Here is a 144,179-nt window from a genome sequence, read left to right on the forward strand (position 1 = left end):
GTTAAGATCTTGTTTTCACCAACCATGACACAACTGTGGTTGCTGCTCTGAGCTGACAGAAATGGATTTTAAACAGTACAGTTTCTCATGTCCTCGTGTAACATCACTTTTCCTGAAGTGACCTGGTTGACTGAGAGCATTTATCACAGACATGAGGATTTTATTTGTGTTTAGTCATACAACACACACATACACACACACACAGGATGTGTTTGTTCTTTAATTGGAACCATGGAGTGAAGACATGATCTAATTAAAAATACCTCTGAAGTTACCTTGTTCTGAGTTCTATGTAAGGAGGATCTGAAAATGGGAATTTACTTGACTGCAAGGGGAGTTCCTCAAATGCAACACAACACTCTTTAAAGATGTGACATCAGTGTGTGTAATATGGGGACACATTTGATTAACCCACAGAAGGTAAAGAAAAAAAAAAAAGTGAGAATATGTTTGAGGACAAAACAAAACCTAATTCAGCTGCAGTACCTCATCTGAACACAAGAGGGCAGCCAAGAACATGAGCAACGCCTGATGGCTTTATTTTTCTACATCCAGACTGCATCAGACTGGAGAGAAGACTGACCTACAGCTGATCTGACTCATAGTTACAACAGGTGAATGTTATATTAAATAGATCTGTCTCTCCATGAGCCCAATTTGAGGAGGATACAGAGGATACCTGTTAGAAAATGTTTCTAAACTGCTTCTCACTGAGCACTATATAAATCTTTAGAGGAAGTTAAAACAGTTTCTGTTATTTGACATGAGAAACTCATGCTTGTGTAGTTTTTTGGAGGGGTTTTCCAAAAGGATGGGGGTTGCCTGTTGCTTATTTGATCAAGAATGAGTTCATAGAGAACTTTGTTTCAAGGGCTTGAATGTTGTATATCATCACTACTATCAGAGAGGCGTGAGTAAAGCCTGCAGGGGAATGCCATCTTGTTTGCAGCTGGGGCAAAAAGAGAAGTATAAATTTAGATGTAACTAAAAATATGTAAAAGTCTGTTACTTGTAGTCCAGTGGGGAATTTGAGCCTTTGTTGATCCAATAAGTAATGTAGAAAAAGATGTTGCATGGTTATTGACAAAGGTAGGAATTCAATTCAATAAAACTTTAATTATCCCAAAGGAAATTCTTGTGCCAGAGAATGCTTCGGATTACAGTAACAACAATTAACATTCACAACCAGTAACAACCACAGCAACTGGTGGTTTCCCCAGGTCAGGGTCACTCACAAGGCCCAGTTTTAAAAACAGTAGAGTATTAAATACCTGGCAAAATATTCAAATATACAAGATAAGAAGTGTTTTCAAGGAGCAGAAGCAAAAATCAGTTTCTAAAGTAACAATAGAAGCAAGATAAGTACAAGAGTTACTAATAAATGAACTAAAATGGTGGAACAAGGCAGACTGCACCTGATCAATGATATTGCACTACACTGACGAGAGATCATGGTATTGAAAACTAATATTTAACACGATGTTGAGAACATATTAGACAAGAAATTGAAAAGTAGTAATGTGCATCAAATAAAGTAATAGTGTAGGTGAATATAGGAAGTAATCAATTACAAACAGTCCCATTACTTGAATCATTTTTGTGTAATATTTGAGGGAGATTCTTTCTTTTCAACCTGAATTAAGGCGTAAATTAAATCCTTACTGGGCTGAGATGAAGTTTTTTCTCCTTCATGAAGTAATGTCTGAATATTCTGATAAAGAACAGACAGTCACTGTTTTGGAAAATATTACGAAGTGGTAGAGGAAGTCAGATGTTTTACTAAAAAAGCACATGAGAAATTTTGTGTGATGAGCAAAATGTACTTGGAATATGAAAAGTTAAAACACTCATATGCGGCAGAATTACCTATCCTGTAGCCGCCTGTTAATGTAGGCTGTTATTATTAATGATGCATTAATGTGTAAGCAGTGTGTGCAGGTGAGGCTACTTTAAAGTGCTTTATATACTGTTGGGTAGTGTCAATCAAAAGAATGCATCATTTTATCAACTGATCACGTGTTTAGTGTGTAAAATATGTATCTGAAAAGTAACTAGTAACTATAGCTGTCAAGTAAATGTAGGCTGGACACCCGCTCTACCAGGTGAGCTCGTGAAATAAAGACACAGTGACAGCGGATAACAAACAGCTGCCAAAAAATCTTTATTCAGTTTCAACCAGATGCCTCCAGAGTCTTCCAAGTCACACAGATCGCCCTGGAGAAGGTCTAAACTGTACACCGAGTCAAACAACAACAGCACCAGAACGCAATTTTGTCAGAAAACACCATTTACAACAAGAACAATGGCAGTTTCTACACACAGAGATCAGATAAGAAAAGAAAAACCTTGTACAGAGGTTAACAGTCAGTGTGGATTGATTCTTCTTTGGGAAAAATCATCATATATTCATAGAATTCATTTCATTATATTGTGAAAAAGACTATAAGAAAACATCATTGGTGCGATAGAGTATATTTGTGATAGAACAGATACATATTGCAAGTGCTTTGTGTTGTGTGTCAACAATAAAGAATCCCATATATAGACCGAATGTGTGACACTGATGACTGTCCGTGTGTGTGTGATGTGTTGAAGCAGGCCTTGTTTTAAATGTGCAGAGAGAACATTCAGTTCAAACATGGCTTAGTTTGTGTGTGTGTGTGAAGGCAAAAAAAAAAAAAAAAAACTTCAGAAATTGTCCCAAATGACTTCCCATCACCCCGACAGTGAGCGTGTACATGCACTTTGATGTACAGTATAAAGGAATATTTGATGTGTGAAACATTTAATTTCCCTTCTTGGTAGGAGTCAGATGAGGATTGATACCACTCTCACATCTGTGCGCCACAACCAGTGAGCCGTTAGCTTAGCTTAGCATAGAGACTGGAAACATTAAAAACTGCTAGCCTGGCTCCATCCTACTAGTTCCTCTCAAGGCTTGGACATACTTTCCACATTGAATGTCCATAGACAGCTACAGTCACGTGCATGCGGTTGTATTCATGGTACAACAGATGGCCCACGTCAGGCCCTGGCAGTAGATGGAAGGGCTGGGAGGAGAGTTTACCGTCCTCCTGAAACTAAGAAGATGCTGCTGAGTCCCTAGTGAGAGTCTGTCAAATATCCAACCTAAACCTAACTTCACCACAGTGCAGCTGCAGCTGGCTTGTTTGGACTGGACCAGAGTGTGGAACAAGAGATTGGAGCATGCGCAGTCGCTGTGCAAACCCTCACAGACATGAGTGGATGATGAGATTTACGTCACACAGACCAAAGTGGACCCTTGCAGTTGCTTAGTGGCACATGCACCCAAAATTGTTCGAATGCCGCCTATAAAATCACAAAGATGATCCAGGGATGATCGGCACTGTTGCCACACTGTGTGGTCCCTAGAGCTGGCGCACCAGAGACTTAGAGCAGCCAAGCATAGCCAAACGTCTTCCATTCATTGGCCAAACAGCTAACTTCCGCTAACTTAAATTAATTGTGAAGCTCTTCTAGACTTCCTAAATATTATCAGACCGAACGAATCAAATACTGATAGTGAAACGATTCATTTTGCAGGGATGTCACTCAAACAAATTTATCTACTGATATACAGACGTCTCTTTCACCATGTAAGTCAATGGGAAAAAGTCTTTTGGCTGCAGAACCCCGTAAATTGCAGTACCACTGTTTGGCCACTACGAAAATTGGCTTCAAAGCTTGGCGCTCTTCCTGGGGCCTGTTGTGGACACGTAGATACATGTTAACTGCAGGAAGGAAAACATAGTTTAGTTTAAAGGTGCTGATAAACAGATTTTGTTACCTTCAGACAGAGCCAGGCTACCTGCTAAGCTAACTGTCTCATAGCTACAGGTTCTTATTTTAAGTCCAACATTAGAGTGGAATCTTTTCACCTAACTCAGCAAAAGCGCGAATAACCGTTTATCCAAACATTTCAAACTATTCAAAGTTCGAGCTCTTTGAAAGGGGCAGGGTTCCATTTGTTTCTACAATGTCCACACAGAGTTTACAGATGTAAAAAACTATATTGCTCGTATTAAACTGTTCCATATGTGTCTCTTTCTTCCTCCTCTCCCTCCCCCTTGCTTTGAACCTCCTGCGCCCTCACAGTGAGGGGAAAGCTACTGATTTCATGGACGGCAACGATTCTTATCAACCGAGGTCACAGATGGAGCCTGTGTATGTGGGCTGTTTTTCACCGCCCTCATCAATTATTCAATGACTCGGACACACGCGTACACATAAACAGCTCCCCGCGCTCCACTAAGACACCAAACATCCTCTGTGAGCTCAATTTCCTCTGCGCCTCGACCTGCTGCTCGACAGCGCAGACAGACACATGCACAACATGTGTCTACAGCCTGGCTAAGCATCTCTACAATTACTGCATCATGTAAAATGTCAGTGGGCTTCAACCGGATGTGAACTTGTGTTTCGCATCATAAACTGTGGGCGCCTCACATCTCATTTTGGTCATCTGTTGGAGGGCGATGCGCTGCAGATGCCAGTGTTTATAGTCATGAAGCACACAAGCTTTGGCTGGTGCGAGAGGTTTATTATTCTAGTTGATAATGCATGAAATATGACAGCTTGCACATTGAAACGTGTGCATTTATGGCCACAGGAATGGCTCGATCGGGGAGTAGGGGTGCACACACACACACACACACAGAGCACAGTGAGCTTTTATGCTCACACTTCCCTCACATAAACAGCAAGCTCTTCACATCATCACAGGATGAGACCTGAAGCCACAGGGACATATGTTGAGCAGCATGGGCACATATTGCCCTGATGACATGATCTAACACACTTGGCTTTCACACCTCTTTCACTCATATTGTGCCTCTGTGTGTGTGTGTGTGTGCGCGTGTGTGTGTGTTTTATCAGCTTATGCATGAGTGCAGTAAAAGTCGTCCTGCCCAAAACGTATTTATGAAAAATAAAACACAGACGACAAATGTTTGCAGAGATATTTAGCTGCGTATTAATAAATGATGTCGACTGACATGAATGTTGAAAGGTGGGTTGAAAAAGCAAAGAGCTGTGCCAATTTAGAAACACCGGGCAGCGTCAACCCTTTCGGCGCAGAATGATAAATGCTGTCTCATTCGTCCTGCAGTCATGAGACACCAGGCTCATGAAAACATACTGCTTCTGATGACCCAGAGGAAGTACACCTGTGGGACTCCTAGACAGTTTTAAACTGTCGCCCAGACTTATTATCTCCATATCAGTATGAAATAAGCAGAGTGGTGAGGAGAGGCTTTTGGGAGACTTGTGTTCCTACTCGAGCTAAAGGTGTTTGAGATATGAGCACTCTGGTGTCGTAAATAATTCCTCAGTCAACCTTGAGCAAAATGAAACTTTCTCCTAAAGGGGTTGTTTGGACATTTGAAGCAAATGATACCGACTGAGGAAAACAAATTTAGCAATATCACGCCACTGTCAACAGTTTTAAATGTGTTCCCTGTTTACCTAAACGCCACATAAAAACATAGGAATGAGTCAGTACTTCAGTCAAGACTGAAAGGCTGCTTCTTTCATATCTGTAGGCTACAGCAAATAGGCCTATGTAGCTGGAGCCAGCAGCTAGTTAGCTTAGCACAAAGATGGGAAACAGGGAAACAGCCTTGTTCTGATAAAGGGTGATTAAAAGGTTCACTTCTGCAGCTTACTAATTAAAGTATGCAACATTTTACGAGCTGGACTATTTCTCAACCGCGACTAGTAACTTCCTGGAGTTGCTGCTAGATGGCTAGCATCTCAGAGCTAAGAAATAGCTTCACATAAGCCTCCACACGATGGCGAATTGCTGTTTTTATATTAAGATTTTTGTATGGATTAAACAAAGATATAATGTGTTAATTTGTGAGATTTAAAGGTGCTAGTTTGTAGATTTTATTATATTTTGATGGCCAGGCTAACTGTTTATGCTAACTAGCCGCTGGCTGTGGTTTCATATTTTTGTAATGCACGGACATGAGAGTGGTATCAACCTTCTCCTCTAACACTCAACAATTAATTTAAGAAGCCTATTTCCCAAAGGTGTATATTAATAACTAGTTACTGGACCCCAAGATAGCACCTGTTCAGTCCAATAGCGGTTTTTAGCTTCCTGGTTTACTTTCCAGGTAGTCGGCCCATTTAATAGAGTGCTCCAGCAATGAGTTAGCATTTTAGCACTCTGGGTTCCCTCGTCTTAAAGTCAGCATTTTTTTTTTTTTTTTTTTTTTACAGCTTTTTGGTTAGATGCCTGAAGTAAGGTCTGTGGTTGACACAAGCTGAAGAGACGTTCACGTTTTTTTCTACGACATAAAATATGTCAGTAACTACTCCACTTTTGAATTCTGAAGCTTTTATGTACGTATTAAAAAAGGTGGTCGCTAAAAAGAGGCTAAATGAGACTACAGATCGTAATCGGGAAGAACACAGCTTTACAGCTTTGTTCATGCAACCGTGATGTAGTTTGTCCATAGCCTAACGTTAGCTTTTTACCTCTAGCAATTGCATTTCCAAAGTGGAATGAACCAGGAAGATGCTAATCTCTACGTCGGCCTACATGAAAAACCTCATCCGTGGAGCACTCTACATGAGCAGTAGTGTTTGTCACTCAGCTCATGGACTTTGCATTGTCACAAATTTTTAAAATGCTTTCTCAGCTCAAGGAAAGTTTTAGAAAAAAAAATCGGATAAAGAGTCGTAATTGACATTGTTTGCATTTTGAAGTGTCCTTTCAACAGTTTTACAGACATCTCCGTAAAGAGTAAGTGCTTTTTGGAGCACAGGGGAATTTTTTTTTGCTGCAATACCACAAGTGGCCACTGGGAAAAATTGGAAGCTAGGCTAGGCAGCATTCCTGGGGACCTGTGTTTAACGCACAGACATAAAAGTGGTATCAATCTTCTCATCTAACTCTCAGCAAGTAAACTAATAAGCGTATTTCCCCATATTTTCTCAATACTTTGAAACAAAAGTCAAACTGACACTGCTCATGAAATGACATCCTGAGCTTCACCTAAGCACAGAAATACCTCCAAAACCACCTCCCCTGTTTATGTTAGACAAATTATGTAGTGTTGACATTTTACAACCAGCTGTGTCACCTACTGCGCTGTCCATGAACAGATCTGGAGAAGGACAATGTGTTGCATCTACAATTTAGTTTACAGTCTGGAAACACATATCAAACATGTACATTTAGAGGCTTCAAAAGGATATAAAACGCAACATAGGCTACTGTGCAGGCCATGTCGGGGTGGAGAGCAGCCGCATGCCAACTCAAGTCTTGAGCACCGTAGTGCTTGTAGTTACCATACTGCATATGGTGTAAGCAATACACCCTTACACATATTTCATATTGTTTGACAAGTACCGCATGGTTATGGCCTCATCTGATTCCACACAGATGGAAAATATAATCCTTTTAAAGCTCCCTGTATGTTTTCAGCAGAGGGTCGGGGATGCAGGTGGAGGAAAAACAACTGAGACTTCACACTTCAGACCTCTTCATAACTCCAGCTGGCAGTGTTCCCACCACTGCAACACTCGCTGTGAGATGCAGGCTTTAGTGCACAGCCTCCTCTAGTGATCTGTCTTCCACAAGCATCCCCGCTAGACTCTCCTGGGCCTGGCTAACTGTTAGCACACACACAACAAGGATGGAGAGAGCTCCACTCAGACTGTGACAAATTGGTCTGCGCCAGCAGGGAATCACAGGTACTTTCAACTCTCTTGTACTGATTTGAAAACATGAGACACACACATTTCTTTTTTGGGGTACCAATCTTGAGTTTTGAAAAGCACAGTATAGTGTGCAGGTGAAATAAACAGAAGCAACCCCGGCTGCTCTCAACCCCTGTCATGGACGCCGAAGCACAAATAGATCACATTTATATAAAGTCATCTATCTCATAATTTTCTTATTTGCATGCACATGCAGTATTAAAAATACAGTTAGACCAGAGCATATAGTATATATACTGTTTGAAAAAAGTGTAAAAATCCAGTGCGACAGTCATTGAGTTCTTGAGGTCTACATGATTGTAATCAGATAAAACAGCCAATGAGATGATCCGGTTTAAAGAGAGGGCGGGTCTCTGTGTTGCATATTTAAGTTGAAGGAGCTGAAATACCTTTTAACGTTTTGGCTTTTTAGTATTCTGAATAATCACACCCAATAATAGAATTCAGGGCTGATGAGAGTATTTCTCGTATCTCTATCTGCCTGATTATCATTCACCCACCTTCGCATAAAGCAGGTTCCTGGTGGAAATCACTTAGCAGCTCCTGCGCTAAAAACGGATCATCTCACTGACTGTTTCACATGCCGTTTGCGGAATGAGGCTTCCTTGATTTCCCAAACATTTTCTAGATTGCACCACGACAGCGATTCTTCACATCGACACACATTTATCCACAAGCCCTTGTACAAAAGGGAGAGAGAGGAGTCATGTTTGGGAAAGCAAAGAGAAGGGAGGAGTAACAGACAAAACACATTGAAACACAGTTATCGTAATAAGTTTGGATCAAAAAATAGTTACAGAAAAAGAGTAGAAAAGTCACTCTTAGACCATTGCAACATCTTTCCACAGGGGCCAAAGGGGCCTCTCGACACAACTCACAGGACGTTTCTTTGTATCACAAATCTTTGAGTTATAGGTATAGAAAGCAGAACTCAGACTAGCCAGCACTAGAGACATTCCATCATGGTCGCTGTGTGGCCCTGCATATCACAGCAACACACCTCCACACACAGTTTCTAGACGGCGACTAGTGAGGTCCACTCTAGAAACTCTATGCTCATCAAGGCACATTCAGGACTCCTATATTCCTCCAAAGATAACCACAACAGGGCGAGCAGCTCCTGGAAACACATACGGACTTTATAAATCATTAACATTTGAGGGGAAGCCCCGACAAAAACTGCCCCAGAGTGTTTGCAGAAGCCATTTCAGCCCTCCTCCTCCTTCACATTCCTGAATGAATGAAGAATGGAGGGTCCCTCCTCTTTTTATTGACAACACCACTGCCCTGGACCCGGCTCTGGATAGGAGCAGAGATGCATAAACCTGCCCGTCAGCATGGTTGCCATGGAAACTAGCCCTACAGTCCACGGGATCTGGACACTTTGAAGACGTGCTGCTACTTTATCTACACTCAGGTTCACACGAGGCAATGCTATGACTACTCAGGTGTACTCGACTGCGCACACGCTCATTGTCTGTGTCTTGAAGCACAGTTTAAAACAAGTCCAATTACATTCCCACGTGACGCCACAGAGTGCCACCTGCCGTCACACTATTGTTGGGTGGTATTTCTGCAGGACACAGAAGGGTCTGTGTGTGTGCAGGAGCTGCAGGCCAGCGGGGCCGATAACAAGCCTGTGGGCATCTGTTCACACGCTTTATCCCCTGCTAGAAGTGGGTGGCCGCAGAGCTGAAGAGGCCTCCTGACTTCAACTCGAACTTTAACGTCTGGAGCTGACAGTGCAAATAAAAACAGATTTATTTTTTTAGAGTAATATTTAAGTCTGGGATGTCACATAATATACTGACACACAATGATACTGTAGCTTAGATATACTGTACTGTACTGCAGCTTATAATCTGTATATACTGTAGCATATATTGACCTATACTTGGATGATATAAGGTGTAATAAGTGTCAGCCTCTTGTCACAAACAAGTCTTGTCATGTATGAAATATTGATCTCAGGTACATAAACAATGAATGCTTATAAAACTGTCAACATATGAACTGCTGTCAAAGCCATCACTGCTGGACAACCATGCATGGACTTAACGTGTGTGTGTGTGTGTGTCCGTCGTAACTCACAGGAGTTGATTTTTATACCGTCTGTAAGCAGAATAATGCTATCTTGTTTTATTCAGCTTATAAATCACGACTGAAAGCTCAGCCCTTTAATAGGCGGCAGCGGAGGGGGTAAACACACCAGGGAACAAAAGCCAGACCAGCCGCTCTATTTGAAGAAAAAAAAAAAAAAAAGTCCTCATAAGTATTCATATCACTCTCACTGGAGCAACACGACCGCCTATTGTGGCTCTTTGATGCCACAGTCTTAATTCTACTGTGCGAACACATGTTTATAATGGCAGGCCGTTTTTCCGAGCTCGTGTTTGGCTGCTCACTCCCCCCAGGTTGCTCGGCTTTGAGCTCACTTCTGCTCTAATATGAATAAGTTAGATGATCAGATCAGGAGCACAGTGCCATATGGCGTGTTTGGCATAATTTGGGAGCAAAACATATAAGAATCATGATCCCTCGTTTTCTGTCAGTTTCGCCCAAAAGGAAGGAAATTATCCAATATCCCAAACATCGCACAGCATGTTCACGTGTGGGTACGAATTAGGTGTCTAGTGAAAATGACAATTTCTGCACTTCTGAGGAAGAATGGAGCTACAGGTGATTTTATATCACGCTTAAAGGTCCAGTGTGGAGGATTTGGTGGCATCTAGTGGTGAGGTTGCAGAACTGAATCTTCTCCCGTGTGCCAAGCGTGTAAAAGAATTACAGTGGGCGACTAGAGTCAGTGTTTAGTTTGTCCAGTCTGGACTACTTTAGAACAACATGACAAACTCTGTGCAACATGACTGTGTTAAGAGAACTGTGTATGACTATGCCAAAAAAGGTAAAATGTCGCATGTAAAATTACTCAGATGATCGGCACTGCTTCGACACGGTGCGGCACATAGAGCAGGTGCACTAGACACTTTCGCAAGCCGAGCCAGCTAATTCCAATTTAGCGCTCCGCTATCTTGAATGGGGATAAAGTGATTCATTCATTTGGCTTTTCTAGACTTTCCAAATGTTATCGGACCAAATGGATCAAATCCTGATGGTAGAACAAGTCATTTCGGGGGGTTTGTGATACTCAAAAAATGCATCCACTGATTTAAAGACAGATCTTTCACAATTTATGTCTATGGGAAAAAGTCATTTTGGGCCCAACGGCATCCTGTGATAGTTTAATTACACTATTTAGCCACTATGAAAATTGGCTTCAAAGCCTGACGCACTTCCTGAGGGCCTGCCGAGGCAAAGGACCCACCTCATGTGTTGATATAAAGGGCTCATTCTAAGTGAATGAAAACACTTTCTTAGTTTCAGGTAATCATAAACTAATGAATAATAGATATTCCTGCCAATAGATGCCTTTAAATCCCACACACTGGACCTTAAAAGGCTAATTTGTCATGGTCAGTTTAAAACACAGAAAATTCTACTCAACTCAGGGCGCATTCATCCACTCCCTCTGGAGCTTTCAACCGCATCACATGGTCTTCGTGACGAGACTGAATTCAGATTTAGTGCTTATTCATGAAATGAAAGAGACATGTAAAGATGAATATCTACAACTCTGACAACCGATAAAGACTCAATCTGCTGATGAAGACTGTGTGATATGGTTGAAAGCTCCAGAATCAGCGAGTAAATGGAGCTTAAACTGAAAATGTTCAGCTGTTTCCAGGGTCAAGAATGGAGTGTTGAATATTATTGTTGTTTGGAGTATACAAAGTACTCCCACACTCGCACATGAGATTTTTTTTACAGTAACATAATACAAAATATACTAAACTCATATTCAGTGAAATTCTGGGGAGACAGCAATGAGCTCTAGTCACCAAAATAAAACCATCAGAGCTGATGAGGAAGCAGAAGAGAGCACAGAGGTTTCGGGGCAACCCACTCACTAACTGGTGTTCGGACACTTGGTAGGCTTGAGGCAGGGTGTTTTTATTTTCATGTTCTACAGCATAACATTGTGTACAAAATGGAGTAAATATCAGAGGACAACAGCACTGCATGGGAATATAGCACCTCCATTTCTCCCCCGAGAGAGGCCACAGCACCAGTGTGCACAGTATGCGAAGACAGACCTGGGCTGGGTGGTTTTAAAAAAAGCCCCTTAATGCTAAGGCCATCTTTGTGCCATTGGCGGTGAATGGGACCAAGATGTTCTCAGTACAACGATGCAGGCCAGGCCACAGTCCACAAACAAATCCCAGAGTTCCTCACTGAGGAGATGGATGGGTTTGAGAAATATGGCAGCAAATATCCATTTGAGAACTTCCCTAAACCAGGGTGAAATTAGCTTATTTTGGCCAAATCTTACTACTAGCCATTTGGTCGACACAATGCTGACCTTAATCAGCATCAGGAGAGAGCTTCTTTTAAAATTAGCTGCCTGGAGATGCTGCCATTCAAATATCCAGTCTTGCCAGAACCTCTGAATGATCTGAACTACTGCAGGGACTTGTTCCTGGACAGAATCTGATTGGCTGCCAGATTTTTCCACACACCAATGGAGGAGAGGGTCTGCACACAAACATGAAGCACCACAATGATGGAGAAAGGGCAGTGGGAAGTGCATGGAGTTAATATAAACATCAGCCACATCCAAACACTGACGTCTGGACCAACAAAAACATCCTCAAACCCCAAAGTGTCGTTTGTCAGGAGCCTGAAAAGGAAACGCCACAGGCCATTTGACAGAGGTGTGTAACTCCTTTGGAGGAGGGGGAGTAACGCCTGGAGGGAGGGAGGGGGGGCAGAGCACCGTGCTTCAGTGGCCGCCTGCACACTTTGCCCGGGGCTCCTTCACGTTCATACTTAGAAGCGTGTGACCGCACACATGAGCGCAAACACACCGAGATGTCAATCAAACTAATTGCAAGTGGGCCTGCGCGGCTCCACGAGACGAGAACTGGAAAAAGATAAAGGTTTTAATCAACTGTGGATTTCGACCGCTTAGCAGCGCCGGCAGTGGGGAGCGTGACGTGAAGGAGCTCCGGGCGGGAGCGTGCGGGTCACACTCACTGAAAAGAGCATAACAAGCTTTGCTTGCTGTGAGAATTATGCCTGGGCTCCCTCCTGCAGTTAGCCACAAAAAATCCTTCAGCAGAACATGAAAACAAAATCCATATACAGTATATATTCATATATATATGAAAAAAAAAATAAAAACAGCCAAATCAATGTCTTTTTTTTGCTCTGAATTTAAACTCCAACATGTTTTTTCTTTACGTATATATAGATTTGTCTTTTCTTAAACAATAATGCGTTCACATAATACAATGGCAAATCAGTTTGGAGATAATCTAAATATTTCTTACTGAAACATCGATGCAATGACATATAAGAAGCACAAAGATTTTTTTAAAGAGTGACTTTAAGGCTATCCCTATATTCAAAACAACAGTAGCCCGACAGGTTGACCGGTACATTATTTCCTCACCCAATGTCGTACATGAACCTGTCTTGTTCATAAGGTGGCAAACGTAATGACCGAGGTAATTGGCCATAAACATGAAGCTTAGCAAAAGTACACAAATTACATATATACATAAACAGACACAAAAAAAAAATAGATATCGACAGAAACAGCTGAGCAAACATAACAGAGCTACGATTTTCGAGTGCAGAAGTACTGTACTGTGTTTTAAATGGCTGAGCGTGTGAGTTTATAAGCTGGTGTTGGTTTTGAATAATTCCAGGGTAAAATACTAATCCTGTGTGAAATGCCAACAAAGATTTCAGCGTGCATTCAAGCAAATTTCATATAACGCAGAGAGTAAATGCAGAAACAGAATCACAACGTGCCTGTTGGTAGAAACATTTGCAGGACACTTCTATCAATATCAGTACGCTGTAATAAAGTGGAGTGCAGCCCCGGGTGACAAAGAGTTGGTCCATTTATCACTACAGAGTGAACATCTGTAAACCATTTGGCCTTTGTGATTTTGTTTCCTGCCTTTGAGCCGACAGGGAGGCTGGAATTCAAATGAACACATTCAAATGACAAATCAGATATTTTTACCTCAGCAGTAACAAGGTTACGTGACAGACACGAGGACTTAAGCTTTGCTTGCATGTTGCCAAGTGTATAAAGTGTGCAGTGCACATTAAACAACGAAGGAGTGACCTAATCAAGTGCTTAGACCTTATTCTACCAAAACTCGTGGAGCAAATGAAGGTTCAATAGGGGAATATTAACTTTGCTCTTGCTTCCTTTTATAATAAGTTGGAAATGAAAAGGGCCAGTGGAAGATAGGAACATTTTCAACTCAATAGAAGAAACCACAAAAGTGCTTTAAGTTTTCAGCCCTCCTCCTTTTCAACAGATCATCAAGATGCGCCCGTGTGGCGTACGTAAACATAAAGATATTTTGTTTCCTTTGGGAAGGTGTAAAAGTTAGTTGAGGAGGAGGGCAATCTGTCTCTCTGTATGTGGTCAGAGATGTTTATCGTTTTATGGCCTCGCACGCTGCCGACTTCACGCTTCCAGTGCTGTCAGGAAGGTCTTTTAACACACTTTCTTTAACAGGTAAACAGTCTTGGTTTCACCGAAAGAGAGAAAAAAAAAATTCTACATCAACAACAGTAAACATGGCACCTTAACAAAAACCAAAAACATAAAGAATAAGATAAAGAAGTTTTTGGTTGCAAAGTTGTCATGTGTAATGAAAGAGAGAAGCTATTGAGACTGTGCAGTATACAGTATATAACCCCAAGTTTTAGCTGCTGGTTTTTGCTTTCTTTAGAATCACATCCCTGATAAAACAAAGAAAATGAATCAGCTGGGTAAAAAAGTGACAGAAAACCGTTCCTGTCTTCTGCTTTGATTGTGTGGTAATTCCTCTGTGTGTATGCTGCTTTTTTCATGTGGTAAATCACCGGCATGGTCCATCTGCTTTCCCTGACTGCAAATTGTATCTTTTTTGCATTGATCATTCACCTTGTGTGTCTCTTTTCCTCACTTTCTCTCTACCTGCCCTCTCCGGTGCCGCCGTACATTCCCTCGGGGCTGTCAGGAGTGAAGAACAGGTGAGGAGCCGGGAGAGGCTGTGATGTCGGCGAAAAAAGATCACCTCGAAACATCCAGAAATAAAACAAGAGATGGACACGTTGAAGGAAGAACAAAAACTGCAAGCGTTACCTCCATGCTTTTCTCATAACGTTCTTCAGAAACTGCAGCAAAGAGGCCTGTTCTTCTTTTGGATAAAAAAGTGAAGTTTTTTTTTTCTCTTTTGACAAAACACACAAAAAAAGCTTTTGGCCTTTTTTCCGGACCCCTTCTTTGACTAGACTTTCCATTTAAAAACCAGAGCTTTACAAAACATAGAAAGATGCAACACTGAACCCAACATAAAAAACAGGAGAAATATTTAGATCTATTTTTTCTTTACACTGTTTAGCTGCACTGGGGTTTCCCAAAACTGGGAATGGTGGGAATGGTGAGGCAGTACTGGGAATCCTGGACGGCAATTTAAAAGGTGACTCCGCTGTCCTTTGGTTCCTTCCACAGCTGGAATGGTTCAGTGGAGCTGAGGAGAGGGAGGGGTGACGACAGGGGCGGAGCCAGAGCTTGACGGACAGTTGCGATTTTGAGTTGGAAAAAAAAAACCAAATGCATGCAAAATGATGCCCCTCCCCCCTTTCTCTGGCGAAAGGCAGCAGTGCCCGTTGGCGTGGCGCACTGTGAAGTTGGTGGGGGCGACGCTCAGTCGGTGAATCTCTGGCAGGCTTTTTTCCAGCGGCAGGCGGTGCACCACATGTCGCGGTTCTCCATCCCGTACACCTTACGGCACTTCTTCCCTTCACCGCGCACCTTCCGACTGAGGAGGGGAAACAGAGAATATTAGATGAAACTGACATGATGGAGAAGATTATTAAATTATTATCTTTTTCTTTCTTCTTTGTTTAAATTATCTTTCGAATTATTATCTTTTTTAACAATATCATGAGCACAAGCATCTCCAACACTCAACAAATCACACCAAAACAATCTAGATTGATAAACAGCACTACAGATAAGAAGAAAAATATGTATTCTTGATTTTGGGGTGAACTGGCCCTTTAAATACAGCCCCAGTGTAGCCTTTTTTAATCGCAGCTACAACAAAGTCCTCATATGTTAAATAGAAATCACACAATGATCATAGAATCTAAAACAGCTTGGCTCCTTATTGAAGTGGATCAAGCAAATCAGAGCTGAATGATCATGACTCTTTTTTAATTAAGAGTCACTGAGCTGATTTGTGAGAGTCAATATTTTTCACCGTCTACCTCATGAGGTGTTTTTCACTCAGGTTTAATCAAGGTAGAAAACCACATCACAGTGGCTTAAATCTAAGTTGTCCTTTGGTAATATCTGAAAAGTTCTTTCAGTTTGTGAGGATCCAGTACCTGAGGGCAGTGGTGGCTCTGGGAGGGGACGAGAGGACGGCGATGGTCTGGGAGCGCTGTTCCCCGAAGCCCTGGTTTTTACTGGGGGACACCTGATGAGGGAGGACAAATGTGGCATTGTAAGACACTAAATGTGACTATGTATGTATGAGGCTGAGAATAAAAGCTTGCATTAAAGTTTCCTCACCGTGGTCCCAGTGAAGGTGACAGGCGGCGACTGCCAAGAGATGCTAAAGCTGGAGCTGTTGGTGGGAGTGAAGCTGGTGGAGGCGGGGCCGGTCGAGTTACTGCTGCTGGACGGGATGGACACTGGAGCCGTGGCCTGAGGGCAGAGGTCAAAGGTGAGAATGGTGGTATTTTCTACTCAAATGGAAGGATGCATGTGGAGCAGTAGTATTTCTGTGGCCTCTCTAAAGTATGTTTCATTCTCAAGACCCTGACCTGTAAATCACATTGTGCCTTTTCATGTTTTTCTTTTTTGTTACTGCTGCTTGGTTTGTTGACTGTCTGCCTTGTTTTTCTTTTAATGAAAACTGTATTAAATAAAAGGTATTACTTTATTATTATATATTACTCTGAGCTATCTATTTCAGTTATTATTATTATTATCAGGGCTCTAAACTACGTCACTGCTTTTGCTAACAGCTCAGTGGTTGTTTCTATTTGACATACCCAGAAAAGAACACAGATGGAGTCGACATTTAAGACGTTGAAAAGAGATCCTGGAACTATGTGCAATGGTATCACAGACTGTATGAAACAATGACTTCCTCCTCATTATACAAAAATGAAGCCAAAATCTCCCTAATAAGGGCGCTGCCATCTTGTGCTGGTGATGTCATTTGGAGCCAGAATCTGCACCATAGCAATCAACAAGTGGAGCCACAGTATAAAGTTCCTACCTATAAATAACCGATTAAAACCACACTCATGAGAACAAACGAGCACTTGAACAAACTAGAGCACTCGGAGAGCGCAGACCTCCGCCAAGCAGCTTGGATTTCCCGCCATTTTATTATTTTATCCACTTTGCTTCAACCGATCACCACCAAAATATTATCATCAGTTCCTTGGCCCATTTCATCAAAATCCGTTCAGAACTTTTCAAGTTATTTTGCAGACAAACAGACCAACGCTGGTGAAAACATAACCTCCTTGGCGGAGGTAACAACAGCGTGATCAGAACTACATAAATATGACAGAGACCGTCTTTGGGAAAATCTCATTTGGCGTGTACTTTTGATTTTTAATTGATTTTTTTAGGGGGTGGGGTTTATGACCTATACTGCAGCCAGCCACCAGGGGGCGATCAAGATGCTTTGGCTTCACTTTTGGGGAGCGGTCATGCCCTCTATCTTTGTATAAAGTCATTAAATGGTATCTATGGTTTTGTAACTGCTTTTAATTTTAATAAAGGACAATTCTTTGACAATTATTATATTATTACTTGAACATCAGGCATGTCCCAAATGACTCTAAAACCATTTTGCTGCCTGAAACTCATCAGACCAATTTGTAAACATTAAATCTCAAACTGATCCTGAGAAAAACTGGTTGCATTTGTTGCAGTAAAGGGCTCATTTCAAGAGCAGGCTTTAAGTGTCTCACTTTGTAAAATCTGTTCAGGCACAAATAATTTATGTTTCTGTTAAAACACGTAGCTACACAGCTACACTGTCAAATTAAGTGATGGATTGTGTCATTACTTCACCTACCGTTAATTGTTCAAACCTGCTGCTGTGTGTCGATATACCACAACTGTTAGCACAGCTGCTAACGGGAGCGAGGGAAACACTGTGACGCATCATCAGGATAATGAGGACCCTGATCGTGTGTGAGAGAAAATATGTGCATTGTGTATGTGTGTGTGTGTGTGTGTGACCTGACAAGTGTGTTGTGGTGTGTGTATTGATCCAGGGAGTGCATCGATGGAGTGTGTGTGGTGTATAGTGATCTTACTCACGCCTGTGTGAGTGTGTGTTTACGTGTATGCTTCATCTGCTCCCTGCACCCTCTCACCTGGTAGGCGTGGTCCGTGTGGATGAGGTAGAGTGCGCTGGGCGCAGAGCGGCTGAGCGGGGTGGTGCCGCCAGCGTGAGGCTCCTTGGTGTCAGAGGACTGCGGAGGTCTGTGGGAGTCCGCCAGCTGGCTGAGAGACGGGAGAGGAGAGGGGGGAGGAGGAGGGGGAGAGAGAACGGACGGGGACACGGGGGACAGGCTGCTCAACCCGTCGGCCACGGAATCCGTGTTGAGCTTGATCTCCGTGTAGTAGAAGTCCTCCTCGCCGTCACTGCAGTCCGAGTCGCAGTTACGCCTAACAACAGATACAGAGAGAGGACGAACAGAGAGAAATATAAAATGTCCCTATGAATGCTGATTACTGCACACGTACAACAAAATGCATCCATGCAATCAGAGACAACCCCCCCCTCAACGTTAATGTCATTCCTCCAACCAGCAAAACACTGTCATTTGCAGTTAATCAGTGGAGGACCTCAGTTTAATTGAATGTCAGTATGAATGTGTGATTCATCTGATATCATTGTTCTCCACCTCCACCCTCACTCCCAGAGCAGGAAGTGTTACCGTGGCGATAATCCATCAGCCATTAATCTGTTGTTATGACAATGCAGCTGGTTGGAGGGCTGAGAGGAAGTGAAAGAACTGTTTTGGAGGCTTTTGCTGTGTCTTAAATCAGATTCTTCAGTTAGTACACTTACATGCAGTACACTCTGTTCACTATGTGCGGGAATGTGACAGGGTAGTGTTGTCTCTTATCAAACCAGGCTGTTGTGCACTTAACAGATCTGGCAGCTTTTCTTCCCATGCTTGGTGAATCACAACCGTGCAGAACACTTTGACCAATCTTAACGAACAATTGTCACTTGCCAAGATACATGCTTATATATACAAGCTGTATGTCTGTGTTTTTGTATTAAAAATGAGCATGCTTTCACGACACGTTTCTATATCTCCGAATGTCCGTGGCTGGCTCTATCACCAGCTGTTCTACAGAGTTAATTATAGCTGCTGCATTTTGTGGATATTTACAGCTTGTCAAGCATCTGAACACAAATCTAACACTAAAATCTTCTACAGTGAGGACGACAATTTGAGACATCAGCATTAGGGTTATCAATGTGGTACCAAATTAGTACAGAGTTAACCCAATAAACAAACTGATGGCCTCTGACAACAGTACAGTGGTAGAGAAAAACACACATGTAAATTTGTACCATGCTTTGGTGTTTACCGCGGTAGTCGGCCAACATTTCACAAATATGAATGAGTTTTTGGACCCGCCCCTTCCGCTACACAGGCAACATGACAACGACTGAGGGTGAGAAGCATCCAACGTTCCACACTCAACTGTTTGACTCATATGAGTGCACCATCTGGGTACTCATCGTGCACTGCATTTTGCCATGCTCCTTAGTGTGGACGCACTCGTGGACTCAAAATAGCAAGCGCAAGTACCCGACTGATGTGTGTGTGTGTTGGTGTCTTACCCCAGGTGGATAGTGCGGATGTGTCTCTGAATGCCAGCAGCGGTACTCAGCACCTTGCCACAGTTCTTCCACAGGCACTTGAACATCACCTTCATGGAGTTCTGCAAGAAACACAAAGTACAGCAGCTACAGTCAGAAAACAAAGGCTTTGTGCTGACAGAAATATGTTTTGTTTGTTAGCAAAAAGAGCAACAATCACTGTCAATTCATGGTTTCTTACACAGTATAACATCCCTGTTTGTTCAACGCTTTCATATTAACTTTACAACAGCATTCCTCTATAACCACAGAGTAAATGACAAGCAATCAGATGTGTGCACATGAACTCCCTGAGCATTTTTCTCATGATAAATGCATACAACTCACTCATTTACCCATCTCTAAATTACAGAGGGTGAAATACATCTGGTATTTTTTTTCCTCCAGGGTTGGTCAGCCGTCCTAAAGTACATCATTTCATTTCGATTTCCCCCTCATTATCAGGCAGGAGGTAAACGCTTCAGGCCTCTCAAGTGACTGCATAACATACAAACATATTGATTGCTCAGTGTAACGGAGGCTCTCTTTTTCACCTACAGGAAGCTTTCTAGGAGTCATTTTAGGACTTGTTGATTTATTTTTAACTGTTAATTATTATTTGGGATTGGCAGCAATCAATGAAGTCGCTGAAAGACTGGACGGAGATGATATGAGATGACGTCGATGCAATAAAAACTATGCATACTTAATAAAAACTACTGTAGATTTAAGTATTTCTCACTATGCTGGGAACTCCAAGAGCTCTCTCAAACACCCTCAGTGCAACACATATCAGCTGCATTCACTAGATGTGTACCAACGCCCACAGCACACAACAGGATGTGTCATACAGACAGAAGATGTTGGTGAGGTACAGTAGCTGGGATGTCCTGATCTGGGGAGTGAATGTGATAAAAGTGATGTTTTTTTAGACAGCTGACATGCAGTTTCACTGAGAGACTGGAAAGTGATGTATCATGAGGGTTTGCTGTGTGTGATGTCAGCGTGCACAGTTTAAAGTCCACCAGAAACAGCAGTTTTGGATCGGGTCTGGTCAAACCAGCAGATGGTGGGACAAAATCCAGAGTGGGATTGTTGTCAATGAGGAATGGAAGGAAAACTTAAGATGTCCAGAGCAGCACTAATATCTCTGAGTGAGCTCCGCCATCCTTATATTTAAGGAGAAATCAACCGTGAGGAGATTTCTAGTAGGTGTTTTGAAAAAGGTAACGTCAGCCTGTGCACTTAACTACTTAGTGTGGACAAAGATATTTTGTAAAACAAAGGTCATATGTGGATAGACTTATATGCCTTTTCAAAATATCTGTATACGTGTAAAGTGGGCCTAAATAAACACATGGATTAAGCCACATGATTAGACAAGATCTATGGTTCCCAACCTTATTCCCTGAGGGACCCCTTTTCTATCATTGAGTAAATGGAAAACCTCTGACTCAGTGACATATTTTGTGGATATTTCATATGATATTCAACGCATTGTAATAACATTTTTTCTTTTTAAGTTATCTTCACTTCATTTTGTTTGGGATAAAACGACATTTGTATAAGTCAGTTCATCATATTTCTATTTTTAAATCTGAAGTCTTTAGTGTTTTTGAATCAAAATGTCATCATTATTATTATTACTTTTTAAATGTATTTCTCATCTCATATTGCCAATGCTGTCAAACTTAACTTCAGTCAAGACAAACTGTGAATATTCACTGTATATCGACAACAAAGGAATCAAACAACACCAGATGCTCCTTCATCATTGTCATGGTGTGAACGTACAGCTTTACTGTAACATCTTCCTGTGGCGCTATTCTCTACACACATTTATCTGGGAGCTGAGGGAGGCCAAATAACAGTAAATTCTTCTCTGGTCGTGAGCTGGCGAGGATCCTGTATCTCTTATCCGTCTACTGTAATTACACCACTGGCTTCCCAGAGAGACTGTACATTGTTTTTCGCGGAGTGAAAAACCCTGTGTGCTTTCTCCCTGCCCTCCTGCCTCCCCGCTCTGAGCCATTATAAACGCTCTTATAGGCCTGTCTGTCAAACTATTGTTGAGGAGGCTGATTTAATTTTGACAAGATGGTTTTTTTTTCCTTTAATTTTCCTCCTCTTTTCAGAAACGCGTGCACACACAACAATCATCTGCCCCCCCTCTGTGCATTGTTTTGTCTTTGGGTAACAAAGGCCTGTTGTGTGTGTGTGTTTGTGTGTGTAAGTGTGTGTTATTCCCTTTTAAAGACGCATTTCACAGTTAATTAAATGGTGAGGTCCAGATGGTATTGTCTTGCCAAGAGAGAATCGAGAGCACAAGAGAGCGTAGATAATTTCATGTGTAACCTCCGTGTCACACATGTAGCAAGCATGTGTGTGTTCATACTGGTCAACTACATTGTTATCCAATCTTAAAAAATCTGTTCATCCATGCTCCAGTCTCTTCTTCCCTCTCATCCACAACCTTCCATGCTTTCCTCCTTTCCACTACTACGTCTCTCTCTCCCACTCAGTGTCCTTCTTTGTGGTAAGTCCCCAGTTAATACAGTACAATGTGGAGCTCACCCAAGAGTCTATCGATTTTTAGAGGAAGCATGAAGCCAACAGGATCTTTATGTTTGCTGTAGTGGGTATTAAAATCATTACCGCTGTTGCAGAGCGGCTGCATGTGAAGGCTGAGAAGTAATTATGAAGGGCAAATGTCTGGAGAGGACACACACACACACACACATATATGAACAAAGCAAGGGAAGACGGGGTGAAAACAAGGGCAAGAGCAGGAGAGGAAGCGGCGAAGAAAGGGGGCGAGAGGGTGAAAGGAAGGATAGATGGATGATACTGACAGGAGACGACAAACCGGCGAGTAGGAGTGCTGATAAGGAGAGAGGGAGAGATAAACAGGGAGAGCAAAGCAATATACATCTGAGAAAATAATGAGTGACACTGAGCTGTGGATGTGATGAGCTGTCAGTGGTGTGTAGAAATGAGACGAGTTGAAATGATGAGTGTGTGTGTGTGTGTGTGTTGTGCTCATAAAATCTGGGTAGCAATGACAAAACTACCAGTGACGCAAAAAGGTTGTGTGCCCCTTCCTGCCACGTATTAATCTCGCCAATCAGCCCAAACTACATCCGTAACCTCAGAGGTTAATATCAGAGTGTGTTGAAGGAGGGAATCAAGCTGCTGGGCTACATCTGACAGCTTCTTATTGAGAGATCTGCCTGTTATTATCAGTAGAGCTGCTGCCATTCTCTTTTAAACCCCTGTAATATGTAACACTGTGACAGCCCCACACTGAAATAAAAGAAAAACTCTAAACCTTCCAGGGCACATAAGGTTGTGATCGTTTGACATTTTTTATTTCCAAGAAACTGCGAGGATTGAGGAAGTAACTAGTGGCTAATTTAAGTCACAGGATGAGAGACTTCAGCTTTTAAAAATACATTTTTGAAGGTTTATTATTTTAAAAGTGACTTATGTCTTGTCCATACCAATATACCTTTATCTGAAAAAATTTTTTTCCCCACTTTGGCCCTCTATCCAAAATAAAACATGACTCACACTGCATTTTCAGTCTGGAACAAATCCTTTCAATAATGCTGCTTTTTAAATTGTGTACAGAAAAACAGAGCTTTTGGAGGTGTGCATGAAGACAACTATATATCAGTATAGCTGGTCACACAATGCAGGTGTGTGTTTTTCCTGTATATACTATATGTTTACCTAATCAGACATCTTAGTGACCAGCTTTTAAATTTAATCTGTCTTTTTGTTTCTTTGGTAAATATCTGGACAAGCCTGTTACGTGTAGGTTGTTCTTTTATGACAAAATAAAAACAATAGTAAAATAGTGACTTGATTGACGTCTCAGTGCTGCGGCCCAGGAAATACTGATGAGCTGATTAATGGGTGGCACCCAAATCACTATTTTGTCTGACAACAGAAACAGAAAAAGTAAATGTAGATATATACTGAGTTCTGCTACATCAAAGCTGTAGTTGGTAACTTATGAGAAATAACTCACCCTGTCCAAACAGTAGAACATGAATCTGTGAAAAAAAAACAAAAATCATGTTTGTCCTTCTCTTAGTGCTTCCAATAGTATTTGCAAGAATCCACTGTGCCTGAGCAACAACAACCAATCTGAGGCGAGGAGTCTCTCGTCAATCACTCTCTCATGAACTGCGGTCAAACTAGACAGCTCTGATCAAATATGAATCAAGATTCTGTTGCTGCACTGCACTAGCCACTGCCTAGTTTGACAGTTTGACTGCAGTTCACGAGCTGTGATCAATATGATTGACAGCTCGGCTCTGATTGGTTGTTTCTGGTGCACTTTGGTAGATTCTAGCAAATGCCATTAGAAGCACTACCAGGAGGAGGAGGACGATTTTTCTCACAGACTTTCTGACTCATGTAATGCTGTGAGGATGCAGTGACAGGTTCAGCACGTATGACACAGGGTTATTTTCATGAAAGTTACCAACTGGAGCTTTAAGACATTACAAGTGATCAAGAAGAGCAGGAGTAGGGCTGCACGGTATATGCGGTAGACGGTAGAAATGATATAAATTTGGCCCACGGTAGAGATTTGCGCTCTACCGTCCTATCGTCGATCACGTTATCGCACCTACCTCAGTGTGAAAATGGCTGCGAGCACAGAGACAGCGGAGCAAGAGGAGCTGGTTCACGTCCGTGATTTAGCGTAGCACGTGCAACATGTGTTGCTGGAGAACTTGTGAGTGAGTGAGTGAGTTAATATTTTATGAACAGCCCCGGACTTCTCAGACTCTTTTAGCGACTTACCGCTCAGAGGGAATTCATTCAGTGTCTCCTCTGGCAGCAGCACAGCGTCTCTCCCTCTCCTCTCTCGCCGTGCGCACACGGGAGTTGGTTTTCGGCAAGAGAGTTTGTCATAAACCTTTGGTAATGTAAACCTATGTGACGCTAGGGGCTCCACAAAAAACTCCATATGTGAATGTGTGATAGTTGTGGTATCATAACAGCCTGTCACAGGTTACAGCGTGATGATTAGAGGAGAAATGGCAGAGCATAAAGGTCCAGGTGGAAAAAACACAACTCAGTCATTTAGGATTTTGCTAAAAGAAGGAAATTACCTTTTGATATAGATCCCAGGGGACATTTTGCACCATAGAGTACTGGGTTTTAATTTTGAGTTTTGAGATCTGTATTCTGCACAATAAATGCTCTAAAAAATACATTATATCTTTGCTTTTGTTGTTGTTGTTTTTTTTTTTTATCAATTTAGCTTTGCTAAGGTACTACAAAACCCATTCAGAAACACTTCTATTATAACTTTTACACTTAAATTTATACCGCGATATATACCGTTACCGTGAAGGGATTCGATTTATACCGTGATATGAATTTTAGGTCATACCGTCCAGCCCTAAGCAGGAGGAGACTAAATAGAGGTTGAACCAAAGTAAGCGTAGGGTTTCCCATACATTCATATATTTGTGGCAGCCCACCATAACAACAACTGCCACCACGTATTGATTTAGTTTTTTTTTGGAGCTGGACTGTTTATGAGAAGTGCTGTTGGAATATATACTGTATGTACCATTCGGTTATTCATTGCAACACACTCAAAGCTTTACTGTGCTCTGTTTTGCTCTGCAGCAGCCGCTCCTCTCATCCATTAATCTGATCAGATCAACTGATAAGTCCACAACGCGACTCAAACTCTGCAAACTGTGACAAACACAGATTCTTATTCTGTGGGAAACACTGAAGTGGGCTGTGTCTGTTCCACGTTGTATCAGATGGTGGCTGTGATGTGCTATTTTGATGTTTGCCAACAAAGAGAGGATGCGGAGGAGATGTAGCTGTTTTCTTACTGTCTAGTGTCATTTTCCAAACAGTTATAATTGTAGTAATAAATGATTTCTCCCTGTGTGCGCCTATTCAGTTGTAAAAATGCCTTTACTTATTACTTCACCAAGTTTTTGTGGACTTTTCTTTCAGCCATTGAACAAGAGCTGCAACCAATAATTGATTAGTTGTCAGCTATCATATTAATCATCAACTCTTGGTTATGGATTACACAGAGTATTTTCATAAGAACAGATTCCAGCATCTTAAAGGTGAATATTCTCTGGTTCTTCCCCACTATGTGACAGTTAACGAAATCTTTATCTGGACAATTTGAGAATGTCATGTTTTGGAAACACTGATCAACATTTTTCATTTTAAGATATTTAACAGACCGAACAACTAACTGATTAATCTAGAAAATAATGGAGAGATTGATCAAGCTTTTAACTCAGACATGCTTTACAGTATTCACCTTGCGCTTGCGAGGGATGGGCTCATCGAAGAGCAGGCTGCTGCCGTCCTGCTCATCCAGGCTGGGGTCCTCAGGTCCTGCAGGGCCTGGTCCCACACCGCCCAGACTGGGCACACGGAAGGGCTTGAAGCTGTCGGCTGAGAGCGGTGGAGAAGGTGTAGATGGGTTGGACTGGTCACTGGGGGCAGACCAGCTCCAGTAGCCCCCTGAGGAGCTGTTGCTAGATGGGGTGAAGGGGCCAGCTGAGCCGTTGTCCTTCCACGAACCACTCAGACCTTCTGAGAAGATGGAGGTGAGAAGAGGAGGGATGGAGCAGAGGGAGGACAGAAGAATAGAGAACATAGGGTAAAGAAAAGGGACGTTGGGATCATGAGAGCAATTCTAAAAATAAATCCAACTCCTTTAGTCATATTTGTAGATGATGCAACCACAGCAAATGTGTGGGTGTTCCTCTGTCAGTGATGGAAGATCAAGACATTCAATTAAGTTCAGACGGCTTTATTTGCACTTCACACAAAGAGCCTCCCAGCACTACTGTTGTCTGTGACACACAAAAACAAAAAGGTTACTTTCTTGTTGCGTGGATCCGCTGAGACACTTCCAAGGTCTGTTTTTTTAGATCAAAGAAACGTTTCTTTTGAATATCTGCTACAAAAGACATTTTACTTTGTGAAGGTTGAGGCTGGGGGAAACTTTTGAGTGTGTAAATAAGTGTGGATGAGAAAGCCTGTGTGTGTTTTTGAGGTGTGTGTGTGTGAATGAGTCAGAGAGGGTGAAAGTTAAGAGCTGTTTGTTTGGTTTAGTAAAGCTGCTTCTTGCTGGACTGTTTCTCCTCTCAGTCTTTCTTAACCATTTGATTAAATAATATATAATAATAATATATATAAGAATTTTTAAAGTACGGTATGCACCTTTCAATGAGACTTGGAGCTAATGCAATCGAAAAATCACAATTCCGATTATAAGGATAAAATGTGAGCCATGGTGCACGATGCATGAGAACTCACTGTGTGTACTGATGTAAATGCACATTGTATGATCTCCAACTTGTGTACATGGATGTGACATGTGTATGACTACATTAAGATAGAGATGTGCAGTTGGTATTTAGAACCCACTTTGTGCATGTGTGCATGATGTATGTGATGTACATTTTACATCTGACCGCATGTGTGTGTGTGACTGCGATAACACGTGCATAGTGGCTGGAGGGTTGGCTGCATGTCCGCTCGGTTGAGTGGACGGTTGTTGTGTTGCACAGACTATCTAAGTGGTTGCATGTGACTCCTCGGATTTCCGCCACTGTGCAGGGTGGCAGAGATCCAGACTCATTGTGCTTTTCTGAGGATTTGCAGAACTCATTGATGAGAGCATCCTCAGGCACAGCAGGTGGCAGTAATTTATCAACCTAAGCTTCCACATGCATTCACAAGATAACAGCTGTGAGGGAATGAAAAGTCAGCGTATAGCAGAACATACAAATTATGGGCTTGGGCTGCGCTACTCTTTTCACAGGTTCATTTTTCATAAAGATTCTGCGAGGGCGGAAATGATACATCAAAGCCAAAGATTAATTTAAAGCTGTGTAGTTTAGAGCATATTGAATTTGTCAGAACCCACTCTGTCCTCAACCTGATCAGATGTTTAATAGCTGGGATACCCACCGTTGACTTTGACGGGTGGACTCCTGACCAGAGGACTGGTGGAGAGACTCGTCAGCACCATGGCAGCCGTCACCTTGTCCATGTCAACTTCCTCTTCTGACCGTCTGCCAAAACACAACAGAAAAAGAGGATGTTACTGAGCATCGTCTACTCCCAACACATTATCATACGTGATACTTTATCATTACTGTTCCAGCGCAAAGAGAGAAGTAGAAGAAAAAAGTAACATTAGACACCATAAACTTGACAATAATGCACACAAAAAGGAACCACATCAATGTGAAAATATGTACAGTTCAGTTCTCCAGCATATCAAGCAGCCAGACAGGCAAAAAACACAATGGTTAATGTACCAGTGCAAATGCAGAGCAATGCAGGCCAGTATATGGGAACTTGTGGGGGGCCTTGCAACAGGACTTAAGTGTTTTGACAGACTTACTCAGCGTTGCATTCTGCTACAATGGCTACAACATAAGCCCCTAATTACATTCAAGTTTCATTAATTTTTTTTATGTCCTTTGTGGGCGACTGATGCAATCGCCCAGACACCATCGGAAAAATCAACAGCCAACAGCTGCGTGCAAAATAAAAAAATAGAAGTAAAACTAAACTAGACTGATGTGGGTCTTGTGTTCAATCCCTAAAGTCTGTATTATCAACACAAGCTCATCGCTGTACACTGCACACACTAGCCAATCCATATAACCACACGCAACACACTTATTTGTCTCCCCTAATTGGTTCGTGACAGGAGACAGGTGTCTTAATCCTCTCGCATGTATTCCTCAGAGAGAGGCAATCCCTGTGATCAAAGAGATATCAATAGCTTTATTACCAACAATATACTAAGGTACATGCTCACCATTAACATAACAAGCAGTGTGTAGGGGAGTGTATGTGTGTATATGTGTGTGTGTGTCTTTTTTGTTTCGGAGCAAGTGAGACTTTGATGGTGTGCGGGAGCTAAATGATCAAAGTCTATTCTATTACAATGATGAAATCTCCTGCCGCCTCGGAAAATAACATGACATCAGCCATTACCAAGTTCTCACAGCCGTTCAGATCAAATGACAGGCTTTATCCATCTTAATTGGTATAAATCCAGTACGGGCAACAAACATTGTCAACTAAACAACCCATCTTTTACTTTGGTAATACCTGGCTGTCACACAACAAATAAATGCCCTTTTAGAAGTAAGAGGACTGTACAAGTTATGCACGCCACAGTTATTCTCCTCCATCAACACTTATGTCTGTACGTAACACCAGGGTTGTTACAATCATGAATTTAAGTTGATGATTAATTGTCATAGAAATAACTGCTATTAACAACTGACCACAAAGCAGTGCTGTTGTGTTTGGCTTTACAACGAGACCTCTAACTCTATGCTGTTAATCTTAATGGCTGCTCACTTAAATTGTGTGATCATTGGCAAAGGGGTGTCAATTAATCTTCAAATAGTTTGCAACACTGTTTCAACTCTCACGATGCTGCACACTTGCTCCAAAACTATTGAACAGGCCAACATATCGGACGAGGAAACATGTTGCTTTTGTTAACCATTTCTGCTCTGTGGTTGGAAAGCACACGGGAGACTTTGTTTTGTCTCACTGCAGGGTAACACACTGTTCGCCCACTACTTCTAGACAACTCTACTGCTAATTTCTTCATTGACACCTGTCTAGTCTGAGCGAATCCAAAACCAGTCTCTTTCGCTAATCTAATTAGAGAAGCTGGATGGAAGAGACAGCTCCTGTATAACTTTCCCCAGAGCTGTCAAACCCACGGCTGCACCTGTAGGGGAGGCTCTCCACCATAAATTAAGACACCCGCCTTATTGGCACCTCTCTGTCATTATCTTGTTCCGGAAGCAAGGAAAATGATCGCATAGAAGCTGAAACAGAAAAACCTGTCATACAGCAGTAAGATCTCGACAGCCAAGCTCACTTTTCCAGGATTTTTCCCTGACATTAGAACCTTGTGCTCAGGTAGACACTTTATCTACTAGATAATTTACCTAATTCACTTTCTGTTTGTTGCCACATTTGGCTTTAAATAATTTGATTTTGGAATCCAGCTATTATGCAAAGTGACTGCGGTTAGCTCAAATAACCACGATGAGGCAACAATCATCTACAAGACTGATTACACTGGTCATGTTAATGCTTTTCTCTTTTATCTAATAATGGCTGTAAAAACAAATCCTGCCCAAAAGTCATTTAGATCCTCGAGAACATACACACAGAGACAGTGTGGTAGTCAAGACTCCCACCTCTTAAAATGTGGTGTAAAATAAGTCGCAAAAAAAGTACTTGAGAAGAAGCAACCAGATGGATTTGCTCTGCTTGGTTCAAAGTGAGGCAAAGACTCATTTGCTGGTTATAAAAATGTTTTAAATTTATCCTGATCTGTGTGACTCCACCTCATGAACACAGACCCAAGGAATATAAGAGAATTAGGATTTCCTGGTATTGGACTGAATAAACATCTGTACTGCCCAATGGCTGGTTGTTTCTCATAAATGTGCACAAAAACAATTTGCAAAAAAAAAGAAAAAAAAAGCTCTGAGCGGCCACTAAGATTAAAGTTGCAGGGCTGAATATATCTTGAAACTCCCCAGCTGCGTCTTCCCAACTTAATTACATTTTATCTTTAACATTATTAAATAAAGAAAAAAAAACGGGAACATGGCCAAGAAAGTAACCAAATGCTCTGTCACAAGAGGTCTGCGACTGTAATCACTACACTCACCGAATCTGTGTTATAAGGAGGGAAAAAACCAACATACGACAACATGCAAACACATGTAAAAGACTCAGGGAGCTGCTATTGACTCTCACTGCCTCTTTCACAATTCACACCCAAACAGCCCAAAGCACAGTGTACAGCTCAAAGCATCAGCGGAGAGGCTTAAGAACAACAGCATTAAACTTGTTGAGTGGCTCAGTGTAAACCCAAACGTGACTCCTCGTGTTTATTTTTAGAATGGCTTTAAGGCACAGATGCTTCCAGTCCAAGTTGACCGAGCTTGGGCAAATCTAAAGAAAAATAAAGTCCCGAAAATCCACATGTGACAAAGTAACACAGATGTGTTTAAGATGACTTTGATGACTCAAAGCTCAGTCTCAATCTATAAGGACTCATCAAGAGCATAATTATTGTGGATCACGTTTTATCTATCCCTCCCTGAATCTAGCCATGTCTATGTGTCGATCTCAAGAGTAAACCTTTTCCATAATAGATATCAAAGGCTGTATAGTAGAATAAAGCACAAGGGGCAGAGCAGCTCTTTCTGTTTTGGCAGTTGTATTGAGAACAAGCGGCACAAGTTTTCCTCCCACCATTTTTTCAGTGCAACTATTACTTGTTTGCACTGTAATAGAGTAGATGACAGAGCTGCATGCCCATCCAACAGCCGATATGCTCAAAGAAACTTCCAGTTGTCTCTCAGAAAATGAGGAGACTGTGTGTTCTGTTTATCTGTGGTATTGACGGGCGAAGCAACAAAGTTCAAGCCAATAAACAGTGTTTTCGCTTCCCAGAACATTGCATATGTCTGATGTCCATTACACAGGTGTCCTTATGTGTCTGTGCAGCTCCACACAAACTTGAGATGGTGTTGTTGATCGTAGCGGGCTGTGGGTGTTTCTCCAGATTCACTCACTGAGGCTTTATTTTTGGCTGCTGGTGCCTCGTGAGTGCTGAAGGCCTGTGTTAGCAACTGCAGCTGAGCGAGAGGGGATTTCCAGAGTTCTGTTCTAAACGACAACAGATTTTTGGACGATATATAAGTTTCATGAAAGTGAAGTGGAGCAGTTGTGCACAGTGTTGATAGAAATTTGTAGTTGACAAGTGTTTCGCTTATACAGACTGGGCAGGCCGCCAGGGAGATGGGAAACCCCGTTAGGCCAAAGAAATCTTAGAAATCTTATTTTTTAAATGCCAAAAATGCCAGCAAATATCCATTCAAATGTTTTCCCTATATTCATTCTGCAGAGGTACAGCACCATTAACTGCAGCAGCACACTACTATGAGTCACGAATGAGGTAAATGTCTGTGGTTAGTTATCTGTTATAGGAACAGGACAGTCAAGTCTCAGTTATCTGAAACGCTAAATTATGCTTGGTTGTGAACGTCACACTAACATATTTGGTGGATTTGTGGTTCCAGCAGGGACAGGCCAGAGAATAATCTGTTAAAACAGATCACCAACAGCCCTTATTGTTCCCCGTGAAGTCTGCTGGAAGTGATGTAATGTAGCCACCGGTGAGTTTCGTGTGGAGTCTGTTTAACACAGCCTTTTAAATGCAACATTGTTTGTTAGCAACCAGTTATTGGGTAACTTAGAAGGCAATGTGGCCTTGTGTGCTCTGATTAATACGTCATGCAGTTAACATACCAGTCATAATTATGTTTTAATGAAATCTCAACTCCAGGCATTTGTTCCTCATAATCTTCACCGCCGTTTTGAAAAAAACAGAAAATAATGGGAATAACAAGCGAACCAGCTTTAGATGTTTTCTTATTAAATAAGTGCTGTGAAGTGGAACTAATTTATGCTTATTTAAAGAGAGGTTTGTGTGAACTTCTAAAAGTTGCATGAAAAAAAACTACAAAAAAGAGAATTTGAATGCTAAATAAGTTCTTACGTGCTCTTCACCAAAGGTAATGCCATTTTAACAGCAGAGTAATAACATACCAAATTTTCAAGTCATGGATGCTTTCAAATTTCTATTTTTTCATTAAAAAATTGTATTTATTACTTTTTTGGAAGTTTTTGCATCTCCGTAACTTCGACCTGCATGTTTTGCATACTGCAGTTCATTTTTTGTTGACCACCCCATTTCGGCATAGTTTTTGCACATGAACAAAATTATCTTCAGTATCACTTTTTCCAAGCAGCACTCAGTAACGTAATATTACTTTTTCATGGTTCTCTCCTGCAACTTAACTGGATGTTGTGGGACTGTTTCAACATTAGCGTTAATATGAATAATTCGTGGTGCCCTTTTTAAATAAACTTTGTGGTGTTTGAACTTGACAGAAGGTATTAAGTGTAAATAAAGAGTCATTGGTGTTAAAAATCTTTTTTTGATTTTGTCCAAGTGAGTCTAAATTCATCTAATCCGTGACTCAAATCTGGCTCAAGTCCAAGTCATGTGACTCGAGTTCACACCTGTGCCAAATGCATCCAATGCATCAGTTAAATTGACAAAACACTAAGGAGGCTAAGGTGCTGTAATTAATATATTTTACTTGTGTTGTGTTCTGAAAATGAGTGTAAAATCAATAGGTCCCATATCTATAAAAACAATGTGGCAATAGGTGACAGATAAAGACAATTAACATAACCATTTTTATAATTTTGATTAATCTGTAACAGAGCAGAGATCTAATACAAGGTAGATAATATGAACTAGAAATATCCCTCAACAACGGATATTAAATAGTAAAACATTCATACTTTAGAGCTGTGGTGCTATCAGTTTTGTTTGTGCACAAGAGCACTGTGACTTTGCGCTATTGTTAAAGTTATTAGAGTTAGAACCTTGTTATGAATAATTTCTGTGAATAAATTATAGTTTTAACATTATTGTGAGAGCTTTTAAAAGTATATTAATTCTACAGGGAAAATGTAGAGATTGTTTCTCCCGGTAAGTAAGAAGAAGAGAGAGTGTTAGCTAACAAAGAAAGAGCCTCAGCCTCCATTAGCTAATGTCTAATTTATGACCCTTTCCACTGTTGAATATGATGTCATTACAGCCTCCACATAAATCAAGAGAAGAAGCTGCGTACACAACTGCCACTTTCACCCATAACCCCCCACTCTACGTTGCCGTAAAACCACTTCCTGGTCACCTTGGGAGGCCGTCATGTGACTGTAGATACCATCTCCATGGTAACAGTGAGAGACAGTAATTACTGGGCTTTGTCTATCTTGAAATATGAAAGACTAAATCTCAGAAAAACACATTAGGAGAACTAATAATTAAGATGTGATGCATGAGGGGGAGAAAAACAGAGAGTGGGACGGGGAATTTCCCCAAATCACATTTGCCATTAGTGGTCTTATCAAACTTAGTTTGTTCCAAGTGCTTATTATGACTATAATTAACAAACACACACAGAGAGTGTGTGTATGCGGGTGTGTTAGAAAGAGACATGGTAAAACGCATGATACATGTGACACAGGAGGCGTAGTGGGATGGTTAATGGATGGGTAAGTGAATTCTGATAAATGAGTTTCATATGTTAGCGTGTTTGTGTGCTGCTGTATGTGCCAAAGAGTGTTTGTGTTTTAATATTCTTACTTCACTAAGTTGCAATAAAACATCCTCCAGTCTCTGACCCCTGGGGCTTCCTAAATGGAACATTATCATGTTCATATAGCTTCATCAACAGAAAAATACAGAGAAAGTAAAGAGCTTGTTTACTAAAGCACATTACATCAAGTGGATCCATGTCATTTTATCCTGCCGCTGGCTATTTGTAAATGAGTTTCTCTTCACTGGCCAAACAAAGATATTATTGTAGATGCTGTTAATACCTTGAAAGAATACCGAGGATTTTTAAATGACATGAAAAAAGGCCAATGACTCTTTAATTGATGTCTTTGTGTTCAGGTAGCATCACCATACAGTATGAGTTTCAACTATCTACACTTGTATGTATTACTGTCTACTGGACAATGATCTCATGGTAGAAGTACATGAAGTGCCACCATTTATTTTAAAAGGTACCAGACATAACGACATGAAAGCTCCCCGAAAGTGAAGCCAAAACATCTCAATAGCCCCCATGGTGACTCGCCAAACTAAAAACTCAAAGTAGACATCAAATAAATGTTTCCTAAAGATGATTTCAGTCATTTGAAGTAGTTCTTATCATGCTGACCTGTGTTTAAGTGTTCATTCTTCTGCCAAGATCTGGTTTGATTAGTTATTTCATGCTACAAAAAAGGGCTGTGACGTCATGATTGACATCTTTGTGCCAATCACTGTGCTCACGATCCATGGCGCATCGTCCATATTTATAAACCTCTTTAAAACATGCACTCCATTTTTAAAAGCTCTTGTTGGCAATTATGAGAAAAGGGTTTTATTGACAAATGCTAAGACAAATACAAAAGGCAAGGCGTTAAAAGCTGCAACTAATGATTACTTCCACTGTTGTTTAGCCTACCTATTATCTTCTCAATTAACTGTTCATTGTTTTGGTCTGTAAACCCTCAGAGAAAAAGTGAAAAATGTCCAATACAACTCTCTGAAACCCAAGGCGACATCTTCAAATGACATGTTTTGTTGTACAAATAGTCCAAAATTCAAAGAGACTGTGTTTACTCTCACACAACACTAGCAGTTATTCACATTTGGGAAGCTGGAGTCAGAGAATTGTTGGCATTTTTGTCTCATTTTTGGTTTTCTGTCAGTTGCATAACTGATTTATTAACTGACCTTGTCAGCTCTACAAACGATCTATTCAGCCAATACACTTCAATATGTGTTGTCTGAACAGGGCGTGGATGAATGGAATACCATTCTCTTTAGTTTGGGTCATAAATTGTTAATGCCAGCTGTAAACAGGGCTGAAGAAGACTTCTGCATTAAAATATTGACTATGTCTTTTTACCTGGTAGCCTTGAACAAGTTTGACTTGGACTAACATTTGAAACTAGATCTCGGTGCAGGCAGAGGAGGTACTGAGCGGAAAATAAGATTCTGGCTATTTATTACTGAACTATTAAAGAGCTACTACAAAGATCCCTTATTGAAAATATCATGAGCATGTGTTAAACAGAAACTACAGGAGTTAAAATTAGATTTTTAGATGAGCTGGGAATCATCCCTGTGAGGGTATGGAGATACAAATAAAACAACAGCTCCCTCTTCAGGGGTTCTGATGAGTTTAGTGGGAGATATGGCTGTTTGCCAATCTGCCAATGGGCTGTGTGTGTGTGTGTGTGTGTGTGTGTGTGTGTGCGCGTGTGCGTGTGTGCCGAAACTTGTACTTCCCTGGACAGATGTGCCAAGTCCTTTTTTAGGTACCACAAGTGAATTCAACAAAACAAAGGGCCTGCATAGGAACAAGAAAGCTCAGAGGATGGCAGGGTGTGTGTGTGTGTGTGTGTGTGTGTGTGTGTGTGTGTGGGTGTGGGTGTGGGTGTGTGTATGAGGCCACTGTGGGGGATGGGCAGTGTCCAGTTTCAAACTAAACATTGGGCAGGGAGTGAGACAATAACAGGGGTTCAAGTTGCTGTGGCCATGTTAGTTTGACAGGTAGATACAATCCAATGAAATGAATTGTGGGCCTGGTTATTGCTTTTCATCACATTTTAAAAGGGAGCCCTCCATGCTTTTCCTTATTTTCTTTTTCATATATAATGTTACAGTGTCGGATATTTATATAAAAAGTGGCAAAAGTTTCAAATAATGAGGTTAACGTATATAAAAGTAATCCCTGTGAGCACAAACCTCCGGCTTCAGACCGTTCTGAATACTATGTTTACATAGTTTTTTTTCTACTTTGGCAACGTTTTTTATGTGGTCATCTGCTAGCCTACGCTGCTACATGAAGCTATATGCTAACATCACGGAAACATAAAATCTTGGTCTTCAATATTGTTTATTTCTCTCCAATCTCAGATCAAATTTCCACTGGAACACGTCTGGCTGGGTTTGGAAGCTTTTACTGGTGATTTTTAGCAGGAGACGGTGCTACTATACTTTGTCACAGTCATTTCCTTGGCTGCATCGACAGTACAGGCTTGCAGAGATGCGGAAGACCTGGAAATGGTGACCAATCAGAGATGGCTTAAAGAGACTCAGACAGAGGGTGAATATAGGTGTGCCAGCACAGACAGGAAGAGGAAAATTAAGTGTTTTTTGACCATTAAAGCACATTAAGATGTTCTAAAATACAAGTATGAACCTGAAAATGAGCATAATACTGTAGGTCCCCTTCAAGTTTTGTTTGATGTTCAGGCTGAACAAAGTGCAAGAGAGTGCAATTATTTTTCAAGAGAAGAAAATGCAAACCTCTTTCTTTTCAGAGCAAGGAATTGCTATTTACCTAGATGGTAAATGCAGCCCTGCAAGTTTGCTACAAAACAATGAAACCCTCACTTCTGTCTCTGTTTCCTTGCGTGCCACATTATTAGGCCCGGCACCACCCTGCTAAACATTTATCATAATTATGCTCACTCACAATTCAAAACTGCCAGAGCAGCCTGTGGAGCAGTTGTGAGTCAAGTGCGTGGCTAAAGGATATGGCAACAGTGGTTAAGACATGAAAAGGAGCAATTCATACCCTTGACATACCCAGAAATTAAACGTTTTAAAGCTGAGTTAGGCGGGAATCTTAAAAATGCAATAGCCTGTCAGAATTTAAAAATACAACCTCCTCCTGCAAGACAAGAATTAGCTACTGTAGCTAGCCACCCCACAGCCTCTCCGCCTCACTCCCCACCACTGTGGACTGCTTCCCCAAGAGGAAAGTGGGCAGCAGCTTCGAGAGACAGACCATCCGCCAGTGGCTGTAGCGGCTCAAATTCAGCACAGATTCGGTCCCCCTGGCGCCAGGGATTCGCTTGCTCGATGCGGGTTGCTGAGACCACTGACTGGGGGTCAGTATCTGGAGCTGCTGCCTGCCCTCCTCTGGTGGTGGGGAGCAAGGCGGAGGACACACTGTGATTTGAAGCCCACGCTAATGTTAGCCACAAAAATGTGAAGGTGAAGCCGCAGAAGTGAGCCTTTAGCTCCGGTTACCAGAAGGCTAAACTATTAGTGTCATTTTCTGTCCATCTCTGAAACGCTTTGCAAATATCAACACATGCTGGAATAGCAACTTACTCTGCAGGATTCTCTGCCATTGAATCAGGCTTAGACAGAGGGGACATTTACGCACATCTGCATTTGTGGAACAGCCAATAGCAGTGCATGCTCTCTGAAATGACCTGTGAATGGCCAAAGTCTCCAATCACAGGCTAGGTCTTCTAAAGCCTGAAAACAGAGCCAAGAGGAGGCACAGAAGTCTATAAACTTTATTATGGGATTTTTTTTTGCCCAGTGACAAAAACATGAAGCTGCCTACTGCAGCTTCAAGTCCCATGTTCACTATTTCAAACTTAAACGCATAAAAAGAATTTAAAGATTCCCTAGAATGAACCCAAGGGAATCTTTAAGTGAAACCACAGTACAAATCTTGCCTTTGAAACAAATCATTTTTCACACCGTGTCCTGGAGTAACATTTGGCTGCAGACACAAAACTCAACACCCCTTCACTTAAAGCTAATGAGGGAAAACTTCTACCCAGAGCAAACAACATAATCGCAGGTCACATTCTTGACAAGCTCAGATACAACACAGTTTATGTTGAGTGTGTAGCCAGTGCAACACACAGTTTAAAGTTTGCAGTCTTTTATAACAAACTAAATCTCCAAACTAATCAGACTAAATGGGCCAAGGCCGATCTTCATGCACACACACACACACAAACATGCACAAACTCCTTGTAGCTTTAGTTTCTATGTCACCCAAAAACTATCAATCTGTTCTAATGAAGGCAGCTGAAAGGTGTGGCGCTTTACAGGAATTCCCCTGAAACAGAGGCCAGTGCTGGGCAGCACATCCCTCACTCCCACACTTTTCTGTCTGTACTCTCGCTCCTCTTCCTCCCTTCACCCCTGCTGGACTGACTTTAAACTTCCTCTGACTTTCGCACCCTCGCTCACTTTTCCTCCCACACTTTGAGTTTCTTGAATTTTGTTGCTGCTGAATCACACTGTGAGCAAATAAAGTGAGCGAGAAAGACAGCAACAAGGGCCGTGTGTGTGTGTTTTTGTGTGTGGGTTGGCCTGTCTCTTTGATGCTGAACAGTGCAGGGAGGCCTACTCGTTTATTACAGCCACTGGACTATGACGCCTATTTCCTCCCCAATAAGCTCCTATAAATCAGAGAGCTCATCCTATACCATGTGCTTATCTGATCTCTTCTCCCTCACACACACACACACACACACTCAACATCAAACCCACAAAAGGAATCTGCATATGACACAGGGCTAACATGCATGAAGGGCACCGCTTTTGATTGGCAGATGTGTATGAAGGGACACACAAGAATTTTCTTTGACATGCTTGTATGCATCATTCAGGTTCTTGAGATGTCACAGATAACAGTCCTTTGTTGGAAAACACACATCCCCAGAACAGCGCTGTACAAAACCTGAGAAATTTACAAAGGGGCATATTATGACATTGTGTTGCCTGTTTAATTTCCTGCGAGGTGGGTATGGGTGAAGTCTAGGATGACACCGATGACACACGAGGGTGTATGTAAGGTTTGCACAGGTGTTGCCGACAGCTGCTGCCGCCTGGTGTTTGCCTTATTGTAAGGATGAGCACGAGTTATGAGAAGGATCAATTTTTTTTGGATGCAATATGACTTTTACTGCACACGGACTTCCAAAATAAATAATCTTGCTTTGGTGTCGTCTGTTGGTTTTAACAGCCAAATCCTTATTTATACACTGACACAGAAAACACACCAAGCAGTGGTGATGCTCAGCGTGCCAAAGTATTACATTCTGTGGGTGTGAAGTGTGTTCATGTGTTTCTAATGGGAAGAAAATCTTTGATACATAGCTCAACATGTAACAGGAATCATAGGACTCTGTTTACTGATTGGCTGCAAGTATTCTCTGGCAGCCATTTGCCACCAAAAGTTAAACTACCCCCAACTTTTAGTTTAGCTGTGCTTCACCGCAGAATCAAGTGGCTGCAGCTCGCCGTACTCAATACAATACAATTTACAAGTTACGATAGCACTGGTAATCAAAATCTCAGTGTTTCTGTTTCTGAACTGCACATCTGCTCTGGAAGCCACACACACATGCAGCCATACAATCAAAGGACCGAGTCATCTTCCTAGCCATAACAACATATGCACTGGCCTGGCAGCCAGCTCCTTGAAATAGGAGCCACGGGCATCTTTCCCTTCACACAGACTCTGCTTCAGCTCTCAGAGTAAGAAGTGCCAAACCTCCATCTGATTCACTGTAACTCGAGCTTTACAATGAACTGTAGCTCAGATCATGGCTGAAAAAGCACCTCCTTTTCTTGATGGCTTTATATTCCGACACGTAATCTAACCAGAAAACAAAGTTATCCCTTGCATGGAGAATCGATTTGGCAATAACTTAATAACTTTCTTGTTTCTGGATTTGGAGAAACATGATCGTAATGAAAAGCCTGGCCTGAATTGTCGGACGTAACTGGAGCAGGATGAGTAAGTTTTTGGGGTGAAACCTCCCTTTAACCTTATAATAAAGACCACACACGAGCACACTGGGATTTTAAGTCCCTAAAGCAAAGCCACACTCAAACTGATTGCCTCAGTTACAAAACACCATGACTTGAATTAAGTTTTATTTCTTATTTGTTATATTTAGTCATGGATGCGCTTGGACACATTTATACAGATGGTCATGGCTGTTTGGCTGAAGTTGCTATGGACATGACAGAGCAATTCATTAATGAATAAAGTAATCTTGCATTTGATTTCCTTCCAAATATTAACCCTTGGAACTCTGCAGTGGAAATGATGAAATAATGAAATGTCTTTTTTTTTAGAATATCTTTCTAAATGCTAAAAAGCTAAGCCAAAAGAACATGTAACTCAATAAACCATAATGATTAATAAATGTACTGAAACTGTGTCATAGATTTTTTTAAAAAGGACTTTTATTCATTGTAAAAATTTTTACAAAATAAACACAAAAAACATATTGATCCAAAAGATTTCTAAATGTAGAAACATGAACACAGAATTTCTAAACATAGGTTATTTGAACTATGTACATTATTTTGTTTTTGAGATTTCATCAATCATTCCTCCAATGGCACCACATTTTTGCGCCCTTTTGCACCACACGTGACATAATGACGTCATTACGAGCATACAAAGTAATGACATCGAGGACAACAGCCGTAGCTTTTTCCTGCAAAAACAATGAATGTTTTAGCTATTAGTTATTACTTTCGATCAATACGTACAGGATTACACAACGACAATCTCCCGGGCCACAACAGGGAAATAACAGTGGCACTGCTCGTTGTCACCACATTTGCAAACCTTAGCTTTCTGCTGCAAAAAGAATAATATACTACTATTATGGTTTTTATTTTAGACTGATTTAAACGCGATTATGCAAATAAAACAGCCGCTAGCAACATGAAAGATTTTGTTTTCTACTGATCTGCATTGAAGATATGTTTGCATGACTTATGCACCCCTCCCAACATTGTGGCAAACACAAAGGTCTAACAGTATTTCACCGTTATGTTACCTTTGGAGCTTCACACGATATTAACTACAAGAGCTGGATGAAATAAGCTGTCTTCTCTGTGTCGTCTCTGCTTTAAAAATTACAAAACATGCAGCAGAGCCTCAGAAGATTTTTTGCCAGAATTCACTTTCCTTAGCGAAGTGAGGGCGATGAAGACATCATTATGAGTGGTTGCTGACTTTCAAAGCTTCAGAGATCAAAGGCGGAAACAGGACTGTGTTCAAGAAATTGCTTTGTACAATTAATATCAATCAAACCCAAAGAGCACAGACTGTTCTGCAGACATTATGAAAAACAAGACCTTGGTAGATTTTCCTTAATGAACTATCAAGAGGAAGAGCAAAGTCTTTTTGTCTTTCCTTGAAGAGAACGTAAAATATCAAACAGGTTAAGGGTCTTTTCCCGTCTTTTTATTGTTCTTCTAAAGTTCAAATTGTCATGTTTTCTCAACGACCCACCTGTGCACCCCCATTTTTTAAAAGCCAAGACAATCCGGCGCACAATCGACTATAATGAACAGTGCAGAGAATGGTTTATTGAATGTATAAGGTAAGTCATGTATAGAATAGAGCAGATGATGAAGCCATTAACACTCAACAATATTATTGCTGAGAGCTACACTGTGTCTAATCATCAGCATTTGCGAGAAGCTAATTAGCTGATTACGCATTAGCATGTTTTAGCTGTTTGCCTCTCTTTCTCTCTCTCTCTCTCTCTCTCTCTCTCTCTAGCTGTCCTCCAAATACACATCAACACACACTTGGGAAAAGGACACAGAGCTATATACGGAAACATTTTTACACGAGTAAACGACACTACGTGCAGATGGAAACAGACATACAGTGTCCGCTACTTCCCTTTTTTTTAAAACGACAAACACAGACAGACACACACTTCTTAGTGAACGCCCTCTGGTGAGAGAAAAACAGGGTGTGGCGTACATTAGCTGGGCATGGAGCCAAAGTCCCTCTGTGTGTGTAATGTGTGTTACTTCTTCATGTATCTGCGGACAGACAGTTACAGCTGTACAGTAGCTACGCCGAATTATTTGCAGATCAACAGAGCGCAGCTTCATCTGCACATATATATCCATGTTTTTCTGATGCATGAAGAGTAGTTGATACATTTCACGCTGCAAATGGATAAATAAGTCGATGCTGACCTGCTGACACACATAGCCTCTCTCTCACATGTAATTTGTGCAATGTACAATTCATTACAGGTATTCAATGTGTGAACTTCAGTCTCTATCTTTGAGTAGATCTTCAGTATCAGCCTCCCTCCTCTGTGTTGCTCTTTAGCCTAGTTATCCATCTACACTCCATGCCGCCGGGGGACTGAGAGCACGCACACTCATACACACACAAACTAGGAAAAAACTGCACACACAAAATTGGAAATTAGCTCATATATGTAAACAGAGACACATGCACGAGGGAGAAACAAATACATCCAATTAGAGGTAACAGTTGGCTAAACAAATGTGCAGATAAATGTGGTTCAAAAAGCCTGTAGGCTATTTTTTCCCCAGTTTTGACAGCTTAAAATGTAATGTTTATATGACCATCTGGACCGTCTTTGAACTGCACAGAATCTCTCACATTGTCTGTGTCCTGACCTTTAAATTCGCCCTCTTCACCGAGTTGACTGATTTGTCTGGCATTGGGACATGAAACAGCAGTTTCTTGGTTGACAGTTCATTGATCAAATGAGCATCACAGGGGGACCAACGATTTGTGTCTCACTTGTGCTCAATGTTAGATATGTATACAGACACGGAGTGAGCCATCTGTCCATACTCCATGTTCATTTTGTCTGTATTTGCGCATGTTTTTGGAAAGCTTATAGATATGGATGAAACACAGCAGTGCCACTGGAGATTGTGGCGTAATCGTTGCGCGACCATTTTGACCGGGGTGACGCGGCAAAGAAACAAACAAAGAAGAACAACAACGAAGACGAAGAAGCAGAAGTACGAAGCAGAAGTGACTCCTCGTCTGCTGAGTTTTAAAAATGCCGGCTATTTTGTCACTTTCTGTTGACATCACATCCCACCTTGAGTATATCCAATCAGCACCAAGTAAACCCCAAGCCCCACTCAGGAGTTTTTCGGGGCCATTCTGAGTACCTACTCCGAGGCAGGGACTTGTATAGCCCCTGTAAAAGTTACGGAACTATGTCCTTCGGGGGTGGTTCCTGCGGTGGAGACACGCACCAACGGTGCTGGCCCCGTAAAATTACCCCGAAGTTCCTGCGGTGGAAATGGGCCTAGTATTACGACCTCCTCCACCATCGCCCTATTTGTTCTAGTGGGAAAGCTTTTGACTCTGCTCTCTAGTGCCATCTATAGGCTGTATCTTTGCAATCATAAAGGACACATGGAGTTATGAGGGCAGTGACTTCTACAACCTTTGAAATGCACAAATCTATTTTCCTACGTAAAGGGAGTATAAATGAGCCCTAACAATGTCGCCAAGCTATTGTGATGCATTTTACATAGATAGAGTCTTCACAATATCACCCGACATCATAGTTTGTTTCACTTTGCTCCACTCTTAAAACCCAGGCAAGAACCAGAATGTCGGCATGGCTGTGTCAGTGTGCATTTAAAATGCTATTAGATTCAGGTGAATCTGTTGGTTAGTAGTGACTGGTTAGGGGAAAATCAAATCCTCCTCCCCCACAGAAATCGAGTGGACACAATGTCAGACTGGAGATGGAAACAAAGTATAACGAGGGGACAATATTTTTCCTGATTTTAGGTAAACACTCAGACACTTGTTACCAAATCACTGGGGTTAAAATGCTATTTATTAAAAACATTAGAAGGTATATTCAGGTATGTAACCTTCTGAAGGCTGCTGCTAACTTTGTCTTTCTTACAAGCTACACAAGCATCTTCTATTAGGCTTGGGAGGTATCACGGTATTAATGGTATACCAGGGTAATTAGAAATGCCCAGTGCAAGTGGTGGGGATATGATAACATTAGAGGACTATCAACAGCGGGCCAGCAACGGCAGAGAGAGACAGCAGGGAAGAACAGCATGTTTTCACATCTAACTCGGTAAACTAGGGGATTATTGTGACCAAACCCAGTTGGTGAGTGTTGAAACAGTGGACTAACTAACTATACGACTAATAAGACTAATCGTGACAGTTTTAGTAAGTATTTTGCAATGAGTTAACAAAGCAATTAAGCTAGTCTTAGTTCGGTGTAAGAGGAAAAACTTACTTTGTTTTTCTCTTTCTAATAAGGAAAATAGGTGTAAGGACGTTACCTTTCTTGACATTTTGTGAGTTTGTATGGTTTATTTATTAAACAATACAGCTTTATTATGTGGGGCTGCGCCACACAATAATATGTCATACCATTTACCCCAGCAAAATGTCACAAAGGTATTAAGGTATGAAAAAATAGATAATCCCCCCAAGCCTTTCTTCTTTTTAATTATGTCATGCTTTCAATCACACCTACAAATGCTAAGCAGCAGTGTTGGTCTGTTGACAGAATGGACTCCCGTCCCGTTTTTATCAGTTCGACTTCTCTCACTTCCTAATAAAATTAAGACCATAAAAAGAGGCATGCATAACTGTTTTGTTTGTGACACTGTGTCAACCTATTTTGTGTGAGCTTGAAGGTAAACATGTCATGACAAAGGCGAGCCAGACTGTGCGTAGCGACGCATTAATGGCTCGTATGTGGGGATGGTTAAGTGTGTGAAAGATCTTCAGGTAGTATGTGTTTATATAGGAAAAGATCCCCGGGGTAAAGAAGAACCAGGTCTTCGGTGAGTGAACGCGCGTGTGTGTGTGTGTCAGGTTGATGTATATAAGTCCTGATTTCTTCTCATTTCACATCCATAAAGACAGCTCACCCCTTGAGCGACAGAGTTGAAGCGAAATGATCATCCACTCTCTCCGCTGCACTTTACCTTTTAATATGGCTTTTGATTGACACACACACACACACACACTCACATGCTTCAGTAGTGTGCCCTAGATTTGCACTATAGGTTGGGGCTCCTGCATACATCCTACCCTTTGGGCTTGGGGGTGAACACCCACACACACTTGGTGGTTATGCCCTAGATTGGTGCTATAGGTTGGAGGTCCCACTTACTGTATGTACCAGCCTCTGGGCCTGACACACACACAAACACACACACAGTGCACACCACTAACAGGGCTCCCTTTCATCCAATATTAGTATCAGGTGAGGTGAATGAACCAATTTAATTACACATTCATTCAGGTCAGTTTCAAACTGTCAAAAGTAATTGTTTTGGTATATTTCTATAGTGTGTCCAATGCCCTAAGAAAGCTATACCTTATGTATGTAAAACTAAAGTTCCACTAAAGAAAATCTAAATATATATTCTAACATCAAAACACCACTCTTCTCTTCCTCCTGTTATTTCAAGAGTCTCTCATCAGCTCTGTGTCCCACCCACGACAGGTTCAGCAGAGCAGACGGCGCCCCTCGGTGCATCTCAATCTTTGAGTGTGTACGGTGGTCCACAGCGATGCGGCGCGCAGATGATGATCACCGCTCTCATCTCTCCCACTGCTGAGAAAGCAGATGCAAACACTGCCAACCAAGTCTCCTTGCAGCCCCTCTTTGTCTCATTCTCTCGTTTTCCCTCCAGTCCAACGCAACTCTTGCCATTTACGCACAAGTACTGCCAGCTTCATGCATCTGCTGTGGAGTGCACTGGAGTTTGTGTATGGTATGTGAGCAAATGACTGCCTTATTCTAATGTTTAGACAGTTCAAATTTATTCTAAATTTCAACATTTTCATCAATTATAGTGGGTTTGATGGCAACACAACCATTCATGACATTACAGACCATAAGTTCTGCATAGAAAAAACAAAACACTTACACTTAGGGTCAGGCTAAGAATCAAAGCTCTATACTGCATTATATTTTAACACCGTCTGTGTTCTCAATCAAGACATATGCCCAGTTGTTTTTGCATGTTTTGAGTTTTTTTTTTTGTATTTACCTCTTGTGTCTCCCTGTACCAAACTACTCCCCTGTGACTGTGCTATCGCTGCATCTAAGCGCGCTTTCCTCTGAGCTGAATCTCCCCTTGAATCAAATAAGCACCTTGACAAACAAGTTTAAAGATACTGAGAAACCTGAATAACAAATACAATGTTATCTGCTCTTTTGAGGCGGAGGTGCACTTCACAAACGTACATCAGCAGCTTTAAAAAGCAGTGATTTCAATCAGTTTGCTGCTTGAACTTGTGCTCTCTACCACTGTGAAGCACAATAAAAAACAACTTAAAACCATATGGGCTGTCCTGGTAGCCCAGATGCCACTGTTCATCTAATAACAGCAACCCCCCCCAACCCGAAATAAATAAATCAATACAACCAAATAAGAACGACAAAACAGCACAAACTTGGCGGTCAACAATGCCACATAATTGAAATGACACAGCCGAAACCCTGAGGTACTGCTGTGAAAACTGCTCATGTTCCTACAGACACAACGATAACAATGGGTGTAATAGGTGTAATGATGGAGACACATTTAAAATGCAAAACATGATGATGAGATGGAAGAAGGAAGAGGGGCAGGAGGTGGAATAAGCCGCCTTGACGCGCACACACACACACACGCAGTGATGGGCTTCCCCTGAATTGATGTTGCTGTATGCCCTAATGAGCAGAGGGAATACACAGGATCTCACCGCTCCAAGCGACTCATTTGGCCTCACGTGTGTGTGTGTGTGTGTGTGTGTGTGTGTGTGTGTGTGTCTGAATGTGTCACTGTCTGTGACATGTTTATGTTTTTGCTTGCAAGTACCTGTGTGTATGGAAGCCTGAAATGTGATGTATATGAATGTGTGTGAGAGAGCAAGGAGACAGAGAGACAGAGAGTCAGTATGAGCAGTGAGGGGGTCGCCCACTGACGCGAACAAAGGCAGCAGCTAAGAGAGTCATGACGACCTTTAGAGCGGCTGGCTGGTAAATACCCCCCCACCCCCCGCTCCATCCCTCTGTCTCCCTTTACTTTCCTCCTCTCTCTTGCTCCCTGGGTCCCTTTACCTCTCTTTCACCTGTCTGTTTCCATTCCCTGCCTCTATTTATCTCTCATGTCGGATCAACACTGTTCATCCATATGATGCCGAGCTGGAGTAAACAAAAGGACGTAGCTAGAGGAATGTAGTATCTGAGCTGTGTGTCAGAAATGGAGTAAATGAAGAGCCTGAGAGTGTGTAGCGTGTAGAGGAAACATCAGAGGATGTCTTTCTCTCTGCCTCTCTGACTCTGTTATGCCGTGTTATAGCATGGTTTGTTTTTGTAGAGGCAGATGTACCTGGCAATCACATTTCTGACTCTGTAAACTCATTGAACTCACTAATGAATGATGAGACAGGTATGGTGAGAGCAGTAAGGGGGTCGTGTTATATGTTTCCATGCTCAAAATTTAGTTTGCATTTAAAATGCAGCATAAATAAAGCATTTTATTCATATCAAAAGTGTCTCTTAGATGCCACAAAATGCATCCTATACTCAACGAGAACACATTTTGATTAACTACTGTACAACACATTGTCTTAGGCAGCTACATTCTCCTAACGTCCTCTTTTATTTACTCTTAATAAGTCACATCCAGATGCACCAATTGTTCGTAACCATCCAAATCTGCTCTCGCCCAGGTGTGCAAAATGATAAATCCCACTTGATCATAAATTGGAGGCACATGACCCATTGTTTGAAACTCCACTTGAGAGGGATGCTTCTCCAGGTGCATCAGTTTCTGAAGCCTCAGACACAGGAAGTGATTCACTGCCAGGCACATCAGGCCCCCACCAACGATGCATTTACAGACATACCATTTGCTGAGGGTACATTTTTACACAGTCACATTCGAGATCTCCTGCATTAACGCCTTGAAATGTATTAAGAGAACAACATATAGGTCATACAGATGCTGAATGCACGCAATATCATCCAAGGGTTTTTATGGACTTAAATGGGATCGACAGACCAATCATATTTCTTTAGTCCACACATGGATAATCCAATGAGCCCAGTACACAATAACTGCAGTTACATGCATGAAACAATAGACTTGAAGCTTAAAAATATGCCCCAGGTCACAGTTACTCACGTAAAACACAAGTGAAATACAGTATCATGCAAAATAAAAGTGTATCTGCTCCGTCAGACACATGTGAGACGGACGACTGAAGACCGCTGCTGAAAAACCTCCTTTATACACGAGCCTTAATGTTGTGTAATCACAATATCATTAACACATTTATTTGTAATACTTGTAGCAATAAAATATGTTTGCAGGATAATTTCCAAGCATTTCATACACAACTATTGTGCTTCTTAATTGTCTCATCACAATCTCATTAGTTAGCAGCTATAATGACGCTATGTGTTTGCTGGTTCATATCATCGAATAATCTTAAGCTAAGAACCAATGTTTACAATAATAATTTGGCTGATAGCTGATACCAATGTTGTGTTGTTGTTGTTTTATTCTGTTTTTGTTTTATTTATTCACCTGTCGTGCCTGGGAAAGAAAGAAGTTCTCCTGCCAATTTTCAACACAGATTTGTTGTTCATAAGGTAGCATTATCAGGGAAACAATAGGGTGCGCCCTCTGACACAACGATACTGCGTCCTCTTGTCCTGAGGTGTCCTGGGGAAGATCTTTGTTTGTCCCAAACATGTTTTTTATTGTCCCCCAGGACGACGGGACTCCATTAATCTTGAGCCCTACTTTTTAGCCCGCACAAAATTCGGCCACTGCCATCAGTGAATGTCATCTAATTTGCCTATGGCAATCAACAAGGCAAATATTAGTTGATACTGATGTTTGGACGATAAATCACTGCATCCCTAAGGAAAATGATTTTCTAAATCAGGGACACTCAACTTGTTTTGCCCAAAGGCCACTAATGCACTATGACAGGAGGCCACGGGCCAGTTAATAAATAATATATAATATATAATAAATCAATTGCCTGTTTCCGGCCTTTCAATGTTTGCTGTCCTCACTCTTCTTTGCCAAGAGGAAAACCCAGTCGCAGCAGCCCCGTGCAGCTCAGGTGTACGCAGGGACATGTCTAGAGTTTAAGGACATTTGGATCCTCCCCTGGCATTTTTTTAATAAACAAGCTCTATTTTGATGATCTTTTACACACTCTGGCACCTTATTTAAATTTAAAAGTACAAAAAAATATCCTGGTGGGTATCATTTCTTTTAATTGTGAATTAAAAAATGGTCGACAAGCCACCCAGCACCCTATTTAGCCCGCAGGCCATAAGCTGGATTTCACTGTCCTAAATGATTGAAATTACGAAATGCCACCTTAAAGGTCTCCTTCGTCCATCTCCACTTTTCTCCCTTTCCCCACCAAAAATTGGGGGAAGCTACCTTTCACCTCATCAGCGTGTGTGTGTGTGTGTGTGTGTGTGTGTGTGTTTGTGTTCATTAGTGTTTATTGGCAAGTGCAGTAGTGATAATGGGGGTCATAAGAGCAGCACGAGTTAGCCCCAAGTGCTCTCTCTCTCCACCTGCCCACTGGACACACACACACACACACACACACACACACACACACACACACAACCTGCCAATAAGTGCCATAAACCACACCGACATAAACACACACACAAGCACCCTTTTATCACCGCTGAGCTTGATTATAAACACCTTGGCTGTAACCACAGTGGACGCAGACAGACACCCACCCACCCCTCCATACACACCTCCAGCCGCTCAGCTCCCCGGAGAGCAATACACATACTGAAGGAAGGGGCCTCTTTCCCAATTACACCTTGGAGGGGGCTGGGGTAGCTGTGTGTGTGTGTCAGCGTGCATGGTTGTGTGTGTTTGTGGAAGGTGCTCATAAAAGCCCCGGAGATTGAGCTGATGGAGGGCATTATAAACGGCCTATCAGCTGGTCCAATTGCCTCACATAGCCTCAAGGCAGGACAAAGGATCTGCCCACCACTTCAACATTTACCTAAAGGCCTTTTACTCACACCCCTCCCCCTTTACGCTCACCCCCTCCTCATGCTTTCTCTTCCTCCACGTTTGATCCAATATTTGTGCGATTGTTACTTGCCCGGGAAAAGTTAACTGAGATATGATTTAACAGCAGTGCTCTTCTTCACATTCATAGACATATTCGCACGTACAGCACCAGCTGCCAGTAAGTGCACGGTCCACTGGGATCTTAACAGTTTTTAGAGGACAGAGAATCGCTCATTAGCGGTCAGATAATCAATACGAGTCATGAGCATGTCTGCATGACCTTTATGTTGAGTCTTTATTTGGTGATGGAGATTGTTTTGGAGAGAAAGAAATGACAGAGAGATGGGTTGGGGGAGTGACAGAGGGAGAGAGAGGAAGGATGTGTTTTGGGGGGAAGGTCTCCATCAGGCGAGTATTATCTCTGATTAATTTACTGCTGTGTGGTGTGAGGATGTGACACAGAGCATGAAGAGACAGCCATGACAAAAAAAAAATTGAAAACACCACGAGAGAGGAGAGAGGGAGGTAGGGAGACAGAGAGAGCCCACCCCTTTCTTCTTCCCTCTCAACCATGTCAACAAGTCCACACAAAGACTCCTCCGCTCCATTATCCCACATAGATTATACTGATGCATCCATACAAGACAGATGCGCAAATGACTTTTACAAAGCAGCAATGTAAAAGCAATAGTTTATGCAGCTACAATCAACTCTCCGTCTTCAACTGCCTAAGCTTTTGTTTATGTAAATTCTCTCTGGCATTGTTTTCGGACTCAAAAACATATTGCCTCCTATGAGACGAGCCCTACCAAATGAATAATAAAGGCGGTACTCCATAAAATGTGACACTTTGAGACAAAGAGGCACAAAGTGCTCACTGCTGTTCATGGGGTTAGTTGCTATAAGTGCAGGGTAACTGTCAAAGGCAACTCATACCCTTTTCCCATTACCACGTTTGGCCACGCCAGTTTGTCTTTCCATTATCAGTTAAGACTTCGCCAGGGATGGACCACCTCTGGAGTAGAGCCAAGAGCACGCCCAACCACTTCCCGAGCGGGTCGTGGTGATGTCTCGCTGACTGCAGCTCACCCCGACGACCCCTCTTCTCCCCCTGAAACAACTGTGTGTGTTGTGAGACCCCACTCACGTCTGTCTGTGCAGGAGACCAGATGTTTTTAAAAGTCTCTGTATTCAGCTCATGGTGCTTTTGTAGCCTCGAACTTAATCTCTGTTTAGTTTAGTTTCTCTTCCTGCGTCCTGTTTTTACTTTACACATTTGCTTTATTTTACGGTTTCGTGTTCACTTTCAGGTATAAAGGAGTCTCGTTAAGTTACTGCTGATGAAAACCCAACATTTTCTCATTTTGCTGCTTCACAATAAAAGCTTTGAATGATAGAATAATGGGGGACTTTTATGTATTTTGTAATGACCTGCTATTGTATCTCACCAGTAAAGGAAATAAAATTAGCGCGTTCACCCGGGTGTTGTGCTCCCATCAATGCCAATCGAAGCCAGAGGTGATAAACACCCATGACAACAGCAGAGTCATTTGACCCGGATGTAAATGCTGATTTTTCCTATTGCATTAAAAAGCCAGAGGTTAGTGGGTGTTATGGTTATTTTGTGCAGTGGGTTTGGCAAGTTTGGCAACTCACTCAAACTCTGATTTAAAAGTGTTTGCAGTGGAAGTAACCCCCCTTGTCTAAAAGATTAAAAACTGTGTTGTGGCACTGAGGGAAGAAGAAAAAATGTGACTATGTGCACACAATAAAAGTGTATACACTTGACTGTTGAAACATATTATGGCACAAAAGAACCGACAGAGGCATGGGGCTCTTGATAGAAACAGCAGGTGTCATCAGAATCAACGGGTCCCACAAACAAATACAAATGCTTCACATTATAGTTGCATTATTGATTATTCTTCATTGTGTAGGACATCAGCATTCTTCAAAGCATACGCTGAAACTCGGAGTGCAGCTTATACTACAAAAAGGACTTTTGAATGTGCCTAAATTACAAGCTTTAACAGAAAAAACAACACAACAGGAAACTCCACAAAGTAAAACCCTTAAGCTAAATTAAATATGTGTGCACTCCTGAGTTGCTCTCCCACCACCTGCATGTGTATGTGTGTGTGTGTGTTGGTATGCCACACACGTCTTCAGTGCAAACGCTGCGAGCAGCCGCAGGCGAGGCAACGGTTTGATGTACAGTTTCAGCCGGCTAACGTGCCAATTGTCACTTAGGATTTGGGTCAGTGCTGCACGCTTTTGCTCACGACTGCCTGCATTCAAAATGTAAACAAAACAAGCTTGGATTGTAAATAATATGACACAAAACTGAGTTGAGGATGCCTCTTTGCTGTCTGTCTGTGCGAAACATCATAATCATCTGTAAATGTGTGATTGTGCACCCATCATTAATCATTAACCCTTCCTGTGGGGGTTAACTGCAAATGACTGGCGTATTTGCATACATAATTGTAAATGTGCATGTGTGGGTGTGTTTTTTGTGGGTACAGAATCTGTATGCATGTTCAGTAAACTGCATGTTAATTTCAGTGTAAATCCTTAATTACAGCTATTTCCTATATCGCGAAATTTCCCTCGTGAAAACATCCAACTGTAAGCAATTAAGACAGTCGTGAAATCTGTGGAGTGTGCAGGCAACTTTCAAATTTTCAAAGTGCTTTGGTACCAAAATTTGACACAGTTGTTTGTCAGAGAGAGCTCAGATAAACAACTTGTACTCGCCTCACTGTGGTTGTCGCTACTGATTTCATATGCTGGTGTAAGTTAGCCACACTGCCTATTCTACAGCGCCAGTACACAGCTCGGGCAGTGGGCTAACATCTCTCTCTCTGTCAGTCTGAGGAAAAACACAGCCACACACACACACACACACACACAAAGAGGGCAGCGGAGAGAGGAGACAAAGGAAGAGAGGGAGGGCTACAGTGTGGGAGGGTGGGAGAGACGCCGATCATGGGGGAACGCAGAGGGAAATGAGCGGGAAAGCAGAGATGGAGAGAGCAAGATAGAATACAACAAGTCAGGGGAGGTGAAAGCAAGAGGAAGAGACAGAAGGGACAGGAAGGGAGGACAAAAGTGGAGAGAGCAACATTAGAAAGACCAATCAGCCATCTGGGAAAAGGGGGCGATGAGAGAGAGATGGAAAGGATAAAATAAAGGGGAAAGGGAGTGGACAGTGAGTGGGTTAAGTGTACTGTAAGTGGGAGAAGCACTGACAAAAGGGACCGAAAAGAGGGGGAGAGAGAGGAGGAGGAGGTTGTCAGTTTGCTCTTTGTTACAGTGAAGATCAATGAGACATGATACTTAACCACAGCAAGACTCTAATCCAATATAATACATAACCGCGGCATTTAAATCTAACTTCATCACAGCACTGGAGCACAGACGACAAAGAGTTACACGGCTTTCTTTCTGACATGTGCTGTACATTAGAAAAGTGAAAATTGTAGCTTTAGCTGACATGCAACATGGCACAAGTCAGCAGAGGACACAAAAGCAACGACTTCCTTGAGATAAGTCATTACTGGGTGGAAGTGCATATGGTTGGAGTTGAGTAAAGGACCCCTCCGACAAAGACCCACTACAGAGCAGCTGAGGGAAGCGTGCGTGTTTACATAGATGTCAATGGGAGGTCATGAATTATGCATGCTATATGGTGGGGTATGGCTGTGTAACATGTGTGTGTGTGTGTGTGTGTGTGTGTGTGTGTATGCATGTGTGTGTGTGCATTTAGTGTTTGCAGTCCTAAACTCCAGAAAATGCTTTTATGTGTGTGAGTCTAATGGGGGTGTTATGTTTCCCTCCATCAAGGCTGTGAGCGAGAGAGAAAATAAGAGAGGGATCTTTAAGAGAGAGAGAGAGAGAGAGAGAGAGAGAGAGGGAGAGAGCAGCCCCTGGTAAACACATCCATTTTCAGCTCACAGTGAGGTAATGTTGCCAAAGCTGCCACGATCCACACACACACACACACACACACACACACACACGCAGAAATACACACAAAGTTCTGCAGGCAGCTCTTGAGTTTGGCAGAACATCCCAGTTCCACCCGACCCAAACCCCTAAAATGATTGCACACACACAGTCCCGCTCACATGGGAGTGGAGTTCAGCATGTGGAAACCCAAATCAAAACAATAACAACCTCATCTGCAGATGCTAGCGGTGGCTCACGTGACCGAAGCCGCTGGCTCCCATTGTTTACGGCGAGGGATGGGAGAGGAGGGAGGAGGAGAGAGGGAGGTGACAAATCTGTAGTTGGGGCAAACTGGTGCCTTGTTGATATTAAGAGGTCTACGATGGTGGGGGGTGGTGTGTGTTGAGGAAAAGAGAAGATGGTCTGAACAACCTCTCCAAATGGGGGTTGAGGGGCCAACTGTACCAGCTGTCTTCTGAATTCCTGTGTACACCCACACACACACTATATCAACCCCCCAAAGCTTAACGTGTCACTGCTGCCTGTTTACCCCCTTACAAGCTGCTCTGTACAGCGACAAGGGACAACCTGAAGATAAGCAGAACAGTGAAAACCTAACCTTTACCTTCAGGGGGTTGTGTGTCTGCGTGCATGTGTGTGTGTAGGAACCATGCCACTGCTAGCTGGCTCGCAGGTGAGGCTAATGACAAATGTCTTTGAAGAACAAAGGACGGCAGGGAGGGAGAGAGACAAAGAAAAAGTGAGTTTGTGTAAAAGAGAGACAGAGAACGTTACACAGAACCCCTGCAGAGAGGAGATACAACAATCGAAGCTTTATCTCATTTGAAAGGTTGGGTGGTGTGTGGCAAGGGCCAATTATGATTGGATACAGTTTATGAAACAGCTGGGGTCCAGCATTTTAAGTTGGACCATTTTTGCACCACAAAAGCAGGTTTATGCATCTCGAGGCTTTTAAATGTCATGATGATTTCTGAGGGAAAGTCACAAGAGCCCATTAAACAATGATGATGAAGAAAGATGCAAAGTTGCGAATACTTAGAGCAGGAGTCAACACAGCATAGTATTGTGATATTTTGCATGCCGATATTGTATCGACACAGATGGCAAGTGTAAATTCTGTTTATTATATAAATAATTAACATTGTAAATACAAACTAAACTTTTGGTAGCCTCATACAATAAAATCATGTTTTTTCAGTCCACTAGATACATCTTGCTGTGATAATAATGACTAAAGTGAGATAAAAAGACTGAAATCTTTATCTATTTAACAGATGTTGACAGAGCTTTTCTTTAGGGACATAATTTGCAGTTGAAAAAAGTAAAAATTTCTGACCACATAGGCATGTCGGTCTACAGGTTAATTTTGCTTCTTTTCAGATTACTGCACTGCCCACCATCTGGGTCTGGTGGGAGCTAGCTGGCAGAACCGCTCATTCAGTGATTACCTTTAGAAATATCCTCCCTACCCATCAACGTTGCTGTGGGAACATTGTGCCCACCGTCCAGTCTCCCCCCTGGTGTGTAAGCAGCCCAATTTTGAGCCACCCCCTTTAGCTTTGATAACTGTCATTACTGTTCGCTCTTTTAGCGCCGCTAGCAGTGTCAGCACGTTAACGATGCTAAAGGGGTTTTGCGGCTCAAGATGTAGCTGCTTACTCACCAGGGTCACCAGGGATGAGACTGAAGTGTGGCCGCAATGGTTCTGCAGCTATACCGCCCCAGTGTCAGTACCAGTGGTTACTGTATATGAGCAACACTGTTAGCTACGTCCCACCCTGGGTGGTGTGTAGTGCAGAGTGACCACGGCTAATGTTAGCCAACCTGTGGAGACCGGGAGTGGGCAGTGGCCAACAGAAAAAAGACATTTACATTGCAAAACACTAAAATATTACCAACTCCAAACAAATAGCACTTTGAAATGTGATGCTAAATTTTAATGAGTTGAACTGGTTATTTCCGGGTAAGTGGGTGTTGGGCTGTCGAAAGCAACATTAACCGAAACTGACATCCCTGGCTCCAGCATAACACAAAAGATTTTATATCTCAATAATATTGTATTGTGACTTAAGTATTGTTAAATTTTGTATTGTGGGGCCTCTGGTGGTTCCCACCCTTAGGTAACAGGCAACTGGACAAATACATCAGGGAATGAGAGGAGTATGTATTTCACTTTTCCAAATATTAAGCTAAATGCTTCAATATAATTAAATCAACAAAACCACAGCACACATTTAAGAAAAGAATAAGATGGGAAATAGCTGCCATGTCTGTTTCTTCTTATTGTATGTGTTGTGACCAGGTGCGTGAGCTGGAAACCCAACAGATGATGGATTACCTTTTAAATTTTCTTTTGGAAAGAGCTTGGTCTCTTATTTACAGTTCTGGTCTGCTGCCTGCTCGCAGCTTTAGATCTTACTGGAGACACCAAAGACCACAGAGCCCCTTTATTGGATTATGAAGTAAAAGGATATTCTACTGTTGTCCTGTTCGGCAACAATTTATGTAGATCGGCCCCGGCAGATGGCTGTTAGATGTCAGACTAACAAATGGCTAACTTTCAATTAACTTTATCGCTCCCTCCTCACAGCATACGGTCTTTTGGTTGAGGAAGACATCTGTGGGATAGTTTTCACTAAATGCCTGGCTTATTTAACTGTGTGTTGGACTCAGTAGTGTGGAGCAGAACTCAGAGGACGCCAACTATTGAGATGCTGAATGTCAAATAGCATTCTTTTAGGCTTATTCATGTCATTAAACATGATTCTGGCTAAAAAATGAGAATGAATCAAGCAGATCTGTGCTGAAAGGTCCTTTGATGCATGTCTCATAGTCACAACTTCAAGTTTGTACAACCGCCACTTGTTTAAAATATTATCTTTCTCTCTCTCTTGGAGGTGAAATTACATGCCACCGCGCTAAACACATTATAGCCTCTCCCACGGTGTAAATATCTTTTATACATCTGTTAGGCCAGAAGGTGGATTCATACCACATCTGGAAATTAACAGTAGTGTAGGCATCATGCCTTTGATTCATTACACCAGTTAGGATCACATGAAGGCATGGTTAAGCCTACAAATTAGTTACAACACTTCAAGTCTTCTGTAAAATGTACAGACTTCACGGTCAATTTTCCAGGCGGATGCCATTGTATCCTGTCCTTCAAACTGCTAATTAGCAGGTAACTGGTGTCCTTTCATTATCAATGGCTCCACTGTAATTACAGTCATACAGACACTATTGACAGGATTGACGGTGGTCAAAGCATTGCTTGAGGGAAGATGTGATATTTCCCTGAGTGGCTACACAACATTTGTTGGGATAGCAGAGACAGACACCTGTGTTCTGACCTGATATGACTCATGCAGGCTCTCAGCATGTGAGACAGAGAGAGATGCCACTGGTGAGTAATATGGCAGAGCTGATATAAATTACATCCATAACACACGTGCGTTAATGTCCCTGCAAGTACATATAGATTAGAAAAAATGACCACGCACACACACAATAACTCTGATAAACAAATGTTTTGAACCTCACTGAACAAGCCACGCAAAGTCTTAGAGCTCCACAGCATTTTTCCATGCGTCATTCCAAGGATTTTAGACAGACTCTCATCTGGGGGACCCTTTGGGAGGAATCACATTGTTCCCTTTTGAAACGTGTGTCTGCACGAGACTATGACAAGTTATGGAGGCACACAAAAACTGCTTTTTAGATCACTTCTTTGGAAAAAGATCCAGTGCCTCATTCGATTAAAGGTACATTTAGGTGGCCCCATGTTAGAAATATGTGTCAAGCAGCTCATGGGAGGAACTGGTATGTTCCACTGTTGGATGGCATGAATTATGGTTGGATGGTTGGATGGTATCTTTGAATTTAATTTGCACTTATCTCCTTGGATTATGACAAAGAATAATTAATGTTCTCATGCAAACTATCATGAACAAACAAAGGAAGTCATTATAATATCTAGTCTTCAAAGCAGGCGGTCCTGACAATCTGAAAAGGGGCATATTGAAGAGGTTTCAAATGATAGCTAACAAACACGTATACCAAAGCACAAACACACACGCACACGTCATATAAGGGCACCTCCCCCGTACCTTCGCCCAACCCTTGGTCTCACCGCGCCCACTCTGCTAAACCGCGATAAAATTGATGAGCGACACTCAAATTAAAAACGGGGCTACAATTATGACACCCTCATGCCGTGCTCTTAATTAGTACATCTCCATTTTAATTAATAAAGCCTGTCAGCCTGACAGATATCAATAATTCAAAGCAGACAGGTCAATGGAGCTTCAAAATTGATGGCCATAATTAGAAATTATGTGGGGAGGAGGTAGTTCTGCAGGGCTGGGTTTGTTTTTTAATAGGTTTCACTTGAGAAGCATGGCGCCCCCCTGTTGTGTCACAATGTCTTTGCCCCAAACCAAAACTTTGCCAGGGTCAGTGCAGTGATATTAATACAAAACTATGGCAGGAGGTGCACGATTAATCAACTTGCAATCCCTATGCTGTACATTTTGTGCTCAAGATTTATGTTTTTTTATGTGCAGCTTTGTTGTTAACATAAACACAAATGATGAAGATTCTAAAGGCAAAAAAAAAGAAAGAAAGAACTAAACTGTTTACAATACCAAAAACTGCTTAGATGATTGTCTTTAATAAACACAAATAGCTTAAATTAGCCACTGTTTTATTCAAAATCAACTTCACTGACTTAGAATTAATATAGATTGATCAAATAAAATCACCAGGTTCAGACAATTTATACACAGTTCTGTCAGCACTTCATAAATATTACTGAACAATACAGTCATGTTTTAACATTTGCAGTCAAAGATGTTCAGGGCTTTCTTCTCTGTGCCAAAAAAAGTGATCATTAGAGTTATACTCAAATATTACACAAATAACAGTAAATATCGTCATTTTGTATGCTAGTGCCAGACGAGTAGGGCTGACACCTTCTGGGCAGTCGATCGATTGGTTTGTCGATATGCTCTTGTCCGACAAAATTGTCATTGGTCAGATAACCGCTGGTGTTACTTTCATGAGGCTGTGTGTCCACAAAAGTGTTTACCCAGATGAAAACACCAGGTGCTAGAGCACCTTGGAGGTGCTGTGTTTTTTTTGGAGAAAGGACGGACCCGCTGGCCTTTGTGGCCACAATTCTCTTTCATTGTTGTTGTTGATGGTTGGTCTTTGTGGTATTTGTCCTGCCCCTCCTCCGCTGTGATTGGACAGTTGGGTAAAAAGTAACAGTGACAAGCGCAGTGTTTTACCCAAAGTTGAGCATTTTTCAGTCCTCAGCAACAAGTTGAAAAGAACATCAAACATACAGCGCTCAACACAGATAAATAGGCACTCAGCACCTCGTCATACTGTTGGTGTTGATAGCATAAGCCCTTTTTACACAGATATAGTGCTTTAGGGCCGCCACAAAGTCCCTTCTTCACGCCACCTTTGCATTTTTACACAGAATCAATCAACGGCTGCATAATGCCGTTTGAGTGTGTGAACAATAATAATGGTATACTATTGGCAATAACAATCATTTATCATCCCTGTTACATGGTGGCAGATCTGATCCTCTGCTCATAGAGTAAGGATCGCCTGGACTTCACTGTTTTCCCACTTTCCAGAAATTTTGAACTGCTGTTTCCGTCTCTGAGTTAGCTGCTAACTGCTACAAACAGCTTTTTAAATCTCTTTGTGGTGGATCACTCACAAATAATTCTTCATAAAACGTTACATTGGTTCCAATCATAGTTCCATCTGTGCCTTTTACACAGAATATAAGAATATAAATTCAATTTCTCAAATAATCTTTACATATTTCCTCATCATTATAGGAGATGACTATAACACAGTACTGATGAAACTGCCCACTTCAGATAAAACTCCTCACTTTATGCTAAGAAAATGTTCAGTTTACTGATTTCACCTCCTCATTAGTGCTTCTGTTTGGACATGATGTGTGACACTTGACACTGCCGTCAATTAGTACCACCTTGTATATACCGTAGATGACCATAATGCACGTCCGTCGATAAAATCAATTAGGGCTTTTTTTTCCTGTAGCACTCTGCGCCATCAGTCCATTAAAGTCAGGGACTATGGATTAGTCTAAGGCAGCTGAGGGCCCACCGAGCCCACTGTCACATAAACACTGGCTTTGAGTCCCTGCACTTTGCATTATAGATATCAGGCAGGGAATAACTTGACACAAACTACCCTACAGATACAATAACATTGACATCGGACAAATTAGCATATCAGTGACATTGGCATGAGATTGATTCATCTGTTGATTAATGTCATCAGTGCTGTCAGGCCGACACATTTGGTCATGCTCCTTTGACAGCAATAAAAAGTGTTTCTAAGTCCTGAGGAGCAGCGTTATGTTTATTTACAACATCAATAACTGCAAATAGATTTTTGCTGATGGCTTCAAAATGAATGTTGAACATGATGAGTCAATTCTACTGCTAGACAAAATAGTCAAAGTAATCAGGATACGACTTCTGTTGGTGGATTTCATTTAAACTTCATACACCTTCACTGTCAAAAATGGTACAGCCTTTCTGTTCTCAATAGCTGATGTGTAATTAGCATGCCAGATGTACACCAGTGAACAAAGCAGCTCTAAAATCCTTTGCTGTTAAAGTGAATGTAAATCCTGGATTGAGATCACAACAACACACACATTGCCTACACATGCTTGCCACGGTCCAGTGCGTTGGCAAAAGATCGCAGTGCATTTAGGCCGAGCGTCTACTAATCCATGGCTAACCATTCCCCCACTCACACTCACTGATATTCAGCACGCTTAATTAAAGAGCCAATTTGCATATAAATGTAAACCCACAATTCCGCTCCTGCAGCATCACAGGTGGTCGTTTTCTCAGGAGCCAGAAACCTGTCGAATGATCTGGCGCAGGCCGACTCGATGCAGGTCTCACCAGTGTGCCGCAGATATTGACAAAGAGTGAGGGCTTTGTCTTTGATTAGTCTATGTGCAATAAATCTAAAGCTCAGTTGAATAGTGGGGTGGGGTACGTCCATGAATACTCAACAATTGTATATGAGGTTAGAGATTTCGCACAATCAACTGAGGTGGTTTTCAATCCTTGAACAAAAGCAAACTTCAGTAAATCCTGTTAAACAGAGCAAGTAGAGACAGAGAGCAAATCAAAACTGGTATGATATTTAAATAATTCCCACAGGCCACTGTTTAATAAGATTCTCCCTCAAGAAAATCCTTCATGCTAGAAAATCAGAGTGACAATCTACAGCACACAAGGTGCTTTTGTCTAATCCGTTTTTTCCCTGTGCATCTCAAGATCTCATTCTGTCCTATTAAACAGAGTTGTATTATACTGAAACCCTAAAGATGGAAAGTGGGAGGTGAGAGAATGGATCTGATTTTACAGCTCTGCACATGATGTGTAACCCTGACTAAAATGAGATCATAGCACTCTAATTTTAGCGTGTTTGCACTCGTTACCTGATACTCTCGGAATTGATTTTAAGATTTTGCTGATCCCTTTTAAAACGCGAATGCACCTGGAACCAAGATATGATCACAGACGCTTAAAGCTCATATGAGCCCGGCTCAGGACACCGGGCCTGTCCCTACTGGCTGTTCCTAAGATGAGATTAAAAACCTTTTCCCATCAGGGCTCCTAGTCAATGAAACAACCTGTTGTAATGAGCTCATGCTGGCTAAATCTGCACATTCAGTTAAATCCCTTCTTAATAGGGCTGCAATTTAAGATTCTTTCATTATCTATTAATCCGTAGATTTTTTTTTCTTGATTAATCAATTAGTTGTTTGGTCTAAAACATGTCAGAAAATGGTCAGAAATGTCGCTTAGTGTTTCCTAGGTCTAGGGTCGTCCTCAAATGTCTCGTTTTGTCAACAACCGAAAGATAATCAATTTGATGGCACAGAGGAGTAAAGAAACCAGAAAATACAGTGGAAGCTGCTTTTATCAGATTTTTCACTATAAGCGGATGATTATTAAAACCAATTTTCCCCCTTTTTCTTAATTTCTTAGGTAGATTACCATCTAATTGACATTTGTATATTCATACATCAATATAAAGTATTGAAACAGACAGCTTTGCTATTTACTGAATTTTATTGACTGTTTCAAAATACAGTACAGCTGTTTGATTACATGACCAGGCATCATCACTCCACCTGATGAGGGCAACTTTAACTACAGGTGCTCTCCCAGTGCAAATTAATTTTCTGTCTACATCACAAGCAGCCACAAGCTTTGAGAAAATTATTTTCAAATAATTGATTCTTAGATGCATTGTGATGTGAATGAGGATGATTCGGCATCAATTCACAAATGTCAATAATTTATTATCTAATTATTATCTGTTTAATAACATTTACCTCAAAAACACCTTCACCTGACCTGCTCAGCATCTTGGCTTTCCCCAGAACTGATATGCAGTAGAGAGGCTGCTCTCCACTGCTGGAGACGTCAACAACACAGAGGACCACTCCACCAAACCTCATTTTGTTATTCTCATACAGGCAGGACACTGCAAGGTGCTTTCAGATTAATTAATTCATGAATTAATGCAGTTAACTTCTTAAAATAAAAAGACTGTGGACCGTTTATTATTCAACAGTAACGTGAATTGCATACTATTTCTAGTGAAATATTACAGTATGCAAACACTGGACATTATGCCAGCATAGTATGAGCAACTGCAACTTTTCCTAAAAAGTGCTTTTCAGAAAGGACGACAAAGATGATATTTAAACTTAAGATCCATCTTCATTGATCTAGTTTCTGGCTCTCACTCTAACTGCTGACTTTATTTACCGCTTTGCAAAGTGCTTTGTATAATTGTTAAGGGGAAAAAATGCATTTCTGGTCACTTTTTAGGTTTTGCAGACTACAACAAAGACAAAAGTGTACTGGAAGGACTTATTAAAACTAAAAACTGAGAAAAGTTCTACTAGGAAACCTGCGAACACACTGCAACCACATGTGGTGTTTCCATTTGCTTTCAAACCATTGGATTGTCATTTTAGCATCAAAATCAATTTACTACACAAAACCCTGCCTGCTAAAGTTGTCAACATGACAAATCCCACGTTTGGAATTTTGGGAACCATTATAGTGGCTCCAAAACAAGAACCCTCTATTACACATGTTGAGCAATGTCCCCTTATATAAATACAAGCACATTTCTGTTTGATATTTTTAGCTGTGTGCAGTTAGGCCAATCTGATGGAGTTGAACAGAATCTTTGACTCAACACACTTCGTTTGGTCAAGTAAATTGCTGCTGGAAAAACCTCGGCGTTCAATCAGATAATAGCACATTGAGTCTGGGAGAGTGAGACAGTGAATGAGAGGGAGAAAGAGAGAGAGATCATGAGAGCTGTCTTTTCAGATGGTAATCGCATGGTTTCTGAACTCCACTGGCATCCAAACAAGGAAAACTGTTTTCTTTGGCAAACGCTGAACATCTCTCTCACTCTTTCCCTCACTCTCTCTCTCTGTCACTCACTCTCCGAAGAACCCAAACTGCACTCATGCACACACCCTGTCCTCCCCTCCTTTCTCTCATTTCGAAACTCAGACTCCCTCCTTTTGCCACAAACACAAACACGTTGTGCAAAAGGAGTAATATCAGTAACAGAGTTCCAAAAGGTAGGAAATGACCATGAAGAGAAACAAAACAACAGACAGGGGAAAAACAAGATTATGAAGCCATGCCGCTCTATCAAAAGACTAATGATAATTTGACAATCCCTTTGGGCCTCTTTCTGCACAGGATGGGGAGTCTTTGGGCCTGTTCCATGTCTGTGTTGGCTGGTGCACCAGGCTCAGAGTGTGGAACACATGGCTGGCTCAGCAATGTGAACTGGGTGATCTGCAACCACACTGATCAACAATAAAAATGATCAACAATAACAGTTTTGTTTTGGCTTTGAATTGGGTTTTAAAGTCAGCCTCACCAGCTTTGATTTACAGCTAGGTGGAATGGTGATCCAGTACCATAAATCAGATTGAATGTGGTCATTGTGTTGGACTTGAGTATTGAAATGAGGAAGAAATTACAACATCATAGAAGACCAGCAAGGGGTCCAGTTATTTTCAGAAACCTCACTTCATGCCAGGATTGCTGACTGCTGGCGGTCTGCAGAGGAGAAGATCTGACCCCTCCGATCTGTTGTTTTTGGGGTTTGCAATAATAAGCAGAGCACTCTCTTGATTTCCCCTTCAACTAAGGTTATACTTCACTTCCCCTGCTAGCAATTAGTCTCCAGAATGCTATTTGTCAAAAGCCAAGCCGTTCGTTTCCACTGGTCTGCCCCCGCCAGCTCTTGTTACAATTGACTGTTTCCTGCATAGAGAAAACATAAGCCCTTGGAGGAAGGAGAAAGGCCCGGCAGCTGGCTCGAACTACAGTCTGACAATGTGTAGAGATGTCAGAAAAGAGAGAATCAGACAATAAATATGGCGTAAACAAATCAGAAACCTGCCACCGCGAGCAATTCCTGCCTCTGTATTTCAAGACACAGCACATTTAATACATTTTATACAGGAAACCATTTCTTTGGACTTTTGGGAGTTGGGGCAACGCAGAAAATAGGTCAATCATGGAATGACACCTATTGATTTTTGGTGCAAGATCTGAAGACAAAGTAAATGTGCTGTAAACAAATACAATACAACGACAGAGGTTACTCGATAAAGTAATAAGAACTGGACCGACTGATGGAACCATAAAATGTGGCTACACAGAACCCCTGAGGTCTAACTAGGTCTATATGGCACATTGTCATTTTTCCTCTTTTTTTCCCAATAATTGCAGACGATACTTCAGTGACTCCCAGTGAGGTAGGAAACCTATTGTATCTGGGTTGCAAGGGACCTGGAGAGGCATCAAAGAGCCAGACATTTTCTTGGTAAATCACCAGCAGAGAGGGAACTTTTGAGAGTGCAATTAACAACCTCAAGGTCAGACTTCTCTGGAGAGTTAGCTCTGAAAAAAATCCTCAGGCACTTTCTCTCTCTCTTCCCTCTCCTGCTGTTATCCTCACAGCTACAGACATCCATACACATGCTCTCTCCATCTCCTTTACCCTCTTGTCCTCCTCTCCACGCACATACATTTCCCTTCACTCTTTTACCTTGTTACTCCTCCGTCCCCTTTCCACCATCCCCCCACGCCTCCCCCCTCCCTCTTGCTCCCCCCTTGTCTCCATTACGGATAAACGTTACTTTGTGGTCGGTGGCAACACCATTTCTAGTGCCGGAGCAGGGGATAAAAATCGGTCGCAGGTGTGCAGAGGATGAGAGCCATGGATCTTAATCTTAAGGCAATAATGGTGCTGTGCACTGACGAGGTCACTGTGGGAATATCTTACAAAGGAAAGCTCAGGGTCATACCTGCTCTTAAAATGTGGCAAAAATGAACTTTCCATGCTCTTGATCGTGTGAGGACACTTTATAAATTGGACTGAAATTGATTTTCTTTAAAGGCCGGGTGTTGCAGTTGGTCTGATTTAGCACTTGACGAGCACAATAGATGGGTGGGTTTTGAGCACCGCGCTTTGAAGTGGTGCACACAAAATAATTAGATGTCAAGTCTGCGCTGTTGGCTCAAAATCAGACTTTTCATTAATACATAACAAAGCCTGTGACATTAAGACGGGATGAACTGGTTGAACTTTGACTATACGGATATTTCAAAGCTTTAAACATGTAATTAGAGTTAAGGACTTCCCAATTTCTGCTACATCCACACTAATACAGGTGAGGATTTCGGGGACACGTCTCCCTCAATATTTTGAACATGTGCATTTAAACCCCCGGCCCAAAAAAAATAAAAACGGAATAAGAACGGAATTTTGACGGAATTGGAGACATTTACACCATTAAGTACGAAATTAAGTGTTTAATATATAAATTTTCTGGTGGAGGACCCCCAAATCTCTATGTGTCACATGCCGGTGTTGAAACAAAACCTACGCTCTTGCACACTAATACATTTTCTTTTAAAAACGCATTATTTTGCTGTGTTCAAACCTAGCGTCTGCAATTCTCTGGCGTTTCTCGACCCCTAAAACAGAGACTTTTGAAAATTCTGCTGACCCCAGTTTTGTTCGGAAACTTTGTGGTTGCGTTTTAGTATGGACGTGCAGAAATGGAGAGTGCACACTGATCCAGCCCCAGGTCACTTGTGTTAAGGCCCCTAAGCAACCAACTATAGATTAGACAATATGCTTCCTGTTTACACCGGCACACGCATGCCCTTAGTTTGTAAATAGTCATGAGATAAGCGTTATCAGGCATATTTGTATGGATAGAAAATATTTCTGAAACAGTGCTAAAATGGTCATGTGCATGAATTATTAAGGTGAAAGTAGCCTTATATCAGTTACTGAAACTAGACTATGGGGTATACTTGTACATTCTTACAAAAAACACAGGTTATAACAGTTCCAGAAGTTATGCTTTGAGTACACACAAAACATACACACACCACCCAAGATGTCTCTGATTGTTCCAAAGGCTTCCTTTTTACACAGAGCCTTCACATACCTTCTTTTCTTCTTTCTTAGAGGGCAGGAGAGGACTAAATAAATTCCTCAGGTAGAGGTAGAGAGAGAGAGAGAAAGTTCTGCTCAGCTTGTGTTGGCAGAGCACACTAATAAAAACTGTAAATATACAGCTTTGGATATCACGCTGCTCAATGATACAAGATAACCATCCAAAGGCAAATCGAACCTATCTTTCGGGTTGTTTTAATCGAGGGTTTGACTGTTAACTCTCACACTAACGACGCTGGACAGGCAAAATAAAAACACAACATACTCTGGCACATTACTGCTGGAATTTTGGCAAGAGGGACAACTTGGGCGTGTAATTGAAATGCTGAGTGTGTGCCCGTGCTAATGAGTGGAAATATGTGAAGCTTTTTTAAAGGTTGTGTTTATCTGGATTATTGTATGTTGATGGAAAATCTGATTTATAAGACATACACCCGTGGCTTATTGTTGTCAGGTCGTCTCATTAGGAAGACAAACAGAAAATTGCTTCATAAAGCGATCGTCCCTGTGCTGAGGCAACAAGCTGAACTTGTGCAAGGGCAGTGAGATAATCAATAAGCCATTCCACAATAACCATATAAATATCAATATTATGGCAATCCCTATGCAAGGAGGTAATTAGAGTGGGACTGGTGTAAAACTTCTGTCTAATCCATGTGATAGATTCCATTTAAAAAGGGATTCTTCCTCTTAATGGGCAACAAGAGAGAACCAAATCAATGATTCATCAGCAAATAACTATTAAATTTAAAGCAGGGCTCAGGATGCGGCGATAAAGCTGCTCCAGACGGGCCACTTTTACTATACTTTTCCACAAGTTGCCATCGATTGGACTCCTCCAGCAGCAGCATGAGGATGAGTAATGTGGAGTGATGTTCGATAACAGCACGGTGCTTTACAAGGTATTAGTGTTTCACATTTAATAGTGAAAGAGTGTTGTTTCTTTATGGGATGGCTCTTTGCTGCCATGGATGGTTGTCTATTAATGTTTAATTGCCCTGTGTGGACCAGCTGCAGTGGTGGATTATGCTGACCATTTTAAAATAATATTTGGGGGTGTATTGAGTAAAAAGAGTGGCTGAATGTGTGAGGAAACAGCTCATGCATTATATCATAATAACTGTTTTCATTTGTATTGGGCTGTGTGTTCCATGAAAGCAATAACTGTTCTCCTGCACAAATTTCAAGCATATTTCTTTTTATGTCTGTTTTGGCTGTACAATACAATTTGCCATGTTAGCTGACTTTCATGGCCTTGAGACCATGTTTCACCACTTTTACAATTTGGGAAACCACCGGAGGCATGCTATTTAAATAACCATAACCATAATTGCTTCGGCAAGTTAAGGCAACAGCATGGGATTCTTCCAAAAACTACATTTTGCACACAATCCTTCAATATTTAGGACAGGGATGAAATCTTAGACTTGCTAAATTTTGGTACAGGATTAACAATAAAGTCATTCCAACATACAGACGCCACTGATGCGCAGTTTAACATGTATGATGGCATATGATAAAATATATATATGTAATGGAATAAAAGTGGATTCCTGTCAAATTACATTGCATTCAGTGGTCTGATAAAATGGCTTCAAGGATCACATGAAAAAATAGGATGTCAGCCCATATAAACTCTGTTCTATTTATGCGATGACATATCTATGTCATAAACCCTCAATGAACTTTGCATGTGGGAACCCAAGCCAAATACCCTCTGAGACAAGAATCACACTCTCACTGTCAAAGAACTGGCATGACACACACACTGTCCTACCTGGCGTGAGGGACATCGATGCTGGAGGAGACCACCTTGCGTTTCTGCTCTAGCAGGGACACTGATCTGGTGTCAGGGTCCCAGCCAAGGCGCTTGCCGTCCGCCACCCGCTGCTCCTCCACTGCCTCTGGGCTGAGGGAGCCGCCTTCCACCTTATGGCTCTCTGGAGCTCCGTTACTGGAGCTCTGCTGGAGAGGGATGCAAAGAGGATTAAGTCAGTGCTTGGGTAGAAAACCCATGTACGCAAATTACGAACAATGCAGATAAAGGAATGCACCATGAGAAACACTGATGCAAAGTTGTGCAAGGTACAGGAACAAGACTTCTTTTGTGAAGGGCCAGGGTGAAAAACAAGTAAAGACTAATACTAAAAAATACTGCCCATTTAAATCATCAAAACATCTTAGACATATTACAAACAATTACAAATGCATAGTTTTTCAACACTGCAGCAGATATTACGTTGGGGTCTAAGCTCTGGCTGTCAAAAGCTTGCAACCCAAATTCTGAAGATTTTTGTGTTTACTTTTCAAATGAAGGAGTACGTGGTCCAACATGGGTGAAGAAATGTTTCCAGCCTCTTGGGCTTAAAAAAGCCTTTCCAAAACAGATTGGATAAACTCAAAAATGCAAAGTGGTCAGTTATAAAACAAGGCTGTTTTTCTTAGTTCCTGCAGATGTTTTTAAGATATGAGGGTTTCAAACCGAAAACCGCAAGGTACTGTTGACAATTCTACTAAAACTCCCTTCTCATGAGCAAAAATGAATGAAACTATACAAAAGACTATGCATCTGTGTTATAAGACCTTTCCTGATGGTGGCTCTTGAGCCATTTGTTCAAATTTTTAAGTTTGAAACTTAAGAAACCAATTAAATAAAATCATATTACCAATCGTGTGCCACATGTGTTTCTAAGGACGAGAGACGTTATGGGAGGAATCAGTCATTTGTGCATTACTTAAAGGTACCCTGTGGAGTTTTTGATCACCAGTACCACTATGCAGCAATGTTTTGCTTGTACCATGCACAGGCACATGGGTGCTGCAATACACAGCATGCTGGTGGTTTGTTTCACAACATTCCACTGATCCACAGTTTGTGATGACAACACACAAAAAGCGTCGCAATGCGCCTGGGTCCGAACCAGGAACCCTCTTGCTGTGAGGGGACAGTGCTAACCACTATACCACCATGTCGCCTTGCTTTGTGTGATGTTGACATCAAAAATGGCTGCACGGTCAGTGTCCCTGTCCATCTTTTCTCTCCATTCCCTTATAAATGTATAATCTATACGCTTGTTCTGTATATTAATTATCAAAAAAAAAAAAAAAGGGGGGGGGGGGGGGGGTGAGTGACATTAAATGCTACTAAATATGTCTTTTTAGCATTAAAAATTAAATGCGGGTTAATAAAAGATCATGACAGAATTTTTACGACCTTGTCAGTCAAAATGATGGACAAAGAAAACGTCTACCACAGCTTCTGATTTAAATATATATTACAACATGTTAAAAATTCAACTTTGCAAAAGAAAAAAAACGATTCAACACATTTGAACTCCAGGATACACACAAAGAATCTGGGTGAGAAACATTAAATCTAAAAAGACAATTTGTTTAACAGAAAAATCCACAGGCTACCTTTAAATTGAAAATCATAATCCCATAACTTTACATGTTTTCATAAATTGTTCATCATTCCTCAGTTTTAGAGGATCATAAACATCTCAAAATCTCATCTCTCCGCCATTTGAGCTCGAACTGACGAATATACAAAGTCACAAGAAGCACTAGAGCAGGTGAGGTGGTGTGTGTGTGTCACAGCTGGTTCCACTGCAACTATGCACCAATTGTGTTATAGGGGTTTTTACATCATGTTTGACAGCGTGAACACCAATGAGACAGAGATATAAAAGCTCTTATTTTGGTGATTTTAAGTAAAAAAAAAAAAAAAGCCAAAAAACTCAGTCTACAGCTGTCAGCCATTGTATGGATCTTTGGTGTTTGAGGTAAATGCAAGCACCAACCTCCGGGGCTAAAAAGTGAAGCCAACATGGAAGTGCCGAAAATTGCAGTTCTTTGAATGGCTACTTGAGGCTGGCTCCAGATGCCAGTCAATCCCCATAGACCCCCATGTTAAAATGCCAAACTTTACATAAGAAATAAAGATGTTAACAGTCTGGTACAATAAACAGTTTGATCTCTACAGCTAATTTCCCCCTTCATGACAACTGTACGGAGGAGGAACTTTTTTTATAACTAACTCATTTACATTTATTAAGGCTTAAGTTACACATAATTAGGGGCGGGGCATTTTGAGTGACAGGCTGTCTCCCGATATTGTCCTTAGCTTTTCAGTCAGATCTACCCTTCACTCCTCCACAGTGTTTCTCACCCAAATACGGTCACTACTGGCTCCAAAATCCAAGATGGTGATGGCCATAATGCCAGAACTGAGGCTTCAAAACAGGAGTCCAAAAACCAATGGGTAACGTCCATTATTTTTGCAGTCTATGGCTTAATGTAAGCTACAGGACTTGGTAACTCACAGCCAATCTGGTGTGTAAACTGCAGACTGGTTTAATCTAACTGAAATTTATTTTTTTACAACAATAAAATACAATGAAGTTCAAAGAAAAGTTGTCAAAGTAGGGAACCAGAACTTAATAACCTACACACATAAACATACTCCACACAGCAAGATTGCATTACACAAAACACATCCAAGTGCCACACACCAACATGAACTTCTATCTGACATACTATGACAAAATAAAAGCATTTCTCCCATCAGAAAACGCCCACCTGTAGCAATGTAAGAAAGAAGAAAAAAAAAAAAAAACCATCATCTCTTCTCTTACACAACAGCAACGAATGGCATGCTTCTGCACATGAATACCTGCATGCACCTACGCACACACCAACACACACATCTCTGCAGGTAACTAAAGCCATCAGGCTCTTAGAAACACGCTGAGAAAAGGCCAAAACACAGCCAGAGTGACACACATGGCTGCCCATGCCAATGGAGCATTGAGGAGTATGACATGCAGGCAAGTATGTGTGTATGTGTGTGTGTGTCTGTGTGTGTGTGTGTGTGCGTGTGTGTGTGTGATCTATATCATAAAGCACTGTAACATGATTAGGGTTGACTGTGGAAAAGGCAATGGCACCCTAGTCAATCACTCACACATACATGCACACACACACAAACACCAAGAGAACAATTTACTTAGATTAATGAGGTAAGCAAAAAACAAACAAAAAAAAAAAACAGGAGAACTGAGTATTGAGTATCGCTCATGATTGAGGCTGGTCGCAAGAACACTCAGTGGTGCGCAAAATGCCCTGTGAAAACACAGACTTGAGTAAAACAACAAGATGGATTACACCGGCTCGGGGAAGATTAGGTGTTGTGTGTATGACGAGTGTACTCCTCGGATAAAACCAACAGCAATTCCTTCCTTTCGCCAGGCTTATGAATGATGGCATTTCACGGAGCCAGGAAATTGTGAAGCATGCCAAATCGTTTGTGAAATGTGAGTTGCATGTGTCAAAGCTGATGTATACGTGTGTGTGCATGTGCGCACACAACAGATATCCCGAGTGTCCCTCATATCGCACCACTCATTATCTTCCCTTCTCTCTCCCACACAGAAACTCACAGAGAAACTCATAACCTACTTGCTTTGGGCAGTTTGTCAAGTGTAAAGAGTCTTGAACCTTTATGGGTCAAAGGTCATAATAAAGCAAGCTGACCTGTGGACCGACTGTGTCTTTCAGCTCATATGGTTCTTTGTTGCTAGGAAGTATTTGTGTTAGCACATCTAGTGCATGTTACCAGGGTTAGGAATGTTAATGATTAATCGATGATGTCACACTGCTCTGACATTTAGTTTTTTTAAAGCATAGTTCAGACCAAAGATTCAGCGAGACAAAACCGGTTTAGAGGGTTCCAGCTAAAAGTCGCAACAATGTGAGTTAGCCCGTCTCACCTTGACTCAAGCTGATAGGCTGATAGTGTTGCATGCAACTCAGCTTGTCAAATCGCCAGTGGCTAGTTTAAGAACGTAAGGCACGTCACCTGTTGTAACGGCCAATTGTCTTGTAGCGAAGCTGGTCAAGTCAGTTGCAAACGATCAGCTAGTCAAAATGGCAGAGTTTTGGACAGAGTAAAGAGAGGAACACCTCATCAACTTGTCTGAGGAACAGCTGTGTCTGTATGTTTTCTGCTCAGTATCTAGAGGCTGTAGCTCACCTGTCACCAAGAAGCGCAGCGTTATCATCAACCATTCCCCTGGTGAAATGCTGTCTTGATAGTGTTTTCTCTGCCAATTAGAGGTGACACCTACTCGCCTAAACAATTTAACTGCTCCGGGCATAGACGGGAGAAACTGACAAAAGAGGGGAGATCTCATGTCTCAAGTTCACGGCATAAATTTGCATAACCCTCTGGGTATTCTGTTGAAGCGCTCATGGACTGCTCCAAATCCACAACCCTCTCGATTTTTTTGTTTTTGCCATTTCATCACTACTGGAAATGCAAGTGTAGCTGGTATCTCATTATCACTATCTTCATTCATATCTTAAGATGCTACAAATTCTATCTCGCTACAAAAAAAAAAAAAAAGCCTTTAAATTGGTGTAAACTGACAGATTTCAAAACGTTGCAGACTGGCACACTGCAAAGAGTTGCAAGTTTTCAACTAGTCTCGTTGTGAATCTTGGGTTTGATCTGGGCTTAACCTAACATATGACTTAGTCTAGAGCTGTACAATTGTTATATATTAAAATCGCAATTCGAAGGAGTGCAATCTTCAAATCGCAGCAACTGCTGCAGGCAAATCTTCCTCAGCTGTAACTACTGGCTGAATAACATTGACGCTAATGCTGGATGGGATGGAGAAAATTGAATATCACAATATTTTTACATAAATTTTTACATAAATAATCATCGTTAATGTGGATATAATGACTAACTAACATTACTGTAATGCAGCCTTTAAAACCAGAAAAAGACAACACAAATCTAAGACAATATCCAATGAGCATTGAGCAAAAGCAATTACTCCCTAGCGTAATATCTGACTAAACAGTAGCTGAATTTGTATAGATATTTATTTTAAAAAATAATTAATGCACATACAAGTTCACTTTTTGAATGAAAGAGCCCTTGCAGGGACCTCAATAAGCAATAGCATTGTTCCATCTGATTGTGTTAATGATAAACCAGATAAATTTGTGAGGATGCTTGATTTAAAGAACTTGTTCAAGACTATATAGAGGCCAGGTGGTAACTTGATAGAAATTATTTGTGGTTTTGACTACATTTGACAGCATGTTTGCCAATGAGAGACATAATTACTTCTGAAGGACGCACATAACAAGATTGCAAAAAGGTGGATTAAAAATGTGTCTGTGTGACCGCAGCGCTCACAGCACTACATAAACACACACCTCCTTTACCCTATAAGATTACTCATACATCATCACAGACAGCTTCCAGACTTGACCCTGTGGTCGCTGTGCTCCATGCTGATGCTGCTCAGCCAACCAATAAGGACAGATGACGCCGGCCTGCCTGCCTGGGATCACCGCTTTAGAACAAAGACTCACTCAGCTCCTGTCAACAAGCTTGCTTCATTGACTCCCACATCGGCATACGATCAGCGCAAACAACAACAACAACTGCACGGGCAACAAAAGCACCCGGCAAAACAAAAACAAGTAACGCCTCTTTGTTAGCAGCGAGAGATCTGTGTAACATTGCTCACACACAACACACACTTGCACAAACCAACAAGTCAACAAGTGGCATCCTGCACCCCCCTCCAGAACAGGGAGCATTCGTTTGCCATACCGGGCAATGTGCCAAGCATCCAGATTCTTTGGAGCACGCCACCCGTTGCCAACCTGGGGGTGCCTGCTTTGTTGGCTGTACAGCTGCTGCTCAAACAGGGCGGCTTGCCCTCACAAACAACCCCCACTCCAAAATTCAAAGTAGTCAGCTCTAACTCATTAAACATACAAATACACATATGGGAAAGAGCACATCCACGTACACAAACAGCAACACAGATCCACATGTGAATCCACACACACAGGGCACACACCCCCCCTCCTAATTTCATGGCTTGTTTTCGACCTCAGTGGGAATTTAGAGCTGAAAGAGACTTGACCATTGTGCTGACAGGGCGACGCTCTCAGCCTCAGCTGCACTACTCCAGCCTGCAGTGGTGACTGTAAGGTATTGTGCAACAGCTTTGTGAGTGCTGCACTGCATACACACATGTGCACATGCAAAACAACAGAGCCCAAGTTTACAATGCATTTCTTATCACTCAAAGGTCTGACAATTCCCCATAAAGAGCTGTTGCATTCCTCTATGTTAAGGTCTGACATGTCTGAGTAAAAGTTTAAAGATTAATCTGCAACTTCATTTGAGATTTAGAAGCTTCTCAGAGTGTTGCTGCTGCATCTGTACATGTACACCCTCCATATGTCTCACATTTACATAAAGGAAATGTGAGCAGTCCAGAATGTGTGGTAACAAATAGCGGCAGAACATTTCCGTTTTGAATAAGGAAATAAGACCCAGGACTGCAGCCTGCCTTTTACTTTATCAATAACATATCAAAACACAACAAACACACATGACTGCAAGGAGGCACACAACCACACCAAGCAAAATAAATCAAAATCAGGCCGTAAACAAGCCGTTATTCGGTCACATGCATTCCTCAGTCACTCCCTCACTATAAAAAGGACACCACACACACACACACACACACACACACACACACACACACACACACACACACACACACTTCCCCAATGCCACAAACTGTGTTTTCATCCAAAAGCTGGATTGGCTTCTCTTCCTCATACAATCTTTATCTGAGGCCATGTGACACCAAAGCATACAAGTTGAAAATGAAGGCAATTAGGTCACTGCTAATTAGGCCCATATCAGAACTGCAAATTTGGACATCATCGAAACTTCCTATTCTGCCTCTAATGTCATAGGAAGCCCACACAGTCTATTTTTAACCGTTATTAACAATAATAGCCTTGTTGTGGTAAGTAAAGCCCTATAATGTTCAACTGGGTGATAAGCTGCATCATCTGTCAATGAAAATGTGCAAAATATAATGCATTGTTTAAGTGCATATGTGCAATCTAATGCTCGATTGACTTTTTTTGTGCATAAATGTGATGTAAATCATAAGCCTATATACGTGCAGAAACAAGCTCCTCACATCAGTCCAAAACGCTGCAGTCAGAGCGTGTTTGTTTGCCTCGGCTTACCCACCCACTAGCCCACATAAACATTGCGCAGGCCCTATCAAGCCCTTTGTCCCATATATCTGATGTCGCCAAATGTCATGACAGCCCGTTATTTGATGCAATATGCAAACGAATTTGCAGCATATCTCGTCTGAATGGTGCTGGTTTTGTCCCCGCAGGTTAAATTTGACATGAGCAGCAGCAGCGGCGGCGACACCGTTAAATCCGCTCCGTGCAGGAAGCGGTTAAACGCTGCAAAACACCGCACAACAAAAACAGTGAAGCGCTGCCTGCCGGCCGGGTCGCTTTTACACACACATACACACACATACACACACACACCTTCAAGCTGGACTTGAGCGGTCCTTTGGCTGCAGTGTGGCTGGACCCCGTGGCTATCTCCTCCTCGGAAAACTCCTTGAGGCTCCCGTCTTGCATGAGCACAGTGTAGACGCTGCGCCGGGCTCCTACGGCCGAGACGTCTCTGTTCTCCTGCTTGACAGCCTGGACCACTCCTGTCACCGGGGCACCGTCCCCCGTCGGACTCGGCGCATAAACGCGGCTGCCGAGGATCGACCGCTTCACCAAACGCCTCGTATGCATGTCTAAAAGTGTCTCGCTGAATTCAGGGGCGGCCAACCGGTGAATTAAACCATTAAACGTCGAATTATAACCGGTAAACAACGTCGAGAAAAACACAAAACCGCAGCGGGTAGACTACGCGCTCCAACAGCCCTGATAAAATGTTAGAAAGCGGCAACATACTCGGAAGGCGAATCCTCCAAACAGGGTCCTGAACGCACCGCACTAACAAGTACCGAACACCGCAGGACAACTTTGAATAAGCACCGGACAAAAGCCGACAGCGAGACTACGCTTCATTCGCCGCTAAACAACCTCTACATCCAACCGGCTACCAAGCTTCCTCCGTTCGACCTGTTTGTTTTCCCCACTGCTCCCTGCGAGCTGAGGAGGCGGCGGGAAAACACGGACGAACCGTTACTTTCAGGAGCCGAGATGACATTTGTACACGATTTCACAAAATGGCGACTTAACCGTGATTTAACGACTTAGACATCGAGGAACAGAAGCAGATGCGTCGAGTTATTTAATGTCGCTCGACCCCGTACATCGCCACTTGTCCGCAGGTGCTGGAAACGGTTGAAAACACGACCGTTACGTGACTCCAGCTCCAGCGACCGTTAGCTCCAGTCCGCGCGCGGCTCCGACCGAGCTGGGCCTCTACCGGCGGAATGCTGCCTGTAAACATGTGCGGTCCGGCGGCCAGGGCGGGCTGCAATTGGTCGACGCAGCACACGCCTCCACAAGCCCCCACCGCTCCCCCTTCTCCTCCGACAGAAGGTAATGCAAGCCGGGAGGATGCTCCATTCAAAACAATGACGCAAGGATGGAGAGGAAACGAGATGGGAGGGGGTATGGCAGGAGGAAAGAAGAGGGAAGAGGGGGAATTTAGGCTAGGGAGAGGAAAACTTTGACCACACAGACATGCTTCATGCTTTAACCTAGTTGTTGAAAGCATGTAGCCTACTTTCCAGGTGCCATGGGACTTCAAAATTACTACGATCTGGCTCCAAAATGAAAGTCATAGACTCCACTAGTCTGTTTTTATGAATGCATTTATAAACACAACAGATGATTTAATATCTTATGGGGTTGTCATTTTTTAACATGCCAGTTTTATTCTACTAGATGCACTGGACAGAACATGCTCCAACAAACATGGGCACATTAAAACACTACAGGCCCCTGGGCACAGACATGCAAAAGGCCCCACCACCTCTATACATAGGAGTAAGACACACAGACTTTGTGGTGGTTTTGCATCTTTCCTTAGCCGTCATGCATCTTTTTTGATTTATTGTCTCTCTGTGGGGTTTTTTTTGTGTTTCTTTGAGGCAAATTTGTCTCTTTTTTTGTCATTTTGTGTCCCTTTAATGTCATTTTCTTGTCTCTACAGTAATTTTTTGGGTCTTTGAGGTAATTTTGTGTCATATTAAGGCAACTGTATGCCTTTTTTGTTGTTTTGTGTCTCCTGTGCTTGTTTTGTTTCATACTAAGGTAATTTCTTTGTCCTTTTTTGGTCATTTTGAGTCTCTTTGTAGTCGTTTTGTGTGTCTTTGTGTTTGTTTTGCCTGATTTTGTAGTCATTTTGTGTCTCTTTGCAGTTCCTTTGCATATGTTTGGGATATTTTTGTCTCTTTGTGGTTACTTTGAGTTTCTTCCTGGTCAATATGTGGTAGTTTTGAGTGACATTTTGCAGGTGAAGGCCAGGGGGGCCCCGATACGTTGGGTCCTGGGGCCTGTGCCCGGTAAGCCCATTCAGTAATCCATCTATGCCAACAGCCTTGCACATCAGGTTTCTGCCGGGGCAAGAGCCAACCAAATCTTAGGCAGTCCCATCAGATAAATAAGGTGAGGTCAGCCTTTGATATGTGTATCTGATGCCACAGGGTAATGATAACAATAAGCCAGCAGTCTTTGTTCCTTTTACTGTGCTCTTCATTTTCAACACTGAATGTAACAGCAATCACAGGCGGCTTACTCTCTCATATAAGCTACACCCTGTACTAAATAAGAAAGTGTGATCTCACAATGTGACTCAAGTTGTTGCTCACTGAGAAGGAAAGATATATCTGATAAATGTGTCCCGTGTTTTAAAAAAGAATATTTTTATGGCACATTAGTGTTGGATACAGACGGCACTGGTAAATACAAGATATTATTGTAATATTTTTCTATTTTTCTTTCAATAACAACAACGATAATGAAGAACACAGAGTTATACTTTTTGGCAGATTTTATATACAACTAGAAAAGCACTCGGAGAGCGCAGACCTCCGCCAAGCAGCTCGGATTTCCCGCCATTTTATTATTTTATCCACTTCGCTTCAACCGATCACCACCAAAATTTTATCATCTGTTCCTTGTCCCATTATCAACCTTTCATCAAAATCCGTTCAGAACTTCTTGAGTTATTTTGCAGACAAACAAACAGACAAACAGACCAACGCCGGTGAAAACATAACCTCCTTGGCGGAGGTAACAATGGGTGAGGTAAGTAAAAAGCAAGACATGCTGGAAAAACATAAGAACAGTGTGTAAAACAAATAAACATACAGCTAAGGATTAATATTGTTGATCCTTCATCCCACATTGTCATCCTCATGGTTGGATTACTGATACGGCCCAGGGGCCCCAAAGCTTCAAGGGTCCCACTGGCCTTCACCTGCTTAGTGTCAGTCAAATTATCATGTATCGACTAGGAAGAGACTCAAAATGACTGCAACAGAACTGCAAAGAGACACAAAATAACTACAAAAATGAGCAAAACAAACCCAAAGAGACACAACATGATGACTACAAGAAGACACAAAATAACTACAAGAAGAAACAAAATAACTACAAAGAGACACAAAATAACCACAGAGAGACACAAAATGACCACAGAGACACAAATGACTACAAGAAGACACAAAATAACCACAAGAAGACACAAAAGGACTACAAAGAGACATAAAATGACTGCAAGACGACACAAAATAACCACAAGAAGACACAAATTGACCACAAAGAGACACAAAAGGACTACAAAGAGACAAACAATGACCAGAGACAGAAACAAAACTACCAAAAAGATACAAGATGACTCCAAAGAGACACAACATTTCCACAAAGAGACACGGAAACACAAAAAAAATTATAAAAAGTACAAAGAAGATTCGATAAAAACAAGGCAAACCCCGATAAAATCTCTGTCTTGCTCCTCAGCAGGAGACATGATGGGGCATTTTGCCTTTCTGCATTCAGGGGCCCATTGTCTCAAAATCTTGGTCACCATGCCTTATCAGACACCTTCCTGCAAGAGCTCTCCCAGCACATTTTAAATAAGGGCACAGAATCAGACTTTCAAACGTGTCCGTCTTGATTAGAAAGTTCATGGTGACGTGATAAATCAAGTTTAGCAGGAGGCTAATTCATTCATCGTGATTATCGCCCCATGTGGCAGACAGAATATACCAACGAATGCTATCACGGTAAAAAATAGCCTCATTAACGTCAAACCTAATGTTTTTTTTTTTTTTACAAAATCATATGCAGATTACATTCATTCTCCATGATAGTGCCCCGAGTGAATAAAAAGACACAATGACGCAATTCATTATATATATATTTTTTAATAGAACAATTCATGTCATAAAATATTTACATGCAGAGAATGGAAACCGGACAGAGTGGAGTGACAGATGTGGCCATAACTTCCAAAACAGGCTTTGCCCTGTGATCAAAGGCAGGTGTCACCACAGAGTTGTCTGCTGGTTGTAGGGGGAACAAATGGTCTCATTATGGGAGTAGTGGAGCTGAAGGAGAGGCAGTAAGGGAGCATCTCCGAGCATCCACCACGTCCTAATTCCCTGAAGGGGAATGTGTGTGTGTGTGTGTGTGTGTGTGTGTGTGTGTGTGTGTTTATGACCAAGATAGACAGCTAGAGAGAATAAGTGATTTTAGGTAAGTGTCTATTAACTCCGAGTGTGTGTGTGTGTGTGTGTGTGTGTGTGTGTGTGTGTGTGTGTGTTGTCCTGCTTAGATTTGGCACTAAAACACCCCCTTTGACAGATAATTTCCTTAGAGGTCATTTCTAGCTTTCTGTGAACACTATTATATCTAAATGATGGCACAGGCCTGATACACAGAAACATCATTCGGTAGAAACAATCATTTTTTGGGAGTGTAAATGACAATGATAATTACCTCTTTGCAGAAATGAACATTTTTCTTGTTTTTTTTTTTCCCTAAACAGGCTTCATTCACCCGTTTTCGTTGATAAAACACGGGATGGATTGCATTTAAAATGCTCTTTCACCATAACATTTCTATGAAAATGTTAAAGCATTTCAAATGTCTGATATTTATTAATCTAATACCAGTCAGCCAAGGCTGGCTGTCTTTGTCTGAGCCACCAACAAGCTCCTGCATGTCTAATGAAACATGAACTAAGGCTGGAGATGTTGTAATGCTGTGATATTTCGATGTGGGTGGAAACAGATGACACCAATTTTTCTGCAAGGACGGGAGATACTGGAGCAGTAAAAGAGATATTTACAGCCAAAAATAAAGAAATAAAAAAAGCATTGGCCCTGTTCGATTTGAAAACAAACATCAAACAACAGTATCGACACATTAATTTTAAATGAAAGTACCACACTCACCGTTTCTTAAAATGCATGTACCAAAACATTGTACCATGTTTCTGACATTTGATTTGTTACTATATCTCAGAACTCAAAAGCTATTTGGCAACTTTGAGTTTCAATTTTTTTTTTTTTTTTAAAAGCCATCAGACAACAAGTTTTCCTTAAAACAATGCAGACATACATCAGTGCTCTTAACAGACTTATTTTAAAATAATACCACTCTGGACAGTGTACAAATAAGTAAAAGCTTACATAAAACTTCCAGCGAGTAACAGTTGGTTAAAATAGTGCTCTGTGTATATACAAGCCTTGGTTGGCATGTCGTCATTACAAGCTACAAACAGACAGAATGGTTTCCTCAGAGGTTAAAAAGCATTAGATATTCAAATTGTGCAGAGACGCAGCTGTATTTTGATGATGCAGTATATAAACGCAGTACCATGATATCAAACCTTGTGCTTTAAAATCATCTGGGATGCCAACTGAAGACTGTATAATGTACCAAGAGTAGGCTCAAGAACACGACAACCAAAATATACAGTTGATCAACAGATCTGTATTAATAATGCAGGTTTCTTGTGTCATTTGATCACATTTGAATTTGTTTTTGCCCCCTGTGCAAAATGACAGAAAAAAGCATCATGTATTTTTTTTAAAACAATTAATTCTCTTTTTAAAAAGTCAGGGGAAAGCGTACCTTTACAACTGTCACTACATCACAACTCACTTTCATTTAGTATCTTAATAGAAACGCTAGAAAACCCTATTTACGTATCTCTCACAGACATACTCTTTAACATTTCACAATTACACAACAATATGCATGTTCAAATAAATATGAATTTCACAAAAAAAGGTTGACATGGACTGTAAAATGTCTAAAAATGCTTTCAAAATGTATCATGAAATACAAACTTCCTTCCCTCGTTTCCTCATTTCCACATCATCTATCGAACTGTTTCAACTATCCATTTGGTCACAGATGAGGCTGGCTTTTGCTTTCTATGCCTAGAATCTTAAGCCGAGAATGCACAGTGGAGGTGCTGCCAAACCTGACAAAAAATAGCTCGAAATAACCCATCTCACGCCTCAATAAAACATGACACTGAGTCACCTAGAGGAAGCTAGAAAGTCACTAGCAGCTGCAGAAGGGGCATACAAATAATGATTCCTTCATATGTACAGTAAGTGCATGAACTTCATGATTATATGGCACTAAATTCTTGATATCTTTTTCTTTTTTTTCTTTTTTTAAATCACAGGCACTGATAGCGTCTTCAGCTAACCCTTGAAATGTTGCACATGTGTTGTGATTGGATATTTGATATTTGACCTTCTTCCACAGTCAAGTGCTGTTAAATGTGTCCATGATATGCGGTGTCAAAAAGACAAAAGAGGAATTTAATGATGATCCAAAATGCACCCATCCACATGATTAAACTTCTGTATTTTTCATTCTGGAACCATTTTTCACATGTTGCTGTGTCTAAGTGACTAATGGGAACAACCATTTTTGAAATTGGTGCAGGATTGAGTGAGAGTGCTGCAGCCGGCAATTACAGGCTGCAAAGTGACCACTCGAGGTAACGGCGCACTGTCAATTTACCTCCACTTAAAGTGCTTGTTTTTGCCATTGACTGGCTCAGATTGTTTTTGTAAGAGTCTGACAACATTATGGATCCCTACAAAGATAGACAAAGGCAAGATCTTCTTTGCTTAACCAGAAACCGCCCTGAAATCACTCGTGCTAAAGCCACCAGATTCTATTTATATAAACTGTCATTTTAGTATGGTAAAACAAACCTCAAAAGCCCAGTTTCTACCGAGCAGTACGGTACGGTTCAGTTCGGTACGCTTTTCCACTGAATGTTACCAGTGGAACCGTTCCGTGCTGTACTGTGAGTGACAACAACCCCACCCACATTTAAGGGTACGGTTTGCGGTGGAAACACTAGGGTCTAGGTACCATGTCTGAAGGATACTTTCGGTTCCAAAGGTACCATACCGAAAATGTTTGGTGGAAACAGGGCTAAAGTAAACAGAAACAAAATAAAATTCACAAAAATCATCTTGTTTCTTCTTTCTTCCACTGTTCCAATGTCCACCAACTCTCGTTTGGGTGAAATAAACCCTTAATTCACACAATTAGAGTGAAAATATACTGGTTGTAAAACTGTAAAAGGAGGATTTGGTGACGGCAATTTTAGGGACTGTTTCTGGTTAAACAAACCAAATCCAAGTCTTTAACAAAAAGGTCTATCTCTGTAGGGATCCTTTCAATAATGTCAGACACTTACAGTAACAATCTGAGCCTGTCAGTGGCAAAAACAAGCACTTTTTGTGGATGTAAATTGACAGTACATACAGTGTGCTGCAAGTGGTTACACTGCAGCCTGTTTCGCAGCTGCTACCTTCAGCCCTCTCACTCAATACTGGATCAATTAAAACAAATGTTGTTCCCATTAGTCACTTAGACACAGAAATATGAGAAAATAGGGCTCAGGGTGAAAAATACCTAAGTTATGCTATAATGCCCAATGAGGTACTACAGTTGATTTTCTGCTAGGCCTACCAGTACCAATGACATTCATTGTGGTTGATAAATTAAACTTCAGATATGAAAATCCGTACCCAAGCTGTAAAGAGGACACTCATGCATTGATGACGGATGCTGTGGTGAGCCATTTTCTGCCATTTTCCCCAAGTCATGCACCAAAAGCATGCTTGGTAGCAGGCTCAGAGCATTACAGTGACGTCTGTAAGATGCAAGAGAGGAAGCTTCCTCCGCACCGCCACAGATGAAGACGATTAGGGGAAAATCTCAGAGGCGGGACGTTTCCCGGCCCAGACCCAACTCCGCAACACTCTCGTAGTCGGGCTCCGCCTTGGCGGCGTCTGACCCCTCCGCTCCCAGCCCAGCCCTGTGGTCATCATCCGAGCTACTAGTCTTTGGGATGCGTATGGTTTCATAGCCGGGATCTGTGCTGTCCAAAGTGGGGTCTTCCCCCGGCTGGGGCTCGTCAGGCTGGGCGTAGATGTCTCGGACGGTGGCGTAGAGGTCACTGGAGGAAGAGGTCGTGACAAGACCTTTGATCTCTGCAATGCTGCTGTAGTCGTGCTCTTTGTCTTCCTCGTTCACAGCATCGTCACAGTTTGTTTTGTTGACTGTAGAATACACCGCTGACTGAAGGACAGAGAAGAAACACATGTGAATTGCCCCTATTTTGTATAAAATCATTAGAAGCACAACTACAGATATTGAGATAACAGGACTGTGAACACAAGAAGAAAAAGTCTCTGATGCATCTGTACTAAAAGATACACACTAGGTTTTTCTCTCATAACATACTGTGAGACTCTTTTACCAGTTTCCTCTTAAAACAATATATTTCTGGTGCTCGGAGCATTGGCATTCACAGAGTAACGTGCTGCCGTCTCGGGAGAGGAGACGGCAGTTTGGGGAGTAAGGGAGTTTAACACATGCTTACCTCATTGTCTGACAGCATGTGGTTGTCGAACCCTGGTGCTGGAGACAGAGGGGAGTGTAACTGGAGGAGAGAAGAACAAAAAGATAGATTTAGATATGGCTCATAGTGTATGAAAAGAAAAGACCGAGCACAGAATCAGACGTTTTATGCTACAAAGTGGCTCCTGAAAATGGCTGTTGGGAACATTTGAGGGGTTGTCCCACATTTTTAGTCTTCTGTCGTAAAAATGGAAGAATCAGTCTGTCGAGTTTTTACAGTTTCTCTTATAATTAAAAGCGTTGAACTTTAACACTTAAACACCGTAGTGATAGAGCTGTTCTGAATAACTTTGAGGGAATTCAATATATGGCAGCAGTTCTTATTATCCCTGAACTCTCTTTGTCTTTAAAAGCATTTGGTAACCGATCAATAAAATTAACTTCTAAACTATTACCAGCATAGGAGAACAAAACCTCTGCATCTGCTGTGATACATATAAAGCTAATGTTGTATATAACCACTCATTCATTAAGAAAATTATTGAGTAAAAGTCGATATCCAGTGACAGGGAGTGTGATGTTTTTGTGCACAGGCTCTGTCCGCGTCGCCTTATGATCGATGAGGGAGCCATTAATCAACAAAGCACATCTGACAGCAGCACCAAACACCTAAAGTGATTAACAGGAACCTCAATATCACAGCCAGTGCAGAGCAAACACATCATATTGTGACTTTTTTTTTTTACACACTTCACTGGATGGAAATACTAAACAAATACGACCTAAGGAATAAATTCAGATTTACTAAGTCCTTAGCCGGGCTCACCAAGGTTAATGCTAATGCATTTGACAAAAGAGAAAGCTGTTCACTTGTTGAGGCACAATACTTGGTACTTGTCAAGGACAAATCACCATACAGGCCACGCTCTTATGCACTGAATGAGAAACTGTGCACAGAGATCATCCATCAACGCGTCCTCCCTGGCTATGTGTCATATCTTCATGCAGATACATGTTTCTCTGGCATATTCTCAAAATGCCTAAGTCAATATCATTACTTTATGGACGACGCATGATTGGAGACATGATTACTTTTATAGATTCGACACACACACCCTGTAACGCAGCAGATGCCTTTTTCATTTCGCTTCAATTAGCCGACCAATTAGGCAGAGTGCCCTGGAGGAGTCGGCGCATGAAACATGGACGCAGGTGACTTGACCCAGTCACCGCACCTCTGAGTGCGCCTCGCAGTGTTTGTTCATCTTATTTGTAGCCCGCTTATTCTTGGCTCAGGCACCGTTGCAAATTGAAGTGGAATTTTGATTTAGTCAGTGAGCATTAAACACAGTATTTAACCTGAGTTTGATATGTATGGAAATTAACCCTTTGAGTTCTGGAGCGACATGTGTGCTGCTTTCTGACACCTTTCGCAAGTACTTAAACCTTTGAACCTTTGAATCTTGAGCAAATTGTGATTGTGTCTTGAGCGCGGAGCACAGAGAAGCAGTCAGAGCTACAGGCTACAGTGAGGCTAAAAACAGAGTTCAAATGACGTTTTTCCAAACAACTTTTTATGTCGGGGCTTCAGAACACTTGGATCACTACGGATGAGCAGTATGGAGATACTTTGTCGATTCAATTTTGTGTTCTTGGACGTTAGTCTGGGGCGCCGTCTGCCATTAGGTGTGCTCCAAGTCTTAGCTTGTTAGTTTGATTTTATATTTCTTTCTATTTTTCTTTTTTTAATAATTTTCTCTTTTTATTAATTTCTTGCCATTTTTTGGGGGGAAATTTCATCCTTTGTTGCTCCTTGCCTTCTTCCCATGTTTTAAAATGAAATCAAGCCAGTTTCCTCAAAACTTTATTTCATGCAAAAATATAGGGTTCCCAAGGTCATGGAAAATCTGGAAAAATTATGGAATTTCACAATCTTGTTTTTCAGGCCTTTATGTGTAAATAAATTAATTGTCGCAGTAATCTTTGTCCATAAACTTGTGTGGGAACCCTGATAGTCATCCAATATAAAGATCTTTAACAGTGTTTGTTTCATGTCTATACACATCGAGACATTACATCTGAGAGATTAATATTTTGACGTGTTACAATAAGATGTTCGTGTGTGTGTGTGTGTGTGTGTGTGTGTTATGTGTGTGTGTGTGTACATCAGATGGGATTGTGTCAATGTGTTCATGTGTATGTAGGAGACACAATGACATCCAGGACATGCGAGTGTGACAGTAAGCTGATTACAGTGGCCTCAGAAGATGGACGACTCAGGTGTCAATGTGTCAGTCATGCTGACGCGCATGTTTACACACGCACATACAAATCTGTATGAATACATCAACACAGATTATCTGCATTCCCTGTGCTCGTAAACAACTCCATGCAAACTGTAACTATAATATATATAAAACCCATATTAACATGAACTCAAATCATAACCTTTGTCACACTGACACACACACATCTTACACACTCAGTTCCTCTATTTAACAGTAGTGATTCCCTTTGGCGATTAGCAGCTCAGCAGTGCTGACTATAGCAGTTTACCTGGACCATGTCCCCAACGTATATCCCAGCAGCCCACTGGCTGGGTCAAATTCATTTCCTGCACTGCGCATAAAACCCCCCACAAGCGACACACAGGCAAATGACTGCAAACAAGTGTTACTGCTGTTTATAACAGTTCAATAATCATACAGCTGCACAGGATCTGAGACACTGTGAATGAGAGGTCACAAATACCCATTTAGGATGAAGAGTGTGTGTTTCTGTGTGTTTCTGCGGTGAATGTTTACAAGAAATCACATGTATGTATAGAAAAATGTCTGCATATGTGAAAGCGTGCCCCTGTGTGTATGAGCTGCTACCTGAGGGGATTCCTCGTAGACATTTACATACAGGCACCCCAGCGTTGTACAGATGTGTGTGTGTGTGTGTGTGTGTGTAAGACAGAGACAGAGAGAGAGTTTCTACGGCCCATATCATCCATCATGAAGCCAGACTAACTGTCATAGTGATGGTGGCCAGCTGGCGCTCATAGGCTCAGACTTACACACACACAAGCACAGCACACACACTTGATCTGACAAGACAAATCACCGACGGCTCCCGGTCATACATGGACATAAACCGCGGGGAGCCGGGAGCATTCAGGGTTAACCTTAAATCAGCCCCAGGGAGTCTATGTGCAGCAGAATATATGTAAACACACACATGCTGTAGTTTCTGTGTGTGAGTATAATGTGGGGGGGTGGGGAGAAATAACAGTTAATGCTGACTAGACATGGCAACAAGGTGCATGCGGATGCGTCTGTAAATTAGTACATTTTTGATGTGTGCGGCTGTCACTATGGGATCTGAGATTTATTATGGCGGAGTAGATCAAGATTTTATCATAGACTGGGGTTCAGATGAGGCTAGACTCGCCTGCTGTCCAACTGAGCAGCAGTAATTAACTAATTGGCCACTATAGGAGAGACAAAGGAGAGAGAATAGAGATGTGATTACAAAAAGAGGAGATAAAGAAGGAGAGGGGGAGGAGATGAACAGAGGAAAAGAAAGCCAAGAGGATAAAGTATTGTAAAGGATAGTTCTGGTTTATGAGAAGGCATTTTTCTCCGTTTGAAGGGTCTACCAGAATAGGAGAGTTCAGACAATCAGTTTATAAACACGTCATCAATCAGATTATCTAAACCACTTCATTCATGTAAAACCAAAATGAGAGTGCCAGCTGACTGTGTGACTGTGAGCGACTTGCTGATAACTACAGCAAGTACAGTAGGTCAAAGTTGAAACAGGAATCCCGTCTATTGACTGGATTAGCAGCTCTGTTGCTGTGTGATTCGTAACAGAACCATGATCCATTCTCCACATGTGCAAAGATAGTTGCGGTTAGCCACTGGCCTCAAATGGTTTGGCTAAGGACAGCACATTGGTGAGGGGATAGGACCTGAACAGACTGGGTGGTGACGAGCTCTGTGAGGCTGCGCTTAGGCACAGCTAAATGCTAACCACAACATGCTAACATGGTCACAAGCAGGTCAATGTTGGGGTGCTCCCAGTAGCTCAACAGAGAAAGTGTGTGCTATTAAGGCTAAGTCCTTCACACAGTGGCCCTAGCTTGAATCTGGCCTGGGCCCTTTGCTGACAAGTGTTTACAAATGTCACCAATTTAATTAAGCATATTTAGCAATTTGTTAGTATGCCAATATAATTAGCACCAAACACAAACAGCTACACTACAGGGGGACATGACTGTATGTGTGTACCATAGACTGTATTTCTATGCTGCTTGATTTTTAATTTCAATGAGATTTTTACCTGCTTAAATAAAGGATATATCTACACCGATCAGCCAAAACATTAAAACCACTGGTGGGTGAAGTGAATAACATTTATCATCTTGTTGCAGTGTAATGTTCTGCTGCTAAGTGACGTGTTCCACCCACCCGAACACCATTGCAGTCAAAGTAAACCCCCTCTTGGCAACAACACGACGTCAGTGACAACTCGATGGCAGTGGCCCCCAGCAAGACAATGCACCATGCCACATCACAAAAACTGCTCATGAATGATCTGAGGAACGTGAGCGAAAGCTCAAGGCATCGACCTGACTTCCAAATACCCCAGATCCCAATCTGATCGAACATTTGAGGGATGTGCTGGTACACCAGATGTACCACCGATCCATGGTGGGTCCTCCTTGGACCGGACTTGGCTCTGACCTGTGAAGGCATGGACACAGGACCTCTGGAGGGTGTCCCTTGGTGCCTGGCATTGGGGCGTTAGCTTCAGATCTTTTGGGTCCTGTGGGTTGTGAGGTGGGGTACCAGTACGTCCCACAGATGTTTGATCAGACTGGGATCTGGGGAATTTAGAAAGCCAGGTCGACACCTTGAGCTCTTTGTCACATTCCTCAGGTCATTACTGAGCAGGTTTTGTGGGGGGCACTGCCACTGAGGAGTGCTGTTGCCATAATGGGGGGTACCTGGTCTGCACTGGTGTTTAGGCGGGGGGGAGCATGTCAGGTGGCATCCACATCAATGTCAGAACCAAAGGTTTCCCAACAGAACATTGCTCTGTAACAAGATGAGCAATGTTGTTCATTTCATGTCAATCACAAGGTAACCACGCCCTAAGGGAGACTCAGAACTAACCACTGCTATTGAGGTTTGGCAAAATTTTAGAGAAAAGGCGCCAAGCCGTATATGTATGACGCACATTTAAGTTGACAAAATGTTTTAATTCGGTGTATAGGCTACACATTTTTACGATTGGAGAGTGTTAAAAACACCTATGTCCTCCTACAGTGATAATTTAATATTAAGTTGGAGCCGCAGGTTGCCTAACCCTGCACTAGAGGAAAAGTCAGGGGATTAAAAAAGACATTAGAAATCGTCTCTGGGCACCATCAATGTTGTTGAGTTTTCAGTCCAGACAGACCAACCAACATTGCCGCCCTTAGAGCCAGGCCAGAGATACATTATAATCAACTGTAGTTACATTTAAAATAGCAGAAGGGAAAATAATGCAGAGGACAGTGAACATAAACAGACCTTATGAGTGAAAGAGTCACATGCAGCTTTGTGGCAGATTGACTTGTCAGCGTCTAAAAGTCTGATGCAATTCTTTGTGAGCTGTGAGTGTGTAAGTGTGTGTTTGCTGCTTTGTTTGTGTGTTTCTCTGATGGATCTCCGCATGTGGAGGGCGGCGTGCTGAGAGCAGCAGCAGCAGCTCTGCTCTGTTCAGTGCATGACACTGAACCGCTTTTCTCCTCTTCTTCTCACCTCTCCTGTTTCTTTTTACTCTTCTTCCATCTCTCCTCCGTTACATCTCCATCCCTCACCCCTTCTCCTCCCTCTAATACTGTTTCTTCTTTATCATCCTCCTATCATCTGTCTTCCGTCCTCTCAGCTACAGATGGCTCCATTTGTATGCCGCTGGGTTTCCTTTTTTCTTTATTTCTCTCTATCTCACTGCCTCTCATTCTTGACTCTCTTTCTGTCTCACCCTTTATGCCTCCTGGTCCTCTCAGCTCTTTTTGAGTCAATCTCCCATCATCTCTCTGTCACTATCTCTATTTCATCTATTACTCTCGCCTGCTCTTCCCACTCCAGCTCCCATTTTCATTCTTCTCCTCTCCCATCACTGCTACACCATTTCCCCTCTCGCTCTTCTTCTCTCAGTCTGTCTCCCCAAAGCAGCTCTGAGCAGGCAATTTTAGATGATAATTGTGGTGGCCACACATCTCATCATTTCATCTGTTCGCTACGATCTCCTTCTCAAGCCAGTTGTGTTGATGTTTGCAGAGCTGCCCAGTAGACGACCCATCTCTGGTTTACATGGAGATTATTAGAAGGGGAAAACTGTCTGAATTTTGTCCAAAATAAGCTCCTATCATTCTTTAAAAAGCCTGTAATATTTTGAGAATGTTTATTTTGACTTCTATGGCTGTAAAATTTTATAAAAGAACATGGTCTCTTCAGTCTCAATCTCTAACTTGGTTTTATAAAAGTTCTATCTGCAAAGCAACAATCAGTGCTACGAATGTACACCTGAGAACCAATAAGGTTCAGGTTTTGGGTTTCTTTCCAGTGTCACCGCACTGCTCTGTGACCGGGGTCAATCTTAAAATTTGAAACCTCATTACTGATTAGGGATTTATCCTTTCTGATTAATGGCACAACTTTGAGTTACATTTTAATTAAAGAATATTGAGGCCAACATAGCGTGCAGTTATTGTGAAGCCCTTTCTGTTGATTCTAAGGCAAGATATGAGAGAAACCTCTCCCTGACCGGCCTTGAATCGTGCCTTAGGTTGTCTTACATGATATCCCTAACTTTGTGCTAGCTTAAAAAATGAGTTAAGTACGAGTAAAATATTTTAAATTGGCCGAGCCTGGGCCTTTAATGTCCATGAAAATGCAAGATGTCAAAGTCAGTACGTTTACATGCAGCTTGAGAAAATCTAATTATTGGCAGTCGGACTCGGCGTTCTGCGCATGCACCACTTTTTCTTTCGCGGGCTTTCACCCGGAAGAAGAAGGAGATGACATAGCAACAGTGCAGTAACTCCTGGAAAAACAAACAAACAAACACCATGGTGACCAAGGGGCAGAAGACGCACTTGTGGACGGACGAGGAAACTACATTCATGCTCGGACAGCTAAAGGAGCTAAACATCTTGAAGTTTATGGAAGGAAAATGCGAAACACGGATTTATTTTAAAAAGTTTCTGAACAAGAACCTGAACTAGTTCAACATGCATGATATTAAAAAGGACACAGCGCCGCCTATTGAGGCGGAGTCAAGCGTACTTGGTCAGAAATTTGATTTTCTCTTCTGCATGTGTACTCAGACAAGAGTCCTACTTGACTGATTAGCCGAGCTATGAGCTCGTACTGTCTCAGCTAAGTTTATGTTTCTAGCAGCTGGACTTTTATATAATGCTGACAGTATCTGCTGCTAACTTGGTTTGTGTCTGTTATAACCTGTGTATTGCAGCAGACAGTGATGACCAGTGTCTGGATTCAAAATACAGTGCATTAAGGCTGCCTATTGTTTCACAGATTGAACCTCATGCTGCGGCTTTTAATTCAAATTCTTTTTTTGAATTAACAAAAATGTAACTCCTAATGCATTTTTAATAAGTTCCTGCTTCTGCATTACCTTTTAAATAAGATTTTCTCTGTTTAATAACTAGGCATTAACCAGCAGTATGCAAATGTTAGCTGACTAAACTGCACAGGTGTAGGACCACATACACACCACACACACCCACACCATTCTCACCTCTCCATTGTGCAGCACAGCTCCAGCCAGGCCATTCATCACCACCGGCTGGTTGTCGTTCTCATCCAGAACCTTCTCTGGTACTGGTGGAGGTAAGTCCTCCTCTGGTTCCTCCTTGTGCAAGGGAGTGCTGGCATTATCAGAGCGCCTTTTGGCCTCCATGTCGGCGCTGTGACGGCTCTTCTTATTCAGGTCGACAGAGGCGTACTCCACCCCCGCGCACAGGGGCCCTCGCTCTGGTGTGCAGGGGCTGAGGTGGCCATTGAGAAGGGCAGGGGGATGATGGGGAGGCTCATCGGGACTCAGCTGGACGGTACCGTTGGGGACGCTGAGCTTTGCGGGGGGGTCTTTCAGTTCCTTGACTGTCTCGTACAGGGAGTCCTCGGCGCTGACGTCACGTGATGCCACTGCAATCTCCTTCACCACCTGGACATGGGATATTGGGTACTTAAATATGCTTGTGCATGAGCAGAATATATTCAGTGTTTCTGTTTCCTGACTGTAAACTTCAATCAATCCATCAACCTCTGATGGAGAAATTCTTTCTCTATATATTTTGACCCTGAGCTCGATCAATCAAACAATCAATCAGCAGCCCAAACAGTCACAGCTTTAATCTCCTGTGACGGCCACGTTTAAGCTCAGTGCAAGTAAAAACACGATTTAGCGAGATGACTTTAAACACTGACCTCATAGGTGCTGTCCCCTGAGGCTGGGGGTCCATCCCCAATGAGGGCGTTGTTGGGAGGAATGCTGGGAAGCTCGCGGTCCTGAGGACACTTGGAGGACCTGAGCTCTGATTGGCTGGAGAGCATATCCTCTGACGGCTGGGGACTGGTGTCCCCTGTGTCTGTGAGGACTAGAGGAGCGGAGAGAAAAAAGAAGGGAGAGTGAAAGCTGTTTTTTTTTTAACACTGACCTGTAATGAGACACATCTTTCTTATTCATCACTGCAGAATAGATGCATTACTATTTACAGTTTGTTACTGATATTTAGTACCTGCCCACATATAAATGACTAAGACCATTACATAGATATGGCCATGAGATGAACCAAAGCTAAAAGTCATCAGATGTTGCATAACACCAGCTGCAAATGTTATCATGCAGCTGAAAGGACAGTCGTGATTCTAATACCGATATCATAGACTTTCAGACATGACAAGCTAAGCTAAAGCTAAATGTCGTGGCTTACTTGTACCGCTGGTTAGAGGACCATTGTGAGAGCTGCTGACGGCTGCGTCAGTCGCTGGACTGTCTGCCGATTGGCTGATCGTCTCTCTCTCGGACACCTGCACAACAAAGGGGGAGATGTTTGTCACTGCTGGGCTGAGCTCAGAGGCAGGCAGACTGACTCTGCGCTGACAAAAAAAACACCTCAGAGGTTATTACAATAACACGACACGCTAAAAAAAAAAAAAAAAGTTCATTTCTAAGGGGAACAGAAATCAATCTGCACTTGTCAGCTTGCACGGGGTAGATGACTTTCACACCTCTGTGCAACACAAAAGCCACTGTCAGCAGATTGTAATGTGTTTTTTTTTTTTCTGGATCTCCAGGATTTTGAGGAACTGTCATATTTGGAGCACTGATTACAATTTTCACACCTCCCTATTATTTATCTCTGCTTTTCACAGCTTTCCCAAACACATTACTGATTACTTCATGCTAATCATCAGCATGTTACGCATGCATAATCAAATGTAGTGTGTCTTTACCCGCCGACAAAAAACATCCAGAGAGAGTAAAAAGCAAAACTGATTTATGCCTAATGAAGATACAGTGCTGATTGTAATTAGATTAATGACAGGCTGAGCTGATGTAAGATCCGTCTTTTGAGGAAAGCGTCTCCCTTTATGTCTGTAAAGTTACTTTGGTTTCTTAGTAGGACACAGAAACTGAGACACTCACACAGAAATCTGTTTCCCTATTTTACCTTTTCTTCGCCTGCATGAAAGTCAAAACTACAAAACAACAACCCTGCAGCTGGGAGGGATCTACTCATGCTCAAGGACACTTCAGCGGGGCAGATTTTTTTTACAGTGAGTCTTTAAACTGTGTCTTCCAGCTGAAGCCTATTTACCACATCACATGGCGGAGTCAGCAGCCGAATCAGCCCTGTGATTAAACTGATAAGGCACCTACCGCATTGAGGCATGATTCAACACCATGCACTTTACCCACTTGCGGCCTTATTTCCGAAAGACACAGATACCACCGAGTCACTCACTTCTAGAAAACTGTGATGATATATTAACCGCTGCAAGTCAAGATTCTCTTTGTTAAAGGTTGTTGTTTTCCTTCTGTGTGAGCAGGAGTGTATCAGAAGCTCCACAACCCCACCTAGTGGTCAACTACTCTCACAACTAGTGGGGTGCATGATGTAATCTTTTAACTATTTTATGACCCAAATAACTCTTATGTAATTCTTTTGTCGTTTTATTATCTTGATCAAGGTGGGAGATAGGTAGAAGATGAAGATGTCCTTGTCTCAGTGTCATTTAAGTTCCATCTTCTCTCATTTTATTCCTCATCTAAATCCTGATCAGAGTCCTGACAGTGGATCAGTTTATAAACTAGGATCATTTTAAATTTCGCAAACTTTTTGGAAATCTAAAAACATGAATTGTGGTGTTTTCATGACACTAAATCCTGCCTGAATAGAAGACATACTACGCACAGGATAAATTTCACCAACAAGGGAGGCAAGAAGGAGACTTCCTCCGCTGTGTTCGGAAGCAGGAAAGACAGTCAGACTGATTGCGGGGTGAGCAAGAAGAGACAGTCTACTCATCCGCAAAGACAAAGACCCCCATTTAACCTATCAGTCTATGACAAGGTCCGTCATTTAAATGGGCCCCTCCTGAAACAACCTGACCACCCAGCAATTGCAGGTTAGAGTGAAGATATCCATCAAACGTAAAAAGGCTCTGAGGACTGTGTATGTGCACATGGGCACACGTGGAGTGACACACACACACACACACAAAAAAGCCCCAGAGGGAGTGAGACGATAGGAGAGTAAGTGGATGTCACTTAGTCTGTGAAAGCCAGGCATTTGTCACACTTAAATGTTGCTCGGTTACTGAAGCATCACTTCTATGGGAGTTGGTAATAACTATCTTTGACATGGTGTTCAAGAGGACGTGGTGTCATTATGAGTTGTACTAACATGGAGAGGGCAAAAGTCAACTCTGTAAGGAGTGAATACTCTGTTTGTTTTTTTTAAGACTTGTGCCATTTGTCTTATTGTTTCATCGAATTTAATTTCCTTCATTCTCTCGATTGACTTTAAAGGGATAGTTCAGATTTTTTTATGTGAGGTTGTTAGAGGTACCTATCCATTATCAGTGTATTACCTACAGTAGATGGTGGTAACCACACCCCAAGCTGTGGATGTGGAGAGGAGCAAAATGTAATTTAGCAACCTACAAACAAACCATATCACCTTAAGTTCACGCTTAGAGGATACGCTTTACCCTGCTGTCAGACAGGAAACTAAAGCTGTTATCTATGCTCTCCTCAAAGCCACCAAACTCCAGTGACATAAATAGTAATTTTCCCCTGCAAAACATAGGAGTTGCTGGCCTGCTGCTGCCTCGATTGGTTAGTTAGTTTGTGGCAAATCTGAACTAAGTTCAAATATCTCTGGGTCTTGTTCAAGAGTGAGGGTAGAATGGAGCGTGAGATGTGGCCGTTTGGTGCAGCTTCTGCAGTGATGCAGGTGCTGCGCTGGTCCTTCGTGGTGAAGAGGGAGCTGAGCCACAAGGCGAAGCTTTTGATCGACTGGTCCATCTACGTCCCAACCCTCACCTATGGTCATGAGCTTTGGGTAGTGACAGAAAGAATGAGATCGCAGATACAAGCGGCTGAAATAAGTTTCCTCCGTGGGGTGGCTGGGCTCAACCTTAGAGATAGGGTGAGGAGCTCGGACATCCAGAGGGAGCTCGGGGTAGAGCCGTTGCTCCAAAGGGGTCAGATGAGGTAGTTCGGACATCTGATCAGGATGCCTCCTGGGCGCCTCCTGCTAGAGGTGTTTCAGGCACATCCAACTGGTAGGAGGCCCCGGGGCAGACCCAGAACACGCCGGAGGGATTGCATATCTCATATGGGCTGGGAACACCTTGGGGTCCCCCAGGAGGAGCTGGAAAGTGTTGCTGGGGAGAGGGATGTCTGGGGTGCTTTGCTCAGCCTGCTGCCCCTGCAACCCGGCCTCGGATAAGCGAATGAAAATGGATGGATGGATGGAACTAACCATTTAAAACACAAGTCACACAGTACCACAAACAAACTACAGATTGTGGCAGTTGTAGACCAGCAGCTCCCATGTTCTGAGAGGTAAAATTACTGTTTTTGTCAATGGGGTCTGGCTTTGAAGAGAGCATAGATAAGTTTAAATTTCAGTTCGGTTCCCTGTCGGAAAGGGCTGTCTGACGGCAGGTAAAACTAGGAAAATATTATACAGTACACAGCTGTACTTTGCTTAGCTTCTGTGGTAGTCCTCCTGCCTGCTTCTCCAAACTGGGTATATGCCGACCGCCATCTACAGTAGATAATACACTGAATAAGGATAAGTACCTCATACAACCCCACTTAAAATATCTGAACAATCCCTTTCAGAAAGAGAAACACGCTCTACAACATCATAAGACATGATATGCGAATCAGTGGAATTTCCTCCATGTGCTCTCTCAGCAGGAGTAACCACTTCTCTCACACACAACTGGAGGCTGTCAGTCAGCTGTGTGTAGGCAGGTTTTGTTATTGTATGTTTCTGTGTCAGTGTGATGGAAGTGGGTTGGAAGGCAAATGTCAGAGGGTGTGTGTGTAGGGTGTGTGTGTTATTCAGGCATGCAGCCAATGTGGAAGCTGAATCCACAGCCTCATTTACCCGAGGTTACACTGCCTGATTACAGACATGTCACTCACACACACTGGGACCAAGGAGGACTGTGTGTGCACATGTATGTGTGCTAGTTTCCATCTGAAACACAATGAGAGTGCTTCTGTTTGACAGAGAGAATGAATCTGAGTAAATACTTTTCCAGCGATTAGATTTAATTACTGATCTTTCAATGCTTGAGTTTCCGAGAATCCCGAGATAGTGAACCCTGACTTGATCTATCTTTAAAAACACCCTTAGTTGCACATGATCGTTTGCATATCTGAGAGACTGCAAGAGCAATATGCATGTAAATGTTCACATACATGTAATTACTAATCTGCCTGACGCACTGTGGCGAGCTGATTCAAAACACACAGCTGTTCTCCTCCGCGTTTCACATCACGTAGATAACACAAGACAGGAAACTTAAAGCCTCAATTATGGTTTTGAAAATTAATTCTCAGGGACAGCTTTTTCATCAAGGGCGCCCTCTGAGATGCTTAATGTCTCTTCAAAAGTGCCTTTGATTTCCCTTAAAGGAACAGTTTGTGTAGCTCGGCTAAAAAGAGAATAAGCATATTTATCATCATGTTGAACATTTTCTTTAACATGTGCTTTCTTTGTGTGTACGATTGAAAGAATAACTCACTCCATTCATGAGGTTCTCATGGTCTCCTGCTGGATGTCCATTAACTGCCTTCTTCTGCCTAGAAAGAGAGATGAGAAGTCTTTATTCAGTCTGAAAAAAAATGTAATTTGTTTAAAAGTTGGATATCTCAGGCTTGTCTCCTGATTCCTGCCTTCTTCCTGTTGCTTTCTGTAGGCCATACGGGCCCTCAGGGACACTGAAGCTCCACTCCTGTTCACCTGCTTGGGTGTACAGGACTCATAATTCTTTCTGCTGTTGGGGGGGTGTTTATAAAAGCTATTACAATACTACAATTTGCACATGCTAGCCTCATTTGACAGCTCATACACTCATTTATAATTGTGATGTTAAAGCCATAAAACCCCTGAGGACATGCGTTACTGTTAGTCAGCAGAACTGATCCTCATTGTTGAGACGCCCATAATTACTGAAGCTAAGAATACCCTCTCAGGTACACAACACAAAGATACACGGTAGCCATTTTCCAGCACGAGTATGTACAAACATCTGGCAGTAGGTTCAACCAGGCAGCCTTTCCTGACACCTTATCTTACTATAAGTCAGTCCTTGACTGTGTACGTTTTCTTTTTCTGTACAGGAGAGCAAATATGGTTTGAAAGATATTTGTATGTTTACCATATGAAAAGCTTAAAAAGAGACACATGGAGACATATTTATATTGTTGGGGTTTGTCAAGCAGTGTGTACAATTTACTGCCATCTAGTGGTGAGATTGCAGATTGCAACCACCTGAAACTTCTCCCATGTGCCAAGCATGAACTCCTAGTTAGGATTCCTTCAGTATTCATTGTCCAGGAGGTTTTTACTGGCAGCCGAATTATCCACAGAGGTCTCCTCCTCTCCAAAACAAACAGACCAGGTGATTTAAGTAGGTAAAAACACTGAATAGAGCTGTTTCACTTTAAAAATCACCATTTTTCCAAAGCTGTTCAGCTTGTTGCAGAGAGTCTGCTAAGTACGGTGGCCGCACGAAAACACAAATGGCCTTATCTAGAGCCAGTGTTTGGTTTGTCCACTTTGGCCTACTGTAGGAACATGGCGGTGAAACATGGCGATCTCCACAAACAAGGTGAAGCTTCCTATGCAGATATAAACGGCTCATTCTAAGGTAATGAAAACACGACAATACTAATTTTCAGGTGATTTTACACTGAAGAAAACATACTTATTATATTATATTCCATTTCTGCCAAGATATAGAACAATGCCAGTAGAATTTTTAAAAATGTGTGATTCATTTTTTGTTTTTAAAACCTAAGCAAAGCTATTTTTAATGGTACAAGTATGACTAATTCAATAATTACAGGAAGCTTGTTTGAATAAGAATGTAGGCAAGGCATATAAAGGTAATTGCTTTAGTCTGAGCCTTTACAGTCACTGTTTAATACACAGATTGTTCATTTTGTTTACACTGTTTTATTGTTTATACTTATTGTATTATGTGTGATAACTGGCAAAAAATAATAATACAAAAAAACAAAACAACTAAATCTTCCTAGAACAACAACAACAATAGGTCAGTGCCGTTCATGTACGTGTGTGTGAGATGGTGCTCACCCCTGGCAGCTAGCACACAGCAGCAGCAGCACAGAGACCAGCAGCAGGGCGGCGAGGATGCTGAGGGTGACGACCAGGACCAGCTGCCCGCTGCCCAGCCACGACGCCACCCCTGTAGCAGCTGCCGCACCCGACCCGACGATGCCCGCCTCCGGCCCCCACCACACTCCACTCAGCACCGGAGCCATGACGCATCACACTGAGGGGGGAGAGGACATCGGACAGGTACCGGCTGGGGAAACACAGGGAAAATAAAAGCAGACACATGAAAAACCCACAAAAAATAAATAATTCATCAGCTTGCCATCATGAGAAATGATAACAACACAGAGTGGCACACGCAGCATTATATTACCTTACGTGAGATTAAACATGCAGGGGAAGAATCTGTGTGTTTTCACTTTTTCAGCACATCCTAAACGATAAGTGTTGTTTGAGGATAACTGTAATTTACTGAAGGATACACTCCGCTGAAGCATGCAAGCTGTGTTTTATTTGCTGAGCAAACAAACTGGATAGACTTGATTTTTGATGCATCTGCTTTACTGCAGGAAACCTCATTAATCATCCACTGATTCTATTAATAAACATCAATGAGTAACCACATGAAAATGTTAGGCTGATCATTGCCAGTAAAAACAACCTCTGGTATTTCGATCAGTCACTCCTTCACACACTGATAAAGAACACATTGTTTAATAATCAAGTCACATCTATTAACCAGTAACTCAACTGTACACTATGACCACGCACGGCCAGTAGGTGGCAGCACAGAGCGGCGCCAGACTGCAGTGCAGAGTGATCTGCCTCAGTCTGCTGCAGTGGCCCTCACACCAGAGCCTCCAACAACTGGTGTCTGGGCTCTGCGCACAGCATAAGCAACCTCATCACGTCTCCGTCTCACATCCAAAGTTGGGTCTCACTGAGCTGATGGAACCCCTGATGTTATCATGGGTGATTTATGGAGCTGCATGGTGCTGTGGGTGACTCACAGCGAGGGGAGGCGGCGGCAGGGATGAGCCTGAGTCTCAAAAAACTCCTCTAACAAATAAATGTGGTGTGGATGTGTGCGTGCATGTAGGGACATCTGGCACTGCAGTGTATGACAGAGATGCAGGGCGGATTATATGGAGCAGGAGTGATAGCATGAGAAGGTGACATGCAGGGATGACTGACAGGGAAAAACAGTGAGCATCTATCTATGTGCCCTCTTTTGCATGGCCTTCTCCTTTCAATCAGCCGACGAGACAGCTACGGCAGACCTGGCAAGGATCAGGAAACAGTGACAAGAATATGACAATCTATCTTCTGGCACATGTCTGGAGCGGTGTGTGTATGTGTACAGAATATGTGTATTTAATGCCGGCGGTGAAAAACTCCATTGTGTCTGTCTGCTCGCCTATGCTAATGTGACCAGGGAGTGTGGGAGTTGGGGAAGCTTCGAGCAGTGAGGAAGTTTTGTGGCGAAATCAGACAGGAGCTGCAGAAGCCAATTTTAACTTCTTCAAAAGGACACTGAGGAATTCCTGTTTTTGTTGAAACACCGGTGTGTGTGCCCCCCTCTCTGAATGAAAAATACACCCGGCTCATGTTGCTATCTGTGCGAGTGCCTGCTGAGAGCCGAACACAACCTTACCTTGACACCTTGGATGATTAGTCAGGTCGGCCTCGTGTGGAAGAGAGCAGATAAAAAAAAGAGAAGGGGGGATTACTGCTTGGTGGAAGCTGAATATTATCCTTGGAGAGTGGCGTTGGTGTGTGTGTATGTGTATGTGTGTGTGTGCATGAACGTAGGCTGGGCAAGTGTGTGAGTGTGTGGGAGAGCAGCGAGGGACTTGTGAGTATGTTTTTTAATACTCATATCAAATACATATTGGACAACAGGCTGCCTGCAACCTTTCAGACTCACATACTTTCTGTGCACACACATACACACCCACCTTCAGCCATGTATCTTCAATACTCTCTCACACACGCCGAAAATGTCCACTTTATTGACCAGTCTGCCCATGTAACAGAGAGGATAATAACCAGGTGACATCATCGCTGAATCGTATCATATAACACATGATACCGACTGTATCCTCCCCAATGTGTAACATCACGTACACACACTTTGCCCTCCCTCAGCTGCTGTGTTTCAGTCTACAAACTTCCCTGTTACACTGGGGCTGTACATTCAGATGAACACACATTCTTACTCTAACAGATTTTGACCTTGATGTCCACATTTTGCTCCAAATGACTTCAAATCAGAGTCCACATGCGGCCAAAACGCCGCCAGGTCTTCCACCCTTAACACGAAGAACCCCTGATATAATCCCTTATCTGGTCTCGTCTGAGAGGCTCGTGTCCAGGTGTCACTATCTGCCATTTGTGTGCCAGCTCGTGTGTCTCCGCTGGCACTTAAACCAGAATAATTACCGGCTGCCACAGCACTGTGTCTCCATGGCAACATTCCCTTCTTCCCATCAGCGCTATTTATGGTGGTAGAGAGAAAAAAAAGTCCACAGAAATGTTTTGAATGCAACTCATACTGAGGTCGGTGTGTGTGTAGGTATGTTATTAGTTTCGGTGTACATTGTTTTCACCTGAACTTTTGTTGAACTGGACGGTAATGATGATGATGATGAAGTCAGAGTTCAGGGTCAGCTAATGAACTACAATCTTCTCAGTAGGGCTGTACTGAGTAGTTTGAAGCTTCATTCATAAAGTTGAAAATCAAATTCTAAATCAACATTCAAATGCACAGCTTTTTTTTGCATGTCAATTCATCCAGTGAAAACCTGGTATTCCTGCACCATTTCAAACACAGACTGGGCTACAGATCGAGTTAGATTCCAGTAGTAGCTGCGTAGGATTGTTTCTGACCTGTGTGATCCAAGCATTCGTAATTACTCCAGAGTGTTTTTAAGTCCAAAAGTCAAAATTTACTGAAAAAAAGATAGATGTAATCATATCCAAAATACAAAAACTAATGCTATGCTCAATTTGGTGCAGCCCTAATTTTTAAAAAGAAATCTCGACTTGTTGCTACAAAAGATGTCAACTGCATCCCACGACTTTGTTCGGTTGATGGTGTTGCTCAGTTGTTATGGAGATGCTTTAGTTATCACATGACCTAACTATGGAAATATGCACACGTGATGACCATGAGACAATCTTCAGGACTGAAAAATGAAGCCAACATGGAAGTGCCAAAAACTGCAGTTTATTGAACATCCAAAACTAAGTTAGTCCCCACAGGCATCCATGTTTAAATTGCCCAACTTACAGCAGAAATAAACATGTTCACAGCCTGGTGCAAAAAACAGTTTGACCCGTTCATGACAACTGTGCGGGGGGTGAATTTTTAGATTACTCACCCACTTACTTTTAATTCATTTATGAGTCAACTCCACCCCACTCCACAGCTCTAACCTCTCATCCAAATATGGTCATCTGGCTCCAAAAAACCAAGATGGTAACAGCCAAAATGGCAAACTCGAGATTCAAAACAGGAGTCCACAAACCAAAGGGTGACGTCACAGTAGCTACGTCCATTATTCTATACAGTCTATAGTGATTACAGGTGGTTGTATGTGAGGGGGATGTCATAACCTCTGTCTCTGTTCAAATATAGTTGCTGGTTTTGGATGCAGAAAATCTCCATGACAACTGAGCATCCACCGACTGAGGAAGGCCACAAGATGTTTCCTTTCCTTGAGAAACAACAAGCTGGACTTCTTTGTCAAGATGTTGCTTCCGAGGTCAAGAATGATCCTTCTTTCTGTGCCACCCTGTCCAGATGTTGTTGATGTTGAGATTTCTAAACTACAAGTTAAATAATGTGGTTCTTCTTTCATTAAATCTCAATGGGCTCATGAAATGACCTTGATGTGCTGAAGCTGAAAGGATTATTTTTTAATGATTCATCTAGGGATGCTCCAATCCAGCTCTTTCTCCACTCTCCCAATAGCGAGTTACAGGTACCAGTGTACCAATGCTCTCTTTTCCCTGATTCAAGAACTCTACATGACACTGCAATGTACCCACTGGGATCATTCTTGAATGATAAACCTTACTTTGACATGATTAAAACTCAACTTATCGTTCAGCTCTGACTCCACAATATCTTAATTCCACTGGTATGAGGAACCTGTTAAGTACAAACACAGATGAAGCTCTGGATGACATTGCTGACATATTGCCTGCTGAGTATAAAATATGCGTAGAGTAAACCATCCATTCTGTGCTCTGAGGAAACACTTCATTCCTAAATTCCTGATAAACACGGCACATAAAAGCCCCGAGTATCTTTTTCACTGTGGAAAACTCCTCACAGGCCACCACCATGTGATACACCGCACTGAGCCAAGGACTACAACTGTACTCTTTTATGCTGTCATTCTCTTTCTCCCGGCGCTTTCAGGCTTTGATGAAAGAAAACAGGAGCCTTGGAAGAGAGACAATCTGTGTGGCTGTCTTCTGTTTCATGCCATAGAAAATAACTGACTGGAAAAGCCATTTGAAAAGGAATGTGTTTTGGGAATTAAAGGCAGAAATCCAAATTTTACCCTCATCCAGCTGTGCACACACATTCAAACACACACACAGACCAGAGAGTAACCACGAGCCCCATCAAGGCATAACCCTCCATGCAAGAAACTAGAGCCAAGGAGCCAAGGAATCAAATCTGAGCCCTGCAGCTCTACAGGCAGAAACCCTACCTGACATTGCAATGAAGCGTACCAGCCAGCGTGTGTGTGTGTGTGTGTGTGTGTGTGTATGAGTTTCATCTGTGGGACAAGCTGTTGGACAGCGGCAAAAGACAGAGGGAAGAAAGAGAGAATTAACATCCACAGGCACAGAACAGTGCTTCAGTTTCTGTGGATGCCTGTGTGGCTGTGTGACACCTCCCCCTGCAGGGTCCTCTGGGTGCACGCAGACAGGGAAGGTTTACAGCTGGATGGCTGCTGAGAAATGAGCCTCAGGAAGCTTCTCAGAGGAGAGCCGGAGGCATTTCCACAATAATAAATAATCCAGTTTTTAGGAGAGAAACTTTCTTTGAGCAGCCGTGCTGGTGTGGAGCTCTGCAGGAAGCTCTAAGTCACATTAAAAAATTCTAAAATGAGTTCAGAGAGAAGAAAGTGATGACTGGAGTTTATTTCACACAATGAGGATTTTTGCTTTGTTTGCAGAGACTCCTTTTTGTGCACCGCTTTGGAAAATGAGCCAGGATTTATTGTTGCTGAAGTATTGCATGCAGAGGCACTAATGTTCTGTGATCTTTCTGGACAGCAGAAATATGATTACTTGCATAAACACCAGGCATATTTAGTGGTGTACAAGTGATACCACTAACACTACACTAGTTCTGCAAAGTCTAAGCACAACTGTAAGACATAATGTGCATTAACAACAACACAGAATCCTGCAATCTCTGTGCTGTTGTACTAGGGCTGCAAGCGGCCAAGTGCAATATCCAAATCGCAGGAGCAAAAATTATTTTTGATAAAGGTAAAATGTGTCACAACATTGCAGCATATGGTGCTACAGAGATGCGCCTGTCTACAAATCACAATCCAGATCTAAGAGAACATGCTTGTTTGGTAAAGTTTTTTTTATTGAAAATGAAATGCAAAAAATGTCAGCCTTCGCTAAAATCATATCACAATATCTGTGAAAATTTATTTACTTATTTATTTAATTTTTTACATGTTTTGCAGCCCTACTGTGTAACAAATTCGGCATAAAAATATCCAATTTAAACAGAAAAAAAATAATATTAAAAATAAAAATAAAAATAAAGATACAAAAACACAATAAACATGGATGCACCACATGATAAACGCACCACTGACCATCTTGTGTCCTGACCGGAGGGCCATTTGGAAGGTGGGGGTGGGAGAACTGGGGGAGGGGAAAGAAGGATAGGGGACTGCTGCCAAGAGAGAGGAGGGAACGGAAGATAAAGAGAGAAGGAGGGAGGAGTCGTTAAGATGAAGGGAAGCTAATGCAACCAAAAGAAACAGATTCTAATAATGAAGAAAGTGAGAGATGAGAAATGAAAAGAGATGAAAAAGAAAGAAAGAAGTCGTAAAGGAAAGAAAGCAGAACACACACGTAGGCCCACATAGGCATGGAGACACACTACACGTTGACACACACACACACACACACCCATCCCCAGGGAGGGGTTGATGAAATACAGCTCCCCACAGGCTGCAGTGCAAGAGGGACCCTGCCCTGACTGAGACAATGCAATTACACACAGACACATGTGGAGGCACGGCCATATCTGTTGGATTTAATGCACCATTAGAAATAAAGAAACCTACAAGTGTCAGCTCGTAAGTGAGGAGTGTGTGTGTGAAGCTGCAGGGCTGTATATCTCATTTACTAATCACTGTCCATGGCTGCCTGTGTGTGTGTATGTGTCTGCAAGCTTGTATGAGCATGAAAACAGGTGCCTCTTATCAAGGGACATAATTTGTGTTGCCGTGGCAACGCTGCCCATCCTTAGGGTTAATGGTTTTAGCATGAGAAATTGATCTATCCTCCCTAAATGGGGAAATTGAAACTGCATAATTTAGACCCCCAATTTTCTCCCCTCCCTTTTCTTCCCTCGTCTCCCTCTCGTATTACAGATATGTGTGTCATATCTTCATCTGTACACACGACTGCGCTGCTCTCCTCTTGTGAGATACAGTAGCCATATCTGCTAGCAGCTGCATTTATATCGATCTCCCACCGGGGACATATAATAAAATATGAAGCATCTACCCCCCCAGCAGATAAACGCTTCCCTCGCCAAAGTTTTTCATGGTTCAAAGAGATTCAAAAAGATACAACAGCCATGCAGCTGAGCATCGTATTTTTCACTGTGCAAGAACATTTACTCATTTTCTTCCCCCCTTTTCTTTGTATGCATATTGTACCATAATGAAAACATTCTGTAAGAGAGTTGAACTATATCCTCCAGCCGGTGTACTTGTTTACTTTATGTTAAGTCCCTCACGACCACATTTTACAGGACGCAGGGTGGTCTCGTGGTTAACCAGAGAAATCTGGTTACAAAAATTCCACTTGGTCTTCTCTCCTGCTGAATCCCTCCCAGCTGCACGGCCACAGAAACAGCAACATGTGTCTTATGTCTTCACCAGTAATGACAAAGTCCCCTTCTCCCTAAGCATTTCTGTGCCCTGTCCTGACCTCGCGTTCCCACTACAGTCCACAGAGGCTCTGTATGTGCAGGGTTTGTGAGAGCACGCGTGTGTGTGTGTGTGCCTGTAAAATCTGCCTCTAGTTAATGTCACACAGCCCCATGGGAAAGAAACATTTCCTGTCTTCCTCTCCCGGATTTCGAGGACACTGATGACCGTGAAGTCTTCAGTTGCCTGCAGATGTTTCTCTGCACAAATGCTACTGAACCAGAAACTACTGTATTCAAATTGCATGCGCACAAAGCTGTAACTCAATGAGGCTGGATCACCTCTGGCATTTGCTTCTCTGACTACTGGTTGTAAAATATTAAGCTCTGAATTTCAGGGTATTTTTGTAACAAATAGAGGGTGATAAAAAGCTTATATTTGGGATATAAATTACCCTTTTCCCCCTCTTTCTCCTACTTCATCTACCCTATTATTGTCTTTTTTGCGGAGCCCCGAGGCCGTTGCTCTGCATTTAAATCATTTGGACTTGATTCTGTGAGCGTTCACTTTACTAAGCTCAACAGTGTGTGTCTGTGTGCGGCGCTGACACACTCTACAGAAAGAATACTCACTCTCTCACCCTCAACACTTAACGCCTTTCAATTTCAGTTCCACTTCCCTCCCTTCTTTCGTCCTCATGAAAAACAGCTTTCTCAGGCTCGCTTAGTCGCGTCTTCCCTACCCATGATAAATCTTTCAATTTCAACTCTATTCCGCACACCCCCTCCGCCTCCCGAAAAGGGGAAGTGTACAATGTTGTCAGTGTTAAGAACTTCACCAATCAGTAAAAACAAAACCGTCTGCAACTCCCTAAACCACAACTGCCGTCTCAATGTGACAAAAAAAAACTGCTGCTTAGCGAGCAAACATCGTTTAAAGAACTGAGCCAAACTCACATGTGACATTATCTTACCCTCCATGTCCTGACAAAGCACTTTTATCCCCCTTCACTCCGGCAAAAAAATGTCATTGTCTCAAATTGATTAGCTTTGTGACAGCGCTGCCACTCGGCTAATGATAAAAAGCTAAAACAAAGCAGACTTCAGTAATTGTGCGGCGGAGCAATTTTCTGTGATTAAACAAACCAGCCAGGCGTGTCATCCAAATATGTAAATGGGAGCGTGGAGCGTGAAAAAAGAGATGGATTGTTGTAATGATTTCAGGGATTGTCACTCAGATTGTAAGTGACCTTCTCTGCAAACACTAATGGGGGGTTTGGGACGGAGGGGGGGGGACTGGGGGGTGAACTGTTGAACTCTGGGAATTTGAGGACAAGGAGCACGGACAGGGCTGCAAAGTGAAAGCATTAACAAAGGGTGTCTGTGTGGGAGCTTGTGTTTTGTGTGTGTCAATTTGACTCCTGCTCTCCAGCTAAATTGATATTGAACTAAAAAAAACAGACCTCTCTCCTCTTTTAAAGAAAAGAACAATCTTAACTGCACTCGTACAAACTGATACACACCACACACACACACAGATTTATTCAGCCCTGAACGACTGCATGCATAAAATTTCTCTATCACTGTCACCTTGAGATGAAGATTAGCATTAGAGTGAATGAGGAGTAGATACGACCACATCATTATTCAGTGGCATTGGCCTTTATGTGTTGAATAGCCGCCAAGATAAAGGGATTATTAGGGTGGATGGAATAGGATGAAGGATGTGTGTGTGTGTGTGTGTGTGTGTGTGTGTGTCTGTGTGTGTGAGGTAATTCATCCCAAAAGCTGTTAATAAGATGCAACAAATGCCTGGAAACACGCAATCTAGTTCTTGCAGATACACATACGCAGATGCAGTGACACATGGACAACATACACGCACACTTTCCCTATCAAAGATGCATTAACTCACACAGCAATATAATTCTTTCTTGCAGACACACCCCTGAGCTGTTGAGGCTACACACCATCGCCGCTGCTCTGAAAATTGCCACGCAGCAATTCATTTATCTCCTCCTGTGACACCGGCCTTTTGGACAAAAGGCACAGGGCAATAGGGGGAATTAATTGAGGTGTGTGTGTGTGTGTGTGTGTGTGTGTGAGCAACTGAAATGGAAATGTGATCCCTCTTTACAAGGCTCTAACCACAGCAGGGGTGGGTTTATTAGACGACCCAGACGGGGTGAGTGGCGGGGGGTCGGACCCTTTCAACCCTCTGTGACGCTGGACTGTAACACATTTTGTAGCTGTGCTTAAGAGGGAACACAAGTCTGGTTTGCTAATGGGTGTGTGTGTGTGTGTGGATGGGTGTGTGTGTGCATATTTGAGGAAAGGTTAAGATGGGAGAATAGAGAAGAGTTTGGAATGAAAAAGTGAAGGAGTGGAAGGAGGCTGAGGCGTGCTGATGCGGCTCCTGACCTTTTGGTGCGAGTCATTTTTCAGACATACTTCTGCTGGCGGGAACTGTTTAATATCACAGCACGCACACACCAGGGTTTCCGGATAAATTGGTGCTGGTCTGTGTGTCCCGGAAGATTTCAATGTCCCAAATGAACGGGAAGTTCTGGTTAAATATTATCTGTGTGTAGCTTAAAAACAATAGATAGGCAAACTATATAAAGAATGATATCATCATGACATGTAGATTTATAACATCCTTTACTGAAAAGTGGGCTACTTTTGCTTATTCATTATATTCCAGATAAAATAAATGACTATGTTCATATGTAAAAAAGCCCCAAATAAGCCTAAGAAGCGGCTTGCTGTTGCCCTAAACAAAGGTTGGAGGTGTGCGAAGCTTCGCAAACATAGAGCCAGGGTGAGTGTTCTTTCAAGCAAGACACATCGCTAGGCCTCTCTGCTGGACGCATGGAGCAAGTTCGGACATCTTCACTGGGGAAACAATCCGATGTTTGCTCGTCAGTTAAGCATTGCTGAACTTTTGTCAGACACACCGTTTCTTTTTATTCCCGTCACTTGCTAGCACCTCAATGGACAAGGAATGGCTGATTTGTGAAGTTCAAATAAAGGGCTATCTCTACGATACCTCCTTATTTCACTACAAAAACCTTTAAGTGGCAGCTGGCTGGCTCACCAGGGAGCTGAAAGAGTTTGGTAAATGACCATCGCTAATAACAAGCTACTTGCTGTTGGCTATATTGTATGTCATTTCCAGGAAATATCACAATTTCAAACCTGCCTTTTCTGTTTAAAAAGTACAAATGTAGTAAGACTGCAAGTAGCCTGATGTTACTAACCCATGTTTTATGAGGTTACCTGTCCGGTCTGATCCCAAACGCACAGCTGATAGGTACATGGTTTGTTTACACGATGTAACAAGTGCATATTTAACGGGTTTAGTGTGAACTGGGAGCATCCAGTGTTACACAATGCGAGGCAGTAGTTGGACACTTGATTGCTGTATGAACATGCTGATGACTTCAATATGTCAGACTTCAACAAATTTCCCTGGTTAAGAAATATATCGTAATCCCTGATACAGTCATACCTCTTCTTCCCTATCTGGCTCTGCTGATGTCTCCTCCCCTTGTTCTCCTTCTCACATAAACCACCAGTTATTTCTAAGGATGTAGCAATACATCTGGATAGATGCATCGATTCAATAATCGACAATCCAATAATTATTGATGCAAAGCAAGAACATATATTTTGTCATCAAGATATGCCTTTACTTGGAAACTTCCTTGGCACATTTGTGTCACCATTTCCATCCAAGCACACCTCCCTCCTAAACATTCAGACAGTGCTAATAGGCAATAAAAAATGAGGGTATTTTCCGGTATCATCTCATAGTGATGGTAGGCCCTGCACTGAATCGAATTGAAATTGTATCATTATGAAACTTGATTTACATCCCTTGTTCTTTCACTGTCTTACCTGTCCTCTGTTCTGTCTTCTTTCCTGAAATGTATATCTCTGATCTTGTCCTTCCTCTTTGTCTAATCTGTCACTCTGTTCTCTGTCTGCCTCTCTCTTTTAATCCTCATGCCCTCAACTTCTTCTCACACCTCTCTCCCTCCGTCCCTCCAGAGCGTCGTCCCTCTCCAGGCTGCAGCATATTCAACATGTCTGCGAGCCCATAAAGATATGGTAAAATATGGAAGCCTGCAGGGACTCAAAGGGGATATCTACAATCAGAAACAACAGCCGGGGGTGGGGTGGACGGCTGGCGTGGCCGTGGGGGGTTGCAGCCCAAACGTGCATGGCAACCTCTATAAGACCTGGGAGGAGGGGGGAGGATGCTGCACGACGTGGCAACCCTGAGACAACAATCTTCAGATTTCTGGTTAAATCCATCCAGCGCACGCCTGAGCGACTCTGGAAGATTGCAAGAGGCAGATACGGCTCTGCCGCCACCTTTTTCAAAATTCCATTTGATTTCTCATTTCACAAGCCGAAGCTCATTCCATATTTCATGGCGGTAAGTAGGGAGGGCGTTCAGCGAAGAGGAGGCACTTCAGGTCAGAGAGGAAGAATCAAAAGCAGCAGCGTATTTGGAGAGAATGTGCACAAATTAAGGTTTTTGTTCCTGTTTTAAAGGAATAGTTCAATATTTTGGGGACATACTTCAAGGCACCTCTAGGTCATGAAATAACACATTATATCTGTTTGATTTGTGCACAAAAAACATCAATTTTTGGACAAATTTTTGGCTGGCACAATGACTTCCTGGAGTCTTGTCATCATCAAGAGGTTGCCAGATGGAGACTCCAGTAAGTCATTGCACCCAGCCAAGAAATAATCAAGAACATGTACCTGCAAAAACGTGTCATTTTTACATCTATGTGTACAGATTAAACAAACAACATATAACGTGTCAACTAGTGAGCTTTGGAGGTGCTGATAGGCTGACTTTGCGGCGGCAAATGCTGATACCATGGCAGGCCGCCACACATAAATGAATGTGTGTGAAACCCTGAACAACTTTTGAGCGGTGCTGGGACAGGGATGGACCAAATGTGTAAGATGACAAAGACGTACAAATGGTCACGTCAAAGAAGGAGAGAAAATTTGCATGTCCATGTGAGTGTCATGTTTCCATCACTACTGATCAGAGCTGGAACTATCTGTGACTACAGCAGAGTCATTTATCGCGGGAAATGAATGCTGATTGTAAACTTTCCTACTGAAGACAAAAGCCAGATACTAGTGGGTATGAGTGATGTTTTTGTCCAGTGGTAAATGGGTTGTAGAAGGCTTTTTGACCAACTATTCATGACGACTATCACCTGTTGTTTCCACTGAAGACACCACACATAGTTCTGCACTGCAGATGTCTCTGGAGCCAAAACCTGCATAATGCCACAGCTAAACCTCCTTTCTCTGCAAAGTGCTTGCCATATTCAACAGCTAGAGTACATGAACTAGAGGGCCAAATCATGTATAATAAATATATAACAGGGTAGAATATTTATTTACAAAGCGGCGGTGGCTGCTATAGCCCTTCTCAAATCAGTTAATGGGGGCGGCTCAGTGCGTCCCGAGGGAGCGCTGAAAACCAAATGAACCAACTGAATGTGCATCGGAGCAGCAAACAGAACGCCTGCTGGTGGCGGAAAATCTGCTGTCAGTCACACACACATGTACACGATTATTTACGCACACACGCTCGCACACCCGGGAGTTTAGACACACAAATGCGGCGAGAAATGGACGGGCACAGCCATACGAATAGAGATGAACCAATTAGCAGGCGACAGACAATCAGCGTGACAGAGAGAGATGGAGAGAGCCAAGAGAAAGAATACATTAAAGCACTCAGCATGCAGGCGGCAGCAGAGAGGAAAATGCAACTGAGACACCTTCACACTTGACACTTTCAAGGAAGCTCATGTGGCCAGAGGCAAATCCATTCTGACACAGTGGGTGGATAATGTGGCGAGATGTGTGGAGGGAGCAGGGCAGACCGGGGGTGACACTCACTGATATTATTCACAGAGTGACAAGGAGGAAGAAAAGTAAGTGGAATACAGGCGCAGGAAAAGGAGGTCAGAGACTGAACATCAATCTTTGACACTGGAGACCGCTGATGACCACAATAGTTCCTGAACCTTTAACAAGTGGTTATTATTGTAACCATGACAACAAAGGTCCCTTAGCCCTAATGAGGGAGATACTTGAACCCAAACCACTACGGGCCCTATTTAAATGATCTATAGCACATGGTCTAAAGTGCATTGCGCAAGTGCATTCAGGGCGTGTCCGACGGCACTTTTGCAAGTTAAACTGAGCATAACCTGGGCTCAAAATAAAGTGCAAGGGGCAAAGGAGCCGTATTTAGTCTTTTAATTAATAATAGGTGTGTTTCTGACATAAAATGAATTCAACCAATCAGTGTCATCTCCCATTACCTTTAAAAGCCAGGTGCACCTGCACCTGACGCCCTGCAATTTACATGGTGGAGTCGACATATTGGAGAGGCGAGCAGTTTTCTGCTGAGAGTAATATCAGTAATGTCACTGCAGCAAATATTGTGGGTGGCTTAGACAGCGTAACTAAAAACTGTAATTTTAAACTTGAGCATCCGTCTTAATGGGGAGTCAGACAGCAGCTCTGCTCTGCTCTCTGCTATGTTCACATTTAAGAGAATGTAATTAATTATTCCTCATTAATGATGTATTATTTCACCCACCCGCAACCCATCAATGCTCCACTGTGTGTGTAACAAGCAACGTGTACATACCTTTGTTGGTTTGTTGGTCAGTGATGCATCATTTTCTGCTGCTTCAAAGTATCAATGCACCAACAATGCACCTGACCACACCTGCACGCCCATAAGTGCACAGATAGGTGCAAGTGCTACTTACAAAAAGTGGCCACTGGACATTGAAATGACAACTGCATTGGTCTGAAACTAGTGATGACCAATGGTGTAGTTGAGGGTGTATGCAGGCATACGCACAGGATATACCCACATCTTTTTCTGGCCGATTACAACATACCCACCTAACAGCCAAAAAGCCATTGGAATATACAAGAGAATATACCCACTTCCTCCTCAGTAACTGACCCATCTACCTAGTAATGCACCCACCTCATCAACTACCTCTACACCACTCAGTTACAGGTGGAAGATAGAGCCCTTTGTGTTCCTTACCCTTACCAAGTCATTTCTGTTACTAAACCTAACCAAACCTTCACCGTAGCAGTAACGGATCAGACAATGCTTATATGTGTCGATCTGAAGGCCAATTACAATCAATTTGTTGTCTGAAGGACTTGTTGCCTCCTCCACTCATTCGTTTTGTATTTAATTTGTTTTCCTTTACCCTCTTGTATACACCCCACCACTCGGCACAAACACACGTCTGAACTCTAACCCAACACACACTCTTCCAGAGTGCCCCTCGAAAATCAAGAGCCATTACGTTACAGCGTTCGTAAATTACCTCTCAATGCTCCTGACCGCAAACTCATATTAGGCCATTAGCAAAGCCCTGGACACTTAACACACTCTGCACAACACACACACTCCACACTGCTCTGACCCCTCGAGTGCTGCTGATGGTGGTTTTTTCCTGTTGATATCACCCTGGGTGAAATGTTTAACACAACACATGACATGATGTTATGGTGATAATGACTTGTCTTTATGGCTGTTTCACTTAAGAACTTCCTGACGGTCTATCAGCGTTGTATCAATTATTGTGGCTATCAGAGCAGACAGGATGTTGCTCACTGTAGATGGCAGGGATTTCTCAAAAGAGGAAGTCAATCAAAGGAAACCAGACACTGTCTTTAAATAGATGCTGAGCGAATTAACCCTCCTCTTGATCTCTGTAACATGTCACCATCTCTTTCAGCTGTCTCATAAGTCTTTCTCTGCTGTTCACCATCCAGCAAAACATAAATATAATGACAATTCTCTTTTAAAAAGAGCACAAAGCCCAGCTCGACTTTGTATGACAGTTGCTTCTGAAGATTAACAAGAGATAAGCAACCAGTTTACCGTCAGCTGACGCAGCAAGGAGCATGAAATCATCTCTTGAGGAGGAATTAACAGTGTGAACAGAGCCAGAAAAGAGATTGCAGATTTTGTCACTAAGCTGCTTGGGCACAAAAAAAGACATCTGCAATCCCCTCACTTCTCACTACAAATTCATTGTGAAGGATTCCCTAGAAATCTCAACTTAGCGGACACTTTTATGTACACAAACGTTTCTAAGAGTCGTCAAGACTGTTTATTGGTGACTGTTTCATCACCCTGAGCGACAGATGGTTAACCTCACTTGCCATCACAAAGCTTACATGGGAGTGGTATCCACTTCTCAGACATTTTGGCCTGACGAAGAACCAAGTAGGATCAAAATTTTATCTGTATTAAACTTTTGTGGCATGGATTAAGTGTGCAGGCATTTCTTTTTCTTCATATACACCAGTGGGACTGAGTCCAAGTCAACTCAGGCAATTCTCATTTTCTAAGCTTTGAGTTTAGAGTCTTAAACAAGTCACAAGTCACTTCACCAAATCTAATGCCATTTTAATAGCAGAGTATTAATATAAAACATTTTTTGGAAGTTGTTGCATCTTGAAGGAAAGTATCAAGTAATTTCAAGTCAAAAGGCTCAAGTTCAAGTGAAGTCCCAAGTCACTGGTGTTAAAGTCCATGTCAAGTTGGAAGTCTTTTATTGATTTTGTAAATTTGAGTCTTAAATTTGTGACTAGAATCTGACTCGATTCCAAGAGAAGTGACTGAAGTGCCTCTGATGTAGACTGTTTTTTGATAGCCTTGCACATAAGAAAAAAGAATGTGATGCGCACCTTTCCTTCATCATGTCGTCACGATACCAGAATTTTTAAAACTTGGATACAATACTTGAAAATGATGCCTGACACTTCCTTTGATACACAAAAAGAAAAAGAAGTTAACAACCTGCACACAAAGTCACCGAACACCCGCCTCAAGTCACGTGGTGGGTTCGTTATTGGAGAGAATATCGTAACAGCCACAGTTTGAGGACCTGTTGATTCACCTCCCTGTTGATTCACAGAGGTTGTATCTTTTTATATACATGATATGAAGTATCAAAGTATCAATACTTTTGACAACCTTAAACCATTAAGGTGCTCAGGACACAGAGCCGAGGGCCACAGGATGATGCATTTAGGTGCCTACTACATACATGAGCATTCCATTCCCACTTTCAACTCCAACAGGAGTAGTCTCAAGGTTAAAGAGTCCATCAGGATGTGTTTGTTTGTGAGGGAGTGAAGTTCAACCGGGGGTAAGCTTTGGTGTGAGGACAGTTGCCAATTGTATTCCAGTGAGAAGTCTAAAAATATCCTAAACACACACACACATACACATGTATATTCCCAGGCAAATAAGCCGGGGAACAGAGGATAGAGAGCGGGGTTCCCGAGAGGAATCAGTGGAATGTAAACAGGCCACCCAAACACACACACACACACACACATTGAGTGCCTCATCAGAGGCCGTGAGACGACGGCCTCATCTGGAAAAAGATGCCCCAGAGACCAGTGCAGTTTGTTGGGATTGTCCTCTTGGTTTTACCCCCTCTGTCCTCACACCGTCCTCCAAAAAAGCCCCATGAGAGGCTCCAGGAATGCAGCTGCATGCTGGGAAATCTGTCAACCTTCAGCCTTTTGTTTTGTACTAAATGTCCTGTGTGCAAAATCATAGAGAATTATGGGTAAAACGATGCAGCTGCACTCAGCCCTAGTGGAGACATTAGCATTTAAAGCTAAACCAGGGGTACTAAGATTTAATGAAAAAGTCAGACAGCATTATTTTTATTATCCCTCACCTCAGTATTACGGCTCACCTGGGGCAAACACACACACAGGTTTACACACGCAATACTTCACTCTGATCCTATGCAGTGACATCAGCCTTTCTCCTGTTAATAAAACCCTCTGGGTCACACACCACAATTTCTACAATCCTGAGTGTGTGTGCATCACTCAGTGGCAGTCCACATACCCAAGATGCACTGCAGCTGCTTTTTAGACAGCTATAATCACTTGTAGCAGAGCTAAACTTTTGGGTAGCGTGCTGGCCAGTGGCATAAATTTTACATGTTGCTTTTAATAATGTACACTAAGTTGCCAAACCCCTGCTGTCTTTAACACTTTCTCAGCCATATGACGCCATTGTTGTGTTATTAGGCCTATGGCCCACATAACCAGCTGCTCCAGAAATGACTTTCTGGGTCGCTGGGGGATTACTGTATGGCTAACGCTGCAGCACAAAGTCCTAGGGGCCACAAATGGGTCAAACACTGCTTTATTTAAAAAAGCAGCACAAACAATGAAACAACCAGCAGAAACCTTGAGAGCTCGTTCCTCAGAGATCAGGAATCCACAAGGGGGCTCTTTGCACTTAATTAGTAAGAGCAGGTCTAGACAAGCGAAAGTAAACAGCGGCTAATTTCCTGTGTTTTGGCTTCTTCTGGCCTTGTCATGTGGTGTGCCTTGCAGCTTAGTTTAGCAGAGATAGCCCAGCTCCTGTGTGTGGCTACCGCAGCTATTGTTCTGCTGACAGGCCACTAATAAACAGCGGGTTGCACTCCATGTTCCTGTGGCTTAACTAACCATGTCTGCAAACACGGGCCCCTCAGAGTTTGAAGCTGTCTGCCTTTGAAGGAGGGGATTCCCATTGTTTGAAGTTACAGATTCCTGCTTTAACAGGGAGGGGAAAAACTGCTCATTTCAGCTTTCAAATTCATTTACAGTGTGTTTTGTTGTGCAAAAATTGGACATGTGAAGACGCTGACACATTTGTTTTGAAAAGCCTCAATAATGACAGGGAGAAAAACACATCTGAGGAAATATAAAAGCCACAAAAGATCACTTTTTTTTTTTTTACAGCTAGCAGGAAAAGCGGAATGTATTTTTAACTTTCTATAGTGATTTGAGGGTGGAAACAAAAGTGACTCTCTCAGGAGCCTAAAATAAAAGTAAATGTAAAATGAAATACTTGAGGACTGACAGTGAAAACTTTCCAGAAGGTTAATTTCGTCATTCCAGTAGTCAACCTTCCTTAACTACTCTCTATAAAGTATCACTTCAGTTCAAAAGCACCTCTTTCGATCCTCTAACTTCATGAATTAAAAGAGGAGAAGAGACAGTGATGAAACAGCACACTTTATGGATGTTATAATGGCCTTATATTTCACTGTATGGTCACGAGGGCCTATTAAATCTGCCAGACTGCAACAGTCAGAAGAAAAAGTGTCAAGCTGAGAGCCCTTTCATGTGGAGGTAAAAAAGAAAAAGTTGTAACGGATGTTTGGAGTTAGTCCAAAAAGCCCCCACCTCATCCTCTAAGATTTCTTCCGGAAATGAAAGAGATAGAGTGGAAGTGCAGTAGAAGAAGACATGAATCGACTGCTGAAGCACAACAAGCTTCTGGGAGACTCAATTTAGCCCCCTGAGGAAATTCTCAGCACCTCTGGGAGAATAAAAAGTCTGGTAATAGAAAGTTATTGACCTGAGATCTCTGGCTGATGTTTGACACACAGTCCTGAGCACAGAGGTGTTTCTTATTCACCCCAGAGTCCATTCCCATGAATAATTGATCAACACGTCGAGCTGATGATCCATGTGATGATTCAATAATGAGCGGCATGGCCTGACCCTGGGATTTGTTGAATGGAGCATCATGTAGTTTTTGTCCAAATTAGGAGCAGCAGCCAGGACAGGATGTGTGAAAAAGTGTGATATGTGACATATGTTACAACCTGGACTCAAACCATTAACACACATGGTGGTCATTAGTGAACTGACCCACAAACAGGAACTGCTGACAGTGCAGCCAGGATTATGGTCTTTCAGTATTTGAATGCAGCTCAGTGGCACTAAAATGACAGACGGATCGATGTGGACATGTCCGTGGGGCATTTGCAGGTAGTTTTCAGTGTCTGTCACTAGTGCGGAAACCACTGATGAATCCACTGACAGAACAACAATCAGTGACACTTTTTCTACGCCATTTAGTATTGGATAGTTTTGATAGTTTTTGAGAGTGAAAAGAAATATTAGAAGGAGTTGGTGTTTGCAGGTAATTATATCTACAATATTACATCCATCAATTTTCATCCGCTTATCCGAAGCTGGGTCTCGGGGGCAGCAGGCTGAGCAAAGTATTCTAGATGTCCCTCTCCCCAGCAACGCTTTCCAGTTCCTCCTGCGGGATGCCGATGTGTTCCCAGGCCAGACAAGATAGGAAATCCCTCCAGTGGGTTCTGGGTCTGCCCCGGGGCCTCCTACCAGTTGGATGTGCCCGGAACACCTCTAACGTGGGGAGGCGCCCAGGAGGCATCCTGATCAGATGCCCAATCCACTTCAACTGACCCTTTTCGACGCGAAGGAGCAGCGGCTCTACTCCGAGCTCCCTCCGGATGTCCGAGCTGTGTCCAGCTGTGATTGCCAATCGCTATGCAGGCTGTCAATAGTGCTGCTCATAACCGGTTGGACAGGTGTATGGGTGGAAACTCAAAAGAGATCACTACTGCGCAGTATGTGGCTCCAAATGGCATCAGTAGCAGAAGATGGCAGGGGCCTTACCCTGGATATTTTGGCTTCAGTTTTGTGCAGTGGACGCTTCATCCATCTTTATTTACAGTCTATGGGTAGGATGCATACCACCCTAATCAATACACCTTTCACTCATGGTCATTATATTAAAAATGCCAACACTGTGAACCTGTATTTGTTGAAAACAGCTCCTCATATTTGAGGATGCTTGATCACATTAGCCTTAACTGCCAGACAAAATATGTTATTTTAAGGCATCACTTCGGAGTTTGATTACTCATGCTGAACATCTGTCATTATGTTAGACCCTACATTCACTAAATTATTAATCAAAAAAGCAAATGAATAAATAATGAAGTTATTGTAGCCCTGCAATCATCCATCACTTAGTCAATCCACAACAGATTTACGCTATCATGTGAGAGAGTCAGTGTGTAACCACGCATCTGTGCCAGTGTGTGTGTTGTATGACAGCCACCCCGGGATCAAGGAAAGCTTGTTAACATCCCTCCTGATGGCTGGAGGTCAGACACCCTCCGCAGGTCTCGTTATCGCTCGGCAGGCCATGTCGCACTAAAGCAGCGTGTCGCAATAATAGGCTGTAAAAATGACAATGCATAACGGCGCCCTCAGAGACACTCCGGGATGCCTCACTGGATTTAAAACAACCTTGAAGTGTGGCGTAAGAGCGCATCAGAGATGATGACACATTCACAGAATGAAAACACAGACACATTACACACTGATTATCCCCGATGACTGACAGGCTTTGTACGTCACCACTGTGTGTCTGGGGTGTGTGTGTTAATTTGTGTGTGGGATTGGCTTTATGACAAGTTAAGGAAAAATATTCTGCAGTCAAGTGTGGCGACATGATAAAGAGCAGAATGGATGGTTGTGAGGATCGGAAATCACCGTCAATATACACTGTACCCTTAAAATAATGCTATAGTAATTCTATAGTAACTGTACATTAATAATGAATAATAGTGAAATCATTCTGATATGTGCATGAGAAGTGAGGAAAGCCAACAAACAGCTAAAGTCAAGAAGGCGTGAGATGAAAACAAACCTGTAGTATTATGTAAGGTTATTTTTCTAGCCATTGAGCTTTCTTAGCAGAAACAGTACCTAACTGTTAGTGTATTGTTTATGAGGCTGCAATAAATATTGTTTGTTCTTTCAACATCGGGTTGTGTTGTTCATGTGCTAACTGGCTAACTCCCATCATGAATCCATCCTGTCAGTCTTCCAGTTTTCCTTTTTGAATGACGTGCTACCACTGCCTGCTAGTATGGAGCGTTATTTGCTCTCACACAGGCACCAAACATACACGCTAGTTGGTGGTTTGCTGTTGTCTTTGCTGTTTGTTCAGGTGCAGCCTTTTGGCCGAGACACGTGCAACATGAGGCAATGCAACAGTTGGCCTTCATCGTCACTAACTGTGGGAATCTCACGGCACCTCACAATTCAATTCAATTACGATTCAGAGGGCAACGATTCAATGATTTCTATACATAACTTAGTTTTCTCACTGTGTGATGATGAAGTTATTTGTGTACCATCTGGCTCTTGTATAGGTCCCTCTTTCCTTCAACCCTACAGCAAAAATGCTTCCATACCTGAGCTTTTAAACCAGACTGCGGTCGCCCACACTAACCTTTTGACGAATATTTATGCCAGCATAGTGTCCAGTGATTGAAAACTGTAATGTTTTACTGGAAACAGTATGACATAACTACTTACTATTGAATAGTAAATGGTTTGTAGCTTTTTATTTTAAAAAGTTAACTGCATTTATTAATTAATTTGAAAGCAATGTACAGTCTCCTGCCTGTAGGTGCATAGCAAACTGAGGGGGAGGCACAGTGCACCGCTGTTTTGTTTATGAGAGCAGCCTGTCTGCTGCACATTAGCCCCAAGACGCTGAGCAGACCAGGCACAGGGTTTTTAAGGTAAAACAGACTGAGCAGAGATTTAAATTCTTCACCACAGAGTTTGTAAGTTGTTTAATGCTGTGGAGCGTGTTTCCAACCACTGTCTTTTGTCAATATGAATTACAAGTTAACTCTACTGTGTCCGTGCTGTAGGCTGTCTGGGTGTTGCATTGCTCTCACAGTTGAGTTCTGCCTCTTTAGTTCCCTCAATATCACATTAATAATAAGCATTAAGATAATCAATTATTGACAATTGTGAACTGATGCTGAATTGTCCATGTCCGCAGAGAAGTGCATCCAAGAATCGATTATTTGCCCCAACCCCTAGATGACACGAGTTCTTTGATGTCGGTTTGGTGAATCTGGTGGGCTACTGTAAAGTAAGTAATCTATTGACCTATGGTTGCTGAGCTCATCTAATGAATGTCTCCTATACGAAAAAAAAGATGTGGGATTTACTGAGAAAGCTTTTCTGTGTTCATTTGGTGTGACATGACCTCATGCCAGTGTGAGCATTTGCAGGAAGTCACAGGTAAACTGTGACTAAAGCAGTGCCAGCTGCTGTGAATGCCACAGCAGCGAGTCACGGCAGGAACTGAGTGATGAACATACAGTGCGCGCACACACACACACACACACACACACACACACACACACACAAAATGTAGAGGGAAAGTTGTGTGTGGGTCCTCCTACTCATTCGTTGTAATTCTCCCATAATCCTTTACTCTGCAAAATGACACAGCTGCCAGACATATCCTCTTTGCTGGCGCCTCAAACATCCACTCCTTTCCCCCCTCTCTCTCTCTCTCTCTCTCTCTCTCTCTCTCTCTCTCTCACTTACACACTCAGACACACACACACACTCTCTCTACAACCACAACATATCTAAAAACAACATCCATCCCGATGCCACATCATGATTATTTATGCAATAGTAATAATAAATGGCACAGTCTATGTAACAGGATTCAATCGACACACACAAACACACACATTCATCACCATGACAACTCGATAGCTGGAAACCCACCGGAGCTTCATTCATAATGTACCAATTGTCATCTACAAATTTGTCTCAGAACAAAAATCACTGAGTTTGTTTGGACTGGAAAAGGAAGACGAAGCAGCACGTTTGCTTCCTGTCTGCAAGAACCGAACACACCCTGTTTATGCAGCCATTTATTTAACAGACAAATATATTAACAAGCGCACAAACTTTGCTTCCTATTAGACTGGTCTATATAGCCACACAACTCATAGAACACAACTAAATTTCCCCCCTAAAAAAAATCAGAGCCTTTCTAGTCTTCTCCAGGTACAACGTGAAGGGGAGGATGATGAGGAAAAAAAGAGCAGGAAATCAGGATCCAGAGCGCCCACATGCCTAGCTGGCACTTTGGTGATGCCAGTCTGTCCATCCATCCCCTAGCAACCCTGTAACCCGGGGCGACAGGGCCTTGACGATGCACAGACGGAGCAGAACTCAGCGGTTCTCCATTTGCTTGTTGCCAAGAGGTTGATAATGCAGACCTTTCAGATGTGCACACACACACACACACACACACACACACAGAAAGGCACACACAGATATAAAACGTGTGTATGCTTGAAGACAGAATACAAGGACATGGACACACATATTCATAAGGAGCATGCGTGCGATCATACCTGCACACATTTAAAAAAAGAAAGGCAGTGTCAAGCACAAGCCTTTGTATTCATACACGGACAAAAACTCTGCAGCTATTATCCAAGCGATTGAGTTACTGAGACAGTCGATACACTACCTCACATTGAGAAAACAGAAATCGATGCTGTTACACTATCCATGCAATTCATCATCAGCTAACAATTCAGAAAGACTGCTGAGGGGCCAAACGTCAAACAAAAACCAAAAGACAGAGCATGAAGTGCAACGAAGTAGAGACTCACTTTCATCACTGTGTTTAGGAGTGAGATGTCTCAATCAATTTGTAGAAGAGAATTTGTATTTCTGAACTGTTTCCCAATATTTGTTCTGACAAAGGGAGAAGAAGAATGTGTTTTACTGACTTGGGCCAAATCCCATTTCTTATTTTTACCCCTACCCTTTATTTTCAAGTGCCATTTCTTTCCATCTTGTATTTACCCAGGAAGGTCCCGTTGAGATACAAGATCTCTTCTTCCTCGGAAGCCCAGTCAAGACAACGGCACAATCAGCAAAACGCCATTATGCCACCTCACCTTGCTGCATATAAGGTACGATCAAGAAAAGGGGGACAGACTCGCCTCACCTTCAATCCGCCATGGGAGGTAGTAACAGCACTGAAACGGTGTCTATACAAACAGGACAGTCTGCAGGATGAATCATGGGTGACATGCGTGTGACGTTTTGACAAAGTGTTATGTGCTTGACATACTGCAAGACATTTAAAAAGTAGCTGTTAGCAATTAGCGGCTAACTCAACGAAGAAGAACAGCAGCCGTAAATGTCTGCAAATCCTCCTTCCTTACCCTCAGAGCAGAGGACCAGATCAGCTGCCATGTAACAGATACAGCAAATGATTGTTACTGACACATTAATTCCATTGTTCTTGTTTTGAAGGTGATGCCGATGCATATGTGTATGCAGTCTCGGCTAGTGAGACAAGAGGGGTATACAGGCCATACCAGTGACATCCATACACATTCCACCTAGGGTAAAGGACTATATAAAGCAACAGCATGTTTCCTTCAGGGCAGTTTTTAAAAGACCTTTAAAAGTGTTCAAGTGTTCTTGCCCCTCACAACAGGGTTTCAAGGGCCAGTGGTTAAAATCTTCCCCCATGACTTAGGACAATGCTTCAAGACCCTCACACATCATCAGCAGTCGTCGATGCTGCCTTTATGTAAATGTTTATGTGTTGCAGACATTGCGAATATGCCGTCTTCTGCTGTGGTGATTTCTTGTGTTGACAAACAATAGGCATCCTTTTGCAATTGTCAGGACGCTTGTGATTTACCCACAACTTAAGTTTCACACTATCAATCGATCAAGCAAGTCATCAAGTAAAGAAGAACACTGTTTTATTACCATGCAACTGGCTGTGCTCTGTAGGCTAGACCCATGCTCCCTCCCTGCCACTTTGCACTGATATTAGCGGAGTGGTTACAAGTGAGCAACTTCGCTACTGGACTGAAGTTAATTTCGTTATATATCATCAAACAGGGTGAATGAGACATGGAAATACATCAAAATGCTGGACAGTCATGCACAAATCAGCAATAACAATGTAACATCAACTAGCTAGTTAGTTAGACCACGTAGCCCTGACACCCCACCCTACCCCGCTACCCTAACATGAATCACGATACCCTACCCCTTGATGTGAATGTGCAAAGCGCAGGGGTAAGGCCTAAATGGCAGGGGCAAAGGGTGTGCTGGGATTGGGCCTTGGATTCAACCGAACTATGATCTCCTTCCTTGCAAATCCTTGTTGACTGAATATGTGCATGCTCGGCTGACAATGTCAAGTCTGTGAAGCACGTGTGGGCTAACTCTGCTAGAATAGATGAGCAGGCTATATGCTAACTTCCAACCATCAGCGGATGCAAGATGACAGCGCAGAAAACAAGTGCTAAAAGAGCTCGGAGTGAATCGGCAGCACCGACATCAGAGCAAATGGGATGTGAAGTTTCTGGAACAGTGAAGGCATTGTTGGGAAAGCACCACGGGGGGCTCTGGGTTAAAATCCCTGCATGGCTTCTGTTTGCTGATAGAATACAGAAATCTGCACACATTAAGTGGCAACTATTGTGCAGCTAGTTTCGGTATCTCATGGTGGAAAATCAGACACTCTCCAGAACCTTCCCAACACATCTCTGCAGAGGCAAAACAGTTGGGCTGTCTGTCTGTAGAGTTTGTGTTGTTTAAGCTAGCTATTATAGTATTAAGTCTGTGAGTATTGTGTGTGTAACAGTCAATGCAGAGTCATTAGCAGTGTTGCTTTCAGCGCAGAGCATGCTTAATGAGAGGGCACGGCCACGCTGTCTGAGTGATTAGTTACTGTGAAGGCTGAGGGCCAACACCGATTTCTCTGTGTACGTGCACAAGGCAGGGGGCTTGTACTTTTGTATATTTGGAGGGAAGAGGGGGCTATTAGTGCGTGTACAACTGAGATAGCCAGGCAGAGACAAAAAAACACTGAATTATTTTCCATCGTCTGTTCTCAGCTTTGAGTCTATGTAGCCATATGCCATTAAAAAAACTTTCACGTCATGCAAATTGCTAAAAAGCAACATTTACTGGAGTCCAAATCAATGAGAGCTAAAAACTAACCCGCTGGGAAAGCCAGAGATCTGTATTCAAAAGCCAAACCCTACAAGCTTTGTTTTTTTATGAGGCATTGTGTGGCTGAGAGGAGCCTAAAAATAACCTTCATAACATGGTTGAAAAGAAGCTAATCCCCCAGCCTCATTTGTTGCTCTGAGTCAGGCTTTTAATTTACCGCTTTACAACCGGGTGTGTGTGTTTATTGCCACAAGTCAGTGTATATGTGTGTGTGTGCATCATTACAAGGAAAGGCAAAGGTGCTTGTGTGTGGATGGGAGTAGAGAAAACTGACAAATATAATACAGTGAGAGCTGCTGTGGAATTCCCCCGGCCTGCGTTTCTCCTGCTTCAGCACTGCAGCAGCCACTGCAGACGTTTTTTATCAGACATGACACAATGGGCTCTATTTATCGGGAGATAAAAAACAGGCTTCATCAGACCGTTTTATTATTGCGCCTGACAACTTGAGAGAGAACGGCTCTCTGAACACTTATTCAAATCAAAGCAAGAACGCAGTAACAAAAAAGAGAAACACCTACAAACAGCTACATCTGTAGGCATGGACTCATAATCGGCTTATGTTAATAACCTTTTTGGTCCAGGTGAACCACGGTAATCTTTAGCATACCTTTTAGTGCAGGTAATATAGCTGAATTAGTCTAAGCCGTCTAATCTGGGCTGTCCTGAAATGAATGTGGACCATCCCGAATATAATATCTTTGTTCTTCTAGATTATCATTAGTTATGATCACTTAATTTTGAATCTAATAATTTGCATGTTTGTTTTGATTCAAGTGTTAATGCAGCCAAAATCAAAGGAATGTAGAAACGTTAAGGATGGAGAGGAGGATAGGGAAATAACAGAGAGGAGGCCTTTTATATTGTTCAAACCATCTTGAGTGCCTGGATCTGGATCATTTAAGCCTTTTTTTTGGCAATAAGTCTTCCTCTCGCTTTTGAAGCACTTCCCTCCATGAGCACCGTTGGTTTGAGGGAGACCAGCAGCACTCCTGCTACCTTTCTCTTTCAAGGATTAGCATCAGATTGGAGAACTTTACATCTGAGTGCTACGACTGTTATGTCTGTTATGTCTAGTGAATCAGCATCAAGTAGGTCTGGTTACAACTTGGATTTCCTGCCGTCACTTCCTAGTCTGTCTGGGAGTTGCCATTGGCTTGTTTTCCCAAATTCCTCCTCCTCTCTGTTTCTTTCCCTATCCTCCTCTCCATCCTTAACATTCCTACATTCCTCTGTATCTAGATTCATTTCTGAATGAGTCATTTCCAAACCTCCACCTACAGTCAAGCCTTTACTAAAGTTCAACTGTTAACCCCTCATTTCTCTGCTTCATGTCTGCGCTATGCACAAAGAAAGTTTGCAGTTAATAATAAAAGAAAGCACCCTAGCGATTCAAAGCCCTACATGAGAAATGCGTCATCCATTCCATGTTTCATCCTAAACTGTCAACTTGAAAGAATACACTGGAAAGTACTTCCACTCAGCTGCTCGACACAGGGTTCCACCTTTGTTCTCACACTCTGTCCCTTCCTCTCCTATTTTCCACTACCCTCCTCTCTTCTTGTCTACTTGCTCCTCTTTTCATCTTCACCCCTCCCTTCTAATCCTCCATTTTCTTTAACTTTTCTCTGCTCCCATCACTTCCTCTCTCGTTTTTTCTCCTCTCCTCAGTCCCTCAGTATTCATGGAAAGCTCAGGGGCCTGGCTTCGGTTCAAAACCTTTTTTATGTCGCTGTTTGCTGCAGCTCTGCCGAGCACCCTGCTGTGGTGGGTCTCTCCGTTTTTCAACCTCATATCTCTCTCCCGTTTAAAAAGGTCCATCCCTCTCTCTCTCTCCCTCTCTCTCTGGGATTACTTCCTTTACCAGAAGCTTGAAGGTAAACCACTTTCATCTCCCCCTCCCTCTTTTTCTCCTACTTGTCAAAACTCACATTCCTGCTATCTGAAGAAAAGGTGCAGCTTCCGCAACGCAACTTGAGCATTTAAGCTTTGTAGGCATTTTTCAAACGTGCTAATCCCCAGGCCAAGTGTGTACTCTTAACAACCTCACTGAGCCATGTAAAAAAAAAAAAAGAATATACAAGTCAAAGATAAACATTTGACAAAGCTGAATGTAGATGCAGCAGTCAGGGTTCAACTGCGGCACATGACCCCTGATTGTAATGGACGTCGTCAAAATTGCCCAGCCAACAGTCAGAAACCCAAACATGTTCAGGTTGCTATAGTAGAAGACAAAGACAAGCAGATACATTACAGAGGGTGGAACCAGAAAGTGTTTAGGGGTTTTTAATCTAAAAAAAAAATCAATTGATTATCAAAATTACTGCTGATGAATCCACAAGCAGTTTCTGCTCTGCTGTATGTATGTTAGGGTATTGCTTTAACAGTTTTTTTAACATGAGCTTTAGTTCCTAAAATAACAATACTTTTTTGCATCCCTTATTTTAAGGACTATAAGCATATGTGCTTCCCTTTATGAATGTATTGGCTTCTCTTTATAAACACATTTGCTTCCCTCTATTCTCTAAAATGAAGAAGTCAACGTTCTCAAATGTCAAATGCTGCCTAATCACAAACTGACGAGCAACAACTTTGCCTGTAGTACCACTTTCCAATAAGCGGTCCCTTGTAAAAGATTTGTAAGTTCTAATTAATGGCTTTAATGGCTAACAGATCATTTACTAAAGCTTTATAGATCATTATAAGCAGTTAATAAGACCAGGCTGTCGAAAAATCTGTGACTGTATCATGGACATATGATACAGTCATGACCACTTAACCCTTTGAACAAGACTGCAAAGTATCCTCATCAAAATCCCTTAATTAACAACTTATTATGCCAAAAAGACCCAAAGCAGTGGCAAAGTGCAGCCTGCTGCAAGCTGCAGTGCAATGGCCAAGAAAGCCGCAGCAGCTGTGGTTGATTCTGTGGTGAACTGCAGCAAAACTAAAAGCTGATGGTTTAACTTTTAGCTGTGAATTGTGGCCAGAGAATACCCACAGCCAATCAGTTAACAAAGTCATGTGACTCCTGTGATGTGTTGACCTCTGTCACAAAGAATTTCCACACAGTTTGGTGTTTTTGGAGTTAAAGACGTATTGCACTGCTAGAAAGAGAGTCTTTTCATAAAACCTTTCTGTCTATTAAGTAGAAAGATGCAAATACTTTTGAAATTTGTGCTACATGACCAGAGAAAACTGAGAAAAGGGGCTGTGGGATTTGCTTTTGTTCAAGCGGTAGAAAACCTACAACTACTCTTTCCCAATCGGCTTCTATACTCTTTGTGCTTGTGGTGGTGGGTACATGAAAATACAGAAGTACAATCTGTAGATCAAGCAACAGCCCAAGAGCCAGCGAAAATCCGTTGGATGACGCATTTCGCTGACGCTTGGGCTCGGCTTTTTCCACGTCAAGCTGAGACATGAGCAGGGAGATCTGGATGCTGGTAAGATAAAGGGGAGGTTTACAAATGATACAAAGCTGGTAATAATCGGCAAAGTATCCCTTTAAGCAACACATTCTCACTCCGACCTCGTCACATATTGACTTTGGTCTCCATGTCCACATACGACGTGCAAGGTACCCTGGGTGCGTTGGTTGTTGACGTTATGGGACAACAACACCGCTAACTGACGTTTTTTTTTCCCCTTCAACAACAAACACACATGGTTAGGTTTAGGAAAAAAGAACAGGGTTTGGCTTTAGAATCTTACAGGATGTGAACACCCCTCTCTCCCGGGTGAAAGTCGTGGCTTGTTGGAGCCATCCACCACTCCTGCTGCCCATCCTGCTCGGACTTAACTTTCGTCCTTGCCCCACCGTGTTTCCCCCTGAGGCTGCCAGGCAGAGATGGGACGTAGTCACACATGTGCAAGTCTCAAGTAAGTCTCAAGTCTTAACCTTCAAGTCTCAAGTAAGTCCCAAGTCATTTTTTCTTGGGCAAGTCAAGTCAAGTCAAGTCACAGGTTATGTCAAGTCAAGTCAAGTCCTGTAATAGGTCAAGTCAAGTCCAAGTCAAGTCACCTTATTATTGTAATTTTACCTGCAGAATCTGATCTTAATAAAGTGAAAAGACAAGATATAAGTAACTTATATTTTATTATATATGTAAGTCAGTAAACATTGACTTCATCGCTGCAATGTTTACTTTGCAGGGACGATCCCCATGCGCGCGCACACAAACACACACACACACACACACACACACACACACACACTAACCAAGGCAGCGGCCAAAATCACCCATTTAGCTCATTTAACCCTGTGTTGCTCGTTCATAAAACATACAGCCAGTCTTGTGATGAACCGGTCGGAATGTTCGCTCACGTTTTCTGGGGTTAAGGTTAGCAAATAAATTAAAAAACAAGTTCCACCAAACCGACTCAAGTCAAGTCAAGTCCCGAGTCTTTAACTTCCAAGTCCGAGTCAAGTCTCAAGTCTTTTATTTTTTTGTCAAGTCAAGTCACAAGTCATCAAAACAGCGACTCGAGTCAACTCGAGTCCAAGCCACAATGACTCGAGTCCCCATCTCTGCTGCCAGGCGCTGTTAAACTATGACGGCAACCGGCAGCGTATCATGAAGACATTAAAGGACGCCTTTATTCGCTGGTTTCTGACGCCGCAAGTCACTGTCCAAGTGCTGGATTTAGACAACTTCATAGTGAGACCGGGCTCCTTTAAGCATTTATTAAGGATTCTCAACATTTACAACAGCGTTATTACCCCATATAAAGAATAAACTTTGGCTAAAGGGGTTTTTCCCAACCCCAAATTTGTTTTTAAAATGGTTTATAATTTTAACAATAAAACATCAATAAATTATGTGTTAATCATTAACAAAGGCATTAGTTACAACTTTATAAGGGTTACCAAAAAGAGGAATCACATTAATTATTCAAGGCCACATAATGGTTCTTGTTGCAACAGATGGACACATTTCAGCTGGTACCAAAATTGGACTGAGGTTTAATACACAGCGCTTACTGTCCAAATAAACTAAAATGATCCTTTAAGTACATTATTTAAATAAATGAAACTGTACATTGGCCCATTTTCTTCATGGGGAACTGTTAGCACAGTGAATGTGCCCAACCCAACTTTTCATGAGGGAATCTAAGAAAAACATCAGGGACTAACTGTCCAGGAACATAAAGGCCCCTAACTTACCTCAACAATCAACCCTTTGTTCTTCCACTTGGCTCAAACATCTTTTCCCCAATTCTATTTACTCACTCATTCAAAACTCCCTCTGTCTAATTCTCTGTCTGTGTCACCCTCTCTTCGTATCTCTCTATTTTTTTTCCTTGCTTCCTTTACGTTTTCGGCATTGCCATTGTCTGCTCCTGGATAGTGAAGCATATTTACCATCAGCCAGCGGAGGCAAACAAGCGACCTATTCAAAGAGCTCAGCAGAGTCAGAGATGGAGAAAGGAAGGAGGAGGATGGAGCGGGGGAAAACAGAAGCAGACGGAGAGTAAATTCCCTGGATGACTTGGAGATATCAGTGAGCAATCCCCTCATTTCAAAGAGAATATGTGCAAACAACCCTAATGGCTATAATTGCATCCTTCTGAAGCTTTCTTACAATTCTCATGTTGCAAATTGTTGCATTCAGACTCACACAAACACACAACGCCGTCTGTCTCGCTCTCTCTCATCATCCCACACACACACACACACACATCACGCTCTCTGGTGACATAATGCCCTATAGTCCATTAACAAATACTGCCCCCTGAAGTAAACAGTCATTTGCAATCAGGCTAACGGCTACTCTCTGGAGAAAAATGGATAAAAGTAGACGCTCATTTCCTCTGTACCAGCCGGATAATAGCTTCAAACTATCATACACTTAATACAAGTGACCTTCTGTGATAGCTTGCTATTGACTGGGCTCTCACACCCACAATTCATGCCCTGCAGCTCCCACACTCTGGTCTTATGATCATATCTGATATTAAAGACAGTCAGTGCAGTGAAACAGCACGTTCTTCACGCTCATGTGAGAGCAAATATTTATAGGACAAAATTTAAAAAGACAAAAGACAATCCTGTTACAAAGACGTCTTTGTGTGAATTCACTGTCCCGTTATCTAATGAGCTAGCTAAACAAGCAAGCAGTTAGCAAGTTGGGTAGCTCAGGGAGATAATTTCTCTCTCTTTTATTGAATGACCTGATGTACCATGCTGAGAACAAAGTTCCAGAGGGCAGTAAACAGCCCATACAACATAAACACAGAGAAGCTTGAGGTGCTACTGTGACTAGTCGTATGTCCTAGCATGTAGCTAACGGCCCAGACAAATCAGACCGACATCAATGAGCAAGTGGCGAGGAAGGCCAATTGTTTCATTGCCTCACATCCTTTGTGTACACATTGTGAAGACTACAGCAATTAGCCAACTAGCACGTACGTTCTGCGCGTACATGAGAGGAAATAAATCGCCATAGCAGCAGGCAACAGTAGCCTATATTCGTCATTCAAAAACGGAAACCACAAAACAGACAGAACGGATTCAAGACGCAAGTTAGCCAACACAAAAATAAAGGATGTTTACTGTACACAAGCAAACAATAACACCAATAATCAGGAACCGCTATGTTACACCTAATATAACAATCCAACGATCATAATGTTTCAATCTCACACCCTCATGACGTTTGCCATTTGTTTGCTTTCCTCACTTTCATTCCTCTGCTTGTGCACTGAGCTGAGCCGCCAATCAGAGACAATTAATTCAGTGACGTGTCCAACATGGCACCAATTCAACATGCTGATTCAGCCAAAACAAAAAGCATACAGTGGCCGACTAGTGCTAACAGTGCGGAACACACAAATGCACAAACTAGGGCGACAGACGCTCAACTACGGCCCAACACTGACCAATGACTAGCCCGTCAACTTGGTGTGTCAGGGCCCTGATGAGTAGTCCCTACGCCAAGCCTCTAGAACCCCATACTTTATCGTTTCACTTTCGGGTGGGACCAGGCTTTGGTGTTGAATCAATTAATCAATTAATCAATTAATAAATGAATAGATAAAGTTAATCTGGAACAATTTTAATAGGCTCAAATATTTATTGTTATAGCCATTTATTAAGCAAATGAAATACAATTGTTAGTGAATTCAAACCTTTCGAATGTTATAATTTGCTGCTTTTTTCTGTTTTATATCATCATAAAGGTTAGATACTGGTTAGAAAAAAACAAATCAAATAAAGATGTCACCTCGGCCTCTCAAAAATAGTGTTCATCATTTTTCACTATTTTCTGACATTTTACACTGCAGTGAATTGGTTAATTGAAAAAACAGGTACAGACAAATTACTAAAAATATAAAAATAAATTAGCTGCGGCCTTACTCTGAGTGGAACAGAGCTCATGCAATTATGTATTTGCCACAGAGTGAGTTTGATTCTGGCCCCTTGGTTTGCACTGTGCATCACCCCATCCTCTCCACACTCATTCCTCTGAACTCTAATTGACCAAAAGAAGACCAAACCACACTTAAAAACCAATGTCTGACCCCGCAGAGCTCAGTCTTGCTCATTCCTTACATTTCTTACTTTTTCTTTTCTCACCTGTCAGTTTTTCACTTTCCCGCAGCACCATTTTAACACTGATGAGTGCAAAAACCTCGGGGGAAAACAGCTTGAAAAGGCTGGCTGTGTCCTTTCTGCCTTGTACCACTGCATTTTATCAGAGTGCACACATAGCAGAGCACGTACCCACACCTTGTTTGTCTAACAGCTTATATTAATATGCTGGTGCCCGTAAAGATAACGGGGGCATTTCCTATTATGAGCCTGCTTGGGAAAAAGGAAAGAGGGAGGTACGCTTTAATTGTGAGCAGGACTGAGTGTCTTTGTGTGTTGTGAGTGTGTGTGTGTGTGTGTGTATGCCCAACTCCCTCTGCTTAAGATCAATGCCAGTGGCAAGGATGCAGTAGAACGAAATAAAGTATGCGAGTAGGAAAGTGTAGAGGAGAGATGCGTGATAAATATAGAAAGAGGAATGGAAAGGAGACAAACGGGGAAATGTGAATAAGTGAGACATGGTGACAGACGGTTAGCGGGGAGGACGACTGGAATGTAAGACAAGATGAAGAGGAGTGACAGGTGGAGAAAGAAGAAAAGGAGGTGGGATGAGGGCGAAGAAAAATCAGGAAAAAATATGGAATAAACTGAGGAGAAAAAAAGGTGAAGATGGGGAGTGGAGGTGGGGGGGAATGACAGATGCAGATAGATAGAGAGCGAAGGTGTAAAATGGTGTCAGCCACCCTGAGGTCCTTGGTGATGGATGGAAGCCAATCCATGGCCGTCCCATCCTTCATCTGCACATCGACAGAGCAAACAACCACCCTATGGAGCACAAAACCTCCCCTCACTATCACCTGATACGTGCATGTGCCTCGCCACTATACCAATTTTATATAAAACGGCATTTACACGTAAACATGGAACACACGCTTCACTGCATGCATGTCTGACAAATGCTAAACACACACACACAGACGTCAGAAAGCCAACCAACAATCATGTCTTTGTCTTTTCATGGCGTCCCCACTGACCCTCATTCGGCTCCAGTTATAAACTGTCCATGAACAGATATTCTATTTCTCTCCAAACACATGATGTCAAACACCTGACCACATAAACACATGATGACCTTGTTATCACTGACAGAACACTGACTCACTGTATTGTGCATTTCTCACATTGTGAAAACAAAAAACGTACGAGAGAAAATGATTTTTTTGCTCATTGTTTTCACAAAACTGTTTTCGTAGGCGGAGATGCCCGGAGAGAAAACCACAGACAATGATACAGACAAGGACAAAGGCTTGTTTGTATATGCAGAGAGCCACACAGGTGAGTCCAACAGGAAGGTAAACAGAAAAAAGAAAAACAGATCTTACTCAGAGAAACGTATTTTCCTCTTTATTCTGCACAGAATACAAATACGGCTCAGTACATGCAGACCTTTACTGTATGTGTCTACTAAATGTGCATGTATGTGTGAGTGTGTGTGCACACCCTCCCCGCAGTGTTTTAGCCAGCAGAGTGTGAGATGAGGATCCTCCCCTTGGGTGACATTATAGCATCCCAACCCTGCAGTGTGTGTGACTGTGTGTGTGTAGGTCTGCTGCATCAGCAGCACTTTACACCAAGGAGAAGGGACAGCCTATACACACTGTGCTAAATCGCCCATGTCTACTGTCCATCACGTCACCTCACCTCACCCCTCCACACGCTCTGCATGCCGGCGATGATTTGGCCGCCGTAACTTCACAGCTTGTTCATATATGACACATGCACGGCACTTTTCCAGCACTGTATCAGGTTGCATCTGTGGCGTTCATGAAAAATGAAACCACACTTCCTATTGAATGTCAGATAGCTGTCCATGATAACAGTGACCAGGCAGTTCAACACAAGAGTCCAGCATGGACCTTGAAACAGTTGAATTTTAACAAAGATGTGTGGGCAACACAAAATGGCTTTCCTGTGAAATACACCTTTTTGCTTTCTTGCTGAGAGTTAGACGATAATATCGATACCGCTCTGTACTACAAGCATGCAGCAACGGCCTAAGGTTGGTTCGCCTCTCTTAGCGTATTTGACATACAGTATACAGACTGGAAGCTGGGGTAAACAGCTAGCCTGGCTCTTAGCATGCTTTAGGGATGCTAGTAAGATTTTCTTAACTTTGGACAGACCAATGCTGGCTGTTTCCCCCTGTGTCCAGTCTTTAAGCCAAGCTAAGCTAAACTAAATTGAGCTAAGCTAACCGTCTCCTGGCTGTAGCTTCATATTTAGCACACAGACATGACAGTGGTATCAATCTTCTAATGTTCCTCACAGCCAGACAGCAAAAAGGTGTGTGTTACCCAAAAGAAGGATTCACTGAAAGGTGCAGTCTGCAATTCTAATTCACAGTCCGCTATAGCTTAATGAAATCACAAAGTGCCTCGGACTGAACCACACACACACTATTCCAGCCAGTCAGCAACAGGCGTTTGTGCTCGTGCACAGGACAGGGAAAAGGCCATGGATGTATAAAGAGAAAGGCAGCAGAAGCAAGAGCGATGCTTCAGAGAAAGTACTGACGGGATATCTGTTTGGGTGTGGAGTTCAAATATCAACAGTCTTTCTCCAGAATTACTGACTCCACCTTTAATACATGAAGGTTTGACAGAACAATCCCATCTGAAGAGTTACTCACTAGCTTTTAGTGTCAAGATCCATCTTCATGCCAACTGAACAAACTCTGACAAGAGCTTTAATTTGTTTCCTGCATCAGAAGGCAATGACAGTGTACCACAATGCAAGTCATTATACAAACCCCCCCCCCAACTCTTCCCCTCTCTGTCTCGATGTAAATTCTAACATCAGGGGGTGAATACTTAACAACTTGTGCTACCCACAATTCCTGGGAAGAGGGACTCTGATTTCCCATTAGAGCTTCCCTGAGGCAATCTCAGTTAATCGCATCCGCAGTGTTTACTCGCCTCGAACACGCCACACTCTTCCCTCAGCCCCTGGCTCGCTCTCGCTCTCTGCCGCTCCGTCACACAGCAGCACAGAGGTAAGCTCTGTCTCTGCACTGTAGCAGGGAGAGTCTGCACATAACACCGACTCAAACTGCAGAATAGTTCAGCACAACCTGAAACACCCTGTTATCCTTGAGAAAATTGCTAAGGGCCACCTTGAGTTGATGACAGTGTGTGTGTGTACCGTACGTATGAAAGAGGTAAACAATAGTGTAATATGTGTGTGAGTGGAAACTGATGTGTGGGCAAGTGAGTTAGCAGTTTGTGTGGGTGTTAAAGATTGGGTAGACTGTAACCAAGTTGTGTGTCCATATAGGAGGGCATGTGAATAACCTGTGGTTGCATATGTGCTGTATGTTGGTTGTAAGTGTGTGTTTGTTGGTGGTGAGTGTGTGTGTTTCCGGGCAGGATCAGGCAGGATTTTAAAAACTGTACGTCAAGACAAACAAGTCTGGCGTTAACAATGTGTGACATGTTGCCTGCAAAGGCACACACACACGTGAGATTTGGCATTCCTGAGCTTGGTATGCTTACATAATGAGGTCAGCTGTTTCTTGTCTGAAAGGTGTTGCCTCTTGAAGTGAAACATGTTTAAATAAACACACACACACACACTCACACTCACACACAAAGCATATTTCAAGCCATATCACATTCTTAAACACAATCTCAGAAGTAATCGCATCTCACAAACACTCATAATATTGGAATTACAAACTACAAATTCTACCACTGGATGATAAATCTTTAACATTTTGATAAAGAACAGATCTATCATGGTTCAAATATATCAGCAATCATTTACTAACTAGTGCAATATCTAATCTTTTAGCTCAGTGGAAAATTATGTGGTTCCCCTTCTTTAAAGAAGCATTTCCTGATCTTGCTATGGTGTGAAAAAAAATGTGTCATCTATCTTTCTTGTGCTGGTTGCACTGCGGGAATTTGCATTTCTGAGCCTGAATGCAGCTCTAAACCTGCAGAAGATCCGTAAACTCTGTCAAGTGCACCCTTTGAAGATTGCGTACTTGTGTCCCCTCAGAGGAAGAGACACTTTGGGTGCTCTAATAGCTACCACGAATGCGAATCTCAAAAAGGAACAAGTGCCCTTTCCGCTGCGGAGAACAAATGAAAAATCAATCCTGCGAGGATCGAGGAGACCGAGAGGAGCACCAGTGATAACCCGACTGATGCACTGTAGATCAATATCCCCTTTTTATTATTAGAATTGCTGTCTCATTTCTTATTCTCTTTATCTTTCAAGCCCTTCATGTAATAGCTTTTTTTCTGCACTTCACTCGCTGACTGAACCCTTTAATCTTTACAAGCAGATGAGACGAGACATTTTGAGCAACTGGCCCTAATTTAGCTGGAGTGAATAAGCGCAAAGTTAATAACCATTTCTCTACAGCTAGCTCTCTTGCTGTCGAAAATGACAGCCCTCATGTGGCAAAACTGCAGATTAAAGATAGATAAATGTTCATCACTCCATGCAAATGAAAGGGCTGAATCTAAAAGATGCTAAATCATGCTAATGATTGATCAAACCCTTAAATGATACAGAAATATTCACCATGAAGTCATTATATTGCAGCCAGGTGAAGCCTTAAAAGAACGGTTCGCCAAAAAATCAAAAGTACATATTTTTCTCTTACCTGTAGGGCTACTTATTGAGCTAGATTAATTTGGTGTGAGTTGCAGAGTGTCGGGGATATCGGCCCGCGGAGATGTCCGCCTTACTTTGAAAATAACAGAACTATGGCACTCAGCTCGTGGTGCTCAAAGCGCCAAAAAACACATTTGACAACAATGTCACTTTACAAAAATATGACCCGGTTACTCAAGATAATCCACAGACCTTGTTGTGAGCAGTTTCACGTAGGAACTATTTTCTTTTTATTGAACTGCACCTACGAACCGAATCACTGCACAGAAGGAAGCGTGCATCTACTGCTAGCTCACTTAGCACCACTGAGCCAGCTAACGTTACAGGTCAGCAGAGCCATTAATGTGGACATCTCGGGCTGACACGTACACAGGCCTCTCGTCTATGAACAGATGCATGTTTCCTTCTGCACAGTGATATAGTTGGTGGGTGTAGCTCGGTTGAAAAAAAAAAGTTCCTGGAAAATAGTTCCCTTTCTAGAGAGCCATTTAGTTACATTATGTAGAGAGAAGGCAGACATCTCTACAGGCAATATGTGTGTCCCTCTAAAAAATGCACTTCAATATTAGCCTTTATGCAAGGTTGAGAAACCCTGTCAGCTCAGCCCATGAGGCTATGTTTATCTTATGTTGGCTGTAATGTCACACAGGAACACAAATGGGTGTTCCCTTGACAGTAAGACGTTGACACCTACGAGTCCACAGAGGCATCCCTCAACCACAATGTGCTGTCATGGACTGTGTGAGCTGCTCTTAAGCATTTCCTCTATCTTAGTCAAAACCTCACATGCCAAGAAGACCCACGCCCTCCTAAAGCTGAAAGCAACTTTAACCTGAGCAATGCAAAACACAAAGTAGATGCCAACTCATCCATGAAAGACTTTACATATTCATATGTATGAATCAAGCTTCTTGAGTGATGTTTCAGTGGATACTTGGACCACAGTGAGCACCATTAAAAGAAAGAAATTCCCTTCTGTAAGCATCCCGTCCTGACCAGCACAGCAGGAACTCTATCTGGGAGGTAAAATAATTACATTCAGCTTCGTTCCAGATCAATGAAAGAAAAAAATGCTCTCTCCGACAACAGCCCATTACAGTATTTTCCATTTTCATAATAGAATCCCGCTCAATCTGAAGCAAGCTTGACATTTAACGAACATTCTTTGGTAGTCACAGCAACACACGCTTCCTCCGCACTCAATCCTGAGGCTAATTCCCCGAGTTGTGTGCCTCAGATGGACAGGGGTGTCAAACAGGCCATGCAGGGTAATTGCAAAACCTGGGGTGCAGAGCCAAACACTCCACTGTTTGCCTACCAATGACGGGGATGGGGTCCTTGCTTGTTAAAGCCTAAGTGAGTGTGAAATGTGTGTAGTCTGCCTAACGACATCTTGACAGCCTATGATGAAACTCCACTGTCACAGCACTCAGACGGGGTGCGATTATACTTTATCCTTTCAGCAGCAGGACCTTCAGGCCCAATATAGCAGCCTCACTGTGTTCTCCATCAGTCCAGACACATTATGACCGGTTTTAATGAGCACAGAATTACAGGCAGCTGTTCAGCCTCGCCCCTCCTGAACAGGAAACAGTTCTGGTCATGCAAATGACTTTCTACTAAGCGGTTTGACCACAAGGTGTTATGACTCAAAAGCCTCCACTGAGCATGTTAAATACAGCTGATTTTAATAGTTGTGCTCTAAGATACTTCTTGAAATCAACAGATAAACACTTAAAGTTTGAGACTTTGAGAAATACTAAATGCTTTCATGGTCAGAGTTAGATGAAAGGATGAACACCACTCCCATATCAGCTCAATGTGAAGCTGGAGCCAAAATACAGTTATAAGCTTAGCATACATGCTGGAAACAAGGAACCAGCCTGGCTCTGTTTGAAGGTGAAATATAATGCCTACCAGCACCTCTAAAACTCACTAATTATTAACACTTGATATCTACTCTGTTTAATCCGGGTTAAGGTTTTACCAGGGGTTATGTGCTGGATTGTTTTATGGCCAGCAGCTGTGACTTCCTGGAGTCTCCACAAGTGGCTTAACAAACCCAAGGTGAAAATAGAAACCACAACATGAGACATGTTTTCACTTTGTACAGATTCAGCAAGCAAGAAACAATGTGTTAATTAGAGCGAGCTAAAGGTGCTGTTAGGCAGATTCGTTTTTTACCTTTGGACGGAGCCATGCGAACTGTTTTCAAGCGTTTCCAGTCATTATTCAAAGCTAAAATAAGCTAGCTGGCTGCTGGCTCCAGCTTCCCATTGAATAGAAAGATGCATCAGTCCATTCAATGGGACTTTTGCTGCTTTCACATGCTCCTCAAATGGTCCTATTTCCCTGGTTAGGAAGTCGTTCTTCCGACTCTGTTGTGTTCATAAGGTTTAAGTCATAATGTGTGAACTAAACAGACACTTCTAATTAATCTAGGTCACTTTACGAGGATAGAAGCTAACAGTTACAACCTAATAGTACATTACAAATTACATGTGAGCAAAGATTTGACATGCAATACATGAATCAATAAAAGTTTATTACCATCAACTGAACACTTACTTTCATCCGCCATGTTTTAGCATGTATGACGTCAACTCAGCGACTCGTGTACCAAAATTTCCCCATCTTTTAAGGTGGTGTTCCGTCTTGAGGGAACCTAAATTTTAGTAGTTGGGAACTCATTTTTCTAATTATTCCGACACCACATGAATGCAGGGTTATTCAGTACCTCTTCCCTCCATTAAGTCGGTAAATGAGAGGATAATAGAATGGTATCCGTCAACGCTAAGCAAGACAGAATAAGCAGATTTCCCAAAATGTTGAACTGTTCCTGTCACAAAATGCTGCTCAGAAACTTTGATGATGAGGCAGACATCTGATCTACCTGATAACAGGTAACATTAATAACAAATTAGAAGCTGAACACTCACAAAAACATGTAATTCCTCAACTATATCCCCAGCTCGGCTGTAATAAAACACAGTATAAGCACATGAGCAGCGTTTTCCAATTAGTTGTCTCAGTGTGAATGTAGTCTGAAGCTGGATGGAAAATGTTTGGACAGCTTGAGTGCGATCCTTTCAATTAAGGGCTGTGTGAACAAAAGGCTACCCGTATCAACCCAAAACAAACTCTCCTTGGACTTGAACTGGTGCAGTTTGGTAAATTCCTGTGTGAGCACTCTTGGCCCTCTTCCACCTCACTCATCTCCCTGCTTTACGTGCAACAGCTGCACGTCCCCAGCCTCGTCTCCGTCCAAATGCCAGCATTAGCAGCACGCTATGAATACTCTGAAGTTAAAACTGTCACAAAGCATTTGCCATGCTGCTGTCCTCTTGCATTTGCCGCCACACAGTCAATCGCTTACGGAGCGACAGAGATTTAGCCATACGCAGACATCCAGCTCTGTCTTTCTGACATGTGCGTGTTGGAGGCTGCAAAAAGCCTGCCAGCTACTTTCTTATAAACACAATACAATGACACAAAAACAAGCTGAAGTAGAAACAAAGAATTGGGATTTTTTTAGCATCATTTGGTTCATTTGGCTTCCATGCTAGACATAGAGGGGTATTTCCAGAACTCATTTCAGGCACGGTTACAGATTTAGGATTCAATACACGACTGCTGCCAGTTCCGGCTGAGCGGTGGGTACTTATTTACTATGCTCCTATTAAAAGATGTCAGGGAAATACCGATTTCATTAATGTTTAGCGTACAACACGAGGAAGTGCAGCGAAAGCAAAGGGAAGCTAAAACAAAGTGCAAATTGTGTTTGCTGAGGCGAATGTCAACTTCTGTGAGAGCCAGTCCGCTGCAGGGTAGATGGCCTGCCAACAGCTCCTATTCAACAACTGAACACATCAACACAGACTGAGGGAGCGGGCTTCTACTGGTGCCATTTGGCTCTATATATATGTGTGTGTGTGTGTGTGAGAAGGTGGGGGTAAAAGAGAGAACCCACGGAGAGCTGACAGAGTGTGAAAAAAAGGTGTTTATTTATTTGGCAGGTGAGCAGAGAAGAAATTCTGATTTACAATTAAAGAGAAAGATGGTGTGTGTGTGTGCGTGTATCTGCTTCACCACACATCACACATGCACATACAGTATGTGTGTTTGCTCATGTGTGCATGGCAGCTCTGTGCTCTAAGGAGGGAGAGGCCATGTACTTGTCAGTGTCAATGAGGACAATGCACGTCTGAAGTTATCCAGAGGGCTTTGCGACATCCACACACATGACCATCCATACAGTATATAATTTGATGTGTGTGTGTGTGTGTGTGTGTGTGTGTCTTTGTGACAAACACCAGTCAATCTGTCACCATGGCTGGTTTGCATCTCTGAAACAAGTACAGGCATATCTTGCAGTCACAAAGATCGAGTAGTTTCCCATACATGTTCTGGTGAGTCTGAAAGGAGCAGTGTGTGAGACAAGGGGGATTTAGTGTCGTCTAGCTGTGAGGGATGCAGATTGCAGCAGCTGAAACTTCTCCTGGTTAGAATTTAGAAGTTTTTACCAGGACCCGAAATGTCTGCAGAGGTTTCTTACTCTCCAAAACAAACGGATCTGGTGATTTAAACAGTTGAAAACACTAAATAAAGCAGTTTAATGTTACAAATCGAGGTTTCTCCCATGCTGTTTGGCATGTCGGAGACATGGGGCCACCAGCCTAGCACCTGCTAATGTGTGCTCACCTGTTTTCTCTGATAAGATCCAGAGCCGAATTATCTGCGGATCTGCAGATGATTTAAACTGAAGAAATCTACGAAAAATCTGTGTTTTTGTGGTCAACGCAAACATGCAAATGGCCCTATCTTGAGCCAGTGTTTGGTTTGTCCATTCTGGGCTACTGTAGAAACATGGCAGACTCTATAGATGAGGACCCCCTCCCTACGTAGATATAAACAGCTTATTCTGAGGTAACAAAAACACACTGATATTTATTTTCAGGTGATTAAACACTACAGAAAACATTCTTTTTATATTCTATCCCCCTAAATCCTTCACACAGAAACTTAAAAAAACCACAAGAAGAAGAATGCCAAACCATAACCACTGACACACAATGTAAACAAGGATGCAACCAAGAAGGAGGAGATAATAGAGACATTTTAACCTTGCTACCTCTCATATAAGTCAATTATTTTCATATGAATATTAATACACAGAGGAAACACACATTATGTTATGGTGGAGGGCAACAAGTCCCTGCACCAGCCTCACTGTCTGTCCCCGCCACTCACACTGGGCTCACAGCGAGCACTGAGGCTGCCGCAGTCACAAGTACAGTGTCAGTGAAGTTTCCCAATGCGTCCCTCCACACACACACACACACACACACACACACACACACACACACACACACACACACACACACACACACACTCTCTCTCTCTCACACACACACACACACACACTCAGCCCAGCTGCAGCAGTGATAGGACACATAAACAACCACATGAACACAACACAACTTTTACACAGAGGTGTGAGGCTATGAGACGAGCGCTTACCAGAGACAGCGGGCTATCCAAAAATCTGCATTCAGCGGCTGCTTGAACAGAAAGTGGTGTTGGATTTGTTTAGTGCGCGTGTATCCTTCGTCTAAAGCTTCCGGTGCTGCATTAAAGACACGAGAGTGATGTTGTCTGAGGAGGAGACACACAGGGAGAGATGCGACTCCTTCTACACCCTGCGCACATTTCTGGACGTGAGAGACACGGAGCTGTTCATATGAGTCTGCTCCGCTCTGAGCTCCGCCAGGCAGCAGGACGCTGGAGGGAGGAGGAGGGACAGAGAGCCGCCGCGGCGCGAAGCTTCATGGGAAATGCAGTGCACGGGTACAAAATTTTGAATGGCTCTTGCTGCAAGAGAGATTTTGTACTGAATGAGCTCCATACACACTCACAGCAGTTTTATACTGAATTATACTTAAAATATATACAAACTTTATATATACAAAAGATTTTAAAGGGTCTGTATACGATATTCAGAGCATTAATATGGCAGCAGTATTTGCTATGTAAGATATAGTGGAGTACTGGCTTCCTGAGCAATGAAGTTATACTGTCGCTGTGTGTGTTGTAATTAAAGCTTCTCTGTTGGTTATTATGGTGGACTGTTCTGCTGCCCCTACGTTAACACTGTTAGCTCTGTCATCGCTGCTGCCATTGTTAGGTTCAAGGTTCAAGGTTATTTAGGCCATGTTTTCACGGAAACGATCCACTGAAAACGGAATTGTTTCTCATTTTTGTTTTGAAAAAAATTATGCACTCCGATGAAAACGTTTTTATAACAATCGTGGTGCCGTGCACACGGATCCGCAAAAATGACCAAGAATGCTGTAGTACATGTGCCAGGCCAGTAGTTGGCAGTGTGCACACATGTGCTTCCTTCTACAGAGTGGTGATGTATAAACATATAAAATGGCAACCTACACTTTGCTGGAGAAGTGTTGATAAATTCAACAGGGTGAGCAGCACGAACAGAGCTCAGGAGTCCGCCATTGTTGTCGTGATGGTCGACTTTCTCGCGCATGCCTAGTGACTGGAACCGTGATGCGCATGTGCAAAAAGTCTTGGTGCTGTTTCTAAACAATTGCACTTGCTCGTTGCGTTTTCAGGCACCCAAAACACTGCTGTCATGTAAACGATCAGCCAAAATGCAACTAAAGTTTGCTGTTTTCGGTTGAAGTCATTGTCGTATAAACAGGACCTTACTGTCAAATGAACAATAA

At 42.4% G+C, this 144,179-nt stretch overlaps 2 protein-coding genes across 6 annotated transcripts; both read right to left on the bottom strand.

Annotated features, from left to right (window-relative positions):
- Positions 1-11,744: 11,744 nt before the first annotated feature.
- znf704 (zinc finger protein 704) lies at positions 11,745-76,832 on the bottom strand. 3 transcript variants are annotated; one of them, XM_050033850.1, is made up of 9 exons: positions 76,069-76,832; positions 68,441-68,625; positions 27,726-27,829; positions 26,062-26,339; positions 19,725-19,825; positions 18,235-18,529; positions 16,403-16,537; positions 16,216-16,307; positions 11,745-15,644 (listed from the first exon to the last, which is right to left on the bottom strand). In XM_050033850.1, exons 1-9 carry the CDS (start codon positions 76,327-76,329, stop codon positions 15,530-15,532), a joined length of 1,566 nt encoding a protein of 521 aa, XP_049889807.1. In that variant the 5' UTR covers positions 76,330-76,832; the 3' UTR covers positions 11,745-15,529. The 3 variants fall into 3 exon arrangements, with proteins under 3 accessions (XP_049889807.1, XP_049889808.1, XP_049889806.1); XM_050033851.1 differs by having other exon boundaries at positions 26,062-26,336; positions 68,441-68,628; XM_050033849.1 differs by having other exon boundaries at positions 68,441-68,628; positions 76,069-76,828.
- A 3,070-nt stretch (positions 76,833-79,902) lies between these two features.
- On the bottom strand, positions 79,903-143,211 carry pag1 (phosphoprotein membrane anchor with glycosphingolipid microdomains 1). Of its 3 annotated transcripts, none has more exons than XM_050034276.1 (9): positions 142,957-143,211; positions 100,953-100,983; positions 99,317-99,548; positions 97,740-97,797; positions 93,401-93,497; positions 92,895-93,064; positions 92,206-92,631; positions 84,428-84,487; positions 79,903-84,123 (listed from the first exon to the last, which is right to left on the bottom strand). In XM_050034276.1, exons 3-9 carry the CDS (start codon positions 99,502-99,504, stop codon positions 83,761-83,763), a joined length of 1,362 nt encoding a protein of 453 aa, XP_049890233.1. In that variant the 5' UTR covers positions 99,505-99,548; positions 100,953-100,983; positions 142,957-143,211; the 3' UTR covers positions 79,903-83,760. The 3 variants fall into 3 exon arrangements, with proteins under 3 accessions (XP_049890233.1, XP_049890232.1, XP_049890231.1); XM_050034275.1 differs by having other exon boundaries at positions 100,953-100,988; XM_050034274.1 differs by lacking the exon at positions 100,953-100,983.
- Between the last annotated feature and the right edge of the window lie 968 nt (positions 143,212-144,179).

The sequence above is a fragment of the Epinephelus moara genome, chromosome 22, assembly GCF_006386435.1.
Source record: "Epinephelus moara isolate mb chromosome 22, YSFRI_EMoa_1.0, whole genome shotgun sequence".
Lineage (NCBI taxonomy): Eukaryota > Metazoa > Chordata > Actinopteri > Perciformes > Serranidae > Epinephelus > Epinephelus moara.

Bases quoted from the DNA above. Each gene is read 5' to 3' on its own strand.
- znf704 (XM_050033849.1), bottom strand. From the start codon at position 76,329: ATGCATACGAGGCGTTTGGTGAAGCGGTCGATCCTCGGCAGCCGCGTT. The intron at 27,830-68,440 runs GTAGGACAGTGT...GTGTTTTGGCAG, and splicing joins ATCGATGTCCCTCACGCCAG to ACGGTCAGAAGAGGAAGTTG. The intron at 26,340-27,725 runs GTGGGTATCCCA...CCATCTTCTCAG, and splicing joins TCCACCCGTCAAAGTCAACG to AAGGTCTGAGTGGTTCGTGG.
- pag1 (XM_050034274.1), bottom strand. From the start codon at position 99,504: ATGGCTCCGGTGCTGAGTGGAGTGTGGTGGGGGCCGGAGGCGGGCATC. The intron at 92,632-92,894 runs GTCAGTGTTTAA...TCCCATGTCCAG, and splicing joins CAGGGGACAGCACCTATGAG to GTGGTGAAGGAGATTGCAGT. The intron at 84,124-84,427 runs GTAAGCATGTGT...TCTGTCCTTCAG, and splicing joins ACATGCTGTCAGACAATGAG to TCAGCGGTGTATTCTACAGT.